Genomic DNA, 127,862 nt, shown 5'->3' on the forward strand with positions numbered 1-127,862 from the left:
TATATTTTTTCCTACTAATTATTTTTTATAATTAATATTTTTAATAAGTTTTTTATAATCATTTTAAATAAAAAAACAAATTATTGCTTACACTTTACCCTCAATTTTAATATAATTATTTTTTACATTAATATTTTTAATTAATATTTTTCAAATACTTTCATTAATAATTTTTTTTAATAAATAATAATTTTTTTTGATTTAAAAATAATTTTTTAATTAATAATAATTTTTTAATTAATAATATCTTTTTAATAAATATTTATTTTTTAATTAATAATAATTTTTTTTCTATTAATTAATATTTTTTAAAAAAAATAGAACTTTTAACGACGGATTGTTCAATTCGTCACTAAAAGTGATGCATTAGCGACAGATTAAAGTGCAATTAACGACGGAATTTTCGTCGCTAAATTTGGCTGGATGATTCGCGCCAATTTTTAGTAGGAATTAACAAAGGATTCGAATATCGTCGCTAAATCCGTCAGTAATATTGATTTTAGCGACGGATTTGAAATCCGTCGCTAAAATCCGTCACTAATTAGCGAATTTCTAGTAGTGTTCAATTCTTGTCTTCTCAACACTCGATTGCCGCCTCCACCCTCTTCCCCTGCCAACCGTCGCCGCCCTCTTCCCTTCCGACCGACGCCGCCCTCTTCCCCTGCCGCTACCTTCTTTCCCCTAGTGAAGCTGCTGCCTTCTTTCTCCGACAGTGACTGCACCTCCCAGCAACCGCCGACCGTTGCCGCCGCTTCCCCTTGACCTTTGATTTTCGGTAAGCAAACAATCAAATGGATTTTAATTTTACAATTTTATTATTGTTTATTAATTAATTTTTTTTATTGTAAATTGATTAGTTAATTGTTAGGTTATTTAAATTAAAGTTAGTTTAATTGGTATGTTAATTGTTAGGTTAATTAGATTAAAATTAGTTTAAATTAAATTAGTTTAATTTTTAGGTTAATTCGATTAAAATTAGATTAGGTTAATCTTTAGTTAATTAGATTAAAATTATTTTAGTTAAAGTGTCATTAGTTTAATTAGGGTTAGTTAGTTAGGTACTTTCGGTTAACTAATTTTAAATAATTAATTTTATTTGTTATGATTTTAGTATATAAAGTGTCATTAGTTTAATTAGGGTTAAATACAATTGTTTATTTCGTTTAAAATGCAATTAGTTTAATTAGTGCTATATAGAATAATTTATTTTATTTATTATTATAAGTATTGTAAAAATTAGGTTAATTCAGTTAGTTAATTAATTATAGTTTTTTAATTAATTTGAGGTATAATTGGTTAATTAATGTAATTTTGAGGTAGTGTAATTTAGGTTAATGAGTGTAATTTACGTTATAAATGTAAATTTCGCTGTTGGATTGTATTGTTGGATTGTGCTATGTAATTTGCTTGAAGGACTTCCCCGAAAAATGGTGATGCTCATTTTTTCGGGGAAGTACTGGCGAATTTTTATTAGAAAAAACTTTAATTAATACAAATTTTTGTTTACTATAATAAGTTTGCATTTGCTGTTTGTCGTTGATACCCGTTGATAGTCGCGCACCGTAATTCCGACTGATCCGGCCGTTTCCCCTTCGCTATGCGGTTAATGCCCTTCAACAAGTAGGTTTTATCGCTTATTTTAATTTATTTTAGTTGAAATAGATTTAGTTACAACATTCAACCTAAATAAATCTCGATTTTATTCCCACCGTATAAAATCGTAAACCTAGCCGTACAATTCCCGTCCCGTGTGTTCAAGAGATTGAACGACACGGGAGTGTACAGTTTGTACAGTTTGCAAAACTGATGCTTCCGTAATTCGATCACGAAAACCATATATGTCTAGTAGCGGTAGAAAAATAATTCGTTGTTTTCTAGCGTTTGTTCTCCATGTGGATATATAGTATATGTTTCGAGACGTTTATTCCTCGGAGAATATATAATTAGCGTTACAATGCATAATACTGAATATCACAGTAAAGAAAAACGACACCAGATGGCTGCCGAATATTTTTATCCGTTGCTAGGCATAAATCGTGGTCGCATTACGGGGCGCCAGTTTTGTGAATGGGATGGGGACTTACCTTTTCAGTAGTCAATTACATTGACTTTGCTTATCTCAAGTGAAAACCCCACCTAATTATCCGCGCTACAGAAATTGATATAGATCGCAGTTGGATGTACAAAGAGCCACACTGACGGGTTGCTAACCACAGGGTATAAGGAGCATGTGAAGGAGTTTGTCCAATTTGCATTACGCCATCTCGCTTGTATAGTGGACTGCAAATTAAATGCCCTTTCCCTAAGAGAGATTGTCGAAATACAAGCTATCCAATGTCGATGACGTGGAATTTTATATTTTAAAGAATGGGTTTGTGAAAGAATACCAAGTATGGGTTTTTCATGGTGAGGGGACCGTTTTGAATCCCCCTCCCCTTGCACAGCTACCAGAACATGATGTTGAGTTTGATTACGAAAATGAGGGGTTGGGTGAGTTCAATTCCGCTCAAAGAATGAATCTTGATGCTGCCGGTCCAGAAATAGCATTTTCGGAAGATGAGCTCCCGAATAAAGAAGCTCAAAAATTTTACGATATGATGCCCCATAAATTGTTAAAGTATTAGATCGTACCACATGTCCTAATTTATGATATTAAGGTCAAGTAGGTCAGGAATGAGAACAATGTTACGGAATAAGGTTGAAATAAGTTAATTAAGACGATCGTGAAATAATAATTGAATTTGAATATTATTATTCAGAAGAGTGAGTGTGAGCGAGACTAAGTAAAAATAAAAGATATTAATATAAACTAAAATAGAAGTGACGAGCTAATAATTCTCACGCTATTATCCGTGAAATATTTTTGAGAATTTATCGTAAAAGTTTCGGGAAATACCGAGACTGTTTTTAAATTGGACACAGACGTTAATTAAGGAATTGAGTTAAAGTACGAGATTGAGCTACTTGAGCTAAGTTGCACTTTAACCAAGCTATATATATAATTTCATTTCATATGAAAAATCAATTCCAGAAACCAAACACCTTGCCAATTTCATTCACTTCATCGCCAATCTTCACTTCAACCTAGGGTTAGCGTTTCTAATCCGTTTTTGACGTTTCTTGACTCGAAACATATGTTATTCAACGGGTAATCGAGGTAAGCTTGTCATTTTGATGTTCGCTTGGATGAATTTGGAGTATTTTGATGTTTAAGTGTTAGGGTTATATCCTATTGTATCAATTTATTGTTTCTGAATTGGATTTAGCGTTTTGAGTACATTTTTGGATAGATACATGTGTTATGATCGTTCTCGAAGCAGAGAATCGTGTGTTAGTAGGTCAGCTTGGCTCTGGGATTAGGAATTCTATGGCTATGCGAACGCATAACAGGGATGTGCGAACGCACAGCTAGACTGTGCAATCGCACAGCCAGATGTACGAACGCATAGTCAATCGTGCAACTGCATGGCGACTCGTTCAAAGGTTTCTCAATATTTTCGACCTATATTTATATCTTATACTTGAGATTTATTGGAATGGACTTCAAAAGTGTTTCAGAACAAAGAAAAGAGATTAGAGTTTCATAAAGTACGTCGAGAATGATACGAGTCTAGTTCGACGAGTTATACTTAGCGTTTATCATTTATGTTCTGAGTCTAGAGTTCTCTCTAGAATAGGAATCTTACACAAGTTATGTTTCGAATCCTTCCTAGATTCGGCGAGGCAACCAGCTACCGGACAAGGAGCTCAGGGAGCTTGACGAGGATTGTTTGATCAAAGTTTTTGGATAACCGTTCAATGAGTTTATATATGTTTGATGTATTAAAAGTTCATTGCTTTACAAGGTAAATATTTATATGATCTCATAGCATTGTTTATTATCACATCATTAATTTGAAACCAGTATAGATCTGATGAAACGTGATTTCCTGTTGGGCGGCAACAGGAACTGTGTGATCGCCAGTTAAGCTCGGAAATCTACACTACTTAGTTTGTTTGAGAAATTTAAAGACGTCATTATCATTTGTTTGATGTGAGGTTTTCTCAGTTGATCTGTCTCGTAACCTATATCTGGTGAGTTAACTCGATTTAACTATCTCGGGACTCACATCGATTGATCGTTGGACATGAGAAGTGCTAGCATTAACTCGGTTGAACTATCTCAGGACTATGCCACATGGTATCGGTTAACTCGGTTGAACTATCTCGAGACGGTACCATCAGGAATGAGTTATTCGATTTGCTCGAAAAAGGGTTCAGTTCAGATAAGATGTGATACAAATCAAGGATTATGGTTTCAATCGGAATATGTATTTGGGTGCATATTAATAAATTGTTTATAGCATTGTTTTGATGTTATATATACTCACTTGTAAACTATATGAACTCACTCACTATTTACTGACCTCATCAACATAACCTTTTTCAGGTGAATAGTATATTGACGTGACGGACTTCTACTCTTGTTCCAGGAGTCTGTATTTTTTAAGTATGTAAAAAAACAAGATTTCAATCGATAGAGATGTAGTAATCGGCTACTAGTAATATGTTGTCTTTGTCAAACAGTTTTTATTGTATCGCTTATACTCTAATGTCTTGATAATGATCGTATAGTAGTATCGTTTTGAACTGCGCTTTACATAACCGTTTGTGTTTGATACCATGGACTGGTTTACATCGTATTTTTATGGATAAGATGATGTATGTTTTATGATCATATAATTATTTTAAAAGCAAAACGTTTATAGTAGTTTTAGGCTTGCTACAAGTTTTATAGCTACCATACCCATTCCCTAGCGCCGGTTGCGACCTAAGATTTTGAGTCGTGACAACATGTCACCAAATGCAGTCAAAATACCAGTATGGACAGCCCATATCTAAAAAAGGGGAACACACAATAAAATCACAAAATCAGTAAAGACAAGATGTGCAAAATATGGGGTCAGAAAAAGAACTCACGTGTACAACGGGCCACATCCCATAAAGACGAGATCCCCCACAAAAAACCCGGTCCATACTACCGTACAAATAGGCAAGGGAAGCAGGCCACCAATCATAGGACGCGATCTAATCCAGATGCTCCAACGCCAGTAATACACAATGAGGTGGGATTGAACTCAAATTGCAGAATAATATGGTTCCCAGCAAATCAAATAGAAAGACTCGAACAATCTGATCAACCTCGTGTCCATTCCTCGAAATGCAGCCCTGATAGCGATCATACATCTCAGTACACCGAAGAGTATCGCCTTTGACTTGTGGTACAAATTCCAACATCTCGAAGATGTACTCATTTCCCTGCTCAAAGGTCTACAAACCACTGTCCAAGGGCACCAACTGGTCACCAAAGCTCTCTTGGTGATAGCGAGAAATCTAATGGAATCACAATCATCTCCCCTACCGGAAAATGAAGTAGTATCGATCCACCTCTCCAACCCTCTTAATGGTGAACAAAGCACCAGCCAAACGGCCAAATCCTATTGCGTCTATCTGAGACTAAACAACATGGGGTAAAGAATCAAACCAGGTCCGAGCACTAACAAAGTTTCCAGAAATACAAAATGGTTCCCTATCCTGAAAACACAGGAACATCAAGTTTGTTAATACAGGTAATGGAATTTCCCGAATGTAGCCCAAAAATAGAAAAACTAGCCAATAATCGTGCGCCAAGAGGGAATTGGCACCACTACACGGTGCCATTCACACTGTTGGCAGCGCTAGATCATAAAAGCGGCGGTGCCAATTCATTCTAGCGTCGTCGCTAGTCCTCTTTTATCCTCTGGGAAATTTTATTTCAGGCACTGGGCCTATTCCCGAGCAATTTTGAGCGGTATTTTGAATATTCATCCAATTTTAACACCTACCTAAGATAAAATATGGAGAAAACATACCTTAGACCATAACCTAGTACAGATATGTCGCTCCAAGTACAGCAGAAATGGGACCTCCTGGCCCATCTCCAGAAACGAAGTATCATGCATAGCATATCGATTAGGATCCCTGCACAACTCCTTGAACCTCCATGGTGGCGCCAAAGAACAAATTAATGCAAATAAAACTTACAAATTGGGAAAAAAGCAAGTAAGCGAGAGAAATGGGGAGTAAAAAGTGAGTAAGTGAACTCCACCTTTCTAAGAATTATAAGCATAAGCCCACAAGAAGAAAAAAGTTGACCAGAGTCATTCTTATGCCCGAAAGAGCTCACACCAGAATTGGGATTTCCAAATCCTCAACATACAAGAATCTGGATTTCCAATTCCTCATTATGCCAGAAGTCAGTTTTTCAGATCCTCGGTAGAACAGGACAACCAATTATCCATAGTGCGGTCAACATATAAGCAGACTACCTCCTCAACGGAGTAGCCATATTACCATAATGGACTTACCCTCGAATAGAGCAGGATATTTCAAGAAGGCAGAATCAAATTCAAACGGCTAACGGCACAAAGACACAGCCACACCAACTAATATTCGTAGGACACGATACCTAGAATAGCATAACATTGGCCTGGCCCTACATGCACAACATCGGATAGAATAAAATCTAGTGTCAAGAAGACACTCAGATATTGTCAGCAATACTTCAAATAACATTCAAAAATTTCTGATAGTTTTGAAATAACTATGGAACTCGGGCATCCATGCAATCAAATGGCCCTTGGGACGGACAAGGAGATGTTGTTCCCTCTACAAACCTAAGAGGCAACAAACATGATGATTACCAAGCACCTATGCAATAGGGTGGCCTTTGGGACAGTCAAGGTGATGTTTTCCCTTCTCCAAACCTAAAAAGTACCGTAGAAGATAACAACTAGGGGTCCAAGCCATTTGATCACTCTGAGTACGGCTGAGAGCTTATAGCTCTATTCCACTGAGCACACAGCAGGAAGTCCAAGCTCAATGGATGACCTTTAGGAAAGTTGAGAAGTTATACTTTAGAACAGATGCAGAGTAGTCTGAAACCAAGGGGTATTGGATCGGGGTCATGCATCTCAACCGGTAATGGTCATGCTAGGGCATCACCAAAACACCGACAAGCGACAGTGCTTGGCATTGTCCTTTATGCTTATCAAAAGGCAAGCTTCTTCTTTAACATGAATTGAACTACTTTGTCATGTCAAAGAGGGGGAAAACAGTAGACACCTACTTCCCGGACAGGTAAAAAGTGATAAGGGACTGAAGCGTCCAATGATGATTTCCAAAGAAATTCGTCCAAGTGACTACTTTGTGGTTCGCTTGTTTGGATTCAAACTGGTTAGATTAGTGCATAGTTGCAAACTTGGAGTATTGAAAGATAGCCGCAAGTAGCCTATAAAAATCTGAAGCGATTGTGATCTAAGTCTAAGAAATTGGACTAATTACAATATTTTAGAAGTCTATGGACCAATTGGCGATTTTAATGGGCTATATTTACCATTCCCAAACTCTTAGGGTCGCAGAAGCCATTTTTAACACTTTCAAGCACCAAAATAAGTTTTTACCCCCTTTTTACTTAGCATGCACAATCTAATATGAATTTAATTAATTAAATAGATGTCAAACCTAATCCTAACTCTAAATAGCTAATCACTTTACTCATTTGTAAATTTTGAACTTCACCTCTAACAACAACTAGTTTGCTCCTAACCTAACTTAGACTCTAGGTAGAACTACCCCTAATTTTACCTTTATAAATAGAACATTAACACGGCCTAGCTAAAGGTTGCACCGAAGGAATCAGTACGTAAGAAAAATCAAACACCAAACCCTGAAAAAACCTAGTTTGTCTGAACCACCCCACACACATACCAGTCAATCAAACAAGCTAAAAACGCTTCAATCATTCAAAAACGCACTACTACACATCGATCTGAAGATGGATTCAACATCTGGATCGCCAGAAAACGTGTCAAGGGCTCAAAACGGTACTTCTGAGGACCCAAACCTTCTTTCCATCACTATTTATCATATCTAATTTAGAACTACTAGATTTGACATCATAGAATGCATGTTTATGTTGTTTTATTGTGAAATTATTATAAACTGTGTCTTTTCCATAACTACCATGTATGTTAGATTTTGATAGGATTGCCATAAAAATGACTTTAAAACATGTTCATAGGGAATTTTTATATGTTTTAATCATTACATGTTAAAACTGTTTGATTTTGATGCTTAGAGTGCATGTTTGTAGCATAAATTGTCATGATTGCATGCTTGCTACGTTCTTAGTTGTTTTTCCATGCTTACAACATTATGAGTTGTTTTAACATGATTACCATGAAATCGGCTTAGAAACAATGTATCTAGGGTGTTTAATTCGATTTTACACAAGTGCGTTGCGATCCCATTACGTTCCAAATTGTTTCATAGTGTATTTTAATCTTTTTTGAGCATTTTTGCATTAAACCAAAACGACAAACCCCTTTGACCCAGCCATGACGACGCAGCCGCCGCCCCATAATGGTGCCATAGTTCTTCATTGTTCTTCATCCCATAACGCTCCCAAATCTTCCAAATGCATTCCAATCATATTTTTGTGTTTATGAGTTTATTGGAACTCGAAATGGGGCCCCATTTGAGCCCACAGACATGTAATTAATTGTATGATCTATTTGTATGTTGTAATTGGTCAATCACAATTTATTTCGGGTCTAGAAACCCAAATTTGTAACCCATCATGCCAACTGGGCCTTGAAGCCCAATCCTGCCAACACTAGAATATTCCATAAGCTATCAAATGTTTGTTTGAACTCAAAATCGACTTCGGTTCTAACCGGTGGATCCGTATCGACGAGACAAAGAACTTCCATGTTCTGACTAAGTCTGAATTCCAATCAGAAAGACTACCAGATAATAGACGAGTGTTAGATGCTCTGAGTTTATAAGGTTTTTAAAAGTATTTCTAACCTTGCATGTATATCAATTTACGTGTGTATATGCTTGCTATGTTTACTGTTTTTCAAAGCATGTCCAAATCCAATATTAGCAGGCTAATGAACCTAATCACGTTAAATTAACATTAAATCCAGCAATTCCACTAAATTGCCTAGAAACAATAGGATTACCATGAAAATGTAAATAGTGGTTTGTGAGCGGAGCGGGGTTCAGGGGCCGCTCACCCAAGGCTTATGGCTGACTTCTCGATTTGGAAATGGTTTGAAAATTGGAGTTGGCACCAAGTTCAACTAGGAAATGCCTTTTAACCGAGTAGATAACCTTACTCGCCCCTGGTAAGAATATCGTGCATCGGACCAAAGACTAGGATTCGTGGACCTCCCCGAGACTCTTGTGCTTGGCTTATTGTTACCGGCTTTATTTACTGGACATATACGTTTTTATCTCATCTCAACAGTATATGCAGTTCACACGATATAAAAGCTATAAATAAACATGGATGAAAGCAGTAAACACGTTTGACACGCATATGACTCGATCTGGACTGGCATTTGAGGCAAGTAGCAGGTACTCCTAAGCATAGATCTAACCTTAGAGGTTTCTAGCAAATAGGCATAAATCTGGCTAGACAGGATTGATTACATGCACAAAGCCAAAACAGGATGTATAAGTGTGATTGATAAATTTTATTAGGTGATCTTGAATAACTTATACAACCATTACTACATTTTTATATTAGTCCTATGATGTCTAAGTGATGTGCTGGAATTGCATTAATGGGCCAATTTTAGGTGATTAGTCCTTTAACCGGTTATTATTTGATTTGGAATTCTTTTGGAAAGCGATAAACAGTGCTGGCATGCTCAGGGGCAGTTTGATATACTCGTTGACTTTTAGTGCCTGGCACTCGCACGGGCTTTGACCATTGGTCTAGTCAGAATAGGCTCTCGGTCAGATCACGAGAGTTATGCATCTCATCGATCCGGTTCTAGTGGTTTGATCTGGAGTCGATTCCGAGTTTGGGTTAGCCCAAAATCAGCTCTTGAAGTTGCTTGTTTGTTGGGCCTCGGGCTCGTGGGCCCGATTTATACACTATGTTACATATTTGGACTTCTGAGTCCGTTTTGCATCGAGGCTGGCCCGTTACATTACAGAATATTAAAGTACACTTAATTGCCTATCTCTGGGTTCAAAGTGGGCCTGATTCGGAGTCCAGATGAGCCCGAAAACTCATTTGGAAGTTCGGATCGGATTTTTGGAAGATCTTGGAGGCGTTTCCGAAATGATGATGAACGAAGACACGGCGTCGGTGTGACTGACGGTGCCGGCAGGATGAAGTGGCGGCGTCGCCACCTTGTTCTGCCTTCAGCTCGTTTTTGAGCCCATTTTTCATACAAAAAAGCTCAAAAGGCATAAAAAGAATCAAACATTCTAATTATGACAGGTATGGAGTGTTTATAGGTGATTTACACATTACATCTGTCAAATTGCAACAGGGTGGCAGTTTCTTTTTCGGTCTTTCCTCGAGAGTTTTTCATACAAACACACTCAAACAAACATCAAACGCATAGGGAAAACAATAAACACATTCTGAAAATTGATCTAAGATGATTAAACTAGTAATAAATATCCCAAATTATATTTTCTAAAGCAGTTTTAATGGCAAAAAGGTAACAGGCACATCAAGAACACAATAAGAGGCAATTAACTCTAATATGCTTCCTAAGTGTAGAAAATCACAGATTTCTAATCTAATTGAACATAAAAATTAGGGAAGACCTAAAACATGCATTTCTATTCCGGTTTCATGGCAAAGACATAAAATTTTAATAAAATTTAACTAATATGGAAATTTTGATGGAAAAAACGATAAAAAAATCTAAACATGCATCCTGAGCACACAAGCACAGCAAATATGGAAATTACACATATAAATTCATGGAAAATCAAAAGAACAATATTGAGGGTCCTCAGAATTACCGGTCTGAAGCTTTGGCTCGTTTGTTGACAAAGTGGATGCTGAATCCAGCTTCGAATCCGTGCGGATGTTGCGTTCTTGGAGAATTAACACGTATTTTAGTGTTTCAGGACTGGAGATTTGTGTGTGTGTGTGTGATGTGTAATTTTTGGATTTGCTATTCTAGGGGGGCTGAATTCTGTTGTCTATTTTCTAGGGTTTGTATGCCACCTTTGGCTAGGCTGATTAAAGGTTCTATTTATAGTGGTTAGGGGTGATATAGGGTTATCTAGAGATTAAGTCGATTTTAAATTCTTGTAGTTAAAGTTCTAGATATACAACAGTAGTCAAAGAGTGTTAAGTGATAGATTATTAGGGTTAAGATTAGGTGTAAATTATTTACCTCAGGTTTTTACTTTTTAAATTCGTATTGATTAATTAATTAAGTGATAAATATGTCTAAAAGTTTTATTTGGTGCCCGAAAGTATTTAAAACGACTCTTGGGACACTATTGGTTTGGGTAATTTTAGTCTATAAAACTTGCTTATTTTCCCATAAACTTCTAAGGTATGACAATTAGTCCAATTTCTAGATTTAGATTACAATTTATTTGAATTTTATGGGCTATTTACGCCTAATTACGTTTTAATCCTCCAAGTTTGCAACTGTGCACAGATTACGCCTGCTTAGATTTCAGCAAACAAATCGAAAGCTCGTCACCCGGAGAGATTTCTCTGGAAATCATCATTGGACGCTTCAGCTTCTTATCACTTTTTACCTGTCCGAAAAATAGGTGTCTACATGGTTGTATAGACATTCAAGATGATCTAATAAAATCAATCTCACATTTACATCCAGTTTAGGCTTTGTGCATGCAAAATGTTAAAGCCTCACCACTGTCTGCTACATGATAGAAACCGACAGGGTTAGATGATTGTTTACGAGTACATGCTACATGTCTCACATGCCAGTCCAGATCGAGTTATATGCGTGTCTTACCTGTTTATCGCTTTTAGACGTGTTAACATTTCCATTACTATATCTTGTGGACTGCATGAGTGTTAAGATGAGATAGCCGAATATATCACGTAAATATATGAAGTGTTTGATAAGCCAAGTACAAGAAATTTGATAGTCTTCACAAACCCGCTCTTTTGGTCTTATGCACGATAATCTCACCCATAAATGAGTGAGGTTTTTTAGTCGGTAGAAAAGGCATTTTCTAACTTAGTTAGATGGCGACTCCATTATTTTCAAAACCTAACCAAATTCAAAGTCAACCATAAACCTGCGCAAGCGGCCTCCCAAACCCTGCTCCACTCACAGTTAGTTTAAAAATCCAAAAGTATTTTTAGATTCTTTTTAGAATCGTCACAATTACTTGATTTTTTTTTCAAAATATCAAAAATAGATGTATAAGAGCATGCTCAACGCCCAAAAGGCCACCACGATTTCTAAAAATTCAACGGAAACAATTAGTAAAAATAATTTGTATCTATCTCAAAAGAGCATAAATTTTACTGGGAATTGAAATATAGGACATTTTATATAATTGAAAACGTAAATTTCAAATAAAATCCAAACGTTAGGGACTTATTTAACCCATAGGCTAAACGTTAGGAACATATTTGACCTTCTTCCCATTTTAAAATAAATTTCTTAAAATATAAAAAAATTATTTATACCAAAAATAATCTAACTCTTATAATTGGAGAAGTGCATATTAAACTCTTATTGTAATACCCCATAATTTTAATTAATTAGAATATGTCACGAGGTCAAATTGGAGTAATAAAAATATTAAAAGTAATATTTTGAGGTTTCGAATATTACGAAAAATATTCGGAAAAACTAAGTTTAATAGTCAAATGGTAATAATAAGATCTGACTATTTAAGGTTATTAAATTAAATCACGGGAAGTGATTTAATAAATTTGAAATACGTTAATTAAATTTAAATGTAAATTTAATTTAAACGTATCTGTAAAGGTATATCGTAATAACAATAGTTTAAAATTTAAATCGTGAATTTAAATTTCAATAATGGAATATGAACGGGACTAGTAGAATAGATAATAAGACTGGACGTCGTAGATAAAAATATATTGATAATAAATAAATCAATATACCACTCTAATTGGAGAGTTTATTATTTCGGATAAAACCCCGAAATTAAAATGTTGAAACTTGGAAGTCCCTACGAGTAATTAAAGAAAATAAGTTAAATATATATATTTATATATATTAAAAATAAAAATAAAAATAAAAAAATAAAAGAAATGGGATAAGAAAGAATGGATCAGCGGTGTGTTGTGGTGAGCAAGTAAAGGAAAAATGTTCCTTTTAATCTCTAAACTTTTACTTCAATTAGTTTTCAGTTATTAAAGAATTAAATATTATTAATTAGTCTAAATTAATATAAAATAATTTATATGTCCCGAGCGAATAATTTTGGTGTCAATATTCACGAAATAATATGACGAAGTTACCGTCAAAGTTTTATGAAATTTGGACGTAGTAATTTTATTCAAGTGGGACTGATTTAGACCTAATAAATCTTCCGGGATTTATAAAAAAATAAAATATAAGTCGGATGCGAATAAAAATTATATTTTTATTCGTTTTATATTTTATTGGATTTTTGGATAAAGTTTCGCGGAATTTAAATTAGCCTCTATTTAAACTACAGACAACTAATTAAAATTATAGTTAAACTGCAGGATTGAGCTAATATCAAATGGTACTTTAACCATTTGAGTATATAAGGTTTCAAGTGAAACCATTTGAAGCAGAAGCTTCATAATTTCTTCTTTTTCTCTTCTGTTCACGCACAAAACAGAGAGAAAAGCTAGGGTTTACACGCGATTCATTTTGCGATTCCGACTCCGATTTCTTTGATAATCCACACGTATTCGAAGTATTAACCGCTAATTTAAATTCGGTTATTTATAAATTGAATTATAATTAATATTATAACGTCGACCGTATCGAATCGAACGTTTATGTATTGATTTTACGTTCCGATTACGGAATTGGATAGATTTGAGTGTGAATTAGTGTTTGGGATCGAAAATAGAGATTTTAATACGTCGGAAAGCCCTGGAAACTGACTTTTCGGGGCTGTGCGCAAGTATGGTGGCGCACAGCCAAAGTGTGCGGGGGCACACACGAAATGTGCGGGCGCACACTCCTCTCAGAGTGTGCGGGCGCACACTCCTCTTAGAGTGTGTCGGTGCACACTGAGAGTGTGCGGGCGCACAGTATGTTGCACAACCGCACACCGATTCATTTGGTATTCCTTTGACTTTTTTGACCCGTATTCATGTTCAACACTCAAAATTGATTTGAATGGTATTGAGTTTGAACTAGATATCCTATAATGGGATTAGTTTAAACGTTATAAGTTAAGTTTTATTTGTAGAGTTTAGACTTGAGAAGTCTATTCTTAATATGTGTGCGACGTTTTGATTATGTCTAGATGCAACAAGTGTCGATACGCTGAGTCAAGACACCGAGGTGTTTGACTAAGTGGACTATCAGGAGCATACGTTTTGGGAGCGGGTTCTGTGAGTTTTACTTTGTGGTTTTTACTTTTGAATATTTATATTTAAACTGTTTTAAATAACAAATCGCACTAGTATAACTTAACCATGAAAGATCCATTGGAACAAGCTTCCTATTGGTTGTCAATAGGACTGTGTGACCACCAGTAGTGTTTCTCGATACGAGCCTGTGTCTGACATAGAGGTCAGTTAATGTCATTGGGCGTTGGAAGTGCTAGTGACCCTGACTTAACTGTCTGAGAAGGCAGTAACGGTTATGGTCACATGCAATACTGCGATCGCAGTTTCACGGTTACGGTCCAGACACATGGCTTAGACGGCAGTGATTAAGTTCACGGTCTATGGCCTATATTGTGTAGGTTGAGACCCATACAATAGTCTGACTTGTAGGGTTTCATCTGAATCGACTAATTGGTAATGTTTTACATATACAAATGTTTTATTTATTTGCGATTTGAATATTCAACTGTAAATTGTAGACTCACTCAGAAATATTTATATTTCTGAACCTCCCCAATGTTCACCTTTCAGGTTATCAAGTACGAGGTCGGACCTCTACAATAATTTTGGAAGTCAATGTCAGCCATACCTCTAGAGCTGCAAGTAGTTGGGTACTGGAAAGTCTGTCTTTTTATTTACAGCAGTTCAAACTTATTTTGATATACTCTGATTTGAACTACTGTATATGTATATGATTGAAAAGCTGCGTGTTTAATAAAATGATGTGACCAGTTGTTTGAAAGATACACTGCTTTCATGATTTTAGCATTTTAGCATTGTATTTGAAATAAAGAAAGTACGTCATATGAGATTGATATTTGCGCTCTGATTTCTTGAAATACAATCGGGTTTTACGAACCTAGTTTTCAGAAATATGTTTTCGTTAAACAAGGGAAAGTTTTGACGATGTTTTCTGATGACAAATCATACGTGATGTATGATCTTGAATTGCGAAAAATTTATAATGATGTTTAGGCCTGCTACGGGTTTCGGAGCAACCACTCCCATTCCCTAGCGCCGGTCGCTATCCATAAATTTGCGTCGTGACAAACTTGGTATCAGAGCAATAGTTCTCGGACTCAAGAATTTAAAAACATTGCTCATACATGGAAATAAAGCATAGGGTAGATGTCATATGTACTCATAGGAACTACTGCAGCACATAGATATTCTTATGTACTCATAGGAACTACTGCTTTCATGATTGTGATATACGCGTGCGAGTCGTCTAGACAATTCGATTTCGATACTTGATTATCAAGCATGGAAATAACGTGAAGACACTGTCGAAGTCATTCGATAGTAGTACAAGGAGACGATTGACAAAGGAAGTACGAATTCAGAGAAGTGGAGTAGTTGTGGAGAAATCTTACTGGTTACAGAGTTTAGGGTCAGGAGGAAACTTACAAAACCAAATGATATAACCTGTTATGGTTATTCATTTAAATGATTTTAAAAGCATAAATGTGCCTAGACATGAGACGTCATCACCCTATGCACAACTATGCAAATGTTTAAAAAAGTGAGTTTTTTAAACAAATTGTTTTAAAAACGCCGGCAAATGATGGAAATGTTTCAAACAAATTTGTTTTCTTGTAAGTATACCGAGATCAGAACTCTGTAACAAAAGTAAATACTCGAGATCAAGTAGTAAGCGATTCTCGAGGGAGTAACATAAGCATATGAGAATGGAAGATGGAGAACAAAAGTTATGGACAGGGAAGCATAAAACTAGTTTTAGTTAAACGAATTACAAACTGTGTCGGATAGATATATATATCCGAGTTACGACGAGCTAGGGATAAGTATATCCTTAAACAAGATGTCTAGGGCATTGTACCCTGAGACACTAGGAGTAAGAAAGGAAGGATAAACCTACTAATCGACTAGTTGATTAAGGCGTTAGAAGTACGCAATTTCTCACTAGCAATTGTATAACTTGAGTTTAGGAAGACTCAAGTTAAGTGGAAGACACACGAGTCAAGGTGTAGTAGATAGAGATAGTGTATTCATGAAGTGAGTTTCAGATGATGTCTGAAAATTGGCAGGGTGTAGTAAAACCCGCATAACTTTTAATTGAACCGTTGGATCGGTTTGATTTTGGAATATGATATTCCTAAGACGGTTATCTTGAGATTAACCTTTGCGATCGTCGAACGAAGAGGTAGGCGATGGCTGTTTTTTGAAAGTAACGAGGGGAAACTTGCGTGAATTTTGGCAGTGAGCCAAAAGTGCAAGTGATGAAATTATGAAATGAAAAATTTAATTAACTTAGGATTATCAATGTAAACTCCATATATATGTAATAAATTTGAAGACTGCTGAAAAAAAACAGTGGTTTCAAATTGTGAAAATTTTGATAACCGGGCCTAGTGATTGTGAAGTCTTGGCTGGCTGGTGCGGAATATACATGTAAGGTACATGTATTTGAAAGTCGAGCTAGAAATGTTTAAAGTATGGCAGACCAAAAGTAGGAAAATGTGAAACAAATGTTTTATTTTTAATATGATGTTTTGAAAACGGAGCGAGAAATTGATAGTTAGTTAATTAAATGTAGTAATAGCTGTAGAGCATTGAGAATGACTCTTACCTGTGAGTAAGAATGCTATATATGTATAAAGCTAGGAGGTGATACATGACGATAGTCAGATCAATGATGATTCTATGCATCAGAATAAATGAAAGATTCTGAGTAAGCCATAGGTTGAGATAAATAATATAATGTTAGTAGATATATCCGGATAAGAGCTCCGCGATAATGAAAGGAAAAGACTGTAAACCCGTGAAGGGACACAACATATAGTAAAGATATATGAGGAGATAAGGAAGTAATATAGAAAGTAACCTCGTATTGAAACGAGTTACGATGGAATAGGCGTACGAGTGAGAGGTAAATCGCTTATTACATTAAAAAAGGATGTACATTGAAAATAAGTATAAAGTCTAAGAGCTTATATTAAAGAATTATATAAGCTATAGACGCAGAATAAGAAGAGAAAACATAGGTTGCGATTAGTGAGTATCGATATTAAGAATAACATGGAAATGTTTTATCGATACGTGCAACATTAAATTTGACTTTACCTAGCTATGATATAAGTAAAGTCACTAATGTAAACTCAATTGAAATTGAGATAAGGTACACTGACAGTGAAGGTGTCAGTAGTAGACACAACTATAAGTGTGCAAACGAGTATTGCACAAAGGAGGATAGAGAAGTATATTAGGAATATGTCTCACACGTCTATAGAATGTAGACGAGAAAGAAGTTAAAATACAACCTATCGTGAGGATACCGGAAATCAGATCCGATAAGTGGATTTGCATAACGTAGTATAAGTACTACTAGTTCTGATGTATGAATATGGAGTGAGTGAACAATTCAACTGTTCTTATGAAATATATAAGAAAAAGTGGTCAAGTTATTTCTAGATTATTTCAGGAAGTGGTGTTAATGGACAATGAGTCTGTGTGACGGATAAAAGAAGGAGATGCATAATATGTGCGACCACTGTTATAAATTCTGTGAGAATGTCAGAATCAATTTATGATTTCCAAATGTAAGTGACAATTTGGAAACACTAGAAATCTTAGATGATATCTAGTTGATCTGAGAAAGATTCAAGTGGTTAACGAGTGGAAGTAACCAGTATGGTTAAAGAAATTAGTAATTTCTTAAGTTTCGCAGAGGACTGCGAACACTGCTTGCAAGAATTTGTTTTTAAAATCTGTGCACCAGTAATTGAATTCAATCAAGAAAGTGCGAAAGTTGATTAGAAAAATCAACATAAGATTGGATGTGGGGATTTAAAAAGGGATGATTGACTATAGTGCAAGTACTAGCACAATTCATAAGATGTTGAAAGAGTTAACTAGAGTTACGTTATGATATAACATGATTGAGATGTAGAAAATGTTCCTCGATGGCTGAGAAAGCACGAGGTAAATTGTCAATGTATGAATTGGAAGTTGGCAATAGTTATAGTCGCACTGAAAGTCGAAAGACACTAGTAGTGTGAAAGTGCGAACCATTTAAAACAATAGGAGATATTGTGATAGAAGTCTAGAGACATCACCTGTAGGATAATGTGTACATTACCTGCGAACTAAAAGTCAATGGATGTTGATTTTTAAAAAAGAAAAGATGAGTGGTAAGTAAAACCAAAAGATTATGATATAAGAAGAATATCATATAGAGATCCTACAACCTAACAGTAAAGTTAGAAATTAGTGAATTGTGAATCAAAGTAGCGCAGTGAAAGTGTGGAGGTTTGCATAAATTACATGCATACTACACTACTGTGTTAGCGATCATGCAAGGTATTGTCAGGTATTAGACATAAGGTCGTAAACCTTAGTATTCTATTGGCTCAACCAAGTATAAGACCAATATGAAGTGATTAACTCAGAGAGAGTATAAGTTAGAAATACTCAACTGGATTATGTGCTAGATGCACAGTAGCAAAGAAAAGTTTGCGATTTCAGTATTATTGAAAAAATATTGAAACAGGACGATAGATTGTGTGAACCAGACATATATAGTCTGAGTGTCACTATAAAGTATTTTGTTTTAGTACAATGAAGAGGTACTAAGAGATTATCAAAATCTATTAGTAGAACGATATGACAAGAATGGTAGTAAAGTGTCTAAAGGACTAGAGAGTCAAACTGGAATGCCAGTGACTATACTGATTTTGACAACTATGTCAGATCTGTAATGGAAATAAAAAAAGATGTTAAAGGATTTGTAGTTAAAATATCTTGATGTCGAGAAAATATTGACTCGATATAAGTGATTGTGAATAGTATGATAAAGATCATACGTTCCATACTCTCAAGACTTTGCAAATAACAGCAAGTGACGAGAGTCTAAACAATAAAGATGAAGTCTACGGATGAATAAAACTTGTGAAATGTTTTAGATCAATAAATAATCAGTAATATTGTTTGTTGTCCATAAGTAACAAAAGATTTAAAGAGGTAAACCCAATAGTAAGAGTATACACACCTTAAGTGTATAAAAGACTATGGAGTTAGAAAACTCATAAAGTAATGCTATCGAAAAGCATTATGAGACCAAAGAAATTGATCTACTCTGTGTAAAGAGAAGTGAAGAAAAAGAGACGATATAAGACATGATTTGACAAAGATACAAATCATGTGTATACATACGATTGAACAGTGTAAGGATTTACACTTCGTTGGCAGACGAAGAACATTCAGTGAAAGACACTGATCCGAGGAAGAAACGTACTTGAGAAGTTGAGAGCAATATGATAGAGAATATAACCTATGTTATAACGAAATATGGAGTGTTAACTCCAAGTCATGATGAATCATGACATATAATAATATTGCATGAACATGCAACCGATGAGCTAGTGTCGTGATAAGTATTTCGTGTTTCGTACACGACTGCTATAAGAATAGAGTTTAAAGCCTATCTATATCTGAAATTAAGGTTACGCTACGTAAAGCATAAGGATTGACGTATAAAAAGCTGACATGAAGTCATTTGAGTATGTGGCTTTAGATTTTAAATTCAAGGACGAATTTTTATAAGGAGGGGAGAATGTAATACCCCGTAATTTTAAGTAATTAGAATATGCCACGAGGTCAAATTGGAGTAATCAAAATATTAAAAATAATATTTTGAGGTTTCGAATATTACGAAAAATATTCGAAAAAACTAAGTTTAATAGTCAAATGGTAATAGTAAGATTAGACTATTTAAGGTTATTAAATTAAATCACAGGAAGTGATTTAATAAATTTAAAATACGTAAATTAAATTTAAATATAAATTTAATTTATACGTATATCTAAAGGTATATCGTAATAATAGGAGTTTAAAATTTATATCGTGAATTTAAATTTTAATAATGGAAATGAACGACACTAATAGAATAGATAATACGACTGGGCGTCGTAGATAAAAATATATTGATAATAAATAAATCAATATACCACTCTAATTGGAGAGTTTATTATTTCAGATAAAACTCCGAAATTAAAATGTCGAAACTCGGAAGTCCCGACGAGTAATTAAAGAAAATAAGTTAAATATATATATTCATATATATTAAAAATAAAAATAAAAATAAAAAAGAATTGGGATAAGAAAGAATGGATCAGCGGTGTGTTGTGGTGAGTACGTAAAGGAAAAATATTCCTCTTAACCCTAAACTTTTACTTCAATTAGTTTTCAGTTATTAAAGAATTAAATATTATTAATTAGTCCAAATTAATATAAAATAATTTATATGTCCCGAGCGAATAATTTTGGTGTCAATATTCATGAAATAATTTGACGAAACTACCGTCAAATTTTTACGAAATTTGGACGTAGTAATTTTATTCAAGTGGGACTGATTTGGACCTAATAAATCTTCCGGGATTTATAAAAAAGATAAAATATAAGTCGGATGCGAATAAAAATTATATTTTTATTCGTTTTATATTTTATTGGATTTTTGGGTAAAGTTTCGCGGAATTTGGAATAAGTCTCTGTTTGGACTACGGACGAATAATTAAAATTAGAGTTAAAGTGCAGGATTGAGCTAGTATTAAATGGTACTTTAACCATTTGAGTATATAAGGTTTCAAGTGAAACCATTTGAAGCAGAGGCTTCATAATTTCTTCTTTTTCTCTTCTGTTCACGCACAAAACAGAGAGAAAAGCTAGGGTTTACGCGGCGCGATTCATTTTGCGATTCCGATTTCGATTTCTTCGATAATCCACACGTATTCGACGTAATAACCGCTAATTTAAATTCAGTTATTTATAAATTGAATTGTAATTAATATTATAACGTCGACCGTATCGAATCGAACGTTTATGTATTGATTTTACTTTCCGATTACGGAATTGGATAGATTTGAGTGTGAATTAGTGTTTGGGGTCGAAAATAGGCATTTTAATACGTCGGAAAGCCCGGGAAACTGACTTTCCGGGGCTGTGCGCAAGTACGCGGGCGCACAGCCAAAGTGTGCGGGGGCACACACGAAATGTGCGGGCGCACAGTGAGAGTGTACGGGCGCACACTCCTCTTAGAGTGTGCCGGTGCACACTGAGAGTGTGCGGGCGCATAGTCTGTTGCACAATCACACACTGATTTGTTTGGTATTCCTTTGACGTTTTCGACCCGTATTCATGTTAAACACTCAAGATTGATTTTAATGGTATTGAGTTTGAACTAGATATCCTATAATGGGATTAGTTTAAACGTTATAAGTTAAGTTTTATTTGTAGAGTTTAGACTTGAGAAGTATATTCTTAATATGTATGCGACGTTTTGATTATGTCTAGATGCAACAAATGTCGATCTGCCGAGTCAAGACACCGAGGTGTTTGACTAAGTGGACTATCAGGAGCATACATTTTGGGAGCGGGTTCTGTGTGTTTTACGTTGTGGTTTTTACTTTTGAATATTTACATTTAAACTGTTTTAAATAACAAATCGCACTAGTATAACTTAACCATGAAAGATCCATTGCAACAAGCTTCCTATTGGTTGTCAATCGAACTACGTGATCACCAGTAGTGTTTCTCGATACGAGCCTGTGTCTGACATGGAGGTCAGTTCATGTCATTGGGCATTGGAAGTGCTAGCGACCCTAACTTAACAGTCTGAGACGGCAGTAACGGTTACGGTCACGTGCAATACTGTGATGGCAGTTTCACGGTTACAGTCCAGACACCCGGCTTAGACGGCAGTGATTCAGTTCACGCTCTATGGCCTCTATTGTGTAGGTTGAGACCCATATAATAGTCTGACATGTAGGGTTTCATCTGGATCGACTAATTGGTAATATTTTACATATACAAATGTTTTATGTATTTGCGATTTGAATATTCAACTGTAAATTGTAGACTCACTCAGAAATATTTATATTTCTGACCCTCCCCAATGTTCACCTTTCAGGTTATAAAGTACGAGTTCGGACTTCTACAATAATTCTGAAAGTCAATGTCAGCCATACCTCTAGAGCTGCAAGTAGTTGGGTACTGGGACAGAAGTTCAAACTTATTTTGATATACTCTGATTTGAACTACTGTATATGTATATGATTGAAAAGCTGCGTGTTTTATAAAATGATGTAACCAGTTGTTTGAAAGATACACTGCTTTCATGATTTTAGCATTTTAGGATTGTATTTGAAATAGAGAAAGTATGTCATATGAGATTGATATTTGCGCTTTGATTTCTTGAAATACAATCGGGTTTTACGAACCCAGTTTTCAGAAATATGTTTTCGTTAAACAAGGGAAAAGTTTTAACGATATTTTCTGATGACAAATCATACGTGATGTATGGTCTTGAATTGCGAAAAATTTATAATGATGTTTAGACTTGCTACGGGTTTCGGAGCAACCACTCTCATTCCCTAGCACCGGTCGCTATCTACAAATTTGGGTCGTGACACTTATGTTCCCAAAAAAATCTAATGGACTCTTAAGTTTGCTGATAAAAGTTGGCCTAATTATCTTTTAACTTCTGAATTTGTATTCATTAAGCCATTTAACTTCTTGTCTTTTAGTTTTACCGATCTAACCCCTCAATTTGTAAATTTTACTTATTTAACCTCTAAAATTGTCATTTTATTAAATCTTCTTGTCCAGTTAGACCAAGCGTTTGGTTGCAAACCAAAAAAGACGCCTTAACATATATTTTTAGCTAACATGTTATATGATTAAGACATATTTTTGACCCGTGAAATTCTACTCTTTCACCCATCTGACCCAAGAACTTGTACATGTTTACCTATTTGACCTCACAATCTTCCAATTTTAACTCATTTGACCCTTCATTTTTTTGGTGATGTGTCGAGTTAAGTGGCGGTGATATGTCAAATTAGGTGGCAGCCCCATCAATATTTTTTGTTACATCATTGCATTTGTGCCTTACTCTATTTTAGAGATTAAACAAGTAAAATTTATAAATTGAGAATCTAAATAGGTTAAACTGAAAGATAAATAGTCAATGAGTAATAGGTACAAATTCAAAAGTTAAAAATATGCATTAAGCCAATCAAAGTTGGCGAGCTCCATGTATTGTGTAACAACCACCAAGTTGTAAAATATGATAGAAAGTTCCCAAAATGACATGGATTTCCTTGGGATTAACAGTCTCCTCTGACCTATGATATTCAATCTATACTATCTATTTATCTATAACTACCTTATAAGTGGGAAGAGAAGGGTCAGGTAAAATTATAATAATAGATTTCATTAAGAGTATAATTAATATTAGAATACAGAGCTAATAAAACTTTAGTTTAATAAAGAAATATAAATGAAGAGTTTAAATAAGAGTTTAATTTCTATGAAGAGGTCAATTAAAAGAACGGCACACAAATAAATAGTGTGAACTTTTTAATTTTTATTATTTAAATTAGCATATCAAAGGACAAAAAAAAGCAAATTCAGAAAAATTGAATTATTAAAAAGAGAGGATAAAAGGTTTTTCCTTTAACCAGGAAATAGAGTAAAAATTTGAATTGAAGTCTAATTCTAAAATTATAGTAACCAATGTTTGTCTAACATTACACTACACTACACGGGTAATTAGGTGATTGTAATTCAAAGAATAAAAAAACACATTACATGGCATATGAATGTTGAAATTAAATATTATAATTAATAATTTAATTATTATCTAATGTATAATGGGTTATATGAGTTATTAGTATATAATAAATAAAATTAAAATATTACAACCAAAAATTAAATTATTATAAAATTAGTTAACGGGTCATATAAATAATTAATAAAAACTAATAATAATTGAATTAATTTGATGAAAATAGGTTATAATAATGTATTTAAAATAAAAAAATATGTTACTATTTTAATTACTATTTAATTTTAATAACAGGTACTTGATTATTAAAATAAAGAAATTTTAATAATTTATGAAAAATAAAATATTATATTTAATAATTAATCAATATTATTTAATATCTAATAGACCATGTAACGTGCTACAATTTCAATTTAGATAAAAAAATAATTAAAAAGATTAAAAAATTATATTTATTAATATAACGGGTCATGTAAATGTCGCTCACGTGCGTAGCACGTGGCGAAAAACTAGTATATAAAAGCATGGATGGGAGGGACAGGCATTTTTACTTAATAGCCCTTTCTAATTTATTAGTTAATTAGGTGTTTTAGTAATTTACTAATTAACTATAATTAAATTAGATATTTAACTAAAATAATGCTACTTTTTAGTTATGTACAATTGTTATAAATTAAACTACCAACTTAATCTCTTCCACTACCATTCTAAGGAGAGTTTGAAAATTCCAAACTCAATGTATGATTAAAAAACAAAAACAATGACTTTTATTTTAATAAGAAGCTTAGGTTGAGTAAAACAAGTAATAAAAGTATTAGGGAAAAGGTGCAAAAATGACCCTCATGTATAGCCTGTGTCTCTTGTTGGCACTTCATGTATTTCGGATCTCAAATATAACCCTAACGTCTTAAAAACATATCAAATAAACACAACAAATTAACGGTGGTTTGTTTTTCTGTTAAGTGTATAACGTGGCGATATATTTGTACACATAAGCATTTAATAAATTTGACACATCATCACCTACCCATAATTAATTTTGTCTTCTTCTTCCTCTAATTTCCTCTTCTTCTTCTTAAAAAAATCAAAAACCCTCGAATCTATTAAATGCATTTAACTTGTTTTCAATTAATTAGCTAAAACAAACTAATAATAAACGGTAATACCGCTGCCACCATTCCTTTTATCTCATGGCACCATTGTTAGCACCGTCGTCGGTGAAGAAGATGCAGCTTCTCTAGGAGGGAACGACCATAGAAATCCAGCCGGAGAAGAAGGCACTATACCACCACTTGAATTGGGTGCTGAAAAATGGAGCTGTCATTGGTGGTTCTACTTCCGGAGAGACCTTTATAGGTACTAATTTTTTAGAGTATTTCCGATTACAGGAATCATTTGAAGAACCATTGTTGAATGAAGTAGAAGCAACGAGTACGTGATGGGTTCAACTTTAATTTTGCATTTGAAACAAGATATTGATTAAAAAGTGAAACAATATTCAAGAACCCAAATAAAAAAGTTTGAATCTTTACAGCAATGTCATGAATTTTACCAAGAAAATTAGAGAGATATTTGTCACGACCCAAATTATTGAGCCGCAACCGGCGCTAGGGAACGGGAGTGGTAGCTCCGGAACCCGTAGCAAGCCTAAAATCAATGTAAATTTTTCGCGATTAAGACATATTACTATAAATAATACATTATCAGAAATCTTCTTTTAAATAATATAATTCAATTATTAAAATATCGTATTCCTTTTCTGAAAATATTCGCGAAACAATTCTTAGAAACCAGGGTCTTACCGAGCGATATCTCATATCCAGCACCGCCCTGTTTCTAATCACAAACATCACCAATTCCACTCACGGCAATTGGTATCAAATTCAAACGGATAAACGCCATCTTTCCAAACAACTCGTTTATAAAATTTATATCAGAGTTCACATTTTAAATACCGTTTGAAATCAAATCATAAATCTTATTTTGACACCTATTGACTACTGCAGCTCTATACAAACTCGTACTTTGTGTAAGCCAAAAGGCTGTCGACACAAAGGAGATGGTCTGTCTGATCCGACTCCGGTCACCTGAAAGGAAACACTGTGAGGGGGTCAGTATTTTGGAAAATACTGAGTGAGCTTGCAAGTTACTAACGGTATTAATATAAAAAAATATAACATCGCATCTTAAGAAGACAATAATATAAAACATATAAACAGGTATTTGATCCGTACGAAACTAATATCCTAGCATGCGACACATCTCTCGAATAATCATATATCATTCAACCCAATCGTAAATATCAATTGCGAGTCCAACTCGCTGGTGGCCCAGCCACTAGATACGGGGACTCCAGACTACACCGTAGCCGAGTGCTCACTCGTATCAAAATCATATACCCAATCGTAAATTTCATAATCATCATCAGCTCCCAGCTGTGTCACATCATTTCTCAAATGCAAACACACTAGACTGACTCAATACTGGTGATCACACGGCCTATTGACACCCAATATGTAGCTAGTTTCTTCGGATCGCATACTTGTTCTCGTATATAGAAATTAAGTAAACATATAACATTGCAATCAATTATATATAATGCGATGCGTGTAGACAGTATATATATTTATATAAAATAACTTTAATATATAATACACGAAAGTAAAGTGCAACTCACAGTGACGCTATCCCAAAATTGCATTATAATAATCCCGTAAACGTAAGCTCCATGCGTCGTTCTCGTAGCTATTCCAGCTCGTTGGCCTGGTAGCTCGTCGGTACGTCATTCACCTATTCACGTTACCGAATTCTTGATTTATAGACGTAAACTTAGTACTTAAATCCTAAGTTATCGATTTAGATTAACACTATCGTATTCCAAATACGATTCATAGCTTTGATCGTGTTCTGACACTTAGTCGAGATACTTGTTATAACTCTTTTTAATTAATCGGGGTCCTTAATCGTTTTTAGGATCTAATATTGAAAATACCGAAATCCCATTTCTTTATGGCTAAAAGTCCATTTTATCCTCTCGGGCAAAAAGTCCATTTTAGTCCCTAGTGGACCCACTGCGCGCCCGCACAGGGTGGTGTCCGCACACCATGGGTGTGCGTCCGCACACTGGTGTGCGTTCGCACACCTTGGGTGTGCGTTCGCACACCACGTGCGATTCGCACGCAGCCCCCGGAAACGTCGTTTCCGGGCTTCCCGTCGTGCTATCACTCGCCATACACGTATAAAACCTCATTTCCTTCAAAACCGGTAACTTTGTTTTTCCAAAAACGTTAAAAACGATCCAAAATCATTAAATTCCTAATTTAAACCAAAACCACCATTTAATTCGAATTTCCCACAAAATATCAAGATATTTACCTTGAAACGAAGCTTAGGATCGATAGAGAATTCGATTCTGAAGAGATCGCCGCTTGAATCACTTGAATCGGGCGTCGAACGGCGAAACGATCGATCGGCGATGGTTTCTGTAATTCTCTTGATCCTTCTCTCTGCTTTCCTTCTTTCATATTTCATTCCTTATATATTTTGGTTAAAATACCACTTTGATCCTTGCTCTTTTTGTTTCTTATCATTTATCCTTTAAACTTTTCTTTCCTACAATTTAGTCCACAGCTAAATCGTTAAACCCTTTTATTACGATTTATACGTATTATTTATATCAGATAAATAATATAAAACTCGATATTAACATTTTTCCGTCAAACCTACAAATTTCCATTTTCGACACAAAGTGGCTAAATTACCACTTTGGTCCCTGTACTTTATTTTGGAATTTTTTCTTGATATTTTTCCTTTTAATTTCAATTCTAACTTTAGACTAGAACTATATTATTAAATTCCTCGCATATAATCCTTTCCAAAACCGACCTACTAAAACTTATTCATCGGAAAACTTTCCGATTTTACCACTCTGGCAAATCTAGACTGGACACGTGGTCCAATTAGATAATTTAATATTTTGGGGTATTACATTCTTCCCCCCTTATAAAAATTCGTCCTCGAATTTTCATATAACTCCTTGACTCAACTTAAACCTTTAACCTTGTGAACTTCCTTCATCACTCCATTTCTGTACTCCTTGTAGATTAATGTTAACCGTCATTGATGACCTTTCATTTCGTCTCCGTCTTTCATAGTGTTTTTAGCTATTTTCTTATGTACTATGACTTCTTACCTTTGATTGCTTCTCTTAATTTCACAACACAATCGTTGTGTTTATTCTTTGCTTGACATTCAATTCTAGTTTGTCCTAGTTATGTCTGATTATTACTAACGATAATCTCCATTCTTAAGCTTGTTCATTTGTATTCAAATAATGTAGATAATCCATTAGTCTGTACCTCTTAATCTTCTCTTATGATGATATTTATTGTGTTCATATGTACTTATGACTTTTCGTTCTTAATTCCTTTCCTCTATCTACTCCGTTTAATCCTATCATCATTCCTTATTGAAAGATGTGGACATTCAACCAACTCGGGCTTCACTACTTACGTAGTTTCTTTCGTACTGCTGTTGTCACCATCTGATTGGTATTCGTCGTGGTGTTTGGAATCTAATCCCATTATCCACTATCCTCACTTATCTTGTTATTTCGCTTTTCATACAAAAATTCTTTTGCTATCGTCGCTTTATCACGATCCTTCATGAGGTGAATTCTCATGACGTATTCTCGTAAGGATTTTGCTGTCCTTGTAAGGGTTACTTTGATCTTCTTCTTGCGTCTTTACTTCTCGTATATTCCTTTACTCATTGTATATTCATTGATCTATTTCCTTTTCTTAAGAGTGATGCACTATTCTTAAAACTTCTAGTCTTTTCTTTCTTTTCATCAATCTATCTTATTCTTCATTCTTTATAACCTTGGATAACTGTCTTTGTTATCATGTCATGTACTTCCTCTTACAATCCTTGCTATCATATTTTAAAGATTGTTCCTCTTACATTATGTCTCTTTACACCGCAGTTGCTTGTGCTTCAATGCTTGATGTCCTATAGGAAAGAGATGTTTAATCTCTTTGTGAACCTTTTTGGTTCAGGCACAGTTGTTACGTATATGATCTCCTTACTAGGGGAGCAATGATTGTTGCCACATTGGAGTTTTATTCCCGATTTATTTAATGCACCTTGTTTACTCCTTTCCAATGAGGATCCTTGATTCTCTTAACTCTTGTCATCGTGGGTTGATTTTTAACAGTATCGTCACTGTTACCATCACAGTGTATTGTGTGTACTCTTATTGATCTTCAGATTCGTTAATCCATTATCTCATCTATCCAACTGCGCCCTCGTGTTCTCATGGAGATCTTTGTCTATCCTTCTAGCAGGCGTAACCATTCCTTACGACTTTTGAGGAATGTTGATCCTTATGATCATTACTGTATTCAAATCCTTGTTGCCATATTTGGCACTTTACAATCTCTTCACATCAATCTTCTCTTGATATCAATTTCTCCTTTTAGTGAGTTTCTCACTATGCATCTCGTCATAATCCATCCTTTGGAATTCCGATATTAACTTTAGTATTAACTTTTAGGTTATACTCGTCTTTAATTTCTCGTTTACCTTTTCGTTTCATCTTATCTATGTTCTTCCTTCTGTCGTCGTCTTCTTAACGTTGATCGTTTTACGATCTTTAAGGATGCTTTTAGCATTTATCGTTATAATTCACTATTCTTTTTCCGTTCTTCCTTTCAACATCGTATCCTAGTTTGACCTTTAATTCCCAAACTATTTCTCTTTTCCATATCGTGGTGTAAGGTTTACTCTTTACTGTCCACGGTCTTGTTATTTTCACTTGTTACTCCCTTGACTTCTTGTTTTTAATTAATTAATAGGATTAATAGTCTTAATGCTATAACCCTATGATATTTTTCTTGTGTTCCATATTCATGTTCTTATCATACGCCTCGATTGTCTTCTATTGCATTCTTGTTATTCTTCTTCATTATATCTTGTATCTCTTGTATTTCTTGTTTTAACATCTTTAACCTCGACTATCAATAGAGGATCGCAATCTATTCCGTTCAACTTACTCGATATGTTACGCTCTCGACTACGCGCATATCCACTTATTGTACTCTTGCTGACAACTTAACTGTCAGTGGATCCAATCCTATGTCTCTGTCCTCTTTATCTTTCTTTGTTTCTATGTGTCCGCGACTACATATAATTCCATTTTTTTAATCTCCTTGTCAACTCTCCACGTGACTTTTCTCTTTTCTTTTCCTCGATCACTCTTATCGAGTTCCTTGCGACATACGCAGGTTATTCGTACTTTCTTAATACTTATTACCTTAACTGGTCTCTTATTATCCATGACCTGCTTTTGAATCCTTATATCTTATTATACATACCTCACCCCTCCTTCCACATGGATATTTTCTTGTAAGTATCTTACTTTTACCTCTTGTCTCATATTTCGATCTATCTGATGTTACTGTCTTTAGTATAGCCCAGTTCTGACATTAAGTCTCCTCTTCACATCCTTTCACGCATTTCAATGCATAAAGTTTCAATCACATACGAAACACGTTCGATGTCATATAATGTATCTTAATCCTTCATATAGTGTTTACGTCTTTACTAAGGGATTACTATTAATTCTCCAAGTCGATCGCACTATGCATTTCACCTTTTTATCATTCGAGCTTGAAGCTTGAGATTTTTACACTCCACATACTTTCATACATTTACGCCTTCCTTGGTCTACTAATTCGCTTCGTAATCGCAACTTAGTGTTGAAGGATCAAACTCAAAATTCGCTTATTGCGTCACTCGTCTTTTACATATTGATCTTTCTTATTGTATATTTCCTTTCATTCGCTCTCATGTGGGGTTGATGTTGGCTATACTTAGCTGGCCAACTCTCATACTTTGTACCATTCAATTCCTTACTCCGTACTTTATATTCTTGTCGTATGTCTACTTGGCTCGTCGCTTTTATCCATTCACACATCCATCATCGATACTCTTATGAAATCTACTTCACGTTCTCGGTTTAACGATCGTAACGGTTAATACTTAGGTAACCATCTTAGGGACATCGTGTCCCAGTAAGAACTTGATCCAACGGTTCAATCAGAAGTTATCACGGTTTTACTAAACCTTCACGATCCGTAGATCTTATCTAAAGCTTATCACGTCGATGCATAGTAAACTATGCATGTTTCTTGCACTATGATACGCATCCGTCAATCTTTCAATTATATCTTCTTATATACTTCTTCTCTTATATCGCTGTTTAACATCTTTGATATCTCGTCAAAGAGATACTTACTTTCCAGCCTACCACTAATTAGATATGCACCATTTTCCAACACATTTATGATTTTAACTATACTCTAGCGCGTCAACTTGAAACTAAGTTCATATCTTAAAGGCATAACCTCTATGTTCTCGCAATTACACATATTCATTCGCCTCATGGTCTTAATCGCAGCTTGCTCGCGAGCTTTTCACTTCCATCACAGAGTTATGGTCTAGGTATACTTACATAAAAACAAAACTTCTTGAAAACTCTTTCAAATAAAACATCTCGTTTTGAAATGTAAATCGAAATTTCATTTAAATCTTAGCAAAATTGTGCACTAGGGTGATGACGTCTCTCATCCCCAAAGAGTTGTCACAGCTCACCTTTTCGTCTGAGCATAATGCATAATGCATGTACTATTAATGCATGTATTCGTTTATTGTTCTTTTCATTAGCAGTGTATGTAGTGATGCACTTTTATCAATGTCGTGGCATTTATCAATGAATATCACGGGTCTAGGCACAATTATGCTTTCAAAATTGTTTAAACAAAACAACTTGTAATCGTCGTAAACTTTGAGTTTTGTAAGTTCTCTAAACCTTTGAACTCTGTATCCGGCAAGTTTTTCGACTTCTATAGTTTCATTCTTCTTTCTCATACACATTTGACGTCTCGATCGATCGACTTCAATAGCATCTCTCGCGTTATTCGATGCTAACCACGTACATATTACTATCAAATCATAGCAATATCAACCATATTCTATTCATATGAGGCATTACATCTCCTAAAGGTCTCATCTAAATAGGCATATCATGCATGCCTATCCAATCTGAAACGAAATACGTGTATGCATCTCATATACACGTGTCACAAGAAGCAAACAAACATTTCACAAATCAATCTATCATATTGTTCACCAAGCAAACAATGCAAACTACTTGGATCAGACAGAACTCAACTCCATAGCTGAAGTAGTTCCTAGGTCACTTAACTGACAAAACGCATATTAGCAGAGGTAACTGGACCAACTGCTCTGATACCACAATTGTCACGACCCAAATTATTGAGCCGCGACCGGCGCTAGGGAACGGGAGTGGTAGCTCCGGAACCCGTAGCAAGCCTAAAATCAATGTAAATTTTTCGCGATTAAGACATATTACTATATATAATACATTATCAGAAATCTTCTTTTAAATAATATAATTCAATTATTAAAATATCGTATTCCTTTTCTGAAAACATTCGCGAAACAATTCTTAGAAACCAGGGTCTTACCGAGCGATATCTCATATCCAGCACCGCCCTGTTTCTAATCACAAACATCACCAATTCCACTCACGGCAATTGGTATCAAATTCAAACGGATAAACGCCATCTTTCCAAACAACTCGTTTATAAAATTTATATCAGAGTTCACATTTTAAATACCGTTTGAAATCAAATCATAAATCTTATTTTGACACCTATTGACTACTGCAGCTCTATACAAACTCGTACTTTGTGTAAGCCAAAAGGCTGCCGACACAAAGGAGATGGTCTGTCTGATCCGACTCCGGTCACCTGAAAGGAAACACTGTGAGGGGGTCAGTATTTTGGGAAATACTGAGTGAGCTTGCAAGTTACTAACGGTATTAATATAAAAAAATATAACATCGCATCTTAAGAAGACAATAATATATAACATATAAACAGGTATTTGATCCGTACGAAACTAATATCCTAGCATGCGAAACATCTCTCGAATAATCATATATCATTCAACCCAATCGTAAATATCAATTGCGAGTCCAACTCGCTGGTGGTCAAGCCACTAGATACGGGGACTCCAGACTACACCGTAGCCGAGTGCTCACAAGTATCAAAATCATATACCCAATCGTAAATTTCATAATCATCATCAGCTCCCAGCTGTGTCACATCATTTCTCAAATGCAAACACACTAGACTGACTCAATACTGGTGATCACACAGCCTATTGACACCCAATAGGTAGCTAGTTTCTTCGGATCGCATACTAGTTCTCGTATATAGAAATTAAGTAAACATATAACATTGCAATCAATTATATATAATGCGATGCGTGTAGACAGTATATATATTTATATAAAATAACTTTAATATATAATACACGAAAGTAAAGTGCAACTCACAGTGACCGCTATCCCAAAATTGCATTATAATAATCCCATAAACGTAAGCTCCATGCGTCGTTCTCGTAGCTATTCCAGCTCGTTGGCCTGGTAGCTCGTCGGTACGTCATTCACCTATTCACGTTACCGAATTATTGATTTATAGACGTAAACTTAGTACTTAAATCCTAAGTTATCGATTTAGATTAACACTATCGTATTCCAAATACGATTCTTAGCTTTGATCGTGTTCTGACACTTAGTCGAGATACTTGTTATAACTCTTTTTAATTAATCGGGGTCCTTAATCGTTTTTAGGATCTAATATTGAAAATATCGAAATCCCATTTCTTTATGGCTAAAAGTCCATTTTAGCCACTCGGGCAAAAAGTCCATTTTATTCCCTCGTGGACCCACTGCGCGCCCGCACAGGGTGGTGTGCGTCCGCACACCTTGGGTGTGCGTCCGCACACTGGTGTGCGTTCGCACACCTTGGGTGTGCGATCGCACACCACGTACGATTCGCACGCAGCCCCCGGAAACGTCGTTTCCGGGCTTCCCGTCGTGCTATCACTCGCCATACACGTATAAAACCTCATTTCCTTCAAACCCGTAACTTTGTTTTTCCAAAAACGTTAAAAACGATCCAAAATCATTAAATTCCTAATTTAAACCAAAACCACCATTTAATTCGAATTTCCCACAAAATATCAAGATATTTACCTTGAAACGAAGCTTAGGATCGATAGAGAATTCGATTCTGAAGAGATCGCCGCTTGAATCACTTGAATCGGACGTCGAACGGCGAAACGGCGGCGAAACGATCGATCGGCGATGGTTTCTGTAATTCTCTCGATCCTTCTCTCTGCTTTCTTTCTTTCAAATTTCATTCCTTTTATATTTTGGTTAAAATACCACTTTGATCCTTGCTCTTTTTGTTTCTTATCATTTATCCTTTAAACTTTTCTTTCCTACAATTTAGTCCATAGCTAAATCGTTAAACCCTTTTATTACGACTTATACGTATTATTTATATCCGATAAATAATATAAAACTCGATATTAACATTTTTTCGTCAAATCTACAAATTTCCATTTTCGACACAAAGTGGCTAAATTACTACTTTGGTCCCTGTACTTTATTTTGGAATTTTTTCTTGATATTTTTCCTTTTAATTTCAATTCTAACTTTAGACTTGAACTATATTATTAAATTCCTCGCATATAATCCTTTCCAAAACCGACCTACTAAAACTTATTCATCGGAAAATTTTCCGATTTTGCCACTCTGGCAAATCTAGACTGGACACGTGGTCCAATTAGATAATTTAATATTTTGGGGTATTACAATATTGTTTAGGAGGTGAAGTTGGATTTTGTGAGAAGTGAGCTTGAACAAAATTGCAGAAAATTGCAGAGATTAAAAGCTTTGATTTTAAATAATGTAGAACCTATAGTGATACTTGTTTGAAAACTGACTCACATTCAAGAACAGAACTAAGGAATGTTAGCAGGTAGATTATCTAACTAAAACTAGTAACAAAAAATTAATAAAATGTTGGGTCCTTTTAAAAAATGGAAGAACTTGCTGATTGGGTTTCCAACATGAATAGTGGGATTTTTCAAGTCTGAAACAAACCTGAGTATTACCGTTTGATGGTGGCAGCTATGCCATTGAACCTTTTTAGTTCATTACTGAAACAGTTGGGACTAAACTTCAACCTTATTTCAATGATTTGCAAGGTCTTTTGCTCAAGTGTTTACAAGATGAGATTAGCAACTGTCTTAGATTCTAAGATTTTTAATTTTTAAAAACAAAATTTGGAGATTTTAAGAGAAAGAAGAAGAAGAGAATTAATTATGGGTAAGTGATGATGTGTCAAATTTATTAAATGCTTATGTACAAATATATCGCCACGTCACACACTTAACATCAAAACAAACCACCGTTAATTTGTTGTATTTATTTGATACTTTTTAAAGACGTTAGGGTCATATTTGAGATCCGAAATACATGAGGTGCCAACAAGAGACACGGGCTATACATGAGGGTCATTTTTGCACCTTTTCCCAAAGTATTATTTCACAACACAAATTGGTTCAAACTAACAAGCATAGTACATTACAAGTGTTGATTCGTATGGATTAGTAATATTTGTACTACACTACTACTACTACTATAAACCAAAATTTAGCTATTTTATCAATTTAGAGTATGATTGAATAATAAATCAAGAATATACACTAAGATAATTATTTTTAATAAATTATAAATTATAATTATAGTAAATTTAATTAATATAAAAATTATAAATAAAAAATTGATATAATTATAATAAATTAAAGAGAAAATTACACAATTATTATAAAACCAGTGTTTGTTTTCTCGAATGGCCACTTGTTAAATTTTTTACATTCACTTTTTGGTTTACAATAAATGACTCATTTGTTTTATTTATTTCATTAACTATCATCTTCTCCTTCAACAAACACGTATACATATTTCTTCATTCTTAATTCTTCTCACTTTTTACTTTTATCTATTATTTCTTGTTTCCTTTCATCGGTTGCGTTTTCCTCTATCTCTTTCTACAATTTTGCTGTTGAAACAGAGATAAAGTATTACGATCCAGATCTATGGATATTGAATCGAAAACTTGGAGAATCTGTTGAAATTTGGTGCCAAAAGCGGTTCTTCAAGGATTCCATATATTTTGTTTATTTCTCCGGTGAAGGGTAATTTAGGGATTAGGGTAATAACTGTTGTATTATTTTTTTTCATGGTGAATGTCTTTTTCTCCGGTGCAGGCAGTGGCTAAGGCAATTTTGATGGTTAAGGGTAAGTGACAATGTATGTAGATTTTTTTATATTGTTAGACGGGTTTTTTTGGGTTAATAAAATGATGGGTGCTATGAATTTTATGAAAGGAGTTTGCTTTTCAATTTTTGGTTCATTTAGACACAATATTATATGTTGATGAAAATTCTGATTTCATAATGAAAATTGTAACAAAGTTTTTGCTAATGTTTGTTTTTCTGCTAAATGGTGTATCATTGATGTATCAATGTTGTGTATATATATAGATGGATTCATATGTATCAATTCAACTCCATAATGTGATTCAGTTTACAGTGCATAAAAGAGTGATATTTGCACTGGTATATGAATTATAAAGTTGTTTGTAATATGTATTATTTATGTATCTGAAATGTATCATGTATTAATAATGTGTCAAAATATATAAAAAAATAGATCATTTGTGTCATGTGATGATCTAAGTGGAATCGTAGAATGTTACTTTTTTAGAAATTATGAGACGCATGTACACAGTTTTCAGATGTATCTTATCTGTTTAATAGATGTATCTGAAATGTATTATTTTTATATTTTTGTATGTATTATATGATGTTCATTACTCTTTTTTTGTTCAATGATTTTTCTTTTCTGTTTTGTAGATAGATAGTTTCATCAATATTTTTTGCAAGAAGTTTAGACTACCATCTTTATTTGGAAGAATGTAGCTTTTCGAAAAATATAGCTGAGTTAGTTCTGAGATGTATCTCTACTGTTTTTGAGATACATGTGTAATGTTTTTAAAATGTACATAATTTGTTTTTGAGATGTATCTGGATTATTTCTGAGATTTAGTTTGTTTTATAAATATTTACATTTTTGATATAAACTCGTATGTGTAAGATTAACTTCAACTAATGACAGATTTAATGAAGGCATTATATACTTATTTGTTCAGTTTATTTTGTATATACATATTGGATACATAAATGATACATCCTATATACACCACTGATACATGGTAGATAAATTGCTGATATGTCATAGATACACAACTATACATTGTAAATACATAATTTTATCTTTTTTTATTATTTTAATAAAATAAATTTTGAAGATACACCATAAATTATAATTTTTAAAATTCTATTCTCTTATTAACAACATATTGCTTGATTTGTCTTAAACTTTTAGCTATCTCTAATTAAAATTTAAGTTGGTTCAATTTTTATGTATATGTTATTATATATACATATTAGATACATCAACGATACATTATATACAGAACATTGATAAATTAACGATACACCATTTATTATAACTTCTTGAATCAGTCTCCAACTCATAATAATTATTTTTAACGAATAAATTATAAAGAGACTGATACATTATACATACATCGCCGATACATTATTTTCAATGAACAAAAATAATTCAAATATCCCAATTTAAAGAATCCATTATGACAAAACCATCCTCATTTCATCCAAATTTCAGGGTTCTTGGAGACCTGAAACAGATTCATATAATAATAAAGATTCAGTACAACTGCCTAATTGGTGAAATTGGTTGATTAATTAATCAAATAAAATCATAAAAACTGAAATTGAGTTGTAAATATATTTTGATACATAAATAATACCTGTTTAAATAATTCTTACACGCTGACACGCGCTGACGCGTGACTGGCGCGCTTTTCTGACACGCGTGTCATGCACGTTATTGACGCGTTTTTACAGCTGTTGACAGTTGTTTAACACATTTTTCTTGACTTTTTTTTAATTTAAATGTGTCATATGTCTATTATTTAGTGGTTGGCTAGAAAATGTAAACTTTCTCCTTATTTTGTCATGAATGTAAAGAATTTTTTTTGGCTATTTGAGTAATATTTGATTTATTTTGGAATAATTTTATTTTTTTCTCTAAATTAAATTCATATTAAATTGACAAATCACATCACGAGCCACGTGCGTAGTACGTAATGCGAAACTAGTGAATTTAAACTAATGAATGGTATACAATAAATTACTCCCTCCATTCCTTAAACAATGACGTTTTAGACTTTGAAAAATATTCCTAATTACTTGACGTTTTGGCTTTTTAGACCACTTTTTGCCTAAAATAACCTCACTGCTCTACCAGGTGCCAGGGCCCTTATCATCTTCCTCTGCAATTTTTAGAGAAAATTACATGGAATCCCTCGAAATTTTAAAACTTTATGTTAGTGACTCAACTTTTTTTTTCTTGCAAAAATCCCTCAATTTTAAAACATTCTTTTCATGTCTACCTTTTAATGGTTGTCATTACTATTTTGTCCCTATAGTGTATTTTATCTAGGGGTGTGCAAAACCGAACCGAAACCGAAAAATCGAACCGAATCGACAAATTCGGTTCGGTTCGGTTTGAGATTTCAAAGAATTTTCGGTTGGTCGGTTCGGTTCGGTTTTGAGTTAAAAAAAATTTCAGACAGATTTCTATGTAAACCGAACCGAAATAACCGAATCGAACCGAAATAACCGACCGAACCGACTGGTTCGGTTCGGTTTGAAATTTTATCTTTTCCTAAAATTTCGGTTCGGTTCGGTTTTTAAAAAAGGCCAAAATTCGGTTCGGTTCGGTTTGAACCGAATGCACACTCCTAATTTTACCTATTGTGTTTCCAATACACTCAATAATTTCTCCTAATTTTACATAAACAGAACCATTTCTAACCGAACTATCACCGGCCGGACCATTGTTGGCCGGACCACCGCGGTCAACGGCCGGACCACCGCGGTCAACGCCGGTCAACGGCCGGACTACCGTGGTCAACACCGGTCAACGGTCGGACCGCCGCGGTCAACGATCGGACCACCGCGTGTTAATGCCGGTCGGACTACCAATGGTTGGTGGTCTGACCATTTTTAATGGTTGGATCAATACTTGTTAAATAATTAAAAAATTAAATAAAACATCAGATTGGGTTAAGGGGATTTGAACCCTTGACATCTTACAAGAATAACCAAGTGCTTTGCCATTAAGGCAAAGACTTATTGCTATCAACATTTGCTCTATAATGTATATATATAATATATACATCTGATTATAAATTTATTAGAATGAAATTATTTTTATAGTGTAAATTAAATATAAACTAAATATCAATTTAAATTAAATTTACTATTAAATTAGTCTAATTTAATTTATTTAATAAATATTTACACAGTAAAAATATAAAATATACATATATTTATATTTTACACTCTTTATTAATACATGAGTAAGACTAGTAAGATATTTCAATTGCTAAAATTAAAAAATATAATGGTTTGTTGGTCAGACCCGAGGTGGTCGTGGTCAGATACATGGTGGTGGGACCCGCCGTGGTGTGCGGAAATTCAATATGAACCTAATAACGACTTAATGTCAACTCAATGACAACTTAATGTTAACTTTATTATTTATACTATTAAAAATAATTTATAAAATGACAAATATAGTAATAGTAATTTAAAAGCAAGCTATCTAAGATTTTATTGACATGAGTCGAAAGTAAATTTAAAATAAATGAACTGAATATAAACTTAATATGAACTCAATGTCAACTCAATATAAACTCAAAGTAAACTTAATGTGAACTTAATATAAATTTATGTCAACTTAGTGTAAATTTAATGTTCACTAAATATCAACTCATAGTAAATATTTTGATAAATAATTATAAATTCTAAATGAAATTATTTTTTTATTATAATAGTATAATTCATACTTTTAAAAATAAACTAATTGTAGATTGAAAGTAAATTATTTAAAAAAATTCGCAATGATTTATGTAAATTTAATGTCAACTCAACGTCGAATCAATGTAAACTCAATGATGACTCAATGTCAACCCAATATAAACCTAATGTCAACTCAACGTCGAATCAATGTAAACTCAATTATGACTCAATGTCAACTCAATATAAACTTAATATGAACTGAATATAACTTAATATGCACTCAACGTCAACTCAATATAAACTCAAAGTAAACTTAATGTGAACTTAATATAAATTTGTGTCAACTTAATGTAAATTTAATGTTCACTAAATATCAACTCAAAGTAAATATTTTGATAAATGATTATAAATTTTAAATGAAATTATTTTTTATTATAATAGTAAAATTATTTTTTTTATAATTCATACTTTTAAAAATAAACTAATTGTATATTGAAAGTAAATTATTTAAGATTTTTCGCAATGATTTGTGTAAATTAATGTCAACTCAACGTCGAATCAATGTAAATTCAATGATGACTCAATGTGAACCCAATATAAACTTAATGTCAACTCAACGTCGAATCAATGTAAACTCAATGATGACTAAATGTCAACTCAATATAAACCTAATATCAACTCAATGTAAACTTAATATAAATTAAACTTAATATCAACTCAACGTCGACTTAATGTCAAGTGAATGTAAATCTAATATCAACTCAATGTAAAATTGATGTAAACTACATGTCAATTCAAAGTAAATATTTTAGTAAATTATTATAATTTAAAAATTAACTTAATATCAACTCAACGTCGACTTAATATCAACTTAATGACGACTCAATGTCAACTCAATGTAAACCTAATGTCAATTCAATGTAATCCTAATGTCAACTAAGTGTAAATGTCATATCAATGCAAACCTAATGTCAACTCAATATAAATTTAATGTCAATCCGAAAAAGTAATTATTTTAATTTTGAAATGTAACTTAATATCAACTCAATATAAACTCAATGTTAACCTAATCTCAACTCGATGTAAACCTAATGTCAACTCAATGTAAACTTGATGATGTTTTTAGTAATTTATTATAATTTTAAAAACTAACTTAATATCAACTAAATTAACTTATATAATTTATATTGAGTTTATATCGAGTTGACATTAAGTTAATTGTGTTTCTAATACATTAATTTATAAATTTATTTTAACTTAATTTACTTTAAGTTAATATTTAATTTACACTAGTATTAATTTAATTAGAATAAATTAATTTAAATTTTAACAAGTGTAATATTTTATTAGTATTTTATAATAATATAATATTTATAATCAAACATTTTAATATGTTTATATTTAGTTTAAATGCTTTCTTATACATTATTAAAGAGTATATTTATATATATTAAAGAGTAAATAAAGACAACAAACATGTCTTGCCTTGATGGTTAGACACATGGACAAAGAGTGAGAGGTCATGGGTTCTGTTCCTACTAATAGCAAATTTATATTTTATTTAATTCTTTTAAAGTCTCACCACTATAGTTGACTGCCGGTGGTCAGTGGCGGTTGGTTAGTTTGTCTAATCAAATCCACATTTGCCTCGTGTCATCATTTGATTGATTCAAACATAGACCAATGAATAGTTGACAAATAACAAGGATAATATTATCTCATTTTCTTTTATTTTGGGTTATGAGGGATTTTTGTAAATTTTTTATTTTTTTTGAGAGATTTTTGCTAAAATCAAAATGGCGAGGGAAAAGTGAAACACCATAATACTTTTAGGGGATTTGTGTAAAAAACCCCAATTTTTATTTGTTTCTGCTCCTTGTCCATGAAATAAAACGAAAACAAAACCAGACCCAAAAAATCACAACAAACACTAACAATCTACAAATTCAATCCAACTTTGGTACTCCTCGTTAAGTGTCCGCCTTTTAGAAAAGATATTTCAAATGTGCAATTTTTTTGGATGTGTGAGTATTCAGAACAAAAAATAGAGGGGCAGAGATAGATTTAAAAAGAAAGGGGAAATTAATGAATAAATTAGCAAAAAAAATCTACCACTTGATGGCTGGCCGGCATCCGAAATTGTCATCGGTGATTTTTTTAACGGTGTTAATTTTTTTCTTTCAGTAATTAAATTCACTTGTTATTGAGTCAGTTTGGCTATTTTCAAGAAGAGAAGCAAAGCTTGAATCTGGGTATGCAGATTTGAACAAATATGAATGAACAGTAGGGTAGTTGTACAGAAAAGAAAGATGATGGAAGGGGAAGCATTTACATCTTTTTTTTATTTAAGACGTGTGGTGTAAGGGCAAATTAGGAAATCTGATGTGTATTAATGCTTTTCTTAAATTGTGTGTAACACTCTAAAACGTCATTGATTTTGGAATGGAGGGAGTACTATTCATCTACACCATTAATTACGTATGGGAGGCTATAGATTGATGACTCAATTCAGCTTGAGAAGATCTCAATCCATCACTTGCGTTTGCTAACTCAAAACATCTCTTTGCAAAAAAAGAAATCAAAAGAATTTTCTTTCAAAAAATTCACCTCGTCCTATGACTTGCGTCCCACACATGGTAAAGAGTGAACATTCAAAAAATGATGAAGAAAAAAGAGGGAAGAAGATGTGGAATTGAATGTTGGTTTTGTATCTGGCATGGCATTATTGCAAATGTAACAAGGGTGCCACACTTTCAAACTCAATTACAAATATCAAACAAGTAAAAATTCAGTTTCATCACCTTCACAACGCCAAATATATTCATCTTTGTGTCCGAACATTTGCACTAGTCATTGCTTCTATTTTATCTTTGGTGATCTCCACAAAATGACCCACTATTTCATGAAACTGCTTCAGCCCAGAGAGTGGGAGAATTATAGAAGATCTGTCAGAACCAGCCACCTGCAATTACCATCAAACCACAGCCCTTCCATTATTAATATTATTCTTTAACACATAAGGTTCACATCTAAAAGGAGTAGCTAGGTTGCTTTTAAGAAAGTTACAACAACATCACAATCCGTCGTCTAATACCTAATCAGCAACTCCATAGCTCATGAAAACACCAAAATCCTCAATTAGCCACCTCTGCTAGCTTACTAAACCATAGTCGTAAGCAGCACGATTCAGGAACAAGGTGGATGAGGAAACATAACAGCATAGAGGTGAAGTGCCCATGTTACAGACTATGATGTTAATATGCCAGTTAACAATTATTAATAAATGAATTGAGAATTATCAATTAAAATGCCCACTTAATAAATTAATTAATGAGCAGCATTTTTGTTTTTGTTAAATTTGATTTTAAGTCAGAACATATCATTAACTTCTCAAAATGAATTTGGAGAACTGTTTTACATTCATGTATGTTGTACTGTAAATCTAGATAAACATGACTCTGAAACAGATTTATTACTATTGCACAATGCTACTCAACTCAACTTAACAAAGCCATAATCCAAAATTAATTCAGGACTATTATAGGACTTTCCTTCAAATCCACACGATTTTGCATCCCATATTCTTCATAAAGCTCTAATATTTGTAACCACCAGACTAGTATCCTCTTCATATCCCATTTGTTAATAGAACAGAGCCAAGATATACCTAAATTGGGTTCTATGGGTACCTTCACACCGTCTAAAAGTTACTCTCCTATCACCACTACTCCTACTCTCACAACTAACAATGCATACACACTCAGTTTTTAGTTTTACTTGACTTGAAACCCTTTACGTCTAAGGTACTTTTCCAAAATTTGAACTGTTTAATAAATCATTCGAGTGTCTAATCAATCATCGCAATGTCATCTGCAAACATCATGCACCAAAGGATATCATCTTAGATATGCTTGGTCAGCCCATCTATGAATAAGGTAAAGAGAAACAGGCTTAACGCTGACAGCTATAGGCAATGTATCACAAGCTTTTTCCAAGTCGATTAAAACCATATGCAAATTTTTCATTGCTTCCACCAAAGCTCTCACAAGAAAGACTGCCTCAAATAGGTTATTAGAGACGCATGTAATACAACCTTAAGTAAGGTTCTACAATTTGTCTCTCCCATAACTTTCTCAAAATGAATTATGCTATCATTGCATGAAACAAATTTTTCTAAGGAAAAAGAAAACAATTTTGAAATTTAGACCAATTCATTATAATTGACAATGTTATTTAAGAAAATCAACTTAACATACTCAATTTAGACCAATTCATTATCACTTATGAAGATTATCAATTACAAATAGTCATTGTTCCACAGTTTATTTTCAAAACGTAGTGGCTAATATTTCCAAAATAAGAAAAAAATACCAGACTTAGCACATGAATGTGATCCAATTAGAGTTACCGCAGTGCATTTGTTAGCGCTTTACTTGATTAATTTTCATTTCCCCCAGGATGAATCCTTGCTTTATTTGCTTGTCATTATCGTAAAAGATAATTGTTTGATTCAATAACAAAGAAAAATGAAGAAATGTTTACTAAAACTTGCCTCGGAAATCCTGAGGAAATGACCTCGATTGTTGCTTCCGAGATCAAAGAAGAATCTTTTCTGGTCGGCTCTGATGACTTTTGAGACCTCCATGCTACCCATTTCATCTTGTGCTGGCAGTTCAACTGAGGCATCGACATTGACTACAGATTTTGGAGCAGAAATGAAGCCAGCCCCGACATCATCTGAAAGGCCAACAGAAGTTTGCTGTGGATGGTTGAAAGTAAGATGCCTGGCATAAATAAGTAAAAAAGAAGCAGCATAAATAATGCAATACGAACAGACACCTGGGTTGCAGCTTCATTAATCTCCGCCAAGATGTTCCGAAAGGCTGCCCAACCTTCATCACCAGCAGGTATAATAATAGTACTGCGGTTTCTACTCACAGAAGCTTCAGATACCTACACACAGAGGGAACAAAAGGGTGCATGAGTATGTGAATGACTATGACTCGAGCATAGTACAGAATTTCATTGGGTTACCTTCAAAAAGCGGCCCCTTCGATTCTCTCCAATGTCAAAGTAGAAGACCTTGGAGTCGAGCTGCAATTCTTTGCTAAAGAGGTCGGGGTCGTCGGAATTGACATAGTAATTGAAGAGATCGAGGAACCAAGAAATGCCAGAGCAGGGGACAATGATGGTGGAGCGGGTGGCCGATGTCTTCTCGGAAACCTTCAGGTAACGCCCCCTTGGATTCTCCTTCAGATCGAAATAAAACAGCTTGTGTTCTACCTGCAGTGTTTTACACAACAGCTCCACATCCGAGTTCCCACCACCCGAATTCCCTTCCATTCACCCCACACGCAATAACCCAATCGCTAACTAGATCTCCAATTGGATACCGATTCTTCAATACTGTCACTACTAGTAGCAATACTAAGGTTAGGAAGAAGATGATGATGATGATGGTGATGATGATGTGGAGGATGATTGACTTCGTCCCATTTTCTTTTCTTTTTTTGGTAAAATTACCAACACCCACAAAACAACTTATTAGGCCCATAACTCAAAATGGGCTCAACTGATTCTATGCACACCATCATAGCTCATCATTTTTTAATGGGACTATGACAAAAATACCTAAAATTTTAAAAATATTTACAAAAGTATCTGTAAATTTTTTTTATTTATAAAAATACGACTGATTTAAAATTAATTATAAAAATACCAAAAATGAAAATTAATTACAAAAGTACGATTTGTATAATGTCGGTATAATTATGGTATAATTTTGGAATACTAAAACTATAAATCAAATAATTTAAAAATAATATTTGGTTTATTATTAGTATAATTTCAGTATATTTTCGGTATTATCGATTATAAATTTTTATATATATTTTCTAGTTGATAACATGTATTTTTTTTTTATATGTATTTTTTACTATAGTTGGTAATGAACTAGAGAATTTGTATATCGTTGGTATAATTTTAGTATATTGTTAGGTTAATATTTAGTATGCGATGTGGTGTAATGTTGATGTAATAATAAAATTTCAGTATATTTTGATGTGTACACTTTTGGTATACTTTTGGTATACTGTTGGTATAATTTTGGTATATTATTAATTCAATTTTTAGTATACGATTTGATGTAATTTTGGTAAATTTTCATTTAATATTAAAAAAAAAATTAATATGTATAATGTCGGTATAATTTTGGTATAATGTGGATAATGTTAGTTTATTAGTATACTGACATTATACCCACAGTATACACCGTATGTTTGATATTTTTTTTATTTTTTTTTTTTGTACTTTTGTAAATATTATTAATATTTTTGTAAATGAAAAAAGTCAACATGTAGTTTTGTAATTATTTTCATTTTTTTTGGTAAATGGTGTAATTTCCTCTTTTTTAATTAGGAAAAAGGCCCCTGAGGTCAATCCAAAAGAATATTTAAGACCCTAAGGTCTAAGGTCGCTCACTTAACACCCTCTACTCGTTAAAAATGGATCACATAACACTATACCCTTACCTCCGTTAAATGTTTCCGTCTGTCAGTTATATGACTACCCTAAAACTGTTACCGTTGCATTGATGACGTGTATTCCTTTCTCTCACAAATTAAAAAATCACGGTTTCTATAAATTATAAACTCTAATTTTAATTTTTGAACCCTAAAATTAATTGAAATCCAAAATTGAAACCACTCAACTAATAAGTTCTGAAAAAACGACTAATGGCTTCGTCATCAACATCTTCAAGAATATCTGGTGGAACAAGGGGGCAAATCGACTATCTTGGCAATGATTCAATACCTCCAGCACCATTATGTGAATGTGGTGATCTCACTGTACTGTATACATCTTGGAAGGTGACGAATCCAGGCAGAAGATTTTATGGATGAGTTAAAGGAGGACAACATAAGGATTGAAAAAACTGTCAAAGATTTGTGCAAGAACAAGACTATGTACAAATATGCATTCTGCATAACTGTTATGTTACTGATATTTGCAATGTCTATATTAGGGATTTATTGAGATAATTGGTGTCTATTGCTCAAAGTTTGTAGGTTATGAGTGTATTGCTTAGGTTTTCCAGTGTTAAATGGTATTATGTCATTTTGATTTTAATGAAGTCTGATATAATTGATATGTTTCTGTACTATTGAAATTGGTGTAGCCTGAATAAGATTAAGAACACTATGAATTTGAAATCTATCTGTAAATAACATACTAATTTTATAGATTGTTTAAAATCCTTACAATACTATTAAGGATACATCATAACCAAATAGCAAAGTTTGCTAACCTCTCTACAATACATGATAACTATTGTAAGAGACAAAATGAGCAAAATGCATAAACTACTGCTTAAACTACTGCTTAATACATCCACAATATCCTTAACACTCTGGCTGGGGGGGTAGATGTACTTGAAGTACTCCCAACTAGGGGTGTTCAAATTCAGTTTGGTTGGGTTATGAGCTTATAACCACCCAAACTGAATTTCTAATATTATCTTGGGTTATAACCCAAATAATTTGGATTATGTTAGTTTAGTTATTTCAAAACCAACATGGGTTATATGGGTTATTTAACTTACTTTTTTTTTTCTTTTTATCACTCTAGATGAAAAATTTAAAACCCAAATTTCAATCTGATTTTTTTTTAAATAATAAAAAAAAATTCCAGAAAAAAATACATTTTCAGAAAAAAAAATTAAAAAAATTTTTTCCAGAAAAAATATATTTTGATAAAAAAAATATTTTTTTTAAAAACAATTTTTCCAGAAACTTTTTTTGAAAAAAAAATATTTATTTCCAGAAAAAAAATATATTCAGGAAAAAAAAATTTAAAAAAATAATTTTTTTTGAAAAAACTTGGTGAATCAATCAACAAATGTATATGCACTTTAAATAATATATAACCCAAATAAACCAAGAAACTCTTTTAGTTGGGTTATAAAATTTCAATAACCTAATGGTTTATGATTAAAATGAATATGGTGGTTTGGGTTGGTTTCACATGGTTGGTTTGGGTGGGTTATGTAAATTTTGTACACTCCTACTCCCAACTCCAGCAGAACCTTGTCTGAACTGTGTCCCAATCCTCTGTTTCCTTTCAACCTCTAACTGGCTCCCAAAAATTGCAGTTTGTCCCTTCCAAGTAAGTCCTGCTTTAGAGGGGATGAAGCCTAAGTCTCTTGGCCCAACACCTTCTGCCATGAACTGGATTTTCCTCAATTTGTTTGGATCAATGGCTGACTTGGAAGGTGGCCTTACAGGTTAAGGCATTGCATATCTGAATGTCCATGCATCAGATTCATTTTCAGGAGCAGCTGATTCCTGGCCAGGGTTAATAACCTGGCTTGATTTCAATGAACCCTGCACAACACACATAAGTCACAAACTGCAACCTAACCAAAACTACAATGCTCAACTTACAAACCAACCAACACACAACCTAACCATAACCTAAGCACACCACATCACAACCAACCAATACACAACCTAACCAAAACTGCAATGCTCAACTTACATGAAAAGTATTGTCATCATAGACAAGTCTCACACCACTAGAATCTGTATTTTTGAATTTCTTTGCATAGTGTCTTGCCAGAATTGGATTTCTCTTTGCTTTCCTTGGCCTTCCTGGTTTCCTCTTCACTTGTTGTTGCCCTTGTATGTCATCCTGTGAGAAAATGTTAGTGAGCAAAATATTTACAACAATAAGTTAAAGTGAGAAATTGTTAACTAATGGTACCTGAGAGGCATTATCAGACAGCATCCCATCATAATCACTAAAGAAATAGTTGTGACATTCAACGGGCTGAGTTGCAAAAGCTGGTACACCTTGTTGACTCCAATTAGGTGGTTCACTAGGTGTTGGCTGACTTGCACAAGCAGGAAAAACAATTGGAGGAGCCCTAGTTGTTGATGCAGCTGGAGGAGCAGTTGCTGATGCAGCTGGAGGAGCACTTGCTGTTGCAGTTGGAGCCTTGCAATATTTCTTATTATGCCCAATTTGTTTACACTTACTGCATGTGATGTGGCCACCTTTTCTGTCAATTCTTCCAGTAACAGGTAGCTTGGTAGTCTCATGGCTTGCTCTAACCCTGTTTTTCTTTGGTCTACCAGGTGGTGTCTTAAAAGGAGGTGGCTCAGTCTTTGCATACTCACTTAGTCTCCAGAACTTCTGTCCTCTAACTGGATGCATAGGATTCTCATATGCCTTATTGGACATTATCCTGTTATAACAATTGCAGATAAACTCAGTAGGTTTGCCTTTGGCACGGTATATTGCACAAATGGCATGAGGGCATGGAATTCCACTAATATCCCATGCCCTACATGTACATGATTTTCTGTCAATTGCAACTGTGTGCTGGTCCTCTCCATGGCTAACCTCATATTCTATGTGTCCATTAAACAGAATGTCACATTCTGCACTGATTGTCAGATTGGCCTCATACACTTCAATACAAGCAGGTGAGAAAGGTGTATGCCATTTCTTCTCACTTCCCTTATACTTGGCAAATCTAGTCATCACCTTCTTTTTGATTTCCTCTAATAGTGATATGATTGGTTTATCTCTGCAAAGAAGGATCCATGAGTTGAAAGTTTCTGAGACATTATTGTCTATCATGTCACTCTTGCACCTTGCACTGACATATGCCTTACACCAGAATGCAGGATGATATCTTATCAAATCCTTTACTGCTAACTCCCCATGATGTTTAGCCATAGCTTGCAAGTTCTCTTTGAAGTCTTCTTCATATGTGCTCCAGGCACAGATCCAAAATTTTTCCTTCAGCTCAGTCCCTCTCCAATCTTTGCTCCAGTTTGCATAGACATGTCTAGCACACCGCCTGTGCTCTGCTTCAGGGAGAGCCTCCTTTATAGCTGGTACAAGTCCCTTATGAACATAAACAAACATATTACCAAGCAGAAACACAGCAACTCATAGTTGAACTAATGAAAACATAGAATGGTTGTCAGGACATACCTTTTGCATATCAGAAACAAGAGTGATTCCACTGCCATCTTTGAGATTTTGCATAATGATTAACCAATCCAGGAACCATCTCCAATTGATCTTGTCTTCTACATCCACTACTGCCCATGATATTAGAAACATGTGATTATTTCCATCTTTTCCAATGGCACATAGAAGCTGTCCTTGACACTTACCCTTCAAGAAACACCCATCCATACCAATAACAGGCCTGCACCCATTCAACCAACTAGTTTTACATGCTTCAAAGCATACAAAAATCCTCCAGAATACCCTTTTCCCCTGCATCAGCATGTCTGGACAGACCTGTAGCTCACAAGCACTTCTAGGGTTTGTCCTTTTCACCTCAGCTGCATAGGCTTCAAGTTTTTCATACTCTGCAACATAGTTGCCTGCAAGCTGTGTCATCACCTTCCTTTTTGCTCTTTTACACATGGAGTAATTGACATTAACCCTAAGTTCCTCTTTTGCAAACTTTATCAGATCTGGAATCTTAGTTCCTGGATATAGTGTAAGCCTTCTCTCAAAATATTTGGCTAAGAAGTTATAACTACACCTAGGATTTACATAGACCCTCCCACATTGATGCTCATCAATGTAGGTTTTAACCATAAGCTTGTCTTGTGGATTCTCCCTACTAACAAAAAGCAGGAATGGACAATTTTTCTCACAAATAATCCTAAGTCTATTGGCCTCATTCCTCTTAAATGTCAAAGGTTTTTCTAGGGCTATATCATACTTAGCCACAGCCTCCCTCACCTCTTGTGGACTTGAAAAGGTTAAGCCCAAACAAAAAGCTGGATATGGGCCTCTTTCTTTATAGCTACGATGCCTACTCTTCCTCCTCACTGCCTCATCTCTCTCACTATCACTAGAACTATGCTCATCATAAGAACCTAGGTCATCAGAAACAAAGTACTCACTTTCATTTTCATCAGATTGCTCATCAACTTCTGCCCGAATATTATTTCCACCTACTTCAGCCCCTTCATCATCTGACTCATCAGCTAACTCATTTTCACCCAAGGGTTCATTTTCAGCCAGGGGTTCATCCTCAGCTAGGGGTTCATCATCAACAAGGGGTTCATCCTCAGGGAAAGCAGGGGGTTCATTCTCAACACAAAAGTCATGGTCAACAGGGGCAGAGGGTTCATTCTCACCTAGGGGTTCATGCTCATCAGGGGCAGAGGTTTCATTCTCACCTAGGGGTTCATGCTCATCAGGGGCAGGGGGTTCATTCTCACCTATGGGTTCATGCTCATCATGGGCAGGGGGTTCATTCTCACCTATATGAAAGTTTGATGTTTTGGAGCCTGCAAAAGAAATAAATCGGCATGAGTAGGTTTTCTATTTAAAGGAGGCAAATCAAAATTATGAAGCGAAAAAATTTCTTTAGGAGACAAGTCAAAAGAGGTTTGAACGATGGAGGTCCACCAGTTGGTGAATTCCAAAGTGCAGGAAGGGTTGACATCAGGGCGAGACAGTTCGGACAAGGGAGGAAGGTAAGCTTTGTTTAGGCGAGTGATGTATTGAAGCTCAGACTAGTTTTCTATGGAAGTTCTATGGGTCCCACGATTATTGAAGGCGATCAATAAAGGACAGGGAAGGCCTTGACAGAAGGCGAATTGACGAGACATGTAGTTTGGACAATAGGGCTCGACTCCACTTCGGTCGTAATCAAGTCCGGCGATTAAATTCCTCGATTTGAGGGCGCTTCCCCAGTAAGGACCACCAAGTTTCAATCTTGGATCGGCTTGTATGGCTTCTTCCATATTTTCGATATCTCATCCGGCGAGGAGCCAAGATGGTGGGTAAGTAAGTTGTAGAGCAGGGCACATCAGCTCAGGCGATCTAATCGCATGATTGTTGAAGACTTTGAGAACATCAAGTACATGTGGAAGGCGGGTCCTGACCGATATCAATTGGAAACCGCAGAGTTCGGCCTTGATGGGTGGACCAACTTCAAAAAGTTCAGGGAAGTACATGGCGAGCCATAATTGCATAATCTAGAGAGGACCTCCTGGACACTTGAAGACTCTTGGATCTTTGAAAGGAGATGGATAATTTGAAATACGATAAATGGAAAAACCATCCGGAAAATGGAGAAAAGAGAAATTGTGAGTAACTATGAAAACACGCTTCCGCCAATCATTATCCAAACACGGCAAATAAATGGAAGAACGACCCTTCCTGCCGATAGCAAAAACGAAACAGCTATCACACTTCCTTAATTCTAAAAAATGATAAAAGACGTTAAGAGAAAGGGACTGACCCTGAAGCCTACATGCTTCTACAAAAGCAAGAATGACTTTAATAGTCTCAGGATGGAGTTCTTCTATGGCGATTCTCAGATCCCTACATAATTCTATCAAAAAAGGATCTAATGGGAACCGCAAACCAGCAGCAAGTTGCTCTTCAAAAATAATTGCCCTACAAGGCTAACTAGGAGACCCAAAAGCAGGTCTCCCGTAACCAGATAACTTAACTCTATATTCAGACAGGAAATTACACTTAAAGTAAATATCCCGAACTTCATCTTTGCTAAGGCAAGAATCGGTAATGGCCATAAAGGTAAACTCTGTCTTCGTCCTCCTAGCCGCCATTTAAAACGATACAGTACAAACAAATGTTACAGAAGACCGACAAAAGAAGAGGATCAAAGAAGGAAAATTACCCAGAAAATGAAGAACACAAAGAACATGTTATCCAGAAAATGGGAAATAAAGAAAAACGCTAAAATGCAGAAGAAAAAGGGATAAGAGAGCTACTCAAACAACGATGCAAACAAAACAAATAACCCTTAAAATTACTACAAAGATTACCTGGGAATTCAAGCGTGGAGATTAAAGATGAAAATGGAGCAAAGCGACGTTCAAAGCAATATTAAGAAGATGAAAGATGGGAATAAAACACAGATAAACGGTTTAATTATGAGTTAAAGAAGACATGAACAGACACTTGCCTTAAAATCAAAATACAATGAAGAATGAACGAACGATGAAGATGAAAAAATAGAAATCTTGTAGAAGAATCAAAGCGACACGCCAAAATATGAATCGACTCCCCTCAAATAGAGCTAAAATTTACCAAGACATAAATACCATTACTTCAGCTCACTTGCGGGGGTACTAATGATAGATACTGAATCCTACCATAAGTATTATGGAGCCGAGTCGCAAGAGATCCACTCTCAGACGATATCGGTTCCCTGCCCAAAGGGCTAAGCCAGATGAAACCGGTGGCCGAGTCTATGAGATCCGCCTCGACTGGAATACAATCTCAATCCACAAGGAGTATACCGAATCTCTGAGGACTCGGTCAAAGCGCGTCGACCCTGGGATTCAGATAGATCACCAGATCTATAAGGTTTCTCGAATATCTTTTCTATTTGGATACAAACTTCAACTTAGGAAGATAACCTCTAACTTAGGAAGACGAAACTATTTAGAAAGACGTTCCTAAATAGGACTCATGTGTGAATAAGGAATCACACTTCTAATCAGGGTCAAATCCTACTAAATAGGATTCACTTTCCTATTCCAAGTCTACAAGGTATACAATCAACTACTATATAAAGAGATTGATGTAAACACAAAATTACATTCATATACTCAAAACGCTGCTCAAAGCTCAATACTGACTTTGGCATCAGAGAGTTAATCGGACAACCACCATCCGGTTAGCTCCTACCCTGTTTTACAAGTTACTCCACCGGATCAAAAGGCAGACTCGATCAATTATATTTAGTTCTTAAATTAAATTTAATATATATTTTTAATATATACTCCCTCCGTCCCAATAGAGTTGTCCACTTTGAGAATTTTTTTTGTCCCAAAACTCTTGTCCACTTTCAAAAAGTAACTAACTTTACACTTAATTTTCCTACATTATCCCTATTTAAAGTCCACTAATAAAAGTAAATTGCAAGTGGACCCTACATTAAATAGGGGTGTGACAAGAAAAGTAAGGAAAATTTTACAAAAACTATAAACAATGATTGCTTTTCTTAAACTATGTGATAAAGGCAAAGTGGACAACTCTATTGGGACGGAGGGAGTATAATTTTTACTAATTTAATATAAAAATAAAAAAAAATTAATTAATATTTATTAAAAAAAGGTAAAATAAACTCTGCTTAAACTCAATACTGCCTTTAACATCAGACAGTTAATCAGACAACCACCGTCCGGTTAGCTTCTACCCTGTTTTTCAGGTCATACAACCGGATCAGAAGGAGACTCCATCAATTATAAAGAACACCACTGGGAATGCTTTAACATTGTCTCTGCCTTTTACTGATATTTCAATATCGATATACTTATCTTTGAAAAAAATTAATATATTATATTAAGGTCGAAGGTACAAAAATATCCTCATAGTTTTTCAAAAAGTTCAAGACAACTCTTTAACTTTTTTTTAGAAACAAATCGACCCTTAAACTTTTTTTGAACGAAAAAGTTGTTTCGTCCAAAATCTCCTTTAACTAGTGAGGTGGCACATAAGGAAAAATTCGAAAATATCCTCAATGTTTAAAAAACTTATCAATTTTATAGATATAAATTTTTAGCACATTTTACCCTCTTCATCATTTAAATATTAAAATTATTTAATATTTTATATATTATTACAAAATCATATTTATTTATTAAAAATAATTAAAAAAAATTAATTAATTAAATTTGTTTAATGAATTTTAAAACATTAAATAATTTTTTTAATTAATTCTTATTTTATCTCGAGATTTATTATTCCGAAAAAAAATCGTCCAAAAATTTTAGATCCGTAATTCTTCAATCCTGCTACCTCCCTTTCATACCTGACCCGCCGCCGGAGACCCCAACCTTCGTCTGAGACGAAGCTCAGAAACAGATCTCGTCCCCATCGTCTGAGAATCGTGAAACTCTTCGTCTGAGCTCTATCTAAGACGCAGATCTGCGTCTGAGACGGAGCTCAAACACTTAGCTTCGTTTGAGACGAAGCTCTCTGAGACGATGCTTTGTGTCTGAGCTTTGTCTTAGATGAAGCTCAGACGATAAGCTTCGTCTCAGACGAAGCTCTGTCTAAACTTCGTTTGAGACGAAGCTTAGACGATAAGCTTCGTCTCAAACGAAGGCAACTGTTTCCGGCACTATTCCAGAAAGGGGCAGTATCGGTTCCCCAATAGAGGTAATGGTTATGAGGTGGGTGAAGGTCGTGGGTGGAAGGAGGAAAATTGAAAAAAAAATTGTTTGCCGGGAAAAAGCGGAAAACATAGTAAACACCAACAATTAGGTGAAGTAGTACATAATCAATGATGAAAAAAAATCCAAAGACAAATTTTATTTTAGAATAATAATAAATTCAATTTTTTTTAGTTGTGTTTCGAAGTGTTTAATTAGATTTTTTATTCGGCGTTATATTAGTTTTGCAAAATGGTGAGACATAAATAAAATGTGAAATTGATATAGAGGATTGGAAGTAGAATGAGAAAATGGGAGTAAAGCAATTGGTATCAGAATGGTCCAGTGTGAAACAGTTTCATGCGTGGATGATTCGTAGAGGCGTGGATGATCTCTATGCCTGTTCGCTGTTGAGTAACCATAAGAACCCAGCTGACATTGATGTGTACAACAGCCTCATCAGGGCTCTCTCCTCCGCTTCTCCTCAACCTGCCCTCCTCCTCTTCAACGCCATTCAACTCGCCGGCTTGCGTCCCGACTCCTACTCCTTCCCTTTCGCTTTCAAGGCCGTTATTCGACTCCTCGCTTTCCCCACCGGTCTCCAGCTTCACTCCCAGACTATTCGCTTCGGCTTTCACTCTCAGCCCCACGTTCTCGCCTCCCTCATTCACTTCTACTCCTCCTCTGCCCCTCATCACATCTTCCATGCTCGCACCCTCTTCCATCAACTCTCCCTTCCCACCGCCCATATGGGCCTCTGCAACTCCATGCTTGCCGCATATGCCAGGCTCGGCGACATGCAAAACGCACGCCATCTGTTTGATTCTATGCCTCACAGGAATGTCATTTCCTGGACGTCTCTCATCTCTGGGTACGCTCGCTTGAATCGGCCCCACCAAGCAATTGCCATCTTCCGCAGCATGCAGCTTCATAATGTGGAGCCTGATGGGGTCTCAATGGTGGCTGCTCTCTCTGCTTGCGCCCAGCTGGGTGCTTTGGAGTTGGGGGAATGGATTCATAACTACATCCACAAACACGCTCTACCCATCACTCCTTCTCTTAGCAACGCACTTATAGATATGTACGCAAAGTCAGGCAGTATCAAAAGGGCGCTGCTTGTTTTTGAGAGTATGAGGCACAAGACTATCATTTCATGGACCACCATGATTGCCGGACTGGCTCTCCATGGACTTGGAACACAGGCTCTCCATATGTTCTCTCGCATGGAAACCCATCAAGTTAAGCCCAACCAAATTACATTCCTCGCCGTCCTTTCTGCCTGCGCTCATATTGGTTTGGTTCAGCTGGGACGCTCGTTTTTCCACAGCATGACGTCGACATATGGAATTCAGCCCAGGATTGAGCATTATGGATGCATGATAGATTTGCTTGGGCGCGCCGGCTACCTCCAAGAGGCCCAAGAACTGCTTCTACATATGCCATGTCCACCAAATGCGCCTATATGGGGCGCCCTTCTCGCTGCTTCTTATACTCACGGTGATGTTGTGCTTGGGGAGCATGCATTGCACCACTTAATAGAGTTGGAGCCAAATAACAGCGGAAACTATGCACTTCTGTCTAATTTGTATGCTTCTGTTGGTAGATGGAAAGAATGTAGGGTAATGAGGAAGACAATGAGGGACAAAGGTGTGAAGAAGATGGCAGGAGGAAGTAGCATTGAAGTGAACAACAAAGTCAATGAGTTTATTGCTGGAGAGACATCCCATCCTCAGTTTCATGAGCTCTTTCAAGTTTTATGCAACATAAACGGGCAGTTGAGACTTTCTGAGCTTTGGGAAAAACAATTTGTTGAATTTGGAGAAGAAATAGGATGTACATCTGCTTCTACTTTGGCTAACACTTGAGAATTGGCATTGGGACGAGCTTAGTTTAGTTTTGTTTCACTCTGCAAGCAGTTGGGGACTGCTGACTTCTGCCGCGTGACTTGCTTCATATTCTGCTACACGTGCATCATTTTAGTTTCAACCAACAAGGTACACTATTCTAAAATCTATATGCTTATCTTCTGTGTGTGTGTTCAGGGGATGGTATAGCTCTAGATTCCTTACAAGAAAGCCTCCGTAGACTTGTAATTGCTCGTTTCATTGATCACTGTCTTCCCCCTGAACCAATTCTTGTGCACCACCTACCGAAGAAGAGGCTCGTGCAAAGAAGCCAGGTGCTAAGTCTGCTAAGGTTACTGCCTCATTGCATAAAAATTCCTTATATGTTTTATCGAATCACAAATAATAATTGCTGGCAAATAATTTTTTACATACGTATCTAGATAAACAAACAACTTTGTTCCACCTGTATTCATACCTAAATGGCCATGAAAGTTGTAGAAATGTGATTGCTACTTGGTTCTGTTGAATTTGGAATGTTCTTTGGGACTTTAAAATGAAGAGACTTGATTTTCTTTTCATGTCATTTTGTTGGTAACACCACCTTAGTAGTGATAGACTGGAAGTTGGTATCCAGTCCTTAAGGAGATTGCTAAAATACTTTACATGATTCCACAGTTGAAAAGAGGAAGTAAAAGAAAAAAAGCGAATAAAAGGCCATTCATCTACTCCATACAAGCTAATTTAAATTATATCTTTTCGTGGTCAACTATGCTTTATCTATTAATAAAAACAGAATACCATTCTTTCTGAAAGGGGTTAGAATGCAACTATGCTGCAATTGATGTCTCAATTTGCTGTTTTCTAGGATTAAAGGATTCTTAACTTTCCAGAGATAAGTAATAAGATTTCTTCATTTGAAATGATAGTGACTTTCCTAAAATCAGTCTATGTATGGCATCTGCATGTTGAATTCATGTAAGCAATCTGCTTGCTGAATTCTGCATTTTAGAAAATATTATTATAGATCTAGAAGCTTACATTTTAAAAATACTTGCAGATACTCGTAGAATCAGCAACTTTAGAACAAAGTGTTCTAGCAGCAGCAGTGCCTGTGGATGCAAAAAGATTTTCAGTTGATCTACAAGCCGAATTAAATGATGATGGAGAAAAGGACCATAATAAATCGCTGGAAAAACATGCCGGCGAAAAGGTTGTTTGCTTGTTATTTGTTAAACTAAGAAGATGATTCACGTCCTAATCCTTATTCTCACTTTTACAGCGCATACTTGAGGCTTTGGAGCCTAATTTAGATGGAGAGGCTGCAGAAAATGACATAGTTGTTTGGCGTGCCAATTTCGAGGAATTTATAGGCTTAGGCATAAGGTTGGTAATTGGTTTCTCTTGTGACTTTTTTTTATATTTAAACAAATGGGAGCACGATTTCACCTATAATTTGGTGTGTGTTTTAGAAATTGGATTTGAAATATCAGTTGTTTCCTCCCCAATAAAGTTGTAAATGACTAAATGATAATGTTGTTTTCTTATGAGTCATTAGCAAATCTCGGACTTCTCTTCTTCCTGTTTCTTGTAGGTCTTGAGTTAGACCTAAGCTCCATTTCGTCAAATAAGGTAAAAGGAGGTCTACATAGCTCTTTCAGGAACCAACTTATTTATAATAGGAATTGGAGTTCCGTTCATCCTTCGTCGAACTATTTCTCCTGATGTTAAAGCAGCTCCGGTGCTTGTATTCATGGGAGTCGCCCTTTCTATCGCGGCTTCACCCGTCTTGGCTCGTATTTTGGCAGAACTCGAGCTTTTGACAACCAATGTAGGTCGAATGGCAATGTCTGCAGCAGCAATAAGTGATGTAGCTGCCTGGATTTTGCTTGCTGTTTCCCTTGCTCTCTCTGGAACTGGTCGTTCTCCCCTTACATCGTTATGGGTACTTCTAGCTGGGTCTGGATTTATAATCTGCTGAGCACTGATTGTCCCTCCAGTGTTTAAATGGATGGCTCAGCGCTGTCCTGAAGGCGAGCTTGTGGGTGAAATGTATGCCTGTGCTGCATTAGGTACTGTTTTGGCAGAGGCGTTTTACGCTGGTGCTATTGGAATTCATGCCCTGTTTGTTGCATTTGTGATGGGAATTTTGATCCCTAAAGATGGACTGTTTGTTGGTGTTCTTGTTGAAAAATTTGAGGATCTCGTCTCTGGCCTCTTTCTTCCATTGTACTTCATCTCTGGTGAATTGAAGACCGATATAGCCACAGTTCAATGAGCTCAAAATCCTCGTGATTTCCCTTCTCATTTCAGGACAGTTTTGGTTCACAGTATTCAATTTTTTTAGTCATTAAAATGTTCAGCAGGAAAAAATTGGAGCATATAGTTTTTGAACGACTTCACAAGGATTTATGCTCTTGATAGCTCCAAGATCTGCAGGTCCCTAAATACGAAAAGAAAAAGGGATTGGGGGGCAAGTCGGGCGAAAGAGAGAGAAAGTCCTTCTCACTCGACTTGCGCGAGAGCGAAGATTCCTATTGTTTTTTTTCCAACTGGGATTAGTGAGACCCGAAAGGTAAAGGCAAAAAATCTAAGACACTGTTAGGTGACCTGCCATCTACGACCTGAAATTGCTTTCATAAAAATTCTCGTAGAATCGAGAATGAAGTGTATTCAAGATTTATAATTAAATATACAGATTGGGATGTACTAAATCAATAGATTAAGTTTACCTGATGCACATCTAGTAATTTTGTATCCTCTTCTTTGTTTTCTGGACTTTTTCTCAATAAAATATGAGGTGATCGCAACACAGAATCGCTCAAAAAATATCCACCTTTAACCCTTTTTACAATTATACTTGTTGTAGGAATTTTTTCAATTTTACCCTATTTTGGCCTTTTGTGTTTCAATTGAACCCCATATCAAAAATATTGTCAATTTAATTAGTTTAAGGATGAAAAATTCATAACAACTAAATTGAAAGATATTATCATATTCTATTCTATTTTAAAAATTATAAACAATTTTTTAATCTTTTAAAATTTTCAAATAAGTCTTAAATAAATAATTAATTAACTTTTTAGATTTTATTAAATACTAGATACACTAAAATTTTAAATTTTATTAAAACCGATTTCACCGCGATCCACCGGAAACCGGAAACCGGAATTCCTTCTCTAATAAAGGAGATGTTGCTCCTTGTTCTCAAATCTAAGAATGAGCAAGAGCAGCTCCTTCACTAACAAGGAGCTGCTCTTGCTCCTTCTCAGTCCTTAAGCTCCTTCTCAATGAAGGAGCTATTCTTGCTCCTTCTCATATCTGAGAAGAAGCTTAGCAGCTCCTCTATCGGAAAAGGAGCTTCGACGGGTCGGTGGAAGGTCATTGTCTTTTTTTTGACATAACGTTTTTAATATTTTTATAAATCTATTTCGTGTAAAGGGTATTTTTTTTAACGGTTTTGATTTTAAAAAATTATTATTCCCTCCGGTCCATAATATTTATCGCATTTGAAATTTCTTTTGGTACATAATATTTGTCACATTAGAATTTCAAGAAAGCATTGATTGCTAATTTCCTAAAATAATCCCTATCAATAAATACTTTGTAATGTTAAAAGAACTAGTCAAATATAAAACAAGTGGTAATTAATATGGATAATTTAGTAAAATTATACATAAATCAAGACATATTTATTATTTTCTTAATCTATGTGAAATGGCTAAATGCGACAAATATTATGGACCGGAGGGAGTAATAATTAATATAAATTAAATAAAAAAATGAAGGATTATTTTAATTTTTTTTTCAAGTGAAAAGAGGTTAATTTAATACTTTGGAATACAATTGAAACACAAAGGGGAAAATAGGATAAAATTGAAAAAATTCCTACGTTGTGTATAATTGTAAAAGGGGTTAAAGATGGAAGGCTTTTGAGTGATTAGTTCTTGTTTTGAAGACAACACTTCATTTAATCAATATTTTTCGTTTTGAAAACATTTGGGATATTTACCTTTTTGTTCATTTTTAACATATGAAATACTCTTTCGCGCGCCGTGTCAATGTTCCAGCTACTTAAATGATTTTAGAGTCCTTTATGTAAGATCAATCATTTTTACACCAATTTTCAAATGCTTCCTGGCTGTATTCTGTTGTATTATGAAAACTGTTTGCCATGTCCCATGCCACCAAATAACAAGATTTGGAACTGCTACGAACTGAGCAGTAATCTGAACGATCATTACCTGAATAAGCCAAAGGATGACTTTTTTTTTCTTTTTAATATCCGTAAATGGTTTTCCAATAAACTATGTGAGTCAAGTTTCTCTTCAGAAGATAATCATCTACAAATCAAATTGAATCGATAATTACCTAAAAATCAGTTAGTCAATTTTATTTTTTATTTAAGGGTCACAAAATGTTTCGATTCAATCTTTAGATAACATGTCAACATTTGTTATTAAAATATGTAGAATAAGCATTAGCATGATTGACATGTGGTAAAATTTAAATTTATTTTAAAAAATGACCATTCACACAACAAATATAAAATCGAGCTAAATGGCAGTGTGTATGAATTTTCTTTTCCAGAAATCACCAATAAAAAAAACTGTTAAAAGTGTCGTTGGTACGAAAAGAAAAGCTTCTCTTGAAATTTCTGAATATTAAGAAGTTATGGAGGATAAATCGATGAAGGTATTGTTCATTTAATTTTATTTTTTATAATTTCTTTTTTTGACTTGTAGCCATGGTTTTCTGTTCTGTTGTTGTATATATTTTTAATATTTTTTGTTATGATTTTCATATGATTTACTAATATTTCCCTTTTACTTGTTGATAAGTTATTGATATAATGTTGACATACTGTTGATTGGAACAGGCACCTAAGACTAGGCAACTTCTAGTTTTGTAAAGAAAAAATCTTTTCACTGAAACCTTTGAATCTGAAAAAGTGTTGGATGATGGTTCCATCAAGGTATTACATTTTTATATTTTTTAAAATGTTATTTCAACTTCACTTCTTTAACTTATAATTTTAAATTTTATTTTTAATATATGTGTTGACATGCTGTTTATATTATGTTGACTTGTGTTGATTTTGATTGAAACTTAAACTTATTAACTTTATGTCATTGCTGTTTTTATGCTGACTCTGTGTTGATATGTTGTTGATTTTATGTTAATATGTTGTTGACAGTCATGTTGATAGACTCTATTTTTAATTTTTAAGCTATTACTATTATGTTTATTGATTGAATTTATTTTTGTAATAATTTTGGCTTATTTCCTTCTTCTTTTTTCCAATAGATGTGGTCTCCTCGTTGGAAACTTGAAGACATTCCTACCACAAGGGTTGACCATTGTTTGAAGTATAAAGTTGTTGATCAGTTGAAAAGCCATTTGTCGAAAGCACGGTTGGAATTGTTCAAGGATACATGTTTTGGATTTGTTCTGGATATAATTAAACGGGACTAAGAAAAAATTGGAATTAAAAATAAGATTAAGTCCCTAAGAAATTAGAAAATGGAATTTTACTGCCCGAAAAATATTAAATAAATAAATTATTGACGTGAATCAATAATTAAGAAAATAATATTGATAATTTGGATATCAATATTCATAAAATAAAAATAAGGACGAAAAAGTGACGTAAATCGTCGTTTTCGCTCAAATTGGAAAAAATTGAGCGTTTTAGCCAAAATTTGGCAAAATCAATTGGGGGAGCCTAAATAGTAAGTTGGCAGAAGAGTATTATTTATTTGAACATAAATAATACGAAAATATATCGAGATTTAACGATTGAGTGATTTTTGGACTAAATTGAGCAAAGAAAAAGCTTAGGATTAAATGTTGAGGAGGTGACTTCATTAAGGGTTGGAGTGCACTTTTTGTCATAAATATATATAGGCTTAATATTGAATATTTCCAGCATTTTTACACATAATTCTCAGCCATCTTCCACCTTCTTCTTCCTCTTCCCTAACCCTTTATGCACTCCAACTTCAAACCTCCATATCTCCTTCATTTCTCAACCAAATTTAGTGATCTTGGCGTCTATGGAAAGAGGAGAGGAAGGGCTACACATTGATACCAGAAAATCAGAGAAACATTGACATCTTAAGGTGAGGTTTACTGTAGCACGAATTCTGTTTTTGGTGAGATTATTGTTTGATGATGTATTTGAGTTTAGAATTGATAATTAGACTTGTATTTGATTTGTTTGAGCTGAATTTTTGGTTAGTGAAGGCTGATATGGTGAGGTATGAGAGTTGTGAGTATATGTATGTATTGGTTGATGATAGGTGGCTGTAATTTTTGGCCATGGTGGCCGCGCTACTCACCGTGCCGAAGCACGGTGAGCTGCTGCTATGAGCAGCAGCCCTAGTGCGACGCACCAGGGCATTGGCCGGTCCCTCCCCTGTCAAAACAGGGGAGGGCTAAGATAGAGAGGGAGGAGGCTAATGTCACCCTCCATTCGTGTTTGAATGCGTAACTGTTTCGATAGTTAACGGAATTACGAAACTAGGATATCGAACTAGACGTAAAAACAGTTTTTAGGATAAAATATTAATGAATTATAATTGAAATTGGATAAATATTATGGCATGGTTAATAATTGATATATAGGTTATTATATTAAGCTATAGGCTGTTTTAGATCGATTAAAACGTTAAAAGATTAACCATATAGTCGATGTTTAAACATAGAAAGTAAATGACGTAACTTACGTTAAAAAAATGCAATATCAAAATTGATAGTAAAATGTTTATAGAGAATGTAATAGGGCTGTTCTAAGTTGATTATAAAGTTATTGACTTACTCTAATGTTTATGCTAAGCAAATTTTAAATGTTGATTATTGTACCGTATTTGAACCGAGCAAGAATCGATAGATAACGTATAGCGAATTAAGTGCGTTTGGACTAAGGTCAAAGGGGTGAACCTAAAGTAAGGACACTAAGGATTGTATTTGTTGTTTTAAACTCAAAATGTTAAGGAAAAATATTAAAGTCAAACATTTTGAGATTTAAACACGAAAAGACGAATTAACGTAACAATGCGACGAAGTGAATTTAGACGTTTGAGAGTTTATAGGATTGATTGGGCATTATAGATGGGCTGAGATTAAGAAGACTTAACTTAATATAGTAACTGAGTAGTTTTGATTTCGTAATGCCAATGTGATTTAAATGCATTTTTGAACCTCGTTTGTGACAGACAAACCGAGAGGCGGCGGGATCGACGGTTTTGGCCTAGGAGTATTCGGCCAAGACTAATGTGTATAAACGATTTGGATTGGAAAGCATGGAGTGAGTATACTTTACTCTCGCGTATTATTACGCTATAAGAATATTATTTAATATTTAATTTATAAGTTATAAAAACACATCGCATTATATAATCATTTGTTGTGTTTGAAATTGTATGAACTAAATGGTTATTCTACCGTGAGATACACGGAATATGATTTACTATATATATATATATATATATATATATATATATATATATATATATATATATATTACATTTGATAATTAAATCACGTATTTATTGATTATATATTTGTGAATGAATTACATTTTGGTGTTAGATCGAATTATATATTGTTGTTGCTATTTGTTCTATGTTTGAAATTTTGTATATCGTTTTGTTTTCTATTTGTTCTATGCTTGAAAATGATGTGTGATCCGAAGAAACAAGCTACCTATTGGGCGTCAATAGGCCGTGTGATCACCGGTGTCTATAAGAGTCTAGATACGTGTATATAGAAATGTTTGATATGAGCTCATTAAATGTTGATCATAATTGTGATTATGAAGTGGAAGGAGGATTATGTTTAGCAGATATGAGGTAACTCGGTGGAACTATATCGGGACCCGTATCTAGTGAGTAACTCGGTTGAATTGTCTCGGGACTCACACCTTGGGATTAAGCAGTAGCATGAGTAACTCGGTTGAACTATCTCGGGACTATGCCACGTGGTAGCGGTAACTCGGTCGAACTATCTCGGGACCGTACCACCTGGATCAAAATGATTTGATATGAATATGATACATGTTAGGAAAGGTTAGGAGTTTAAGATTAAGGTTTCTATCGGATCAAATCTTTGTTTGTAATATAATGATATTATATTTGTTTGTCACGATCCAATTTCATGAATCGTGACCGGCGCTAGGGTATGGGTATGGTTGTACCAAAACCCGTAGCAAGCCTTGCGGAAATCAAATAAACATTTAAATCTGCAGAAAACTGCTCGGGGGCAACCGAGACTCCAACCTAAGTCTAGCAATTTGTAATATAGTTCTAATATAAATAACTTAAGTATCTGGAATATTCCACAGCATGCCTTAAATATAATAATAAAATATTCCAGTGTAACAAGCTAATAATAAATAATCGAATATATTGACAAACCCAAAGTGTAATGTTAAATGTAATAAATAAGCTAGTTCTACTGCGGTCTAAGAGTTCGAAAAACAGAAACTAGTTTAATAACATAAAAACCTCCGAGGAATCAAAAGAATCGGAGTGGACCAGCTTTCAAATCATAAACCTGGAAAATTTGGGAAAACAACGGGGTCAGATATACTGAGATGAGTTCGCAATACTATTTACATTTATTAAGTTTAAAACCCTTAAATCAAAACAGTTTATACTAATATAGTATGATTATGGAATAACAGTATTGAAATGATCCCAGCGTAAGTATGACATAGCATACTGAAAAATAAACCTAGAGTGGACGGGAACTAATCCTCGTCAAATTACCAGCGTAAGCAAGACCACAGTCTGCCGATCCCAGAGTATATACCGGTGCACACAGTCTCGATACAAGCCTATCGAGTAGCTCGTTTCAATCCAGATCCATAATCGCTTAAAACAGTTCAAAAACATTTATAATACTAAAATAAAATGCGGTACTTAATAAAGCGGTAAATAGCACTACAAACTCACTACTTGCTTATCCACGTGATCTTGGCAAACAGCTAATCCTGCGTAGACTCCGAAGCACGAGCAGTCGACGGGTCTAAAATAATAAGTAGGTTAATATTTGAACGACCCCTAACTCTAAGATTACTAGACACCACGTAGGACTAGCATAATTAATAAACCAGATAAATCACAGAGAAACACAATTCTCAAATAATTTATAATGACGTAAATAATTCAAGCCTATTGAGTTCATATTTAAAATTCATCCGAAAATATTAATTAAATAATATTTAATTAATAAATAAAATCTTTTCCTCAAATAGTGGGGTAGCCGAGTTTCTTAAAACTATCAAGCTAATCCCACATGTCAGGCGACCCAAGTCTAACCCGACCCAACCATAGAACCAGAGTTATAAACCACAGTTTATTATTTAATATTTAATAAAATATTAATCAATATAAAAATGGAACTCAATAGTTGAAACCCAAGTAATTAAAAATTACCATTAAAATATCTCCTTAAATAAATCAATAAATAATTAAAAAGGCTAAATTACAAATTTATCCAAATTGGCACGCTAAGCCAAAATCTCAAATTATTAACTAAATAATAATTATTAATTTAATTTTTAAATAACTCAAATATTATTTTTAGGTATTAAAAATAATATATCTAATTTGACAATCTTTTAAATTAAATAAATTCCCCAATTCTTATTTGATATAGTCAATATATAAAATCACATATAAAATATAATAAAATTAATATTAATTTAAATTTAAAATATTAACGCCCAAAGTAATTTCAAATTATAAATAATATTATTATTTAAATCGCTAATTAATATGTCGATACCAATTTTGTAATTTAAAATCAAAAATCAATTAACATAGTTAAAATATAAGCTTAGGAATTTATAGATTTAAAACATAAGAATTCAGTGACCAAAGTCATCAATTAGCCAAAACAATTCAAAAGTAACGAATCAATAATCGCCACATCTTCATCTTATTTAATTAAACAACCCAACAATACCATTGTTAACAATAACAAACAGAACCATGAAAGCTAGAAACCGAACTCATGCTACAAATCATCAAATCATTAACCATCTAAGCAAAGAGTCTGGGTCGATCAAAAAAGAGCAAGGCTTCACACAAGGACCAAGAAAAGATGCAGCCAACACAATCAAGAACACAATAACAAATCATAATTAACACAACACTGACATCAAAATTACATGACTTCCGGTGAAATTGAATACAAACCGAAACAATGAGACAACCCAAACCTTGAGAGCTTAAACAATTATCAACCCAACAATAAAAAACTAATATCATTAAAGTCAAAAAAATCATAGCCCAACAAATAAAGAACTCGGCAGAACAACATAAGAACAGAGGCAGCTAATAACCATGAAAACGGTGAGACGACGGCGACTCTAACGAATAGATTTACGTACCGTTTGACGAAATTCGAAAAGCAAATTTGTAGAGGATCGAGTCTACTTTTACTAGGACAAATCGGAACTGAAATAAACGCAATAACGAGGGAGAACAGATCAAAATACGGAGATGTCGTTTTTAACCAAAACTGAAATAAAACTTAAGAACTTACCAATGATTTTCACCAAACCTTGGTTGATGATTGGAGCAAGAACTCTCAACGATTTTGAGTAAGAAGAATGACTAGGGTTTGCATGAAGTGAAGGAAACGAATTAGGGTTAAAAGTTTAGGTATTTATAGGAAGAAAATATGAAGAATTCGCAGCAAATACTGCTCCAACATTATAGCTTCTGTTTCAAAAATTGAAACTTAAAACTGAATGGGCCTTTGGCCATTCATAATTTGGAATGGGCCACTTTCACGTAATGCATGGAAATTTTGCATGAAATATTCATTTATTTATATATGTTTTTTATTATTATTTTATTAATACAAACCAAACACAAATCGTACCACAACCGAATCAACGAACGACTCAAATAAAATTAAATAAAAATATTTAATAATAAAAATAAATTACTTAAAACTTGACGGAATGCAAAAATTAAAATTTTAAAAAATTATTCAAAATTACGGGTTATTACATTAAAATAAATGAATTTCAATTGCGATGTTATTTTGTGGTAATACCGTTAGTAAAGTATTTCTCACTCAGATTAAACTGACCCCGTGGTTTTTAAACATTTCAAGTACCTAGACTTGGAGTGATTAGAAGTCTATCGTTTTGCCGGGAGTCTGTCTTGCCATGTACAGTCCGACTTCACCGCTGCAATAGTACACTGTGTGACCAGTCATGACCTAGGATAATATTATAGTGTTGGAAAATGTTTATAACTATTGTTGTGTATAATATGAATATTATAATTATAACGATGTTAGATTTACGTAGTCAGTGTTTATAAAATGACTATTAATGTTTTCATAATTAAATGCTTCTGTGGCATAACATAGTTGCAAAAAAATTATAGTGAATTTCAGGCTTGCTACGGGATTCAGAACTATAATTCCCATTCCCCAGCGCCGGTCGCGGCCCTCGATTTTGGGTCATGACAATAAACCGGGCCTACGAGCCCGAGGCCCAGCAAACCAGCAACTTTCAGAGCCGATTTCGGGCCAACCCGAACTCGGAATCGACTCCGGATCAAACTATTAGAACCAGATCGACGAGATGCACAACTCTCGTGATCAGACCGAGAGCCCATTCTGACCAGACCGATGGTCAAAACCCGCACGAGTGCCAGTCACTCAAAGTCAACGAGGTTTAAAAATATCTCTAACCTTATGTGTATATCCAACTGCCCCTTAGCATGCTGGCACTGTTTAGCACTCTCCAAAAGCATTCCAAATCCAATAATAACATGTTGAAGGACTAATCACCTAAAATTGGCCCATTAATGCAATTCCAGCCCATCGCTTAGACATTGTAGAACTAATACGAAAATGTAGTAATGGTTGTATAGGTTATTTAAGATCACTTAATAAAATTAATCAATCACACTTATGCATCCGATTTAGTTTTTGTGCATGTAATCAATCCAGACCAGTCAGACTTATGCTACTTGCTAGAAACCTCTAAGGTTAGATGTATGTTTAGTAGTAATTGTTACTTACCTCAAATGTCAGTCCAGATCGAGTCATATGCGCGTCAAACGTGTTTACCGCTTTCATACTTGTTTATTTACAGCTTTCATATTCTGTGAACTGCATATACTGTTAAGATGAGATATAAAACGGATGTGTCCAGTAAATAAACCGGTAACCGATAAGCCGAGCACAAAAGTCTCGAGGAGGTCCACGAACCCTAGTCTTTGATCCGATGTACGATAGTCTTACCGAAGGCGAGTAAGTCTATCTAGTCGGTTAAAAGGCATTTCGTAGTTGAACTAGGTGGCGACTCCATTTTTCAAACTAGTTGCAGGTCGAAAAGTCAGCTATAAGCCTTAGACGAGCGGCCCCCGAACCCCGCTCCATTCACAGATGTTAATTAATTTATCAAAAAACTTAACTGAAAACAATTGAATTTTAATTTAGTCTTTAAACTTACTTTTGACATAAATATAAATAAAAACTATATTTTATGAGATTAAATGACAATATAATGGAAATTTTTAACTCAATTTTCTTATTTTATTACTTTTTAAAACTAAAATATAAAAATATATATAGAAAAGTATTAAAAAGATTGAATTCCTAAATTTCATAATAATATAATTATTATTAATAAAATATTAAAAATGTAAATTTAAAAACTGAATTGAACATTAATTGTTTTAAGTTAAATCTTTTGATTATATTAAGTAAGATCAAACATGAACGAAAGAACTAAATTGTAACGGGAGTAAAGGCGGAAGATAATGTCGTTTGATTTTTTATTAAGAGGTCGTTTGATTTTCAAATAAGAAAGCCGAAAAGGTGAATTAAGAAATATGTGGTGAGCTGTTAAATAACAATCACATAACATAAACAGCCGTGGAGGTAAAAAACGACGTCGTTTCGTTTCGTTTTGCGAACGAATGTCCGTCAAGCGCAGGAAGAGCAGTTGGTAGATGGTATTGCCCTAATTTGAAAGGTTTTTCAGTTACTTACAAGCATTTGGTTAGAAAATAAAATAATATAATAATAATAATAATAATAGTACAAGATAAAGGAGGAATAGCAGATCCACATATTGAATTCAATCTTTCTTGGGAAATTTCGTTTATCTCGTAACTCATGAGGTCAGTTGTTTGTTTGTTGTTGGTTTGAATTGGTAGGATTGGTTGTTTTTGTTACAGATGGATCGTGATTTTAACCAATTTGGTATGGTTGTGTAGGGCGATGATGAAGATGATGGCCTGGTTTGTATTAGTGGCTCCGATGCTCATCGCCAATTCTTATACACTCCCTGCTTTCCTCTGGTCTTCTCATCAGTATGTTTCTTTTTTATCTTCAACCATCTACTTCCAACACAACTCTATGTCAACCAATCCAGATCCAGCGCCCATCATGATGCCTTACAATTTTCTCAATTTTATATCTAACTAGGACAATACCCCTACAAGAGGATAGAAGAACATTATAGAGCTGCATTAACCGCACTCGTTATACATATATATTGAACTTATTGGCATAGGTTTTTTTCTCCTTGTGCTTTGCTTTGTTCATGTTGGTTTAATTACGATTTAAACGTTGCTTTCGTGTAACGGTATCAATACCATTGCGTAATATCTGCTACTTCTTTGAATTAAATCTTGAAACCGCTTCATTGAATGAGTCATATTGTTAACGCTTTTCATTCCGAGTTTAAACCATCATGTGTCTTCATAATTTTGAAACTCTTTTTCCTCGCACAACTTTGTTCTGGCTATGTCTTGGCTGCTTGGTTTTTCTTTCTTTACTTTGTTTGTGGTTTGTTTTCCAGCTGTAAACTAATTGTAATATACTTCTATCTTCAAGAATAGTAGAAAAAAATATCACTATGATAAGTATTATTTCATATGGGTGTCAATTCTGCAAATAACAACCTCTTGCTATTTTATTATGATTGGTAACAGGTTCTCCAACAACAGAATGGATGAAACGGTGAATTATCAGACTATTTCTTCAAGGGATCTCGCCAGGACTATTTTTTCTGAAGGGGGCTGGTCAAACCTACTGGTATGGGTTTGTCTCTGCAAAATTAGTTTGCTTTGATGCTTTGAGTTTTTTTTCCAACTACATACATGATACTTCTGCTTTCTCAAAAAAAAAACTCTAAAAATAGAAATATGTGCATTTTTTTATTGACCACCCCTTATTTCTAGTTATTTATTCATTGTTAATTATTTTGGAATTGTCCCCATGTAGTGTGCAGAAAAGAAAGTCCAGCTGCCTGTGGATCTGGCACTTGTTTTTGTTGGTAGAGAGGTATAGAACTTCGGAACTTATCATTTGGTCTGTTGATCGAAACATTCTAAATTATTGCCTGCTTTAATCCCTTATATGCAATCAGTACAAGCCCAATCCATTGTATGGGGAATAATGTTGCCCGTGTTAACCTCAATCGTCAATGTATTTATAAAGCCTGCATGTACCTTGGTAGGCAAAAAGCTGTGAGCTCTATTCTTTTTGATATGGATAGTAAAACTAGTTCTCTTAAATTCATCCTACTGTGACTTGTTATTCCTGAATTAGTGAAAATAACGTTAATACATATTCTTCAAAAGGAAAAAATAAATTAATTAGTGATTTACACATACTAATAATACAATAATTGCTTTGTTTCTTTTGCCAACCAGTTCAACTATGTAGGTTTTAAGTATATACTCCTGTTGTTTCTCTGGCACAGAATTTTCTTATATCATTAATTATTAGTTAAGTGAATTAAGTTAATAGAATAAATTGCTAAAATGATCACTAATATCATGTAATTGCTATTTTATTGACCTGTTACTTATCATAGGCGAGAAATAAATGGCATATTACTGGAAACATATGGCTATTGTGATTTGAGTTTCACTATGATGCGTCATTGGCCATCAAATGCTGTTGCAACTCCCAAGTAGCATCATACTGATTGTGTTGTTTTGGTTTTCTGAAGCTGTTCACCTCAGACATATCCACAAGCAAAAGTGCTGACCCAGCTCTTGTGGACTTGCTCAAGGTAACTGGATTCATAGTGACTCTGTTTGAAGTGTTATTTTAATTGGATTTAGCGATATTTTGATAGTCCTCTATTTGGTCACTGAAGTTATTTATATGCTCTGTATAGGGTTTCTATAGAAGATCTAATTTCTCCATGGCATTTCCATATGTTGCTGCATCAGAGGAGACGGTGGAGAATTCATTGGTTTCAAGTTTTGCAGAATCCTGTGGGAAGGATTTAGGAGTCAGTAATGTTGCCTTTTCAGAGTCATGCTCTGTAGAGGGTGATAACTTTAGAAAGCTTGCTGACGTGCATGCAGTTCAGGTAAATTAACTTCAAATGTTGAATGAATAGTTATGAAATCTTAGTATCTGTGATGACTTTAAGATGATAAAAAAAATTGGCAGGACCATTTAGTTTCAAGAATGGAAAAGAGACAAAATGGGCAAGCAGATCTAGTCGTATTCTGCCATGGAGCTCATTCTGCAAAAGGACTTGAGCAACCAGAAACAGAAAGTGTGTTCACTTCTCTGTTGCTTAAAGGATGTTTAAGTTTACTTTATGTTTAATGCCATGCTTTCTTAGCCACAGAAATAAAACATGTTGACAAATTATATGTGCAGGTGAGGTTCTGTCCAAGCTCATCAGTTCGGTTGAGAGACTTGGGGTAAACTATGAAGTACTGTACGTTTCAGATCCCTTTCGATCACCGATCCAGTATCCTTCTCACAGAGAGCTGGAAAGGTTTCTCGCTGAAGGTACTGTTGGAAATGGATCACTCAATTCCACAACCTGTGATGAAGTTTGCCGGATCAAATCATCTCTTCTGGAGGGAGTTCTAGTTGTAAGTTCACATTTGGTATTTCAGTTTGTTGATTTATTTATCTTATGGCAGCAATTATGTCTTATATCCGGGGTCAATGTTGTTTGAAGAGGGCCTTCTAAATGGTCTGAATTAGGGGTGTGCATTTAGTTTGAGCCAAACCAAGCTTAATTATTTAAGTGAAGTGAATTTGTCAAATTGCAAACCCTAGGAATAGAATTAAGCCCTGGAGTTGGTAGCAGAAAATGTGATTTTGATGTTATTGCTAGTGTTGTGATGTGGTCTGATGCAGCTGGTTTTGATGGGTGCAGGGGATCGTTTTGCTTATCATCCTAATATCAGGCCTCTGCTGTATGATGGGCATTGATACTCCTACTAGATTTGAAGCACCCCAAGACTCTTAATTTTGTGGAAGAGATTCTTTCTTTGTAATTTTATCTCTGGTCAGAGTGAAGGGAGATGAGATGTTGTCTCTGTCATATCTGCTCAAGGAGTTGTATGATGTTGGTCAAATAAAGGCGTGTATTACATACTTCTATACTTTAACTTTTGGTTTAATTTTATTGTAGAGTTCATCTTACTCGCAAATGATTTAATTTGGTAATTTATTTTATTTGTATATGAATTTATTATAAAATAGAGTTATATTAAATAATCATGTGCAACCAACCATACAACTCAAATTAGTTGTGCTCCACCATTTCATATTTTCAAAAGTGACAACAATTCATTGACACTGTAAATTCCACTTATTTTCATCAGTTTTGTAAGTAAGCTTGCGTGTAAATTCCATAGTTTATTGACATACATGATTGTATTAGGTAGGGAGAAATGGAAAGAGTTGCCAATTTTTGCATGTTAGAGATGTTCTTTTTGCTGCTTCTAAAAATGAGCATTTTCTCTACTTCAGACATATTGGAAAGGTAAAAGGATGATTCAAGTCCAAAACTGTCATATAGGCGTTGCAATAAAACAAGAGCAAAAATTATTTTAAAGCCTCTCACATATGTCATAATTCACATTTTGGTCCCTCTTATTTGAAAATCAAACAATTTGATTCCATCAACAATTTGGTCTCTCCGTCTATTTGCCGTTAGTCAACTAAGTTAAAAGACTTAGGAGTATATTAATTTCAAACTTGAGGGACGAAATCATAAAAAATAAAAGTGGGGGACCAAATCATCTTTTTAAAATTAATTTTTTTTGTCCTTTGACTCAGTTAACTAACACTAAAAATAGACGAAATGACTAAATCGTCTATGGAAACAAAAATGAGGTATCAAATCGTTTGATTTTAAAATAAGAGGATCAAAGTGTAAATTATGACATATGTGGTGGACTTCAGAATAATTTTCTCATAAAACAATATAGACATTAACGACTACGAGTATAAATCTTCCAAAAAAAAATATTATTACTACTATTAGTTAAGATTTTATTATTATTTACTTTCTATATATTATTTAAAATTAAATTAGATTTCAATTAAAATTTAATTATAATTATATTTAGGTGAAAAATTATCCACAATTATATTTAAATTATGAATCAACTATCAATATATTTTAGGTTATTTTATCAAAATATTGTAACCTTGTCTTTTTTTGACATATGATGTAGGGGACTAATAATCACCTATATCACTTCAATTTAGGACCTCTTATCACAAAACCCCTTAAGAAAGAAAAAAAGATCACTTTACCTCCTCAACTTGTGTCAAAATATCAAAAAAGTTTAAAGCTGAATAAATGAGCAGCAGCTCGTGCTCCTCCTTCCATAGAAGGACGAGAGAACCAGAAAAAAAAATTTATTAAAAATATACATAAATTTTATTTTATGTAAATGGAATTTTTTATAGTTTTTGATTTTAAAAATTATGATACTAATATAAATTAAATTTTCAGTACTAGTTGAATTTTTTTTAAAAAAATGTATTTTTATACTGGAAATAATATTAACGTCTAATTAGAATATAGACTAAATATGAAGAATCATTTTATTTTATTTTTAAATAAAAAGAGGTAAATTTGATGCTTTGGGTAGAGTTGAAGAATGAAAACTCAAAAAGGGTATAATTGAAAGTTTTTCTACGTCGCGACAAATGAAAAATGTTTTAATGCGGGTATTTTTTAAGTAATTAAGCCTATACATAAAGAAGAAAAGGAGTAGTGAAGTGGTTGTGTAGCTTGAAAAAAGAGAGAATCACAGAGAAATTGATGATGTGAATTGAAGGGTATTAAATAAAATCAGGTGAAAGGTAGAGTGGAGCGCTGCCTCCTAATGAATAGATTCACGTTCCATGTATGACTCCATTCATCTACAACTACATGTACATGTACACCCAATGAATACAGCATTTGAAGAATTGTGATGAGAAAAGGTATTAGGAATTTGTGCAATGGAGATGGGTCTACATCCACTCTCAACCAGCAGCACCCAACAACCTTAGAGGATATGATTTTGCAGCTGGAGTTAGAAGAGGACAAGGCCAGAAAATCCAATTCTGACATTCTACAGTCTGCTTTGAATCAGTACCCTCGTTTCTCTCTCGACGGAAAGGACGCCATGTATCGCTCATCTTTCCGCAACCTTCCTGCTAGGAAATCAGTGTGCTGCGATCGAGGAGTGCTGGCCAGAGAAAGAATTATGAATCGCTCCTTCCATCCCAACACTACTACTTCACGAGGAGAAAGTGTGGTATGGTGCAAACCCGGAGTGATAGCGAAATTGATGGGTTTAGATGCAATGCCAATGCCAATGCCAATCACCCACAACAGAAAGGAGACGATGAGGCAAAATCTAAGGAGGCGATTAGAAAGGCATGAAATCGAGAATAGAGACCAAAGAACGATGATGAAGATGAGGATGCACACTAAGGAAGCCGGTTGGCCAACCCGAAGATTTTACCCCCAACTCTAATATCTGTGCATTCGTTTTAGTATTATCTATACACATTACTATAAATGATTATGAATCACAATATTACTATTTGTAAAACTTATGCATGTAAAAGCCTACAAGGATTTTGAAAAGGAGATCAATGCTATTCATCCTTGCTTTCTTTCCTCCTATGGATCTAATGTTTCAGCAAACATGATTAAAACTGATCTTCATATCTTCTTATTCCTAACAGTGGTAGAGTATAAATGTTGTTTGTAAAATCAATAGTTTTTGCAAGTACATCTATTTGGTATTGAGCCATATTAAAAATTTCTCGCACAAACACCATAATGAATTCAATATTTAGTCGGTAAACATGCATCTTATGCAAAATTTAGTTTATTGTTGGCAATTACACTTATTTTAAACTGTCATGTGAAGAACACTTTTTTCTAAATTTCTTTATTGCTAAACTATGAAAATATGCTATTCTCTCCATTCTCAACACAAAGCAATACCAAATAACTTGCGAGGGAAGTAACACAGTCCATTTAAACATTATTAATCAGTGACTTAGTGATGGTGGCTAATAACTTAATATTGGATGTTCTAACAAATGGACATGACAAATTAGGAAACATGTTATTCAGGTTCGAACCATATTCCGCTTTATTATTGTCATTATAAAGACATCATCCTTGTAATTCGAAATTACAGAGAGTTGATGAAAGGCCTAATCACTCAAAAAACCCTCACCTTTATTTTTTTTTTCAATTCCACCCCGACGTTGAAAATTTGTCAATTTTACCCACTTTTAAATTTTCCGTTTTCAATTGTACCCCAATTTTTTAATTTTTGTTAATTTTTTAACTTAAATGATGAAATCACTCAATTAACTAAGTTTAAACATGAAATTAAATTCTTTTTTATTCAAAAAAGTATAAATAAGTCTTTTATTTTTAAAAACTAACTAAAACCTATAATCATATTAACACTAACTTAAATTCTTAATTAATTTAACTAAATTTAAATAAATTTTAAAAACGTACAATTAATATATGCTAGACATGGAGAATGTTTTAAACAAATTTTCAAACGAAAAAGACGTTAATTTAATTTTTCAGGGTACAATTAAAACACAAAAATGCAAAATAGGGTAAAATTGACAAATTTTCAACGTCAGGGTATGATTGAAAAGGGGCTAAAAGGTCAGGGTTTTTTAAAACATTAGACCTTGATGAAATAATGATGAATTTGTTCGGTAAATCCCAATTTGAACCAGACTTGATTTTTAACAAACAATTTGCACTCCAAAATTATGTCAAACTTAAAAAGAAATTACATTTAAAGCTTAGCATTTACAAAAATAACTTAAAACAAAATTACAGAAAATTAAGAAAACTAGGGAGTTCTTAAATTGTTTACCATTAAACCGGTTAGATTGGATGATTAAACAGTTTATTTTCATGAACTTCAAGTGATGCCCCGTGTTTCCCAAAACTTCTGTTGCATATCAATTTACAAAAAAAGGAAGAGATATAACCATGCAACGCCTAACACTTCTATTATATTCCCATGATATACCAGCAACCACAAAATTTAAACATAGTATATCAGTACATTTTCACTAGAGCAAACCGGATATGTTAGCAATTGCGATGAGATGCATAACAATTATAAAAACCTAACATTCTCTTTCAAATTGCCATGACAAACAGTTAAAATAAGCTGTATAACTCCACTAAACCAAAGTAGAAAACATCTGAAGTAGCATAACATAAAAATCTTGATAACAATAACCAAAAATGCATACTCAAAAGCGGAAGCAGAGAACTCATTCCTCTGCAACAATCGCTCCTTTCTCGCTGACATAGATACCATCAAGGAATTTCCTGATGTCCTTGTTCTTCACATGGCATTTCTACATGACAAAAAATGATTGAATGAGAACACTTAAGACAGCAGATGGTGTCAAATAATGAGAGCAAGTTGTAATACGAGAGAGCAGAAGTAAACCTGGTTAATGAGAGCACAAGAGCGAGAAACAAGTTCGATATCATTTCCGTCCAAAACAAGCTCATCCTTAACCTTCTCAGACCGGAGCACGGTTACACCTTCCAACATATCAACTTTCCTTACCTGGAAGGGCCCATAAACCAAAATCAATTTATATATCCTAGATTGCAATAGTAAATTAATACAAAGATATAACAAGCAAAAATTATACAAAAAAAACAGAGCAGACTCCACTGTGTATTGATTGTATAAGCAGATTTCAAGAATAATCCCAAAAGAAATTACCTTCTTCTCGCCAAGAAAGTTACGGATCTCAATAGCGGTGTTGGAATTGGTGATGGAGGCGTTGATGGGAAAATGGGCGTAGACGAATCTCATCTTATATCGGTACCCTTTGGTGACGCCGGTGATGAGATTCTCGACGTGGCTGAGGGCAGTCCGGATGGCAGCGCTGGTCTTCCTGGTGCCGAACCAGGCCTCGATCTTGAGCTTCCGGTCGCCGGTGGATTCGTCCTTGATGAGCTGGAAATCGAGGTTGAGGTGCTTGAAGTTGCGGATCAGCTTCCCCCGAGGCCCCTCCACCTCTATCACCTTGGCGTTCACCTTTATCTTAACGCCCTCCGGAATGTCCATCGTCTCCGATGACAGTATAGTCTTCATTTTCTCTCTTTTTTCTCTTACGCGCCGCCTCCTGTGTTAGTCTTATGCACCACTAAAACCCTAAACTCTCCACTCGATGTTTATTTATATTGTACATGCCCTAATTGCATTTCGAACCTCGTTTCCTTTTATTTCACCCTCCCATGTTTTTAATATATTAAAATTTTAAAAAGATACTAAAAATTTATAATAATAAATAAATTTGCCTTTTCGATTTTGGACATAGAATTACAGTCAACCCTCTGATTATTAATACACATGGTGGATCAAAAATTTATTAATTATAAAAATTATTAATTTATTGAATTTGTATAAAAAAATTATAAAATATATAAAAGATATTTTAAAGCATCTACACTAATAGACTTAATATTAATATTATATTATAAAAAAACTAACTAAATACACTTTACAATCACTCAATCTAAAAAAAATAATTATATTCAATTTAAAAAGTATCAATTGATATCAAAGCAAAAAATAATTATTAAGAAGTTGTATTCATAAAATAAAATAATTTTTAATATTTTTTATACTAGAAATACTTTACTTATTTTGACTTGTTTATCTAATAATGTTTTTTAAAATCTCTCAAAAAAATAAGAAAGTCATAATTTGATGGTATTTTAGCTTTCATTTTATGAATTAAGGTTAGTATTGTATCAAATTGTTATATATTTCTTTAAACAAATCTCTCTAATAATTAATATTCATATACAATATATTTTAAATTTTATTAATTATCAAATAATAGAATTATTAATTATCCAACGTGGAACGAAGTTGGTTCTCTCAATTTTCTATTAATTATTAGAATTATTAATTTATTGAATATTAACTATTAGAGGGTCGACTGTAGTTAAATCATTTCAAATCAAATCTTACATTTTAAAACTTGATATCTTAATTTCAAAAAAAAAATTATTTGAATAACAACAAAAGAAATTTTAGAGCATCCACAGTTTAATAAAGTAAGACTTGAGTCTGAAGTTGGTTGAGCATTTCGACACTGCAACATCTCCAGCTTCATTCATGATATATACAGTACATTCATTGTTCACAAAATAATGTTATGTTATCAAATCATTTTAACTGTACAAATAAATATTCCCTTAGAAACCAAGCCTCTACAAGCAGCATTTTTATGCTTCTTTATTGACTACCCGAGTTCCGCTCTTAGATAGTAACAGATCCTTCATTTCCCTGTAGCTCATGAGCTCTTCCATTGCATCTGCTGTCTTCCGGGACATAAAGAACCCAGAAGCGGTGGCAACCCCTACATCCAAATCACTCGATGAGTAACAACTTGGATCTTGACGTAAAGGAGGTGCTGTCCTCAGCATGTGCACAAGAACACCAACAGCAGCATTTTGAGATTTTTTTTCCCAATTAGCAGTGAGTGAGGACTGGAATCCATATTCCTTTTCCCATCAACATTCTGGCTGCTAACAAAGAAAATAAACTTGGAGGATGAATATCATGAACGCAACTAGATTCTCAAGCTAAGGAACTTAATGCACATTACTAAAACACCAAATATTGTATGACCTCTATAAATTAATAATGTTGGGACCACTATATTAATCGAATTATTAAACTATCAAATGTTAACTTGGTTTATTAGTCAAGTTGGAACCATAAAATAACTTCATGAAGTTCTTTAATTTATCAAATATAAATTTATGGATGTTATAATCTAATTTTACTAAAACCTATATCCATCAGGTTGGCTGCACATATGTTTGACATAGTAATCTAGAAATTTGAAGTGTCAACGTCATAGTGTGTACTAACTAAAGTCTTCAGAAAAATATTTCACTCAGTCTATGCAGCTTTCTGGAAAATTACCACTCTATTGCGAGATACACGATTACGTCATGATAAAATAACCAGAAAGACATGGTTATGCAATGAAGGCTTGAGGTATTGACATTGACCAATATTGGGCTCTTATTGAGGACATATGCTGATCGTCTTACTCAAACACAACTACAAAAATTCAATCTCATTTGGCATAGTTATTAAAGGTAAAAGGCGCTCCGAGGCGCCAAAGGATCCTAGCGTCTGAGGTACAACACGAGGGGAAAGGTGCCGGGGAGAAAAACAACACAATATAATTAATAAAAGCACAAATCCAGAGAATCTTAGCTCGCAAGTATCATTAAAAAGCCATATAATAAAAATTATAAAAATTAAATCATTTGAGTTTGGTGGATTAGCCATGCAGCTATAATTATTATGAAGAAATTATATTTTATTGCTAAATTTTTTTACAGCAATTATTATAGTCAAATAAGGGTAAAAAAAAACGGTTCGCTGAAATAGCTTCCTGCTGTCCTTTTTCCTCTAACTTCTGTAAAATTCTAACTGTTCATTGAAATAGTTGCAAGGTTTAGGTTTTGTTCCATCTTAAACATGTTGGATGATAAATAGAGGGGATAGGGTGGGGTGGATACATAAGCATAATAATAAAGCTTAAAATTATGGTTTTATATACATTGCCCCAAAAAGAAAAAAAGACCCTAAAAGTATTCTCAAGAAGCACCTATTAGCGGGTGAGGCCACCTGGCCGAAGCCTGAGGGGCCTCAAACTTGAAGAAAACAAAGCACTTAGGGGAAGGGAAGCCTTTGATAACCATGTTATTTGATTTGACCAAAATTGGTATGAATTCAAGTAATTAAGGTAGAGATAACACTATTTGGATCAAATGCCACTTGAGCCATATTGGGTAAGGGCTCACCCAGTGCACGAGTGCTACCCGGTTTTTGAAACAATCAAAATTTACATAACTTTTATTTCTAACTAAGACAACACCTGAAGTGTCTGTAGGTTATAATATTTTCAAAAAGGGTACACTATTTTCTCTAACACACCTATTAAAGGGGCCGGAAATAAATCAAAGACAGATCCCACCTTGACACTCGCTGATATACCCTTTGCATGTAGCAATAATATATCAAGATGAAATAGAATAAACTAAATAAAAAAAGACTCAAACCTTACAGAAAAGCAATTAAACCCATGATAGAGCAATTATGATATCAATCTATAATATCAACTACTGATAGTTAAGGCTTATCATTTGTAAAATGCAACTCAATCTAAGTGAATATTATGTTACTGAATAAGTAACGGCAATGAAGGCATTGAAAGAAAACCGAACTAAGTCAAAACAAACAGTAGCACTTTAGAAAAAAAAAATACTATTTTGAGCTGTAAATCTAAATACTTCGGAAAGGTTCATAACAGATTGACCATTCTCTATATCTCTCTCTCTTTTATTACGATACAGATCAAATAGATTGAACCCCAAATTAGAAATTTTTCCTTTGAGTTCAGCAAGTTAATATGATCCAACTATTAGGCCACTCATTCTGAGAAACCATAAAATCTGAATGTCAACACAATCCCATTCCAAGTTTTTGAATCAAAATAAATTTCCTCAATAAAAAAGTTCATTTAATTTAGATAAAAAAATTTATGTGAATATCTCAGACTTAATCCTCCATACACTAGAACTGAGTCAACTAACTAGGTGACAAGATTTCTATTTATTACAATTATCAAAGGAGATATGCAGCCAATATAGTGGAGATGATCATATAGGAAACATTACTTCAAGGACATGCTAATATCCCTACATCAAGCATTAAATCAAATGGTTATAGCGAGGCAAGAATATTAATAACATAACAGAGGATAATGTACCTGGCAGGTGAGTCTAACACATCAACATCATCAACATCAAAAGGACATGAGAAGTCCCCATCATGGAAAGATAATCTACTAGAATTTCTAGAAAATCCTATACGTGATGAGCCACTGGAAGATAACAATCCTGAAAAGCGTCCTGAATCATCTTTGCTATCTTTTGAAATTTGCGTAATAATAAAAGTCAGCCTTATTGACACCAAAAACATAACAAAAAAATGAAAGCACCAAAAAGCAAGTTCAAAAGGAAAATCCTACCCTATAACCAGAATAAAAATTTGTTATGCCAAAGTTCGACTCTGCAGTCCTCGTAGTTGCCACTTTCTTGATTAACCAAATTCCAGACGGGGACTCCAGCGATGAGGGATCACACCTTGTGCTTCTTGGAGATAAAGGTGGAAGTAAATTTTTAGTTGGGTCAGAAAAATTTGGAGAAACATATCTAGGACTTTTGCCTGTCATTGAAATAGGTATGGTTACAGGTGCAGTTTCAAAAGTAGTGTAAGTCTGTACAGGATTAATATTAGGGAAATAAGTTGGTGTGGAAGGGGACATAGATGGTGAGAATGGAGGTGAAAGCTTAAATTCATCAGAAGCAATGGCTCTTTGATGAGCTGGTGGTCTGTGAACTTGAACTCTACGACCAAAAGCATCCATAGGAAGTTCGTATGTGCGAGAAGCTGGAGGAGATCCACCAAAAGGTTGGTTCATCACAGAAGGAGAAGGTTTGTGGAAGCCACTTGTCCAGCTATGTGGCCTTTGAAAGGGTGTAGAATTGGGCAGACGTATCCCCCTCAATGGGAAGGATGTTGCGCGAACTCCCTTCTCCGGATCAGTCTTCGGACTGCCAACATAATCTGTTATAATCTTTGGTGGGAAAGTTGGCAAAGACTCAAGGTTAAAATGAGATAGGGATGGAAGATAGGTGAGAGATATAGAAAGATGGTCAGGATGGGCCTCTACGGGGACAAAACGATACTTTTTCATTCTATCCTGGTTGGACCTAGAGAAGGGATCACAAAATGAAGAAACCTTGTAAATGAGATCAAAATTGTGAGTTTGAGTAGATGAGCTAAGGTGGCGAAAGATGTGATATGCTAGAAGAAGCCTCATATGGGAAAAAAGAGCACGCAGAAGTATAATTGACTTCTTATAAGTCTTCTTGTACGAGGGATTGGTTCCGGGAGGCATAAAGTGGGGAGGTTTGTAGTGAACAACCCACCTCTCAATGACTGTCTCAACAGCAGAGGCATGAGAAACAAGTATAATGTCAATAATCATAGGCTCCATTAGATTTCTTTGCCAGAAGTTGAAGCTGTCTAAAGTAGCCGAACCATCTCCTAGAACAAGATTGAACCATTTGTCACTCTTCCTAACGCGACGACGAGTAGAATGAAAGTCAACAGCACAAGTAGGGTCATGGGAAGCAACTCTGGACTCCAAAACTATGTGCAAACTCTTCAAAAGGAACTGGGAAACGATTTCTTCTAGTTTTCCAGATTCGGGATCCATGGCATTTATGTTGATCAAGCCAACGTCTTACGAACAAGATATATAAATAAAAAATAGAGTTACCCAGATCACAGAATGCGAAATCTGTGGAATTTGTGAATCAATATAAGAAAGGAGAAGATCGCAGAGAACTTACAGCAAAGGACGAAAAGGATTTAACTTTTGGGTTGCAGGGGAAGCTAATGGAGAGACGATTTAGAAGAATCATCCTCTTCATATTATATTCATTATTCAACAGTAGAGCTGGAGAATGCATCAAACCACTCCAATTTTACAAAAGAAAGCAAGAGAATTAGGGCTCCTTTAGAATGAATGAATTCCATAAAATTATGTGGAATTCATTTACAATTCTAAATTATTATGTTTGGAATGAATGAATGTATTAATATAATTCTTGAAATTGAAATTCTGGAATTGTGTTTAGTTATAATTTGAGGAATTGCAGTTCTAACCAAAATAGGTGGAATTTGCAAATGAATTTCAAATTTTTTTAAAAAAACAATTCTATTTGACTAAATTGTCCTCACTATATATAGGCTACTTTCTGTTTCACTTTTTACTTTTTTAAGGATCTTCACTTTTTACTTTTATTACTAATATATATTTTTTCCTATGTTCTTCTTAATTTTCATCTCCATTTTTTAAATATATTTTAATTTTTAATTTTTAAAAGTCATTATAAATTATTTTATATATTTTTAATCTATTTATTTAAAGTTATAATTTTCTTGATCGGATTTGTGAGTGATGTTGTTTTTGTTGTCGTCATCTAGGGTTTATTGTTTGACATGAGTGATTAATTTTTTTTAAATATTTAATTATATTTTTACGAAAACAAAACAGAAGGAGTGTGGTTTGTAATTTTAGAATATGTATGATTTTTAAAAATTGACGGTATTATGAAATTGTTGTCTTTTTATTATATATTTGTATCTAACTTATGGATATAGTACAATGATGCGTGTATATTACATTTGTTTTTTTATGAATTATATTAAATATGTTAAACTATGGATTAATATTATTTTTTTATATTTTTTATACTATTATTTTATATTTGTGTTGAGCGGGTTAGGGTTTTTTTTTTCATCAGATCTGTTTTCTCATTGTGGCTGGCTCTCAGTCGACTGTCAATCTGGATGGTCGACTATCTATTCTTGAAGAGGAGGAAGTCGGTTTGGATTTTTCTGAGGTGGAAGCAGGAGGTGTGGATGATAAGTGGAAATGGTGTCTGGTAGGGAGGTTTTTGACGGAGAAGACTGTTAACTATGAGGCGATGAAGAATGTTCTCCCACCCATCTGGAAACCAGTTATGGGCGTGTGTATCACCGAAGTGGAGCCGAATCTGTTCATATTCCAGTTTTTCCACGAGTTGGATATGAGAAGGGTGCTCGATGATGGTCCGTGGACCTTCGAGTATCATCTGTTGATCTGCAGGGAACTAGTTGTGGGGGAGTTGCCTAGTAAGGTGGAATTATGGGGTGCTGAGGTGTGTGTCCATATTATGGATATTCCCCTGGGGTTTGCTTCAAAGAAATATGGAGAGGATGTTGGTAACTTCTTAGGGTCGTTCATCAAGCACGATACTAGGACGTTGAATCATATGGGGGTAGCTCGATGAGAATAAGGGCTAGGATTGATGTCCGACGTCCTTTGAAACGTAGAATGAAGATGAAGTGTGGTCCGAATTCTTGGAATTGGGTCTCATTCCAATATGAGTGTATTCTTGTGTTCTGTTTTTATTGCGGGATTATGAGGCACTCGGAAAAAATTTGCAAGGGTTACTTTGCAAACCCTATTCCGAAGGAACTCTTACCTTATGGGCCTAATTTGAGGTATAATTTGAAGAAGGTGACAGTGAGCGCGGCTGGGAAATGGCTGAGATCTTCAAGTCCAGCTAAGGTGTCGGGTGGAGAAGATGATGGTGATGTGGATAGCATTAATGGGAGGATGGTGGAAAATCTGAATATTTCAAATTCAAATAATGTCAAAGAATTTGAATTTGGAAAGGGGAGAGATAAGGAAAGTAGGTGCCTTGATGTGGTGGTTAGTGAATCAAGTGAATCTGCGAGATTCATGGCTGCCAAAATTTCGAATTATTCCTATAATGAAGGAGAAGCTGAGGTGGTAGTGGACCCAAAACGCAAAAGATCTAGTGGGGGAGATGGGCTGGGAGGGAAAAATATTGGGCCAGGTTTTCAGTCCATAGACATGATTATTGACCCTAGTTGTAACAGTCCGGATGGCCTATGCATTCAGGCCTGCCCTAAGAAATGAATTGTTTAGCTTGGAACTGCCGCGAGCTGGCCAACCCACGTGCGATTAGGTTCCCGCGTTGTTTGTTCAATAATAAAAATCCGTCTTTTTGTTCTTGTGTGAGACTTTTATTAATTTTGATCGTATGAATGCTTTGAGAATTGCTTTAGGGTATGATGATATGTACTCTATTGATAGTATTGCTAGAAGAGGTGGTTTAGCTTTGATGTGGAAGAATTCTTTTATTGTTACCCCTTTGGGGATGTGTGAAAATTTTGTTGATATGCTCGTTAAGGATGTGGAGAAAAGGGAGTGGCGTATTATAGGATTCTACGGAGTCCCTAAAAGAGCCAGGAGACGTGAATCTTGGTCTAAACTGGTTCATCTTAGCTCGGTTTCCAATCTTCCATGGTGTGTGTTGGGGGATTTTAACGACATCTTATCGTTGACGGAGAAAAGGGGGGGCAGCTTATCCGAAGTGGTTGTTGAGTGGTTTCAGGTCGGCAGTAGTTGATAGTGAGTTGCTTGATCTGGGTTCGTCAGGTTATAAATTTACTTGGCATAGAGGGCGTGATCCAAGGGTTAGGGTGGAAGAAAGGTTAGACAGAGTGTTGTGTAACAACGCCTGGCCTGATATTTTTCCTGATTCAGCAATCCAAAATCTTGAAATTTTGTCGTCGGACCATCTCCCAATTGTCTTAACCACCGCTCGCCGTAGTGAGACAACTAAGAGGTTTGGTTTTCGGTTCAGCAATACCTGGGTTGTTAAGAAAGATTATGTTCATGTGGTTAATAGGGGGTGGGCTAGTAATGCTACTGCAGGTATAGGAGAGAAGCTGAGTAGTGTTAGAGAGAATTTGAAAGGTTGGAGCAGGTCTATGCCTACAAACTTTAAACGCAGCCAGTAGAATTCTGGTCAGTCGCTTGTAGATGAGATCTGATAGTGCAGGAGTGGATCAGTATCATAGAGAAGTGGCTGAATATCATGCTTTGTTGGCGGAGGAAGAGGTGTATTGGAAGCAAAGAGCGAAGTGCCATTGGTTAGGGGAAGGAGATGCGAATACTAGGTTTTTTCATAACGCAACTTCGTCTAGAAAAAGGGTGAATAGAATTTCGCGGCTTCGTGATGAAAACGGCCGGTGGCATAACTCTAAGACAGAGGTTAATAATATTGTTACCAGGTACTTTTCAGACCTGTTTTCTTACTCGGATGTCTTCCCAATCGAAGGTTTCAACGTGGAGGCTCGTATTGGGGTCGATCATAATGCTGAGTTGATCAAAGAAGTTTCTGAAGAGGAGGTGAGACGGGCGGTGTTCAGTATGCATAGTGATAAATCGCCGGGGCCGGATGATTTCAACCCAGCCTTCTATAAACATTACTGGACGTTGGTGGGAAAGGACGTTACTAGGGCTTGCAGAGATTTTTTTAGTAATGTTTGTTTGGATGAGGGTACGAACAATACTGCCATTACGCTTATTCCGAAAGTAGATGTCCCGGAGAAGATGACGGATTTGCGTCCTATCTCTCTTTGTAATGTTTTGTACAAAATCTTTGCCAAAGTCTTGGCTAATAGGATGAAAAGTCTTATGCCTATTATCATTTCAGAGAACCAAAGCGCGTTTGTCGAGAATATGCTTATTACGAACAAATTTTTGATAGCATTCGAGATTGGTCATTTTTTGAAAAGAAAGAGAAGTGGCAAAGATGGAGTGGAGGCTCTGAAGATTGACATGAGTAAGGCCTATGACCGAGTTAGGTGGAAATTTGTGGAAATTATGATGACAAAACTGGGTTTCGATGAAAGGTTTGTTAAGTGGATTATGGCTTGTATTTCCACTATGAAATATACGAGTATAGGGGACTGCACAGAGATGGTGCCTATTATTCCTAGTCGAGGGTTGTGCCAGGGAGATCCGCTATCTCCATACTTATTCATTATTTGTGTGGAAGGGCTCAGTTCTCTTATAGTTGAGCAGGAACGAGGGGGTCAGTTACATGGGGTGCAAATCTGTCGAGGAGCGCCGTCTATTAGCCATCTGTTCTTCGCAAATGGCTGTTTCCTCTTTTTCAGGGCCACGGTAGAAGAAATGGGTATTGTCAAGTCTGTTTTGGATCGGTACGAGGCTCTTTCTGGTCAGAAAGTAAATTTCCAGAAATCGAATATCCAGTTCAGTCGCAATGTAGGGGAGATTGATAGAGATTTAGTTTGTAATTTACTGCAAGTGACAGCTTCGGATAGTGGGGGTAAGTATCTTGGTCTGCCTTTTTTGGTTGGAAAGAACAAGAAGCAGGTATTCAGATTTATAAAGGATCGCGTGTGGAACAAAATTTGAAGCTGGAATTCTAAATTTCTTTCCCGTGGGGGTAAAGAAATTCTCATCAAAAGTGTTGCTCAAGCTATGCCTAATTATGTTATGAACATGTTCCTTATCCCGTTGAGGTTGTGTGACGAGCTTGAATGTATGATGAATTCCTTTTGGTGGGGGAGAGATCAAGTCGCTAAAAAGGGGATTAATTGGGCTAGATGGGAGAAATTATGTGTTCCTAAGAAATTTGGCGGTTTGGGGTTTAAGAAAGTTCATGAGTTTAATGTTGCGTTGTTAGCTAGACAGGCGTGGCGACTTGTAAGCCTGGAGGATAATCTTATGGTTAAAGTGTTCAAAGCGAGATATTTTCCAAACTCGTCTTTCTTAGAAGCAAGGTTAGGGGCGAATCTGAGTTTTGTTTGGCGAAGTATCTTTGAATCTAAAAAAGGTATTAAACTGGGCGCTAGAATGAGAATTGGTAACGGAAAGAAAGCAAAGGTCTGGTCTTCTCCTTGGCTTCTGGATTCGGGGTCAGGTGTTGTTATGACCTCTATGCCTAGCCATTTAGCTGATACTAGGGTGGAGCAGCTGCGTGTTGTGGGCGAACCGTGTTGGGATATTGGCTTACTTCGTGACATTTTTGTCGAGGAAGATGTTCAGCGTATTCTGAATGTTCCCTTAAGCAACAGGGATATCGAGGATAGGTGGTGGTGGAATTTGGAGAAAAAAGGCAATTTCTCTGTTCGTAGTTTCTACAGAGCCATTTGCGGGGAGGTGGGCGAGACGGCGAAGAATATTTGGAGCTCTATTTGGGGTATCCAAGCCCCGTTGCACGTTAAAAATTTTCTCTAGCGAGCTTGCTCGGGTTATCTCCATACTGTGGATGCATTGGCGAGTCGTAAGGTGTTTGTAAATTCTACTTGTATGGTGTGTAATTCCATGCATGCGTCCCTAGTTCATCTTTTTGTGACTGTGCTATAGCTAAGGACTGTTGGCTTCTTTCCAATATTTCGGGTATGGGTGTGGGTCGGGGTGATTTTGTTTTGTGGTGTGATAGGTGGCTGTCATCTCTGAGTTTGGAGGATGCGTCTCTTGCGTTGTTTATTTGCTGGAATCTTTGGTTGAATAGGAAACTCGTGAGATTGTGGAGTCAGCGTGTTTTCAGATGGCTGCCTAGAAAGCTGCTAACAAAAGTTTAGGACAACTCAGGCAGGCTTCGGTCAAGAATGGTGAAGGAGGAGTTATGTGGAGCAAACCAGATCGTGGCTGGATAAAGATCAATGTGGACGCAACAATTTTTGCGGGGAAACAGGAGACAGGGATTGGCGTTGTTGTCCTGGACTGTCATGGTAAAATTCTCCAAGCCCGACAAGTTAAGTTGCTGGGTATCTTTTCTCCTCGTCATGCTAAAATTATGGGTATTAGGGAGGCGTTGAGCTGGGTTAAAGGTTTTGAGCAAGTTGTGATTGAGTCAGATGCGATGGAGGTGGTTTTGGAGTTGCGTAATCCCGATCTTGTTAAGTCCGATATGTTGATCGAGGATTGTTCGGTTTTAGCCAGGCAGTTTCATAATGTTTTATTTACTTTTGTGAGGCGATCTGCGAATCAGGCGGCGCATATCTTAGCGCAAAATGCCTGGTCCCTGTCAGGTCATCAGAAGTGGTTCTGTCACTTTCCAGAGTTTCTCACACATGTAACTGCCCGAAATTTGATTTAATGAAATTGTTTCTTTTCAAAAAAAAAATACTATTATTTTATAATTAGTTGAATAAAGTAAGAGATTATTTTCCAAATACCTGTTTTTGGTAAAACATTTACACCAATTTGACTCATTTTTTCCTCTTATCTCACGTTACCTAATAAGTTAACTTATTTACAAAAAATACCTACTATATAAAGAAGTGTTATCTCATTTTAGGTTAAATTTTTACATAACCACCTTTTTTTTCTCTCTCTTCTCTCTCTTCTCTCTTAAAGTTCGCTTTCTTTTCTTCTTATTTCCCTCTTCTTTTTCATTTGATTTTTAATTTATCTCCTCCGATAATTTTTCCGTTTGTCTTTTCTGTTCGTCTTTCCGGTTGCGTTTCCGTTTGTGTACTTCCGATGGATTTCTCGTCGTTTCCGGTCGTTTTTCTGTTCATCTTTTCTGTTCGCACTAATCCGTTCGTCTCTTCCGTTCGCGCTATGGATTTTTCGACTCGTTTTTAAATTTGTGTAATTTTTTAGGAATAGAGTTAAAAAGAATTGAATTCTAGAATTCATTCTAAACATAAATATGCAAAATTTATTTCAATTCTATAATTTACAGTTTTTCATTCCAAACAATGGAATTTATTTGCAAATGAATTCTAGTGAAATTCATTTATAAATGAATTTCGGTAGGTAAATAGAATTGTTTCAAAGGGGGCCTTAGTTTCCATTTTAACTTTATTTGTAAAATATGTTTCAGAATTTCAATTTTTTTAATTTTCTTACTGTTTTTGATTATTTTTTATTTAAGTCTAATTCGTAAAAAAAATTATTCTTTTTTCTTAATTCCCTTTTTTAAGGAAAATTTTCTGAAATACACTATTTTTAATTGGATTTTATTACTTGATTTGAGCTTAGTCTTTTCAAAAACACTCTTCTACTAAAAAATTAGCACATTTACTCCTTTTTTAATTGAAAAATAGCAAACATACTTTCTCTATAATAATAAAATCACATGTTAAACAAATTCAATAAAAATTCAATACCGTTCCGACCATCGTTTAATAGAAACACCGTTATTTAACAAATCACTGCCACTTCCCACCACCCTTTACAGAACTCAAATAAATTCAATACTGTTCCAAACTTACTTTCTCCTATTGTCATCTTAAAGTTCAATTTCAGTCAGTTTTTTTCTTATTGAGGCCTCTCGCTCCGAGCTTTCCTCCGATTCCGATCGTTGTTGGGTGTTTTTATTTTTTTTGGTTTTTATTCAATGTAACTTCTGTTTAATATTGTTGATTTTTTAGGATTACTAGAAATTGAAATTGAATTTTATATTAATCTACTGCTACATTTTGTAATTTTTTAATAGATAAAAAATATGGGTGAGTTTAGACCCAATAACAATCTAACCTTTTTTTTGAACTTTAAACTTTCTTCATTAAAAAACAATCGAAACAGTTACATGCGTAAGATACTCGAGAAAAGTTTAAAAACTAATCCCGGTGACCTGATAAGGAACGACATTACAAACTAATTAATGCGTAGCCTGATTCACAGATCGCCTTATAAAAAAAGATAAATTAAAAAACAGTTTCGCTACCAATACTCAATCTTCAACCAAAAAACTCACCAAACTACCGCCTCCGGGAGCCTAATAACCAAAATAACTTCCTTCACAACTTATTCAAATGTAAATTAATTCCCCACTTCAACCAACTAAGAACCTCCCGGATTCCAATTAACTTTGTTGTTCTTAGATCATAAGCTCCACCTAAAACATCAATATAACTAGCACAAAAACTGTTTACTGAGGCATCAAAAAAGTCTTTCCACGTCAATGAAAATTCCCCTTTGTAACCTCCACTACCAACTGAAAAACCACATCCAATCTCCAACACTACTTCAAGAGCTTCCATCAGAATTTCACACAAGATTAGAAAACTCGGCTTCCATATTTTGACCAATTTTTTCAGAAATTGAATTATTCGTGGGTTGGCCAAACCACGACAATTCCAATCTAAAACATTCATTGCTTTTGGTGGGCTGGAAGCCGAGGCCCACCTGACTAAATTTTGTTGGGTCGATAATCATACCTTGCACTTGAGAACCGGGCCCATTTACTCCTAGCTCATTATTAGCTCTTATAGCCACTCTTTTCCTTTTTGAGTCCAGGGTCAAATCATTCTCATCACCATTCAAACTACCACGCTTATCATTAAGGTAACCAGATTTTTGAAATTCACCAACAATCATGGAATTTGAATTTCCCATATCTCCATCTTTCCTTCTTTCATTATGTTGATTTCCATTTGAAATATTGTTATGATAGGTAATAACAAGATTCTCGGTCAACTTACCATTAAGATTCTCCACCTCAGCATCATATTCTTCGTTCGAAACCCTAGCCGGACTCAATGGATGAAGCCATTTGTTACCAGTATTCACCACTTTTTCCTTGGTACAGCTCGCATCTCAATACTATATGGTAAAAATTCCTTCGGAATAGGATTAGCAAAGTACTTAGCATAAAAATTTTCGGAGTGTCCAATAATTCCGCAGCAAAAATAGAACGTGGGTAACCTTTCATATTGGAAATTAATCCAACTCTAGTTTCCTCCTCCACGTTGAAGCTTCGTTCTTCTGACTAAAGGTTTGTGAATATCCATTCCTACCCGGACACGAAAAGATTTCATACCCGTTCCTTTAATTGCTGTTAAATCACATGTCCCAAATGAGCCTAAATAGTTACCAACATTTTCACCCACCTTCTCTGTTTCATAACCAGTAGGGACATCAAGCACATGTATCCAGAAATTCACTTGCCACAGTTGCACCTCCACTGGAATTTCCCCTACTCTTAGCCTATTAGTAATCACCAAATTGTTCTCAAAAGTCCATGGTCCGTCCTCCACCACCCTTTTCATGTCCATTTCATGGTAGAACTTAAAAATAAACAGATTAGGTTCCACCATTTCAATGCAAACACCCATCGCTGGTTTCCAAATTCCGAATATCACTTGTTTGAAGATATTGAAATTAATCGATTTGTCAGTTAATACTCTGCCCACCAAACTCCAGTTAAAGCCTTTCTCAATCACACCCTCCTCATCTTCCAAAATCTCCAATCCTCCCATATCCTCCTCCTCGATGGTAGCCCTAGTATACACATCGGACAATTTTTCACCATAAATACTACTACTAGACGAAGCCATAATTCACCAAACTTTTCAGGCGAAGAAAAAAAAATAAAAGAGAACAAAAGAAGAAAGAGAAAAGAGGGATTTAGAGAAGAAAGAAAACAGTGAAGAAACTATCTCTGCATGAGAAAGCTGAACATGTATTCGCCAGAAACAAAAGAAATAAGATAGTGGGTACACAAAGCCAGAATAGATCTGTCAAAGGAAGATAATAAATGAGCAAATTCCACTAACACATTAGCTTCTAAAAATCAATTAAGCAACATTACTTGTCATATAAACAAGACAACAAAGATTGTCAAAAGACAATAAATCGCCTTTAACCAGAGGAACAGAGAAAACTCAGAGAGTCAAATTCTAAAAAGAAAGAATCTTCATAATTCAACAATAGTAGATGGAAATATATAATTTTTTGAATTATAACAACAATCTAACCTTGTTGTATGAAATTTTGTATGAAATTAATGCTTGTTTTATTTTTAACGTGTTGGTAATAATAGAGATTGTAAGCTTGTTAATTGATCTAAAGAATTTACCGTCTGGAATGAAGATTTGGATATATGATGAATGTATTTGTTTTTTTATAATGCATGTCACATGTTTGATAAAATACTTAATAGATTATTTCAAAATTATTTTTCATTTGTGATTTATATGATTTATTTATCGATAGTTTTTTATTGGTTTGAAAAACGGATATCCGCTGATTTTTGTAGTTTGTTTCAATAACGATATACACAACAATAATATACTTATTTTAATAGAAAATGATGCATTATATGAATATAATATAAAATAAAATAAAATATGATATGTAGTAGGTGAATGATATTATACAATATTTTATCATCAAAGCGTGTCTTACTTACAGTTACCGAAAATTATGATGCTCAGTTACTAATTTTTGTCGGTTCTGGTGTCTTCTTATTACATTCATCTGCAGTTACAGTTGTTTAACATAGTATTTTTTGTCTGATTTGAGTAACTTTTTTGTAGTTTTTGAGTAGCTTATTGGTAGATTTTAACATCAAAAGTAATCGATCACTGATCATAGTATAAAAAATCAAATAGATTATCTACGTACAGTATACTAATAAATTTTTAAATGGTGACATATTTGCTTATTAATTTTATTTATATTTAATTTTTTAGTTGTTTTTTAGTTGCTATTTAGTTGTTTTTCCGATGCTTACTGGTTGCTTTTGTTTATTTCTCATTAATTATTTTTTAGCGGTTGCTTTTTAGTTGCTCTTATTGTTTGTTTCGTTTGATTTTAATTTTAACTACTATTTGATTGCATTTTATTTATTTTATTAGTTGTTGATCTAGTTTTTACAGGATACAAATATAATCAAATATTTTTAATAATGTTATTTATATTATGTTAAAAATCAATGTCATAAATAATTATCTTACGAAAAATTAGACATTTATAAGGGACAAACCGTAAGCATGATCATGATTAAAACATGAAATTAAACCGTAAGCACGATCATGATTAACATATGAAATTTATTCAACATGAAAAAGATAATAAACAACATAAGATAAATTTCTGGGTAATTAAAAAATATAACGAGCAGAAGATTTTTTTTTTCTTTTTAAATTGCTGATCGATATAATAACAAAAAGGAAGTTCTTGCATATACGATGGTAGAATCGACAACTTGGATTGATAAGAATGAAAATAAATATTAAACTGAATCAAATAATTTTGGATTTAAATTCAAGTCGGTTAATTAAAAAGTAACCATTTTATTTCCTTTGCATGTATTAAAGTTTTGCAGAGAACAAATAACAAATGAGAAATAACAAAGAAAATAAGAGCAACAAAAAGACAAATTGTTATAACAAATTGTTATAACAACCCATAAAACAAGAGAGAAAACTGCATCATTGATGGAATTGGAAAAGAGCGTATATCTGCAAACAAAAATTAAAAAGGAGCGCACGCTTGTTTAAGTAAAAGCCAAAAGAGTATTCTTAAAAGCAAATATGAAAAATGGGTATACCATGTAATTACCTCTTTTTAATTTTATTTACATTTTTACATTATGGTTTGACTCATATTTGAGAGCCACTAGTTTTTGAGTTTCAATTTTAAAATTGATTTTTTTTCTATCTTTAACTTATTAACGACTTCAATTCTCAGTCTATTAAAAGGTTTTTTTTCCTAGTTATTATGGTTGAAGAAGGAGGAAACTAACTGAGTAGCATTTTAACTTTATTAATGTTGGTGACAGCGTCGGCATTGATTGTGAAGGCAGAAGGGGAGGTCATGGCGGAGACGAAGGCGGAAGCAAAAGGGGAGGTCATTGTGACTAATGCTGAATTAAGTTTATGAACCTTGAATTTTGGTATTTTGTAAGATGGCCTTTGCTTCTGTTTACACCGGCACAGAGAAATGCGAGTCAGAGTGTTACATAGGCTTATTTAGGAAATGAAGTCCAATTAAAGCCTTTTCAGATTAGTCTTTTATTTTTGGGCTTTGTACATAAATGCTTGAATTGTGGTTGGTCTTTTCAAAAACACTCTCCTACTAAAACATTAGTACATTTACGCCTTTTTTGGTTGAAAGATAGCAAACATGCCTTTAACTGTAACAAACTAATACCGTTAAATACCTCCATCTTCTTCGATGAAGAACAGCGATTTCTTCATCAACATCAGTAGAAATTAGGTTCCTCAAAAATCAAAAATCAAGATAAACAAAATTATAGAATCAAACAACAAATCTCCAGATTGTTCCGATTTCTGCTGATTTCTCCAAAAGTTGCGTTAATTCAATAATTGATCAGCTTTCTCCTGATTATTCAACTATTGCTCTGATTTCAAGCATTCAATTTCTCATCTAATTCAGGTACATGATTCCAATTTAATCAATTACTTAATTAATGTTTTAGTTAGATTCAAATTTGTAATAACAAATTATAATATATGTGGTTTAGTTTCCATTCAATTTAGATAGATTTGAAAATTTTTAGGCTTATCTTTTAAATCAGTTTCAGTTGCGATGAATGAGCTTTATTTTATGCAATTTTTGAATCAATTTCTAGGTTATAACTGTGCAATTAGATTTGACAATATATAGGAAAGTTTTTGGTTGAAAAGATTTAGATAAATTGAAAATAACAATTTTCTATATAGATTTATGATTAATCTGTTTTAATATAGTTGTTTCTAGCTCTATTAGTTATGTGTGCAATGTGAGCAAATTATGCTTATGGAATTTTAAATTCATTGTCATGGTTAAATCTTCATTAGGAATAAGTTGAAAGCGTATTTTGATATTTTTTATTTTTGTTTTTCTGTTTAGTATGGAAAATATTCCCGTATTTATTCATTATAATGGGGAGTGGAATCAGAGCATGGACTATATCAATTTTGATGTTACTGGAATGGTTTTTCAGAATGAATGTGACTATATCAGTTTACTGCAGAAACTGAATAATCAACTGGCAAGCAACCAGAGAGCTACTGAAATAGAAGTCAAGTATCAAGTGAAAAACGGATATCCACCTCTGAAGATACAAGATAATGATACTTTATTCTTTTACAAACAGTTCAGAAAAAAGATGGAGATTGCATAAAGTATCTCTTGTGCATATCATTTCCCAAAAATCAAAGGGACGTCAACTTCTTTTATTCGACCTTATTGTTGACAAACACCCAAATCAGAAGCATTCATACATCTGCTGCCTCAACTTCAAAAACAACGTCTAAAATGATGTCATTTAATAGAGAAGTAGATGGTAGCATTTTAGAGGTAGTCCTTTATGCAAACTATGCGAGTAATGACATTGATGGCGAGGAAGAAGAGACTGAAAGCAAGTTTGACGATGCAAATATGATATCGAATAGAAGACATCCAGAAATTGATCAAGGGCAGATTCACAAAGTCAAAGAAACTTTGAGCACAGTTATGAGCTTTTACGTGATAAAGAATCACTTCCAATATATGGTGAAGAAGTCATGTACAAGAAATTTCACTACTAGAATACAGAGAATTACCGACGGAAATTTTTTGATTTAACGACGGATTTTAGCCTTTTACCAACGGAAAACTTAATTTACCGACAGATTTCAGCCTTTAGTGACGGAAAATTCCGTTGCTAAAATGCAGTTTTCTAGTAGTGTTTTTTCTTGGATTGTTGGGATGAGAGATGTGATTGGAAATTAAGAGCTTCAAGAAAATAAAAAGCAAAAATGTTCATGATAAGTAAGTTGAACAATGTTCACATTTGCCCATTAGAATCAAGAACAAGCAACCAAAGGCAAGCAACATCAACAATCATTGGAGAATGTATTAGATCAAAATATCTCAGTTTAAAAATAGTTTACACACCCGCAGATATATTGAGAGACATGAAAGAAGACTACAGTGTAACCATTAATTATACAAAAGCTTATAGGTCAAAGGAGATGGCTTTTGAAAAAATAAGAGGAAGAGCGGATGATTCATTTGCAAAGCTGTTGGAACAATTGCTGAAACTGAACAGAATCACGATGAGGCTGAGTCGCGGACTAGGTCGCTCTCTTTTAGACGTTTCGCGGCACAGCTCGGTGGTGCAAAGCTGACTAGCAACCGCGGCGTCCCTAGGATAAACAGCCGGAAAATATACTGCTCTCACTGCACTGTGAAAGCAGCTATGAAAACACTTTCTGAGTATTGCTCTTTTGCTTTGTTTCTTTGTCATTAGAAATGAAAAAGGGACCAGTATTTATAGGCTGGAGGAAAAGAGCTGTTGAGACAATCATAAAGATGGAACATAAATACTGAAAACGTTTTTGATAATAAATTGTTTACAACAGTCAAAAACGTATGGAGCAGTTCAAAGGTTTATTTGAAAAATAAAAATCTGTTATGTATCAAAAAAATAATAGTGCCAACCGAACCGAACCACCCACCCAGACCAGACCAGGCCAGGCCGGACCGGCCGACCGACCGGACGGACGGCGCGCGCGTGTGGTAAATACGGTAGGATGTAACTCCTAGCCCGTTCACAAAATTAGGTACCCCTTGGGGCCCAAACCCAAGTGAGAAATTCCAAGTTAATAAAATCAATTACTTGAGTTCTCCTAAGCAATGTGGGACAACACATAAACTCTCCATATTCTCATTTCAAATAACAAGGCACTTCCTTTTTATTTTATTTTTCAAATTCAATTAATTTCAACAATCCCCCACTTTGAATTTTAAAAATAGTTTCTCGAGCAATTTCTGTTAAGATTGTGCATAAACAAAGGTATCTTTCGATTTGAACCTTTGCGTAGTGAGTAATATTCTGATTCAACAAGAGTGACTCGTAGTCTTGAACTCTATCTCGGACATCAAACCACGCACGTTCTTTTCATAAGTGTTTTTCTAAAGCCCGTGCATTTATGGCCCTGCACGTCTATCCCAGTTTAGTGAACGCTCTAGAAATTTTGCCTCAAATTTCATAGGAAGCGGCCCCACTTCCACATTCACAAAGGTGAAGCTATCAAGAGTACTCCTATAGCTAGGTACTCCACTCCATATGGAGTATAGACTTTATTAAGAGATTCTATTAACTCATCCTCTACTCGCTTCAGGAATCATGCATTAACATTGCATGTTCTGGCTCATATCATTCATAATTTGTTATTACCCATTGAACCTATTTCTTGGGATCTCCAGTCAGTTAGGTCGGGTTACCATTATGAATGAGTCATTGTATAGGCATTAGTCCCATTCCTTTTGATGTTTTATGGACTTTCTCTCTAGCTAATCCTTTCGTCAAAGGATCTGCTAAATTATCATCTGTGCGTACATGATCCACTCTAACAGCTCCTGTTGAGATGAATTCTCTTACAGTGCTGTGCTTACGACGTATCTGTCATTTCTTACCATTATAATAACGGTACTCAATTTTTGCAATAGTTGCGGTACTATCGCAATGGATCAACACAGCTGGTATCGGTCTTTCCCACAAGGGAATTTCAGCTAGCAGGCATCTTAGCCATCCCGCTTCTTCACTAGCAGCAGCTAGTGCCATCATTTCTGACTCCATCGTAGATTGAGCCAGAATCATCTGTTTCTTTGATTTCCAAGAAACAGCTCCACCAGCTATACTGAAAATATAGCCGCTCGTGGCTTTGGAATCATCTGACAATGTATTCCAATCTGCATCACTATACCCTTCAAGTACAGCATGATGCTTCAGATAATGTAATCCAAGATTCATTGTTCTTTTAAGGTATCTCATAACCCTTTCAATAGCATGCCAATGCTCAATACTAGGTCTACTAGTAAACCTGCACAGTAATCCAACGACATATGCAATGTCGGGTCTAGTACAATCAGTGGCATACCGAAGGCTGCCAATGATGCTCGCATATTCAGACTGTCGTACACTATCACCAGTGTTCTTAAAAAGTTTTACACTTGGATCATAAGATGTACATGCAGGTTTACAGTCGAAGTAGTTATATTTCTTTAGAATCTTCTCAACATAGTGAGATTGATCTAAAGAAATTCCTTTTTCAGATCTAGTTATCTTTATGCCAAGAATGACATTCGCTTCACCTAGATCTTTCATATCAAAGTTGGCACTCAACATTGATTTCACAGCATTCACAACATGAATATTTGATCCAAAAATCAACAAGTCATCTACATAAAGACATATGAAAGTGCAAAGTTCCTTTTCAGATTTGTAGTAAATACATTTGTCACTTTCATTCACTTTAAAACCATTTGAGATGACAAGATTATCAAATTTCTCATGCCATTGCTTAGGTGCTTGTTTTAGACCATACAAAGATTTGTCTAACTTGCACACCTTCTGTTCCTGACCATGTATTACAAAACCTTCAGGTTGATCCATGTAAATTTCTTCCTCCAGTTCACCATTTAAAAAAGCAGTCTTAACATCCATTTGGTGTACGACCAAATCATACAGCGCAGCGATCGAAATCAGCACTCTAATGGATTTTATTCTAGTAACAGGTGAATAGGTATCAAAGAAATCAACGTTTTCACGTTGTCTGTAACCCTTGGCTACAAGTCGAGCTTTGTATTTGTCTACTGTGCCATCAGGTTTCAATTTCTTTTTTAAGATCCATTTACAACCTATGGTTTTGCAACCGGGAGGCAGATCAGTCAAATGCCATGTATGATTGGACTCTAATGAATCTATCTCATCATTTATGGCTTCTTGCCACAAATCAGAATCTAATGAAGTTAAAGCTTCCTAGAGGTTCGTAGGATCCCCCTCTAAAGAATAGACATGGAAATCAGTTCCAAAGTCTTTCGAAATTCTAGCTCTTTTACTTCTTCTGATCTCTGGTTCTTTATCATTAGTAATCTCATTATTCCTGACCACAGGAACATTACTAGATGATTCGCCCCCACTATTTCCTAATTTAAAAGGAAATTTCTGTTCATAAAAATCAGCATCTACTGATTCAATAATAACTCGTGCAGTCAAGTCATAAAATCTATAAGCCTTGCTATTGACTGCATACCCAATGAAAACACATTCATAGGCTCTGCTTGCTAATTTTATTCGTTTCGGATCAGGAATCCGAACATACGCTAAACAGCCCCAAGTTCTCATATAAGACAAATTTGGTTGTCTTTTCTTTAGGATCTCATAAGGTGAAATCTTCCTGTTTGATTTCGGGACTCTGTTGAGTACATAACAAACAGTCAACAGAATTTCACCCCACCAATAAGAAGCAGCTCCAGAATTCAATAAAATAGACACTACTGCTTCTGTAAGTGTTCTATTTTTTCTTTCGGCTTTACCGTTCATTTCAGGAGAATAAGGTGCTGTTCTTTCATGCACAATACCATGTGAGTTATAGAATTCTATAAACAAGCTAGATTCATATTCAGTACCTCTATCACTACGAAATCTCTTGATTTTCTTATTGAATTGATTTTCAATTTCTGTTACAAATAACTTGAACATGTCAAGTGCATCACTTTTATTTTTCATCAAATACACATGTGTAAAATCAGAACAATCATCAATAAAAGTGATAAGATATCTTTTACCATTTCTGGTCAAGGTACCGTCAAGTTCACATATATCAGAATGTATTAAATCTAAAGGTTCAAATTCTCTAATTACTGATTTATGTGAGTTTTTAGTTATCTTAGCTTGACTACAGAATTCACATTTTTCAAACTCAGTTTGGTTCATTTTAGGAATTAATCCTAGGGTACCCATGTTGTTAATTATTCTTTTATTTACATGACAGAGTCTTGCATGCCAAGTATTAAAATAAAAAACCATGTAAATAGAAGCAACATCTTTATTGATAATTTCAACATTCAATTTAAACATACACTCACAAGCATAACCCTTTCCCACAAAGATACCATTTCTAGTAATGGTGTACATATCTCCACCAATAGTCTGAAAGAATCCAGCCTTGTTGAGAAGATAGCCAGACACCAAGTTCTTCCTCATCATAGGAGTGTGCATCACATCCTTCAAGATTAGTGTTTTTCCTGAAGTAAATTTCAGTTCAACACTTCCAATTCCAGCAACAGTAGTGGTGTGAGTATCACCCAGTAATACTTTCTTATCATCCACGGCAGTGTATGTTTTGAACATAGCACGATTGTGGCAAACATGGCGATTAGCGCCCGTGTCTACCCACCAACCACCTGATCCACCAACAAGGTTGATCTCAGCCATCATATCTGTTATCATAGCCGTAAAAGGCTCTTCAGTCAAGTTAGCCTGTGGAGCAGTACTTGGCTTGTTCCGACACTTCCGTGCCATATGACCCGGTTTTCCACAGTTAAAGCATAGAAATGGTGGCAGGTCATTCTTAACAGGTGGTGCCTGTTTCACAATATGGTTCCTTGAAGGATTACCATTCTGGTTCGCTTTGTTGCGATTCACATTTTGGTTTTGGTTCGAATTGCGATTCTGATTCTTAAAATTCTTGCCATTAGGCTTCAGACTCATCGAACTAAACTTTCTTGTGTTGCTAGAAACAACCAGCACTTCATCTTTTAGATCCTGTTTTCTCGCCTCTTCCTCAATCCGAAGACGAGTGATCAAACTTTCCAGCGAGAACTCTTTTGTTTTGTGCCTGAGAGAATTCTTAAAGTCCCTCCACGAAGGAGGTAATTTGTCAATTAAAACAGCAACTTGAAATTGTTCATCAAGAACCATACCTTCGGAGATGATCTCATGAGCTATTTCTGCAATTCATGGGATTGCGCCTCGACAGATTTTTCATCACTCATTTGATATTTGAGGTAGCGGCTGACTGCGTACTTTTTAGTCCCCGCCTCTTCGGTATCATATTTCTTTTGCAACGCCTCCCAAGTTTCCTTTGCAGTCTTTCCATCATTGTAGTAATCATAGAGATCATCACTTAGTGCATTAAGAATAAAATTCTTGCACAAGTAATCATTAGTCATCCACTGTTGAAGTTCACCATTCTGTTTTTCCTTTTCTTCTTCCTCGGCAGTTTCATCAACGACAGGCATTGCCATTGTCAACACAGAAACCACCTTCTTGATAGTTAGGAAAAATTCAGTTTTTTGTTTCCACCTTTTGAAATGCAAACCTTCAAACCGGAATGGTTTGTTGGCATCAACATTAGAGGAACCGTAGGCAGCAACCTCATCGGAGTTCATGGCAGCAATTGTAAAAGGACACGTCTACAAATTGTTGGAACAATTGCTGAAACTGAACAGAATCACGATGAGGCTGAGTCGCGGACTAGGTCGCTCTCTTTTAGACGTTTCGCGGCACAACTCGGTGGTGCAAAGCTGATTAGCAACCGCGGCGTCCCTAGGATAAAACAGCCGGAAAATATACTGCTCTCACTACACTGTGAAAGCAGCTCTGAAAACACTTTCTGAGTATTGCTCTTTTGCTTTGTTTCTTTGTCATTAGAAATGAAAAAGGGACCAGTATTTATAGGCTGGAGGAAAAGAGCTGTTGAGACAATCATAAAGATGGAACATAAATACTGAAAACGTTTTTGATAATAAATTGTTTACAACAGTCAAAAACGTATGGAACAGTTCAAAGGTTTATTTGAAAAATAACAATCTGTTATGTATCAAAAAAATAATAGTGCCAACCGAACCAAACCGAACCACCCACCCAGACCAGGCCAGGCCGGGCCGGCCGACCGACCGGACGGACGGCGCGCGCGTGTGGTAAATACGGTAGGATGTAACTCCTAGCCCGTTCACAAAATTGGGTACCCCTTGGGGCCCAAACCCAAGTGAGAAATTCCAAGTTAATAAACTCAATTACTTGAGTTCTCCTAAGCAATGTGGGACAACACATAAACTCTCCATATTCTCATTTCAAATAACAAGGCACTTCCTTTTTATTTTATTTTTCAAATTCAATTAATTTCAACAAAAGCTGTCGTCTTATTTATATCTCCTACAAATTGTAAATCCAGGATCATTTGTGAGATTACAAACTAAAGAAGACAACAGCTTTCTCTACGTGTTCATGGCTTTAGAGGCTTCGATAAAAGGCTGGACTTCATGTATGCCTTTGATAGCAGTTGATGGCACATTTCTAAAGTCAGCTTATGGTGGTACACTGCTCTCAGCAAGTACACAAGATGGAAACGGTAAAATTTTCCCGTTAGCGTTTTCAATAATAGATTCTGAAAATAATGAATCATGGGAATGATTTATTCAAAATTTAAGAGAAGCATTTGGATTAAGAGAGGGAATGTGTATTATTTCAGATATGAGATCATCAAAAATGCAGTTGAAAAAGTATATCCTGAAATTAGCCATGGATATGCACCTTTTATTTGTACAACAACCTCAAAACAAATTTCAGGAAGAATTTAAAAGAATTCAGAAAAACATTTTTCAAAGCAGCAAGGGCATACACTGAAGATAAATTTAATTTTTACATGATTGAGATTAATGAGATGGATGCGCGTGTAAGGCCGTATCTACAAGAAGTGGGGTATGCAAAATGGGCAAGGGCACATATTACAAACAATAGACATTTGATGATGACAACAAATGTGGCAGAATCTTTGAATGCAAAAATTAGAGTCTTTGGTTTCCAGTGTTTACAATGTCGGGTTTTCAGAAGGAAGCGAGGGTTGAGATAATATGGTTATCTAACCAGTACTTCTGAAACCATATTTCGCTTATATGTATATTTTAAGAAATGTGTTTACGTTAAACGAGAAAGGTTTTAATGGTGTTCTATAAAACGGATCAGACGCGAGGTACGATCCAATAATAATATTTGCGAAAAATTTCTAGAGGTTCTAGGCTTGCTACGGGTTTCGGAACAACCATTCTCATTCCCTAGCGCCGGTCGTGACTTGGTTTAGGGTGGAAATCGGGTCGTGACAAAGTTGGTATCAGAACAATATTTTAATACTCAAACGTCTGAAGTACTGTCACTGATAGAGTTAAGTAAGTTGTGTTTGGAATTGTGGGGATTCCTAGTACATTATTGCAGCAGCATAGGGTTCGAGTCATGTCTTGATCAGTTTTCAGTTGTTGAAAACATTCAGTTATAAGTAGCAAACCGTATACCTGTGTTGTATATGGTTATGTTTGATCAGGAACATATGAGTGCTTGTGTTTTAAACACGTTCTTAACAAGATAACATGTGAGATGTTCCTGTGTTCAAGACACGCAGTTAGAGTAGTGCGTAATGGTCAGATCAATTGACCAGTATTCAAGGAAGTTTTTTTGTTCGAATATAGAACGAGGCAAATATTCTAGAAGAATCGTTTGTTCAAGAAAATAGTTAGATTTTTCTCTGAACTATGTGTGATTGTGGTGTGTTTTGTTTATGTGTGTTTATAAGCTGTTATGTGTTATATGAAACTGTGTTTTCTATAACTGTTATACCTGGTACTAACGTTATGGCTACATGTGTTTCAGCATGTTTGGGCCTAGTCGAGCTCAGGCACATGTTGTCACGACCCGATTTTCAGTTCTGAAACCCGTAGCAAGACTAAATTTTACATATAAATTTTTCGCGTTTAAAAATCATTATAAAACTTAGGCATTTCATTTTTTCGAAAATTTGGCAATATAACGGCTATAATTTTAACTAGCCAACACCTGTTAAATCTCAAACCACCCTGCACGATAAACTTATACAACCATACATATATATTGCCAAATACCATTCTAAGCATTTACAAAATACACATATTAAGTAGTTAAACTAAAACTACCTCTGATGTTTGTTTGTTAATCAGAAAACGAGGCCTAACAAAAAGCAATAAATATGAGCGGTTACTAGACCAAAATATACTTAAACCGCTAATAGGACCTCGACAAAAGTGTAAGCCTGAACTACTGCAGCGCTACAGAGTCAGAAGCTGTACATGCAAAAAGTGATGAGCCTTCTGAAACAAGGAGTGGAGGCTCGACCTGATCTACTAGATACCTGAAAAAATTAATAATCAACGGGTCAGACATAGCTGAGTGAGTTTACAATTTACTAACGGTATTATAATTAAAAACGAGGTCGCATTATTGATAAAATATACTTTACTTTATGATCAATCAATAACTTACAATTAAACATAATTCGATAATAAACGATAAATTAAGCATACTTCAATAACAAACGATAGATTAAACATACTTCGATAATAAACATAAAATATAAATTAATAGTTTCCAATATCGGATCCGTTCGAAACCCTAAACACAAGTGCTACGGACTTATTGGACATAATTGACGATAACTGTTTTTCGAATCATATCGTCCGAGTGGCCGGGTCACAAGATAGTTCGACCGAGTTACCAGCTACCACGTGGCATAGTCCCGAGATAGTTCAACCGAGTTACTCATGCCACTACTTAATCCCAAGTTGTGGGTCCCGAGATAGTTCGACCGAGTTACCCACTAGACACAGGTCTCGAGATAGTTCAACCGAGTTACCTTGTGTCTATCACATTTCTTTTTATCCTCCTTATTCCATTAATCGATCGATAATCATAATTTCTCATTTCAAATCATTGACCATAGACGCCTAGACTCGACTCGTATCAGTACTGGTGATCACACAGCCTATTGACGCCCAATAGGTAGCTCGTTTACCCCGGATCACTTATTGGGTTTAAAATATAAATCCTCAAGACAAACGATTTATAAGTTCGTATAATAAACATACATATAGCGAAACTATTAAAATAACAAGTACTATAATTAAATTCTCAAATTCTCTATACTAATATACATGCTTAAAGGCCTTAAAAGAATAAAGAGCATTAACTAAATAATACATGCTCTTTTCAAATAAACGATGCTATTTCAAAGGCGATCTCACGATCTAGCCATCATCAACTAGAAATCGCATTATCCATAATAAAAATCAAAGTCTAGTATTAAACATTTTTCAATATATTTCAAACTCAATTTATGCGACCTTTAATAAAGTGTAATACATTTTAGTCGTTTATAGCATAAAATAAAATATTAATAAAAGTCATAAATATATTATTTAAAATATTTTAATGAAACTCTATTAATATCAATATCAGTTCTATAAACAAATATATAAGTTTAAAACTAAAACATTCAATCAAATACATGTATCTATTTATAAATAAAAATAATAATACTCGAAAGTAAATCGCGAACTCACCTCGACCGCTTAATCCAAATTTCCAAATTTCAAAAGCGAAATAAAATAACCCGTTGTTAATTCCTCCAAATCTTCTATTTCACCAATCCAATAGCGCGTAAGATCTATAATATAAATAAACACTAAATTAACATTTTAATTCGTAAACTATTTTATTTTTTTTAAAATTTCGTATTTCTATTCAAGCGTTTAAGTTTGAATTGACTCTAAATCCATTTCTTTTATTCCTGCCTCCTTAACGTCTTTTTGCCCATTCCGACTTATCGCTTAGCAATTCCTTAATTAAACTATTTTTTTTAACTCCTAACTTTCTAACACTTAAACTAAATCTTAACTTACTTTAATCTATACCTTCAAATGCATTAAACCAATTTTTAAGTCGTCCACTCAACCCATAAATAATCTTAATCCAATTTAAATACACTTTAAACCTTAGGTTCAAACAACTTAAGCTTGAATCCAATTATACCTTAACCCATTTAAACCTTAAACTCAAAAATCACACATTAAACTTCTTTAAGTCCATTTTCAGCTCTAACTTCACATTTAACCCAATTTGTTTAAAGTTCCGATGTCACGACCCATTTTCATGAATCGCGACCGGCGCTAGGGTACGGGTATGGTTGTACCAAAACCCGTAGCTAGCCTTACATATAACCTTATAAATACATAACCTGCAAGAAACCAATACTCGGGGGCAACCGAGACTTCAGCCTAGTTCTAGCAGTTCATAAAATACAACATTTATATAATAAATGGTCGATCAATTCCGAGTCTCCAACTTAGCATAAATATTTAATAACCCAAGTTATTATATTAATGTCAAAACAACACTTAAATCAATAGAATAATTTTGATAACAAGTATTAGACAAATACGACTTCTAATTACTACTGCGGTCTAAGAATAAAATCAGTTTAATGGTTTTAATAAAATAAAGTAAACCTCCGAGGAAATAAAGAATCGGAGACCAGCTGACTCGCTCAAATCATAACCCTGGAAAATTTGGAAAAACAACGGGGTCAGATATACTGAGATGAGTTCATACAACTATTTACATTTATTAAGTGAAAACCTTTAAAAATCTTAAAACATTTGTAAAGCATTTTACCATTATGGATAAGCATTGAAACTCTAAACCACAAATATCTAAATCCAATTATCGTGTCGGTGAGATGTATCTCCATAACCGATCCCCGACTGTCACTCAAATAAAACACACGTGAGTCCCAGGAGACGTATCTTCCACCGGCGCCCTCACTAGGTGAGACGTATCTCTAACCTACCTCAAATACCATATATGATCATACCGGTGCGCACGCAGTCTCGATGATGCCCATCGAGTAGCCTGTTCCAATTCAGATCCATAATGCCGAAAAACAGTTCGAAAGCTGTTTATACAATATATATATATATATATATATATATATATATATATATGCAAAAATACAATTTACTTAATAAAGCGGTAAATAGCGATATAAACTCACTGCTTGCTAATCCACGTGATAACTCCTGTCAAGCAGTCTAAACTCGGTTCGCCTCAAAAGCATGAACGGTCGACGGGTCTAGACAAGGTATAAATAATTAAAACCAGACCCTAACTCTAGAGATTACTAGACACCATGTAGGACTAGTACAACACGATAGAACCAATGCATAAGCCAACATAGATTAATTACACATACACCAACCATCAGCCAAAACCATAAAATAAGTTAAGTCCTATTGAGTTCCATTTGAAATAAAAATCCGGAAACTTTCCAAACCATTTGGTAAAACATTTCAAAGCCACAATGGTACTTAGCCGAGTCAAATAAGACTTCCAAGCTTAACTCACATGTCGAGTGACCCAAGTCTAACCCGACCAAACATAACCAAGTTGTAAATAAAATGTTCAAAATCCGGAATCAAATAATAATTCAAAATCCAAGTTTGAAAAACAAGGAACTCAATATCGCTTAATCAACAATTAACCAACACATAGCAAGTGTTTAAATAAAATCCACAACAAATTAACTTGCTTGAAATAGACAACACAAACCATAACTTTCATGTAACAATTTAACAAGTCGAGTTATTGATACTTAGAACAACACTTAGCCAAAGTAGTATTCCAAGTAATCTTGTAATCAACATACCAAGACACTACAAGAATTTAACAAATGGCATTTGACATAAACAATTTCTATTTTCAGCTTCAATTCCTTTAGTCAAAACATGCCAATTCATCACAATAATCAAACCAATTAACCAACAATTTAATATACACAAACCCCACTAATCAAACTCTATTACTTTGATTTTAAATCATCAATCACATGCTAAATCCATTATTTACAGCCCTATAATCAAGAACAATAAAACAGTTTATAGTATTTCAATTCCCTACAACATTGTAACCATTCAACCTATGGATTTACAACAACCAAGCATGATTTTTTTAACTCTACAACATAGATCCACTTTAAAACATTATGGCAGCCAATGATTCAACTAAAACAGTTTATACAATCCACACAACCTATAATTTGAATCTATGTCACAATAAACAAGATTTAATCCATAACAATGCCAAATACAATGATGCTAGACAAAACATTATAATTCAACCTAAATCATAAAGAATCAGCCACAACATAAACAAAACTCAAGGCACAACAATCAATAATACCAAGGTAATCTACAACCTAACAATCGCAGCGATATAAAACGATTAAAAGCAAAGGAAAAGGGATTAAATACCTTGATAGATCAAAGAGTATAAGAATCTGAAAGATGGGTTGGATTCGAAGCTACAAAATTGATTTGAATGGAAAGCCATAAGCCTCAATCTATTAAACTAAGAATTGAGATTGAAAAACAAGATTTAAACCACTTACGAAGAGTTTTGGACACCACAAATCGAAGGAAAAATGCCAAGGAAGTGATTAGAATATGTTTAGGGTTTTAGAAATTGAATAGGGGCTGTTTAGGTCGAGTAAAAGTCTATTTAAAGCCTCCAAACAAACCCAACCGGTTCTATGGCCGGTTTTGCCCAGTGGAACCGGTTATAGAACCGGTTTGCTCACTGAAACCAAAAAAATCGAAGTGGACCGGACCTACGGCTTGATCTACCCAGCAGGTCCGGTTCACAGGTCCTTTTGACCCGAAAAAAGGTCAAAACGACGATCCGAACGGTCGAATGAAAGATAATCCTCTTAGGTACAACATATCCAAAATGCAGCCCGATCCGACGGTTCAATTGGGAGATATGAACGTTTTACTACAACATGGCAGATTTGAAAAACATGCAAACATTGTTTCGACAACAACCCGGAAATAAATCAATTCAACATTAAATACTTAAAGGTTCAAGGGGCACACGTAAGTCATTCAACATGACACAACCAAGGTACCACATACGCTAATTCGCACATAAATCAATTTGAAAACAAGTCGGAAGCACAACGAGAACATGTCGAAGTGAAAACACAACCAAAGTCCATCACAACTCAAACTTTAATCGGACAACCAACCACCAAAATAAGTTATAAAAATACGGGTTATTACATCCGAAAAAAGTCATTTTCGTCACGTAAAGCGACGGCGGGGCTACTCCCTCTCCGGCAATTTGCTGGCCGAAGTGTCTGCCTCCATTGGCAGACCTGGTCTGCTCCATGAGCAGACTTCTTAGTCTGCTCATAGAGCAGACAACCTTGCTCGTTGAGCAAGCCATAGCTTGCTCAACAAGCAAGCAGATTCTGCTCGTTAGAGCAGATTACTGCTCTAACGAGCAGCGGCTGCTGCTCCTAAGAGCAGCCTGGGATCAGGCCATCTCTTGGCCTGATCTTAGCTCCTCCAACCCCACAAAATTCCAGCAATAATCAGCCTTAAATTCTACCTCAAACACCACACTACAATTTCCATTAAAACCCATCTTAAAATTCATGAAAGTCACATTAAAGTTGAGCTTAACACACCCAATTGAACTTGTTATTGAACCTTTTTTAAATCCTAACATTAAATCATTAAAATCAGCCACTAAATTGAGTACTAACATCAAACACTTTAAATCATCCATGACAAATCAATTTAATTTCCATATAACCACTTAGAGATTAAATATGAACCTCCAATTGCACTAACTTTCAAAATTTATAAAAAAAACCCTACACAACAAATCAATTTTCAGCTTTAGGGGTTTAGGTTCTCACCTCAATTTTTGCTTCCAAGTTGATAATAGATGAATGGTGTCACTTAATTGAGAGAAGCCTTCAAAATTTTGAGCTTAACTTGAAAAACTCCATCCTCCATGGCTTAGTCTTTGAAGAGGTTGGGAAGGTGAAGGTGATGAGGAAATAAGTTTCTGGAATTGCTTTTGCTCCATAAGCAAAAGAAATGAATTCTCTAGAAAGTTTAATTGTCTTGACCAAAAGAAATAAATTTGGGCTTCTCAAATCAAGTGGGCTTACTCCAACTTAGTCCTTAATTCAAACCAAACTATTTAACTCATTCTTTAATTGTTTTAAATTAAAAAAAATCCACAATTAATAATCTTATCGATTAACCACGTCGTTATTTTATCGAGTTTAAATCCAAATTTTTTTTGAACGACTATAAATTATACGGAGTCCTTCTCTTAATCCAAAATATTGATTATTACCTTTTCCTTAAAATTTTACTATTTAACCGTATAATTTGTATGTCGCGCTTAAATTCGTATTTAAAATAATATTCCAAATATTTATGGATTCTCTTTGAATAATCCAAATGACAAAATTTACGGATATTATTTAAATATCCATTTTAAAATCATTTATTTTATTTAGTGGAAATTTTTATCCAATTCCCCATTAAATCACAATATGCTTATCTCGATATCCATATACGAGGTAAATTTAATTCTAATTATTTAATCTAATAATATAGTCCAACTTTATTAAAATTAATCCCTCGTCAAAACGTTATTTTCCGTCTTATTTACGGAAATTCCCTTATTTTAGCTCCAGTTGGCTAAAATAATAAAATTAATCCAATTAAATACTTTTCCAAAAATACGGGGTATTACATTCTTCCCCCCTTTAAAAAAATTCGTCCTCGAATTTTCTTATAATACTTATCGTCCAAATTATTTTAATATCGCCTTTTTTTTTCTTTGCTAGTTCTAATTACTTCGCCATTTCCTTAGGGCATAATTCTCACAGAGTATCTCATTCTAACATTTTCTGAAGCTTGTATTTATTTTTGTTTTATGTTACGCAAGTATCACGTAGTTAGTTTTTCAAACTAACTAAAAATCGTTATGTCTCAACTTTGTAGATTTAGGTTTTTAGCTCACTTCAGGCCATAAAACCAGTGTCTAAAATCTATCCAAATTTTAATTTGTCACTTGAAACTTATCCCATGCAACGTTGCCTACAACTTTCATTTTGGTCTTAAGTCCAAAATAACACTTCTTGGGATCAGAAATTGATCCAGAAGTGGCTTTCCTAAATTAGCTTTAAAATGTACTTAACCTTTAATTCGTAGGCTTACTTAAGGGTATATGTTTGCCTGCTTGCCTAAGGCAGGTCTTGTTTTCCGAGATCAATCCGGGTTTGTCGTTATCCTTTCCGACATACCCTCTTCGCGTGTTATTAAAAATCTTTGTGAAAAGTTTTCGCGAACACGCTCAAAATTGCCTCCAAAATAGCTATCTTAATCACTTATTTAGATCTTTATTTTCATATCCTAATTCCAATAAATTCTCATAACTTTAACCAATCTCAATACAACATCACGTCCCAAACACAAACGAACTAATACTTCAACCATAAATGAATTCGTGGCATTCTAATTGTCGAAATTTTACGATTATGATTTCTATCAAAGTTAATGTATTCCAAAAATGTTGTTTATTTAATGGTAAATTTAAACCATTAAATCAATCGCTTAAAATCGTCCAATAGTTTATTACTTTCTTTAAATGCACTTTGTGCAACTCTCTCTGCAATTTCCATTTAGATTCAAATTGACCTTGACAAGCGTTAGGGGTCGTAAAGCTTGTCCAAACTACCTACCCTGGGCATCTAAACTTTTCTTAATTTAACATGTAGTTTCTTTAGTTGAATTCTTTGAACTTATCCGAAATTAATTACTAGTCCAAACGTAGTTATAAGTTTTAGATTATTCCACTTGATATATAACCAAAGTCCATATGAAATATTCATAGTTACTTTCGCCTTCACCTCACATTGCCATTAAATAATCCGTCAAAATCTCTTTATTTAGTGTTTGCATCCATTCTGCGGACGCCTGATCCTTATATTATAACTTCAATAATAATTTAACGTCAACAGCTAACATGCTTACGTGCTCCTCCATGCTTCTTCTTCTACTACGACTTTACACAAGTACTCTAATGGCTTGTATCTTCCTTAAAGTTTTACAACTTATTACCATATTTCCGTTTAACTCCATTGATCCGAGCACATATTTAAATAAGATTTATTATAAAACAGGATTTAGCTAACCTGCAATATAACTTTATTACTTGTGAAGTTTCCTTTCTTCAATCTTTTCCATTAGGTTTGCATACATTTGCGTCTTTCATGTATTTTTTTTTCTAATCATACGCCTTCATCACTTCTAAAATTTTCATAAATAATTCGTATTATTCCGTCATGAGTTATTTCTCATATCCTGTTTCAACACTTATCTTTTAATATATAAGTTCATCGAAGTTTGACGTCTCCTTTCTTAACGTTTTCCGCCTTCTTTACGTTTGATAATGTACACGCTTATACATGATATCCTTGTCGATGTTCTATAGTAGATGGGTATATTCCTTCTTTGATACCAATTACCCATTTCATGACCTCTCGTATCGAATCTCATGGAGTTGGATCTATGCTAGGCATCTCTTACATAAATTGTACCCTTTCCTCATTTTACTCTCTATAGTGCCAACCATAGAGCAACTAATTCTAAAAGTTTACCCTCTTCAATTCCTTATTCATAACTATCATTGTGGCTTACGTTCTTCTTATTGTTGTTTTTATTTATACTTTAATGTCTTTTATTGTTCTCATTGTCGTGTATTGATTTGAGAATCATTTCTCATCTATCTTTAACATATCAATTAACCTTAGGTATCTCACCCGTTCTATTAATACTATTATGAATCATTCTTTCGTAACTGTCGCTCATTCCGCACATGGTTCATTTTCACGTCAACTACTTACAACCTCTGCCCCAAAATTGATTCATGTATTTCCTTTCTCATTGAGTTCCATTGTATCACTCTATATGCATTAAACACACCATTTACTTCCTTTCTTATTTGCATTAAATTATTCCTTTTCATCTCAAAGTTCTTGTCCAGTTATTTTCGCCTTCAATACGTTATATACTTTACATGTTAGTTTACTTTGATTCTTTCATCGGTCCTAATATACAAATCCTCAATTTATATATATCTAGTACCATATGTGACATGAAACATGTGTTAACCTTTCACATGTAGTGTTCACGTTCTCCTTTAAGAGTCATCGACAATCTTTTATAGCTATCGTACTATAACTTTCATTCTTTGCTATTCGGATTCAAGTCTCATGATCTTACACTTCATATTCCTTCCTCATACATTTTCATATATGCTTTCTTTAGTTTCTTGATTAGAATTCCAACTTCTTAACTTACTCTGTATAATACACATGTCCCGTCTCTTAATATCATTAACCAAATACTTCACAGTATTCGTATCTATACGGAGTTTCCATTAATAATCTTAACATACTTTATATTTTTACAGCTTGGTCCTTTCTATACATATAAATCTTTTAGTAATACTTTTCATAAACACTGCTGTTTGACTCTCTATTTGACGATCACCACGGTTCCTTCCTAAGTAACCTTCTTAGGAATATCATACTCCGACGTCAAACCGATCCAATGATTCCATAAAAAGATACCTTAGTCTTACTAATCTTGACGATTTTCTGATATCGTTTAAAATTCACTTCTTCAATCAGTAGAGATTGTCTCAGTATATCTACTAACTTGGTCTTACAACTTATTTACTAGGTTCGGTTATCTTCCTTTATACATCTATTGTCTTATAGCGTGATATCCTAACCACCTCATTTATAGATAGAACATCCTAACTCATCGCTTAATCGTATATACATCGCTAATAGACACGCTTTACTATTTTACTCACACAATAGCTCGTTGAACTACCACCAACGTTGTATATTCAAAACACAAATCTTCATTTCGTGTTCTAATACACATTCGTCGTGCCTTTGAGAGTTGCTTGTAACTTAACCTCGAAAATTTTACCTTCGTAACAAAGTTCTGATCTAAGTATACTTACGTTTTAAAACAAATCTCTTTAAAAATAATTCAATTTTCTTTGCAATTCAAAGAAAATGACCCTTTATAAAAATCACATTCAAATCCTTTAAAGATTAGCATAATTGTGCTCTAGGGTGATGACGTCTCTCATCCCCAAAGAGTTGCCACAACTTACCTTTTGTCTGGGCCAAATGAGCATGATGCATGTCCTACTAATGTATGAATCGATTTATTATTCTTTCCATTTAATGTGTATGTAGTGATGCACTTCTAATTAAATCTATATTTAATTTTTTTTAAATAAACGGATTGGGAAATTATTGCCCAATCATAAGCCGAGCCCATTGGAGAGAGAGTGTCTCTCTTCACCCAATCATTGGAGAGAATTGCAGCCTGCCTATCATATTGCAGGCTGCCTTAATCCAGCTGATTTAAGGCCAGCCCGCAGTATGATATTGCGGGTTGGTGGATCCCCAGGCACAAATCCATAATTATTTTCCCTGGGGACACAAATTGGAAAATACTAAGAGAAAAAGGGCACAAAAATATCAAAAATCCAGCAGTCTACCCCGAATATTTAAAATAAATCATATCTGCCACGTGTCGGAATCTTCGACAAAAGTGGATTTAATATAACAATATAGGAAATTTGGAATAATTTCCATTAAACAGAATTGTCGGGATTAAGAGATAATCGAGAGAAATTAAAATAAAATAAAATATAAATCCCGAGTTGATAATTATTTCGCCAAAGTCCGTGAAATATTTTGTTTTATCTATGGTAGAAGTTTCGAGTCAATCGGAGACTATTTTAAATTTGGACGCGAATGAATTTTGGACTAAATTGCAACTTTTGAAAAGTTCAAGGGCCAAAGTATAAATTAGCCAATTAAGCCTCGAGAATGGAAATTAAAAGATTATTGACGGAAAAATAATAATTTTGGATTATTATTATTTATATGGATATAAATAATACGTACGTAATTGAGTTAAAGCGGATAGTTAACCGTTTAGTTAAAATAGAAAGTTTAAAAGACAAATGGTTTAAGTTAAAGAAATGAAGGATCAAAGGAGTTAATTAGCCATTATATAAATATGATTATAAGAAGAAGAAGAAGGAAATGAATCATAAGAGAATGAAACCTTACAGACAAAGGTTTTAAGCGATCCAACTTACGATCGCTACGGTTAGGGTTTGGTGAAAACGTATTGAATTCACGTAATTTGATCGTTTTAAGTTTGGTTCATGCATTTTAATGATTTGGATCATAATCACGGAGTTAGGTATGGCTGTTTCAAGCCTCTCACGAAGTGCGAGTGTCTCTCACGAGGTGCGAGCATCTCTCACGACGTGCGAGCATCTCTCACGACGTGAGAGCATCTCTCACGACGTGAGAGCATCTCTCACGAGGTGAGAGCATCGCTCAAGACGTGAGAGGAACCCTCACGACGTGAGGTACATCCTCACGACGTGAGGAAAGCTTAGCACGACGTGCCAAGTCTGTTTTGCCTCGGGAATACCATCCTGAGACCCGTACGATGCATTTCAACTTCATATTGACGTACGGTCTCCGAAAACATGAAATTTGGATATAGAACACGACGTGTACGACTAGGGTTTTGATATGTATAAAACCAATAGCTGGAAATTGATAAAAGAAATATAACAACTATCTCAACTAAGTATAAGAACACGATCAAAGTTAATAGACATATTAATAAGATCGTGTTAACTTAAGTTTGTAACTTAGGGTTTTAGCGTTGAATTTACGTTTATAAATTAAACGTATGTGTGACGTAAATAGGTAATTGCGTATTGACGAGCTACCAGACCGACGAGCCGGAATAGCTAAGGGGTTGAACAGCGCATGGGACCTGCGTGATTGAATGATGAAATTGCATTGTAGGATAACGGTTTCTGTGAGTTTGCAGTTTACTTTTGTGTATTGTTTATATGAGTTGAATGCTTTATCGCTGTTACATTATATTCTTTGTCTATTCCGTTATCCTTAACGCTGCATGTTTTATAATCTGATTTGTAATGCTTTGATGTGATGAATTTTTGTTCTAAGGATCCGAGGAAACGTGCTACCTATTAGGCATCAATAGGACTGTGTGATCATCAGTACTGAGGTTAGATAATCCTGTGTCCTAGAGTTTCGTATAAGCTATAACCTCGCAGATCTGTGGCGACGGTGGCTTTGTTCCCGGTCCAGATGCTGCTATAACCTCGCAGATCTGTGGCGACGGTGGCTTTGTTCCAGGTCCAGATGTTGCTATAACCTCGCAGATCTGTGGCGACGGTGGCTTTATTCCAGGTCCAGATGCTGCTATAACCTCGCAGATCTGTGGCGACGGTGGCTTTATTCCAGGTCCAGATGTTGCTATAACCTCGCAGATCTATGGCGACAGTGGCTTTGTTCCCGGTCCAGATGCTGCTATAACCTCGTAGATCTGTGGAGACAGTGGATTTGTTCCCGGTCCAGATGCTGCTATAACCTCGCAGATTTGTGGCGATAGTGGCTTTGTTCCCGGTTCAAATGCTGCTATAACCTTGCAGGTCTGTGGCGACGGTGGCTTTGTTCCCGGTCTAGATGCTGCTATAATTAAACTCATTAGATTCCGTATTTGGTAACTTAGGGATCTTTGGATTAGGGTTTCAGTCGGATCGTATATTTGTGTGTTGTTTGATATTTGGTCTATGAGTTGATTATTCTAGTATTTAAAAGTATGTTAAATGTTTACATGATTTTGGTGATAATAGCATTTGTAAACGTAAACTCACTCAGCATTTCCCAAAATACTGACCCCCTCACTCTGATGTTTTTCAGGGAGTCAGAGTCGGATCAGACAAACCATCTTCGTTGTGTCAGAAGTCGATTGGCTTGCACAGAATATGAGTTCCTAGAGTTGTAGTAGTCAGTAGGTGTCAGTATAAGATTTGTGAAGTGATTTCAAACAATTTATTTTGGAATGTAAACTCTGATATAATATTTTAATATCTATAATTGTATTATATAAAAGAGATTTCTAAAAATGTTTTATATATGATATTATGTTTTTAATTGCGAAATTTTTCTAGTAGTCTAAGGCTTTCTACGGGTTTCGGAGCTACCACTCCCATTCCCTAGCGTCGGTCTCGGCTCAATAATTTGGGTCGTGGCAAGTCTGCAGTATACTAGAGGTTGTTGACCATGTTTTTTTATAATGCGTTTCTAACTCTGATGTTTAAGTAAAATGACGTCACATGTATTTTGATATATGAAATACATTTGATAAAGCGAAAAAATTTATATGTGTTTTTAGGCTTGCTACGGGTTTCGTAGCTACCACTCCCATTCCCTAGCGCCGGTCTCGACTCGAGATTTCGGGTCGTGACACTACACGTATAGGAATGTTGTGTGTCTGTCATGTTTAACTTGATATATATTGTTATGATGTTTGCTTTCACTTAGATAAATTTTTAAAGAGGCCCTTTTTATACGATTAATTAGGGGCCTCTCTAGATAAGTACCTATAAAAAGATAAAATATTCTCAAAAATACTATCTCAAAGTTTGTTTTTGAAAATTACAATTTGTACTATTTTTTTTTTTTGCAAAACTGACTTTTTTATTCTTAATTTTTTTTAATCTCAGAAATACGATTTGGTTAACCAGTGGTATACTAACATGTGACTCACGGTATATTATGAAATAATTTATGTTTTATATGCACAATTTTAGTTTACTAAAAAATTACTAATGATATACTAAAAAATTAATTAATTATAAGTTTATGGACGATTTACTCACAGTTCACTAACGTGTTCTAAAAACAAAATTATAAAAAATATAAGAAGGCCAATAGACTTTTTACACAAAAAACTACAACTTATAGCCATTATATTCAAAATAAATGTTATGATACATTAACCAACGGTTAACCCAACATCTACTAACAGTGTACTAAAAACAAGGTTATTGGTGTACTATTAGTACACCATTGATTAACTAGAAACAAAATAAAATTCAACAACAATTAACTAACAATTTTATTAATAATATATTCAATATTAAATTTATTACAAGTTATCCAACGGTTTACTCAATGTTAAACATCGGTTACCCAACACCCAAAAATATTACAATTCTCATAAGCATTTCTTCAAACACCTAGAGTGCAGGGTGTGCAATACCAAAAAAATCGAACCACCACTACATCACCACTGTCGTTCACAACACACTATTGTTTCTTGAGATTGTTGTTGTTTGGGTATTTGTAGTGACGCTGAGGGGACCTTAGGAGACCCTTCATGCATGTCCTTTATGTTTCCAGCAATACTATTGTCTTCAAGACCATCATGGAGAGCTAAATTTTGTTCCAGCTTTACAATCCTATCCAGTATTTTAAAAACCGAACCGGACCGGCCGGTTGAACCGCGAATTGGATGCCTGTTCGGTCTAAATGACCATTACAAACCGGAAATCTGGTTCAACCAGATTGGACCGGATAGAACCGGGAAAACCAGATTGAACTGCTGAACCATTCATTTCTTATAAACCGTTCGATTCTTTACTTTTCATATATAATTAACAAAAAAAATTAGGGTTCTTTTCATTTTTGTTGTCTCTGCGCCGTCTCCTTCATTTTGCATATTAAACTTTTTCTTTCTCTTACAATTACCTTTCATCAATAACAAGTTTTCTCAAAGTTCCAATAAAATTATAATCTCAAATCCCAATCATCAGTTATAAATTTCATTCTGAGCTTATTAATTATCACATCTATAAGGTGAGAGCGTAAAACGTCGGAAATTCGAGAAGGCAATTCATTTTTTGCCGGAAAATTTAATAAGTTTTATGAGTTCTTTCAATTTTAAACTTTCAAAAATTAGATTCGTTACCTTTGATGACCAATGACAGAAATGAGAAGCTCTAAATTCAGTCACTTTTACTGGTTCAACGATACAAGAAGAGGAGATTTAAGGTTTTAGAATTGTGCAAAAATTTCACTGGTAAAAAGAGATGGGTTTGAAAGTTTTAAGAATATGAAAAAGAAATAAAAAAGGCTGACTATAGGGATAGTATTGTCAGGATAAGGTGGTAAGTAACTTGTCTATGTTAAAAAATTGTGGCTCTAATAAAGACACCTCACTATTACACTTATTTTTTCATTTCAGTGATAATAATGGCCTGTTGTTTCTTTAGTTACCCGACCATTACAAGTTAGTTGGCCTTAAATTAAATATTATATATATATAATTTTATTTTTATTTAAATAATACGACTGATGGTTGAACCGGTTAAACCGGCGGTTGAATCGGTTGAATCGATCAAATCGGAAACCGGTGGCTTTACCGGTCCAGTCACCGGTTCGGTTTTTAAAACATCGATCCTATCCTCTAACTCTCTTTTTTCCACCGTGGAGCCGATCTTTAAGTTCCATCAAGTCTACGTGCCCATCACTATCAATGCTCATATAGACACACCCTGCCACTCAGGTTGAAGAATACAGATAACAACAATAATAATAATAACAATAACGAAGGGGCAATAGCTGAACAGTCAACCTAAAGCAAATACATAAACCGCTTGAGAGGGAGAAGGCGACCTTGAAGGTGGCTGCTTCAGTGGTTGCCACTACCGCTTGGCTGCTTCAGTAATTGCGGAGGGCGATTTTCGGCGAAGAAATTTAAATTCTGTTGGCAATGAAGTGATGCCATCTGAAATTCAATAACGATGCCGACAAAAATCAATTGAATTAAATTAGGGTTAGAGACGAGGATCGTATTTATCAAAAACAGAAAGTATAAAAAAAAGGAAAACTTAAATAGCTAAACAGAAACATAGAGCGCATTTAATTAAATATTTTAGAGAATTTTTAAAAAATACCCATACTGTGTATAAATATTTTGAAAAATACGGTTTGACCAGTTTGGGTTGAGTTTTACGGTATGACTTTTAAAAATTGCGAAATTACACTTTTTGAGTTGAAAAATACGGGATATTATTTTAAAAAACCAGTAAGTTTACTATCGGATTACTAACAGTTTGCCAACGGTTTACAAACAAAAAGTTTACTAACATTTTTTATGTATAAAAATACGGTAAATCTCCTATCGGTTTATTGACAAAAAGTTTACTATCTATTAACTAACTGTTTACTAACAATTTACTTAAAAATCAAATTTACTATTAATTTATTTTTTAACCATATAGTTAATTCATTAATCGTTTATTATCAGTTTACTAAAAAATAAGTTAATTTACCATACGTTTACTAACAATTTTTTAGTTTTACTAAAAATTATAGCTAATTTATTAAATATAAAGTATAGTTATATTTATTAACCGTTTACTAACAGTTTACTATCGTTTTACTGAATAATAAATCAGACTCATAAAATTCATAAATAGAAAATAATATAAATATTTAAGGATATGATAAACAAAAAGTCATTGTGTCCAATACTTTAGTAGCTGTCACGACCCAATCTCAGGGCCGAGACCGGCGCTAGGGAATGGGAGTGGTTGCTCCGAAACCCGTAGCAAGCCTAAAAACGTAAAATAATTTTTCGCAAAACACAAATGTCATGCATGACATACATAAACACGTGTCATGCAGAAGCACACATGCCAGGCACACATATTCTCTGGCAGTCACAATATATATAACGCAGCAAGCGTAAAACGTTTAAAACTTTAAAACGTTAAAGTTATATTTACAGAAAACTATACATACAAGCTGACTTACAAAACACTTATCTACTGCAGCTCTAAGAGTAAAGTAATGTTTCTTTACATACTCAAAAATACAGACTTCTGGAAGTAGGATAGAAGTCCGTTGCTTCAAAGCGTCTTTATCCTGAAAGGAAATCTGTGAGGGGTCAGTATATTGGGATATACTGAGTGAGTTCATACATTTACTAGTAAGTATTCAAATAAAACATAAAATCGTAATCAATCATATGCAGCCAAGTACAGGATCCGATTGAAACCTTAATCCTCAAACATACTAATAATCAATCGATCAACCCAATCATAAATATCAATCGCGAGTCCAACTCGCTGGTGGCCCAGCCACTAGATACGGGGACTTCCAGGCTACACCGTAGCCGAGTTCACTCTGCGTATCTAAATCATAACTCAATCGTAGATTTCATATTCATCATCAGCTCCCAGCTGAGTTATATCAAAACTGGTGATCACACAGTCCTATTGTCGCCCAATAGGTAGCACGTTCCATCGGATCAATACTGGTTTCAAATCCAGCATATGCAATTCGTATAAAAGTTTCACATATAAAACATGCAATTCCAATATAAAGCAAATATAAAATAGTTGCTTAAATAAATACTTTAAAAGCAAATCATATAAACTCACAGAAAACGCTTATCCAAAAATACGTCGGGGCTTTAGAAACGTCAAGCTTCCCGAGCTCCTGGTCCAGCTCCTTCTTGCCTTGCTGGATCTAAAACAATTTCAAAACATTTGACTCACATCAGAATCCTATTCTAAGATTGACTCTAGACTCGAGACTCGACACATAGAACTCTTACTAATCGTCGTGCTTCTCTCGCATATCCCATTAAACGATATCAAACTCGTTTATGGATCGTATAACATTTCTAATTCCATCTTCTTATATCCTCATTAGGTTAACTACTATTCGATTTCTGATTCAATACGTGGATTCCATTAATTCAATCGAGGCACGAAGACTCAGGGTGCGAGAATCGAAGGGTGCACGCTCGTGCAGGGAGGTACACGTTCGTGTACCTTGGTACACGTTCGTGTACCATATGATGGTACACGTTCGTGTACCTTGGTACACGTTCGTGTACCATTGATGGTACACGTTCGTGTACCTCAAGTACACGTTCGTGTACCACAGTACACGATCGTGTACAGTCGTGCACGATCCCCCGGAATCGATTTCCGGGGTTTCCGACCTGCTATATACGCAAAAACGCTCCAAACTCAACCAAAACGCATATTCTAAGCTCAAAACGCTATATATCAATCCTATACTCGATAAAACGATAAAATCGTTTCGTGGCCTAAAACTTTGAATCGATATAACTCAAAATATAATCAACGAATCGGTAAAACGTCAAGCTTACCGTGATTACCCGTCGAAATACGATCGTTTGGAGTTATAGAACGTCGGAAACGGACGAGAAACGGAATCGAACGATGGAACCGTAAGTAACGGAGCGAGAGAAATAAGAAAGAGATGAAGAATGAAGACTCTGGATCTTTCATTCCTTCATCTGAAGGGTTTTAATACATAACCGGCTAATTTGCACTTTGGTCCTTGAAACTTTTCGAAAGTTTCAATTTAATCCAAAACCTATTTAATTAATCTTTCTATTAATTCAGATACGTATTATTTATCTCCGAATAAATAATACTAACTTAAAATATAGATTTTCATCGAAAATCCTCAAATTTCTATTTTCGGGCTTAATTGGCTAATTTGCACTTTAGCCCCTAAACTTTGCATAATTTGCAATTTAGCCCCAAAATACCTCCACATCCAAATTTTCAACATTAACTCCTTAAATCCCGCTAATTGACTCATTAGATTTTATTCTTGAATTTCCGATATAATTAAATTAAATTCTCTTTATTAATTTATCGGAAATCACGACACGTGGCACGACGTAATTATCTTAAAATATTTTGGGGTATTACATTCACCCCCCCTTAAAATAAATTCGTCCTCGAATTTAAAATTAGCCACGTACCTTGAGTAAACAGATATGGATATTTCTGCCTCATATCCTCTTCTGTCTCCCACGTGCACTCTTCTACGGATTGACTTCTCCAAAGAACTTTCACCATTGGAATTCTTTTCGTTCGCAATTGTCGTATCTGCGTATCGACAATCTGCACTGGTCGTTCTTCGTAAGTTAGTTCCTCGCTCACATCCACCACTTGTGGTTGAATTATTCGAGAAGGGTCTGGCACATACTTCCGAAGCATGGAAATATGGAAGACCGGATGAACTTGCGACATCTCCTGTGGCAAGTCTAGCTTATAGGCAACTGAGCCTATACGCTCCACGATCTGATATGGTCCGACATATCTCGGAGTTAATTTACCCTTCTTTCCGAAACGAATTACTCCCTTCATCGGTGATACTTTGAGAAACACGTAATCTCCGATCTGAAATTCGATATCCTTCCTCTTGGGGTCCGCGTAACTCTTCTGTCGACTAGAAGCAGTATTCAAACGCTGCTTTATCAACGGAACTTTTTCTGACGTAATCTGGATGATCTCTGCTCCAGTGAGCTTTCGTTCACCGACTTCATCCCAACAGATAGGAGATCGACATTTTCGCCCGTACAATGCTTCGTAAGGAGCCATCTCGATGCTTGAATGATAGCTATTGTTGTAGGCAAACTCGACTAGGGGTAGGTACGTATCCCAACTACCTCCGAAGTCAAATATGCAAAGTCGAAGCATATCTTCTAACGTTTGAATCGTCCGCTCAGACTGACCGTCTGTCTGAGGATGAAACGCAGTGCTGAAATTTAATCGCGTTCCTAACGCGTCTTGTAAGCTTTTCCAGAAATGAGAGGTAAATACGGAACCTCTATCTGAAACGATTGACACGGGAACTCCGTGTAGGCTCACGATTTTATCGATATAGATCTCTGCTAACTTCGCTGTAGAATACGTCGTCTTGATAGGTATGAAGTGTGCTGACTTCGTCAAACGATCCACGATTACCCAAATAGAGTCGAACCCTTTCTGCGTCTTGGGTAATCCGATTACAAAATCCATCGTGATCTGCTCCCACTTCCACTCCGGGATGGGTAACGGCTGAAGAAATCCGTAAGGTCGCTGATGCTCCAATTTGACTTGCTGACAAGTCGGGCATTTCGCCACGAACTCTGCGATGTCTTTCTTCATTCCGCTCCACCAATACGTTGATTTGATGTCGTGGTACATCTTCGTGGAACCAGGATGAACGCTATAGATCGTTCCATGAGTCTCCTCCATGATCTTTTGTCTCAAGTCTTCCACATCTGGAACGCACATTCGATTACCATACTTCAAGATTCCGTTGACGATACTGAAGTCTTGACTCTTTTCTTGTTGAACTTCCTCAATTAGATGCTTCAATTGAGGGTCGTCTACTTGCAACTCTTTGATCTGATCTATCAACGTCGATCGTATCGTTAACTGAGCCATTAGGTTTCCGAGAGATGAGATCTCAAATTCAACCCCTTGGCTAAACATCGCATGAATCTCGTTAATTAATGGCCTCCGCCATGTCGTTGTAACGTGCGCGAGACTTCCAGCTGACTTTCTGCTTAAGGCATCTGCCACTACGTTGGCCTTGCCTGGATGGTATTGTATCGTGCAGTCGTAATCTTTCAGTAATTCCATCCATCTCCGCTGTCTGAGGTTTAACTCTCGTTGGTTAAAAATGTACTTGAGACTCTTATGATCCGTGAATATCTCGCACGTGGCACCATATAAATAATGTCTCCAAATTTTTAGCGCGAAAATCACCGCTGCTAACTCTAGATCATGTGTCGGATAATTCGCCTCGTGCTTTTTAAGCTGTCGCGATGCGTACGCTATTACTCTACCGTGTTGCATAAGAACACATCCTAGTCCAATTCTTGATGCATCACAGTAAACTGTTAATCCTTCCGTTCCTTCTGGTAGCGCCAAGACTGGTGCCGTCGTCAGACACTCTTTCAGTTTTAGAAAACTGAGTTCACATTGGTCCGTCCAATTGAATTTCGCGTTCTTTTGAGTTAACTTCGTCAAAGGTACAGCGATCTTCGAAAAGTCCTGTACGAATCGTCTATAATATCCTGCTAAACCAAGGAAACTTCTAACTTCCGTAACTGATTCAGGCCGCTTCCATTCTATCACAGCTTCGATCTTCTTTGGGTCAACCTTAATGCCGCTTTGTGAAACCACATGACCTAAGAAAGCCACTTCCGTTAGCCAAAATTCACATTTAGAGAATTTGGCGTAAAGCTGATGCTCTCTTAGCTTCTGTAGTACTATCCGCAGATGTTGAGCGTGCTCTTTTTCTGTACTCGAATAGATTAAAATATCGTCGATAAATACGATCACGAACTGATCCAAGTACGGTTTGAATATCCTATTCATCAAATCCATGAAGGCTGCTGGCGCGTTCGTCAATCCGAACGACATAACGAGGAACTCATAATGTCCATATCGAGTTCGGAAAGCAGTCTTTTGTATGTCATCATCGCGAATCTTTAGCTGATGATAGCCTGATCTCAAGTCGATCTTGGAGAAAAACTTCGCTCCTTGTAACTGGTCGAATAAATCGTCAATTCTAGGTAACGGATACTTATTCTTAATTGTCACCTTGTTCAGCTGACGATAATCGATACATAGTCGAAGCGATCCATCTTTCTTTTTCACGAACAACACTGGTGCACCCCACGGGGATACACTCGGTCTAATAAAACCACGATCAAACAATTCTTCTAGCTGATCCTTAAGTTCTTTAAGCTCTGCTGGTGCCATTCGATAAGGAGGTATCGATATCGGCTTCGTGCCAGGAGCCAATTCGATACAAAATTCAATCTCGCGATCTGGAGGTAATCCAGGTAATTCCTCTGGAAAAACGTCTGGATATTCCGACACAACTGGCACGTCACTTAAATTTACACTTTTCTTCTCCACGTCTCGTACTACTGCTAAGAATCCTTGACATCCCTTCTTCAACATACTACAAGCTTTAATAGTTGAAATGATACTCGTAGAAGATTCCATCTTATCGCCCTGAATTAAAACCGCTTCAATTCCAGGCATGTTAAACGTCACCGTCTTCTTCCGGCAATCCACATTGGCGTAGTGTTGAGCTAGCCAATCCATTCCCAGTATGACGTCAAAAGCTAAAACCTCAAGTAAAATCAAGTCAACTAACAAATCTCGTCCTTGAACTTTCACAGGACAAGATGGATAAACGATACTAACTTCCACACTTTCTCCAACTGGGGTAGCTACGGATAAGGGATTCCTAAGATACGCTGGTTGCACTCCTAACTTACTAGCAAAACTAGGCGAAACAAACGAATGCGTAGCGCCCGGATCAAATAAAATTAATGCGTCTTGAGAAGCGATAGGAAAGGTACCTTGCACCACTGCATTGGAAGCCTGAGCCTCCTGAGGATTCAGTGCAAAGACCCTAGCTTGACTCCCGCCAGCCTGCGAAGTCTGGCCAGTACCGCGTCCTCCGCCGTTTCTTCCTCCACGATTTCCATAGCCACGGTCTCTCTGGCCAGTAAAGGTACTTCCAGTCTGATCATATCCTGACGCTATCTGCTGCGCGGTTCTCTGCTGCTGATAAGAAGGCTGTACTACAGTAGTCATCGAGCCTTGAGGCATCTGCCTCGGACAGTCTCTAGCGAAATGGCCCCGTTGACCACAATTAAAACATGCTCCACTAGCAGTATAACACGCGCCATAGTGCCTCTTATTACAGTTCAGACATAAAGGAACTCCGCCTCCCATGTCACTCATTGATCTGGCACTAAATCCAGTGCCTGAAGTACTGACTCTAGTTCCATACCGAGCTCTCTTATTTCTCTGTTGACGTGATGGAGGTCGAGAATAACTCCCAGCATATGATCGGGTAGGTGTGCTATGTACGCTGCGAAACGTATTATCTCTCACAGGTGCAACATTGGAAGGGTCAGGAATTCTTCCAAAACGAATCAGAGAAACTTCCATTTGCCTAGCACTATCAATCAGTTGCACTAGGGTTCTTCCGATATCAGACGTCAGACTCACAAATTCAGCTCCTAGACCCTCTACAAACCTTGAGTTCACTCTGACTGGGTCCGTAGTCAGATCTGGTGCAAACCTACTCACTCTAGTGAACTCCGTCACATACTCTTGCACAGATCGATTGCCTCTACTCAGGGTCAACCACTGACTACGATAACTCTCCGTCACC

General features: G+C 35.0%; 5 protein-coding genes and 1 pseudogene across 7 annotated transcripts; 3 read left to right on the plus strand and 3 right to left on the minus strand.

Moving 5' to 3' along the window:
• Positions 1-42,540: 42,540 nt before the first annotated feature.
• On the minus strand, positions 42,541-45,396 carry LOC126669967 (transcription factor Pur-alpha 1). The gene is made up of 4 exons (XM_050363616.2): positions 44,913-45,396; positions 44,718-44,831; positions 44,431-44,637; positions 42,541-42,840 (listed from the first exon to the last, which is right to left on the minus strand). Exons 1-4 carry the CDS (start codon positions 45,219-45,221, stop codon positions 42,700-42,702), a joined length of 771 nt encoding a protein of 256 aa, XP_050219573.1. The 5' UTR covers positions 45,222-45,396; the 3' UTR covers positions 42,541-42,699.
• Positions 45,397-54,658: 9,262 nt separating this feature from the next.
• LOC126669191 (pentatricopeptide repeat-containing protein At5g56310) lies at positions 54,659-59,649 on the plus strand. 3 transcript variants are annotated; one of them, XM_050362591.2, is made up of 4 exons: positions 54,659-57,244; positions 57,953-58,105; positions 58,175-58,278; positions 58,487-59,649. In XM_050362591.2, exon 1 carries the CDS (start codon positions 55,360-55,362, stop codon positions 56,911-56,913), a length of 1,554 nt encoding a protein of 517 aa, XP_050218548.1. In that variant the 5' UTR covers positions 54,659-55,359; the 3' UTR covers positions 56,914-57,244; positions 57,953-58,105; positions 58,175-58,278; positions 58,487-59,649. The 3 variants fall into 3 exon arrangements, with proteins under 3 accessions (XP_050218548.1, XP_050218549.1, XP_050218550.1); XM_050362592.2 differs by having other exon boundaries at positions 54,659-57,227; XM_050362593.2 differs by having other exon boundaries at positions 54,659-57,042.
• Positions 59,650-69,848: 10,199 nt separating this feature from the next.
• Positions 69,849-73,341, plus strand: LOC126669825 (uncharacterized). The gene is made up of 9 exons (XM_050363390.2): positions 69,849-70,052; positions 70,149-70,244; positions 70,869-70,971; positions 71,161-71,220; positions 71,894-71,956; positions 72,065-72,262; positions 72,346-72,454; positions 72,562-72,782; positions 73,073-73,341. The coding sequence occupies exons 1-9, from the start codon at positions 70,048-70,050 to the stop codon at positions 73,163-73,165; spliced, it is 948 nt and encodes a 315-aa protein (XP_050219347.1). The 5' UTR covers positions 69,849-70,047; the 3' UTR covers positions 73,166-73,341.
• A 1,751-nt stretch (positions 73,342-75,092) lies between these two features.
• On the plus strand, positions 75,093-75,876 carry LOC126669407 (uncharacterized). The gene has a single exon (XM_050362870.2). The coding sequence runs from the start codon at positions 75,132-75,134 to the stop codon at positions 75,678-75,680; it is 549 nt and encodes a 182-aa protein (XP_050218827.1). The 5' UTR covers positions 75,093-75,131; the 3' UTR covers positions 75,681-75,876.
• Positions 75,877-77,315: 1,439 nt separating this feature from the next.
• Positions 77,316-78,417, minus strand: LOC126670014 (60S ribosomal protein L9-like). Its single transcript, XM_050363668.2, has 3 exons — positions 77,943-78,417; positions 77,658-77,780; positions 77,316-77,562 (listed from the first exon to the last, which is right to left on the minus strand). Exons 1-3 carry the CDS (start codon positions 78,315-78,317, stop codon positions 77,476-77,478), a joined length of 585 nt encoding a protein of 194 aa, XP_050219625.1. The 5' UTR covers positions 78,318-78,417; the 3' UTR covers positions 77,316-77,475.
• A 1,008-nt stretch (positions 78,418-79,425) lies between these two features.
• Positions 79,426-83,541, minus strand: LOC126670020 (autophagy-related protein 13a-like; annotated as a pseudogene).
• Positions 83,542-127,862: the final 44,321 nt, after the last annotated feature.

This window comes from Mercurialis annua, linkage group LG2, assembly GCF_937616625.2.
Source record: "Mercurialis annua linkage group LG2, ddMerAnnu1.2, whole genome shotgun sequence".
Classification (NCBI taxonomy): Eukaryota; Viridiplantae; Streptophyta; class Magnoliopsida; order Malpighiales; family Euphorbiaceae; genus Mercurialis; species Mercurialis annua.

Excerpts from the sequence above, each read along its gene's own strand:
- LOC126669967 (XM_050363616.2), bottom strand. The coding sequence starts at position 45,221 with ATGGAAGGGAATTCGGGTGGTGGGAACTCGGATGTGGAGCTGTTGTGT. Across the intron at positions 44,832-44,912 it reads GAAGGGGCCGCTTTTTGAAG|GTATCTGAAGCTTCTGTGAG; the intron begins GTAACCCAATGA and ends CTCTGTGTGTAG. Across the intron at positions 42,841-44,430 it reads ATTTCCTCAGGATTTCCGAG|GTGGCTGGTTCTGACAGATC; the intron begins GCAAGTTTTAGT and ends TGGTAATTGCAG.
- LOC126669191 (XM_050362591.2), top strand. The coding sequence starts at position 55,360 with ATGGGAGTAAAGCAATTGGTATCAGAATGGTCCAGTGTGAAACAGTTT.
- LOC126669825 (XM_050363390.2), top strand. Across the intron at positions 72,263-72,345 it reads CTGACGTGCATGCAGTTCAG|GACCATTTAGTTTCAAGAAT; the intron begins GTAAATTAACTT and ends AAAAATTGGCAG. Across the intron at positions 72,455-72,561 it reads TGAGCAACCAGAAACAGAAA|GTGAGGTTCTGTCCAAGCTC; the intron begins GTGTGTTCACTT and ends TTATATGTGCAG.
- LOC126669407 (XM_050362870.2), top strand. The coding sequence starts at position 75,132 with ATGAGAAAAGGTATTAGGAATTTGTGCAATGGAGATGGGTCTACATCC.
- LOC126670014 (XM_050363668.2), bottom strand. The coding sequence starts at position 78,317 with ATGAAGACTATACTGTCATCGGAGACGATGGACATTCCGGAGGGCGTT. Across the intron at positions 77,781-77,942 it reads ACTTTCTTGGCGAGAAGAAG|GTAAGGAAAGTTGATATGTT; the intron begins GTAATTTCTTTT and ends GGGCCCTTCCAG. Across the intron at positions 77,563-77,657 it reads CTTGTGCTCTCATTAACCAG|AAATGCCATGTGAAGAACAA; the intron begins GTTTACTTCTGC and ends TTTGTCATGTAG.